The following is a 117344-nucleotide window of genomic DNA, read 5'->3' on the forward strand; positions in this document are numbered from 1 at the left end:
ATTGTTAAATACTGACGGTGGTTCGGCACAGCAAAATATTGTTGACAGTGGACAGAGATATATACAGATTAATGATACAGATTACAGAATACCTTTTGAAAGGTATTCTGCACATTTTAAAAGGTACTGTACTGTTACCCTGCACTTGCCGAAATTTTGTACAGTATGAGCTGTACGATACTGTAACTGTGTGAGAGCTAAAGCCTCTTGCGTTCAGTCAGCAGACAGCCGCCTGCACGCAGTTGCAGGTCTACATGTGAACCGTGAATGGCGACTGAACGCGCTCGTACAACGTACGTCTAGTTGAACCACTGAAACTTTCGGCAAGTGCAGGGTAACAGTACAGTATTCTATTCTTATGATACATCAAATTTGATGTATCATTATTTTTAATCTTTCCGGACATTCAAGTTATTGAGTCTCCTGGCAAGGCAATACAGAAGTTCAAAAATATAAATTTTAGGTCGCAGATAATATATGTTTACGAATGTTTACGCTCTGTATAAACATCCGAGATGCAACATGCACATGCGCCTGCTTGTCGACGGCAATAACTAAATTATGCAGTTGAACATTGCTGTCAAAGCAACTCTTATTAAATGATTTTTACTGCAGTTTAATAATAATTTATATTTAACTCGTTTCGTTTGCTACTTGGGAAGTGTTAATACGCATTCAAATTTTGCTGTTTTTGTCAGCCAGCATGGCGATCGATCGTAAAGATTCGCATCTGCCGATCCTACTCCCACCGTCCATCGTAATCCGTTTTTTCATGTCCCGCCGGTGCTGGCAAATTTTGGTTAAGTGTAAGTGTAAACTAATCCCTGACAGTGTCCCGCATATCCGGCTAACTAATCCCAATTTGCCGGGTCTGGCAATCGGATTATTGGTGGGAGATCCTGCTGCGTCTTGGCAGCGGAAATGAACCCCGCGTTATATACAGAGAGTCTGTATGTGTACCCTGCGCCGTTGCACTGCAGCGCGATGCCGGCCTCGGCGTGCGCGCGCGTAATTCTCCGATCGTCACACTGCACAGTATAATTGTCTCCAAGTGCAAGATAAATTGGCAAATTTTAATGGATTGACTTGATCAGTGCATCATTAATGGACTGCAAGTGTGACTGGAATTGTATTATTGGTTATGTGTGTGTGTATGTTAGGTTGGCGTGCCGTGCCGGCAACGCGGCAACCAACGCCGGCGATCATTAATCTCTTCCATTGAATAAAAGTTTTTGAGCGGCAAGTGTAAATGTTTTGAGAGAGGTTTTGTGTGGATGCCGTATAGGAAGAAAATGCCCAACGCCTGACCCCATCATTATCCCACACTTAGGACAATCCATAAATTCTCCTCTTTTTCAAAAGATCAAATGAACCCACCAAACGTCACTAATCGGCAAATCGACGCTTGACCTTTATCAATACGCCTGCTTAAATTTTTCATAGAAGTAAAAAGTGTCATGCAATGAAATTGTACTGAACACTAAAGAGGTTTATTTACGTGCAAACACTTATTATTACTTTGCAAAATATTTGACTGATCTGTAGTTCACTAGTGCGAACCTCTTACAGTACTTTACCTAATGTGAATAATGTTTACTTAATATATCACATCTTGTCCATAGGCTGCAAACTATTGAGTGTTATCACGTAATAGGGATGCATTACACTGCCACTGCCTTCAGGTTTTCGAAGTTTTGCGTTTTGTTTCGTATTCTCATGTACATTTTTAGTAAAAGTATTTTAAGATATTTTACTGCATTTTTACATGCAAAAATTATTATTATGTAGTACAAATTAAAATTAACGATATTTTAGAAAGGTCACCAACAAAAGCCCTTTTACAAACCATTTGTTGTAAAAATTTGCAGCTGCAGAATCGATGTGGTGTTAGTGAAGTGTATAGAAATTGCCGCGTCTGTCATAATGTTATTAGTGCTGCTGATATTAGAGATACAGATCACTAATTATCTTTGATTAACACCTGACTAAACCGGTACCAGCACACGAAATGAATGGACTCGCTAACGACTCGTAAACAAGTGCACTCAGCGTAAAACGAGATCACAATCTAATTGACTCTTTATGTAGTGCAAATTGGCTTCGTTGATCAGCGGGATGAATGTATCTCTAACAATTACGATTGCATATGTGTGTATACTTTGAAATTGTGATAACAACGCATCTGCTCAATATGAATCCACATTTGTCGTCTTGTGCAATCATGCGCAACGCTATTGTAATGATTAATTCAATACGTACGCGGAACGCCACAGTTCATTACCATCTGATTATTTGTAAGCAATCTGTTAATTTTGAACCGCACAGAGATTAAAATTCATTAAACTACTATGGGATGATTTTAACATAATACTTCATAAAACATATGCGGTATGTATCTGTATGCTGCACTAATGGGTTAGTATGGATATAGGTTTAAACAAATTCATTTACAGTCGGTCACTTTTATCAATGAGGATAAAACTAATACATTTTTTTACATCTGCATGTTAAATTTACCGCATAAACAATAAGTACTTTACCGAGTATGCGTTATTCTGCTAACTTAGCATTTTTCGGATTTATTAAAACAATAAGCAAACGCCCTTGAAATCGCGTGTAGTGTCGTGGTTATTTTTTTTACTTAGTTCGTACGTTATATCATCAAAGCTTCGATCTGTTATTCGAAGTTCTATGAATGAACACATACTAACTAATTCATTCATAAGAATGCATGTGTGGCGTTGATTATATAAACAAAGCAGCTATTTCGTAATTTATGCTAATTAAGTTTTTGCTTAGAGTACACACTACGCACTAGAAAATGTGAATAAAAGCGGAGTTTTACTGGAAGTTGAGGCATGGTGACGTGGTGGCTTTTCCGTAACATTATTTTTGTGGTGCTGTACTTAATTCTAATTTCTAAGCAATCTAATCTTTTGCATTTCGGCGTATTACTACGCTATGGGGATCAGTGACAGGATAGTTCTGTTCCTGCAGCGAGAAATGTTGTTAGTTGATTGTTGCAGTGGGCATGCGCTCGGTGACGTGCTGGGCGCTCATTGATTCCATTCCCCAATTGAACAAGCTGTTGCCGGTAATACGATAACAAATTCACAATATCGAATTAGCACACATCATTGTGTGAATGTGCAATGTGACAGGATTTGGCGCTGTTCATGGCTCCCTGAGGGATTTGTTGTTAATATTATTTTACAAGTAAAATTGTTTGCCGTTAGCATGTTTAATTTGCTATGGGTATTTATTTCCCCTGCTCTTCCCGGAGCTTGACACCTATTCCGGCTCTCGGATGGCCCCGGCATTTTAGGTCAAAACTCTACTAATCAGCATCGCTAATATGAACTGGAGCTTATACTGTTGTATTACTGTACACATGTATACACCGAAGGTCACTTACTATTTTATTTGTTTCTTACGGTGACTGTATTGTATTTCATGTGTACACGGTACACAGAAAATTGTTCCGAATATGTAGCTACGCTTTACAGTCAACACAGTATAAGTATACTGTGCTAACTTCATTCTAATTACACTCTGTAGTAGAAAGAAATTCGAAAGTGGATTATTGTTAGCCCCATACCGTACAGTGGAAGAACGGCGCAAATTTTGAATGAATTCCAGCTTATACAGTGCTGTGTGGTGTGGAGCACAAGGAAAATTGTAGTGCAGTGGCCGTCTGATCTAGACTAAATTATGCATGTAATTAAAACATCATGAGATCTTCAAAGCAATAGCAGCAGCCAATGTATTGGTTAAGTTACTACGAGTTGGAGTTTTTTTTCTAACCACATCTGAAATAAATTTATCGAGTGTGAAAAATATTACATAATATTTACATTTATAATTACCCATCGCTGATACAAAAATGTTTGACCGATTTTCCGATTTTATTAAAAGCGCATTTCAAGACAGATTTATGTATATTGTTGACAGTTCAGTACTGCAATTTAAATGTGCATCCAAGGGATTAAACTACAAAGTACAGTATGTACTTGTATTACGGGGGTTTGCGCACAATCACATAGCTGTGAAAAAATTTCAAAAATTAAAAGCATAATAAATGATTACGCTCAGCAGTTATTGTTTCCATTGGTTGCAATAATTATGTAATTCAGTTTCCTTCGAAACCATTTTTTTTGCGAAACCTGAACAACCATTAAAGTTCAAATCGAGTTATAAGGACGAAAAACAAGTTGTATTGACGATTGTCAATTTGTCATAGTGTGCTTGGAGCAACGATCAAACAAGATTCGGGGCTGATTAGCGCAAAGAAAATCGGTTTAGCCCAGTCAAGTTGTCTCATCCCATCGACATCCGCTGCAACCAGCCGTCCCTCGCTCCGTCTATCCCCGCGTCAAAGTCACAAAATATTGAGTGAATTTCCCTGGTGAATTGAGGAGCAATCAAATTATGATTTTTGATACAATTTTCACATGTCTAATTTGTTCTCGGCTAATGGACTTAATGACGCATAATGTCATTCTGAGCCAGCCGCTCGGGCCCAGCGGGCCGTCCACTGTGTGTACACAGCCTCGTTCTCTCTCATCCTCTCTCTCGGTCGCGCTGTCACTTGCGCCATCACTGCCGGCCAATCGTCATTCATTGCCGCATCCATAACATGTGGTATTTAATACTTTACAGACAACGGTATAGCCCTTCTCTCCCGGCGTCTCTCTCACCAAATGATCCGTGACGCGAATAAACCCGATCAAACTCAACTATGCTCATCCTAATTTCCATGCGATGATACTTTAATTCGAGTACAATAAAGCCGCCGGAAATACTCCTTTCCCTCGTTTTTCTGCCTTAACTCTGTCCGCACTGGCAACTTATATTCGCCGCAATGAAACGGACCGTAATTCAAAAAGTCCCATACCGCAACCGAACCGTTTAAAAAGCCGTTAAGAATATAAAGTTGTAAATTTTATTTTTTCAAAAAATATTTCCTGAAACAAAATAATAAAGGCTTTATTATAAAGCAGTCCTGCAACAAAGCAATTCAATCAAATACTTACCCAAAAACAAGTTGAGTGTTTTTGAACGAGTATCTGTGGTTTTAATTTTAGATTAAGCTGTCGCAAGCGTAGAATCTGTATATTGTACCTACGTACTAAGTACTAAACAACTTAATAACCTACTTAGGGTTTTTATTAGGATCATGCGCAGCGATAAACGCAAACTGCACTACAGTCCCACCTTTTTTCTAATAAATGAGCAAGTTGCAGATGCCGTTGCCCGTTGGTAATTAATAATATATTTTTTACCAAGTATACCGATGTTGTAGTATCTACTAAAGGTCTGATTTTTTTGCAGTCCGTCGGTTGGCTACGGCGCGCTGCTTTGCTGACTGCCCAGCCAATCAACAGCCGGCTTAATCAACACCAAGCGCTGCTCCGTGCCGCATGGGCCGCATCCAGCGCAGCGTCCAATCCACACCGGATTTTCGGCTGACAAAACAAAGAGCGGAATGCCGTATTACAAAGCCATTGCCGTTTGTCCGGAAAAGGAAGTCGTGTCCCATTTGAGATTAGATCAAATACGGTAATAGCCTCAACTGGCGCGGAGCCATAAATGTCCCCATTCGGCTGCGCCGCACTGGCACTCATTAGACGCATTTAACAAGACCATCAATTTTTTCCTCGACCGGCATTTCACTTTTTCTCCCATAAACGCTCACAGATCTATCGCTTACGCCATCAACGATCTTCTATGTGAAGCACTGTTGTGTGTGTTTATCCCATTTGTCCAGCTAAATCGATAGCGGCACGCATTGGCGACAAATCTCTCACGAGCAGTGTGAATTTTCCTTTATGATTAATCAGTGTGTAATGAAGTTTCCATGTCAAGTGGCGACGTGAATGGGACTGGCACCGGTTGGATACTGCTTATATAAACAAACGTCGATCTCGGATGCAAAACGGGAATCGAGTTGATCTTTAGGAAAGCTTCAGGCAGTACCGGCGCGTCACCTGTATGCGTATTGATAGGTCACTACGATGAATATGTTTTGTTTCCATTGTCCGCCGCTGTTGTCGCAACAGCTGCGGCTGCCAACGCTGGAATATCCTTGCCTGCCGCATCATCCATGTAAGTTGTCATAATGCAGGAGCCACGTGTTTATTTTATTAATTTATATTATCGTGAGCGATTTCTTTGATTGCCAGTTCCAGCTTTTGTTCTGCATACGTAACTGAAGTGAAAAGAATTGCAATAGTAATTACAAAGCACCTATATGGCCAGTATGCAAGCTTTAACACAGTTTTGTCATTAGAACAGTAACAATACAAATTAAAAGGTTAATACATTTCTATTCGTATGAAAAGAGGCTTGATTACAATATGCTAAAGGCGATTTTCTTCTTTTATATTATTATTGTAATAAAATTTCATTAAAAAGTTATGGTACTTTTGCTTAAATCCTTTTTTACGACAAAAAAGAATTTACTTCTGCTTAACTTTGTTGTTTTGTCGCAATCATTCACTTTCACAAATTCGACATATACATACGACCCTTGCACTACGAAATCTCCATGCTGTTATCATTACTAACCTGTGGTCATGTCCTATTGCAACAAAGAACAATAAAAATATGCGAACATGTCCCTTAAATGTCCCCAAAAGTATACCTTATCTATCTAATTTAATGACGCCTACGTTTCTGTGGTTTAGTAGAAGATTTGAATTTCGATGAATACGAGTACAGAAATGATTCTGTATGTAGATCCATCCATAAGTTATCCACACTCTGATCTACACGACGATGCCTATCCGCGTCGTAAACAGCGGCGCAACCGGACAACCTTCACCGTGCAGCAGTTGGAAGAACTGGAAACGGCGTTTGGTGTTACACATTATCCGGATGTTTTCACCCGGGAAGATTTAGCCATGAAAATTAACCTGACAGAAGCCCGCGTTCAGGTAGTCAACTGAGTCATAGTCATCCATATTTCATCCATATTTATAGTCATCCATATTTTTCTTAGGTTTGGTTTCAAAATCGGCGAGCAAAATGGCGGAAACACGAAAAAATTACCAGTGACAAGAAGAAACCACACGATGACAAAGATAATGAAGGGCGAAGGAGCTCCTCCGCAGCATCACACCGTAGTGACGACGAACATGTTGACCTTTCCGGTGATGACATGTCAGAAACGTCTTCGGTGGCATCGTCTGTAGGAAAAAAGAAATATGACGACAGAAAACATTCGCACATGGAAATTAAGAAGAATGTCGTGGAACCGGCATTAAATTTCGAAGAAAAGCCAAAACTGTAAGAACTACTATATATAGTATGTACTTTCTCCGTAATAAGTCTCATGAGCAAAATAGTCAGAATAAATTACTTCATCCAAAATTTTCATTCGGCGAGCAATTTTCATTTCGAAGATTTTCTGAACGCGCTTTACATGCATGTTATACGTATATAATTTGGTTGAAATATTATAAGGCGACATTAATTTGTAAAACGTCAGCGACAAAAGAATAATATTGAAAATTTTGGCTTTTTTAAGCAATTCGTGCGAAAGCAGCGGGTATTTTAATTCATTACAGCATAAGAGTTATATTGACGCTGATCCTGTTAGACCCAAGAGGATTTTCAGGGGATTCTGCGCGGCAAAAGTAAACAGATTAGCCGTGTGTAGGGTGCTTCTAAGCTGCGGCGCGAGCAGGGAGGCGCGTCTGATTCAATGGATATTAATGTTTAATTACTCCATTAAGGCAATTTTTTAATTTACTTTCTAATGCCGCTGTGATCAGCGCGGAACCAGCTTGAATCATCGGCCGTGAGCCGGAGAAGATTGGCTTAACTTGTAGTTAATGTCGACGCCAGCGTCATTAATCGGATCGGCTCTGTGATGTGCACAGCGCCTACGCAGTCAGCGTCGTTGATTAGATGGCACAATTGTGCGCCGACCAATGACTGTGAATAGCGGGTTCATTAAGCGCAGCCCGGCTAAGTCGATTAACGGTTACGAGAATGCCATGCTTCATGGCATCATCACTGCCAGTCTTCGCTATAATAGCAGAAAACAAAACTGTATCTTATAATCGCTAACATGGCAATAACAGAAAATTTCCAAAAGGAAATTTGACGAAAAAATACAGTCCGTTTTGCGAAAAGGAAATCTGAAAATACAGCACGCTTCTATGAATAACACAAAACTAATATAAGTTCTGCAAAATACTTCAGGATAGAACTTTGAAGTTGTATTATTGTCCTGAATTATACTTGTATCTGTGTTATTGTCTGAGTTCTGCAAAAGCAATTTCGCCTTGTAGTGTTTGTAAAAACAGGCAGGTATATACGTATGTGCTTGCAGACGCAAAACATTGTTATACTGTGCCGGTGCGTAACAAATTTCGTTAGCAAGGAAGCGATTTTGTAGAGTAAGGGCGCTCATGATCATAGGGTGTATGCGGATCATTAAGTCTATAAGATTCACTTTATCAGTACAGTATTCGTAATTCGTAACTGAATTTTAAAAATTAATTTGTTTTTTCGAAACACTAATTCCAAATTACAGGGAAAAGATGTTGAGCGCGACAGGACCGATGAAAAGCGGGTCCGGTGCAGCAAAACAAGTGCACACACCGCCAGCAAATCCCAAGCGACAGCCGTGCAGCAGTGCCCGTTCCAGCTGCAGTCCAGTGCCGCTGCTGGCCAGCAGCAAGCCTGCACTGTCACTGCCGGCAGCGGCCAGCACGGCTCTAACCATCACGACCACTCCGCCCACATCAAGCGGCCTCATCAATCAATTCGCACGGCCATTCTTCCTGTCGAGTCCCAGTGGTGCGGCAGCAGCCGCTGCGGCGGCGGCGGCGGCCGGATCTATGTTGGTGCGAGGCAAGTATCTAATAAATGCTATCTTTCCACGATCATATTTGTGGCAGTTGACCAAGAATATCATGAAGTATCATATTAATTTTTATGATTTAAACTTAAAAATTGCGTTACCGAAGCTGAAGGCTGCGCGCTGCAGATTACTGCATGATGCTAGCAAAGTCCAAAACAATGCAGGATTATGACTTGTACATGTACTGCCTACTTGAACTGGAACTTTCGGAGTGTTATGGCATGTTCTTAGTCTTACCCTGAACCATCCACATTAGCTTCAGTTATTACAATCAATCTTTATAACGCAATATGTACAAAAATAAACTGAATTTTTTGGTTGGTTAAGTTTTATTGAAGTTAATTGTTCATTTATACCGGCTTAACGAAATATCTGTTAGCGTATGTAACTAACGTTGACATTTTTAGGTCTGTTTTAGATCATTTTCAAAACTTTAGACATTTTTAGGTCTTAAGAGCTTTCAAAACCGCTGTTTAATTGTTAATTCAAATTAATAATACAAACACATCTGATGCGTCTGCAGAAAATTTAGTTAACGGTTAATCAATGGCTTTCTTAATGAACTTGCTCCGTTGCATACAGCACCGGATTTCCTTAATCAATACTTGGCCCGCGCCCATGCTCCGCCCCATCTGAGCGCCGCTTCATCACTGTATCCGGCGCTGATGCGCTCGCCCTTTGAGGCCCTGGCCCCACTGTTCCCCGGTCGGTCATTCCCGGCGCCCGGTGCCCACTTTGACCAGAAGACCAACAGTGTCGAGGAACTGCGCCGCAAAGCCAAAGAGCATGCTGAAATGTTGGCCAAGAAATAAATGGCATACTAAAGAAACTGCCTACTGCATTTATACAGGATATTAAATTTAATTTTACCATTGGAAGTGACATAATAAAAGTAAATTATTGTCAGATGATGCCGACTTGTACGGTTATGTACTACGTACGGTACTAGGATCCTAGTTATCCGTTATCCTAGTTATCCAGTCCGGACTGGATAACTGCTGTATAGGAATGTGCCGTAAAATGTCGTAACAATCATGTAGAAGCTCGGGAATAAAAGGTTGTATATAATTATTACCTAAGAATAATCAAGTAAGTAATCAAAATTAAGTAATAAAAATTACAATAATCAAAAGTTCAAAATTCCATACAAATTACCTTAAGTACTCAAAATTGCATGTAGCGTAACTCAAAATTAATAAGTTACACGTCTAATTGTACACAAATTAAATTAACGTATACGCCCTTACTATAATGTGCAAAATATAACGCTATTTTGCGAAATTATAATCATATGTTATCGTTAGACGTTAACTGGCCACAATATATTTGTAACAAATATTTGTATATCTATAATGTAACATATATTTGTATATTGTGGAAAATTAAATATACCGGTAAACTGAAAAGTGCACGGAAGTAAATAACATAAGTACTTATTTGAAGCGCTTGTACTAAAACTGTACTTAGGATTAATCGTAAATGTTATGTATGTACTTCCGTGCGAACGTTTCGATAATCATGCAAGTAGTTTTATTAGTCTTTACATGTGCGTACTACCACAATTGGGTATAATGCCAGTAGACTGAACTGGCAGCGGAAGTTGAAATACCCACCGCAGACTGCACAGTCGTCATAATCATGTATTCATATTCATAATTACGCTTAAATATTCATCACTTTCCTAAATACATGCGAGATAAATAAATGTTTTAGCCTTCTTCTTTGCAAGGACATGCGGAATACATTAAATTTCTTAGTTATTTTTATAAGTACATACGAGATTCATATCTACATTTCTTAGGCCTTCTTGCAAGTGCTTCCGAGATAGTACAAATACAACAATTATTACTCGTATAACAGTTGTACAAGTAATACAGGTATTGAACTTGATCTTCAATGGTAAACATTCGAATTCTGGTTTAACAAGACTGCCTATCTGATTATTGGATTTCCCGTTCATTACGATTATGAAAACAGTTTGATTATTCTAATTTATTTTGTCACCATTAACAAAACACCACAACTCATTAGGTTTTGCTTAACAAATTATTCAAGTTAGTAATCAAAAACAAGGAACAACATCACCGAGATTCGCCGTTCTTTCCTTGCGTACGCGCAGCGTGAAACCCTGGCTGGACATTAACGTAGCAGCTTCAACAGAAATTTCCCGCCGATCAGGAGCCACCCAGCCGGCATAACACCGAGCGCATGCATCTGCCGCGGGAGCTTCGGCGGAACGGCCAGCAGCTTCTGGCGCCCTTCCGGTGACAGTGGCGGACTATTCCAGGCACGTTTGATCCCCGCCACATGGTTCATTCCCACGACACCCACCGCCACCCGGCCCCGCGGACTCTCCATCGTCAGCAGCGGCTCAGACACGCATCGCTTCAGCTCTTCCGCCAACAGTGCATCCCGCTCCTGCAGGATCGCGCGGTATACCGTAGGACACGCCGCCGCCAGGATCGCCGCGTAAACCTGCAGGTACGCGCTGCTCTTCCGCTTCTCCACCTCGTCCAGGCTGTTATGCCGCATTTCGACCAACCGGTACCGGATGCTCTCCCACAGGGATAAGGCACCATAGGCCCGTTGCTTCGTGATGCTCTGCAGACGATCCCCCAATACCACGCGGCAGCCGGGGATCTTGCCGGCTTCCCGATAGGCCACGCGCATATCTCCGCCCGAAATGCCGAAACGCTGGGCCCGCTGCCAGGATAATTTCAGCTCCCGGAACATCTGCGCAGCCTCTAGTGCGGCGCCTAACCGCTCGTCTAATGCGTGGAACTCTTCCAGGGACAGTTCACTGATTGAATTCAGTTTACGCATGGCTTCATCTTCGTCTACAGTTAACATTTCTTCCCGCTCTGTAACAATATCAATATTCCAGAGCGAATAATCCCATCGTGGGATTAGGAAATTGTGCATGTGCCATGTACCGTACATGGATAATTAATAAAGCATTATACAAATGAAAACTCTACAGTATACGATTATACAGTAGTCATTATACCGTATATGATTACGTCATTATACGTACATGATGTACGGTATAATCGTATAGAGTTTTCATTTATTAATGCTTTATATAAATATTAATTACATTTAATTTTTTAAATAATTCTATCTGGCAGATAGGCAAAAACAAAAAATAAAGGTTAAATACATATAAGCACAAGCTTAAGACATTTAATATACTTAATACATTTAGTATACGATATGTTATTTATTTACTGATTTATTGAAAATTAACATTATAAATCGGAATCTGTTCAGGTCGTACCGGAACACAGCTCCAGCATCACGCAATCCGGTTTCAGCGTCCGAATTGTCACAGCGACGTCTTCCTGGCTTTTCCCTCCAACATGCGCCGTCGATCCCCACCTAAGATTCACAGAATTAGAAATTAAAAAATAGACAAATGATGAGAAATAAGTAAATACAAAATTATCAATAACCGCATGGAGTTTTTGAATCTTATATCAAGGATTCAGTAAAAATAAGTTAGTAACAGTACGATAACTGTAGCGGACAGCTGCCCACAATCACGCGCACTTACAACGTAAGCTCGGCCACCGGATGGATGCTGCAGCATGGTCACGGTTTTGGGCAGGACGGGATTGACGGGACGGAGCTTGGGTCGCAGCTGCTGGAGGAGAACCGAGAACGGCACGCTGCCCGTCTCGAGTGGCTTCGGATGGTCACAGCCGTCTTCCATTGTGCTAGACAAGACACAAATCACAATCCAGACACGGAGCAAAAGTGGCGATAGACAGATACAGGTAGCAGCTGCTCTGTTCCAGCTTTCAGATGATTGTTATTCAGGATCAAGTAAAGAAATGGCAAGACAGGAACTGCGTGAAAGAGAAAACGCGGAAGCAGCCGAAAGAAGAGCACAATTGTCAATCTTCTTGGGAGTTCGGTGCCTGCTCGATGCTGCATGCGCAGAGTCACGCCAGAGTGCAGATCTATCGGCAAACAATGCTGCACCGCCAGGCGTCGGCGGTTTTAATTAAAATACTGCACTCTGTGCACTGTGTGCAGTACGTACAGTACGTAGTACAATGCGTATAAAGGACCATCCATAAACTAGGGAAGTGCACCGCTGCAGGCTAGCACTAAAAGACCGAAGCGAAGCCAGAAATTTCCGTAAGATGGTCCATTCTGAACAAAATCTTTTCCTGTATTACGAATTTTCGTCCAATTTTGAATTCACATATTTCTAGTCAACATTAAAATCTGCTGCCTATATTATGCAGTTTGAATGATTTGCCAACAACCTCAGAACGAAAGTTTACAGTAGAGCATTTTAGGGAAGAAGACTGACAAAAATTCCACAGATAAAGCACGTCCACGTGTAGAGCTAGCACAAGCAGAGAAAAATTATCAAGTTGTGTTAGTTTAAAAACAATAATTACTGTATTTCTTCATAAGGAGTACACAGAAATGCTTACGAATTACTTAACTAAGGAGTACAACCGAGTACTTTTTACAACCATAAATCTTATTCCGCCCTTAAAAATACATGTTGACCCATTTGAGGGAAGTATGTCGGTCCCTGTTACCAAATTTTGTACACAAAACACTTTGTTTAACTTACAGTATTCCCAAACACTTTTTTGGTACCAAAATTCTCTCCTTCCCACTTTCCACCCGACATTCATTCAATATTGCTGACCCACGTTTTCATCAGATTTCGTCGCTCAACAAACTTATTCAAAACCTGGATGCTAACTTCGGCAACATGTGATTACACGGAAAGAATTTGCAAAACTATAGCTATGTGTAGGTCAACAGCAACTGGCCAAGCCAAACAAAAATTATGCTCGTTGGGGTACATTAGTACCCCACTGCGGGCCCTAATAAAAACGTTGCTGCTCCAAAAAAATTATTAAATAAAGAATTTACTCATTGATTCATTTCGCATAAAAAGGCACTAAATAAAATCACTAAAGGAAAACAACCAATAAGCAAAATCAATAACTTACTACGATTTTCATAAAGGAAAAACACGAAGCACTGGAATCGGACCGTCTGCAATGTTAAAGAAACCGGTTTTGCACGTTGACAAAATTCAACAAATTTGAAATTTTTACAATGCCGATTTGTTTTATTAAATACACAGCAGTGAAAAACACACAGGCATTCCCATAATATCGGGGGCAAAACCAGTCTACCCGAACCGTCTCCCTGCACTGCTGCCGTCACCCGGCTGGAGATACTTACGTTGTGGCTAAACATGGTGTTATGTACCGCGCCCGATTTAGCCGTAATTATTATGTGTTGCCGTAACGTCACATTCCAGCCTGGTGACGGCAGCAGCGCCGTAAACCGGCTCCACTAAGACGGTTTTCCCCCCTATATAACCTCACACTTTACTCTGGAATAATAATATATATAGGGTTTCTGCTATTACGTAATGCGTGAGCAGCGTGACCGACGGACAGATTATTGCGTGACCGACATGACCGACAAAAATTCCTGTTATCCTGAACATAGAGGACCTTCGCTTCGCTTCGGTCGATTACGTAACGCAAGTAGGGGGAGGGGGGAGCCTTTGAAACGTTACGATTTATGACAAAGGGGAGGGGCTTTTACAATTTGTTACGTTTTGTTAAATTTATGACATCACAATGGTATAGCTTATGGACGGGTTTTGATTTAATTACGTAATGCTTAGGGGAGGGGATCTCAGTTTTGTCAGCGTTGGTGACACAGGGGAGGGGAGTATTCAAAACCGTGAATTTTAGCGTTACGTAATTTATGGATGGCCCCTAACTGTATTCGATCTGCCATGTACGTACGTACAATGTAGGACTAAATGGTAGCATAGCCCACACCCAGCATTTTGTACGCAAGCGGTGCAGTGCACTTGTACGAAACGGATATTTTGAACTCAGTCGTACAGTGCACTGCGCTGCATTCGAACTGAATGTGGAGATGTTGGGTATGCGACCATTTTGTCCTAAGCTGTAAGCACGACAGCCAATCCCTGCCGCGCAGAGTATTAATTTTATAGTAATTAATTTTTTAAGATTGAAACCGGCCTTTTAATTTGCCAACAAAAATCAAAAATTAATTAATGGCGTTTTTTAATGCCTGTCAGTTGGCACGCTGCTCGACCTAGCTGTGTAAGTTCAAGTACATGTACATGTATTCAAGTACATGTACTTACTTCTGTTGTAAGAAACACCACATCCGTACGTGCGAGCTGGAGCAGCGGCGGCAAAGACTGAACAGGATAAAGAAACCAAGTACCGGAACATCACCCAGGACTACCTGTTCAGCGCTTCGGGCTTCGAAACGCTGGGACCTTAGGTACGGCAAGAAACCGGCGAGGCACGATCCTCACGAGCACCGGGATAGGTATTTGCGCCAGCGTATCAGAATAGGAATCCAACGCGTGAATGCGGCCTCATTTCAGGAACAGCTCCACCGGGAGCAAATTTAGATCGGTTGTTCCTACGCGGACGGAGGATGTAGATGTAATGTGTACAATTAAATCTAAATCGGTTAGATCTCCTGAGCCTATTTTCTGCTGATTGAGTGTACTGCTTTGTGATGTTCATTGTTTTTCTCTAAAGTGTAACGTACTGATGAAATTCTTTTGTTTTCGAACGATTATTGTACGAATTAATCAAAAGAAACAAAGTAAGTATTAACCTTGAGTACAATACTACGTATGTGTACCACTTTTTACAGTTTGGCAGAACAAAATTAATTAATCGTAACAAAACACTTTACATTTAACAGATGGATTCAAGACGACAACTGCATATATATATATGTATCACGCAGAATCAACAATCAGAGACAACCTAATCACCGAAAGCCGCAAATGCACCTAAAATTATACAAGTCTTCACAGCCGCCAAAAAAATGGCACTGCATCGTGATATAAAGTCGCCACTGGCAAGCATGCTAGAAAATGTTACAGTATAGCACTCGTATTCTTGTATTGTACATGGGGTTAAAATCTTTCAAATTATATAAATAGGTATAACAATTAGGAGGCCAATATAAATAGGTAATGAGGATATAAACAGGCCAAATGCACCAATATAATGAACTAAATTAGTGTTTTTCCTACAAATCCAGGTGTGTTAATTTACGTACCTACAATGAACTGCAAAGTGCATTTGGAAAAACGTACTGTAAAACTTAGGCGCATTTATTTTATTGATATTTCACGCATAAAAGCCTCATGAACGGAAAGAAGCTCTGTCAGCTTACTGGTTAGCATACTTTAACAAATATACAAACAAAATTATTCAGGGCATAAAATGTGAGTATCGGCCATCTGTTAACGAGAAACATAATATTGTTAGAAAGACGAAATTAAATCCAACTCTGAGAATTCGAAACAGCAACGGATAAGACGCAAAACGTTATACCATTTGTAAAGATTCACGCAAGCCATTCGCTATGTACAGTGGTACACTATTCAAAAACATTCATGATTCATCCAACGGACGAACTGCAAAACGTTCACCGGTGTCGGAATGCGGCAAAAATCAGCACCACCACCAGCATCACAACCACCAGAATGGCCGATGTCTGCTCCCGATCGGTACCGCGCTGGCGCTGATCATCATGGGGACCGGGATTGAAACGTCCACTCGACGTATCACGGTAAGCTCCGCCATTGGCCGGCTCTGCAATCGGAGAAACCGACGATAAAATTAATACCGCACCAAACTTGGGAAAGCGAGATTATCCACGTGACCACGTACACAGTTTTATTGTTAACCGACGCACAGTACAGAATTTTATTAGTTAATTATTTAATGAACGGGATCAAATTTAAGATTATATCGTATTTTCTACCAATACAGGACGGACGTTTTACAAAAACAAATCAAGCCAAATGAAATTGAAAATAATTTCTCATCGTTAGCAATATTATTTTCACAATACATGATACATCCCAACGATTTCACTGCTCTACATTCGTCCAAAACGCATTGAAAAGAGATTAGCGGCAAACAATCAGAACGAGGTAACGCGGCGGTCACCGGAAGCGCCACAAACCCTGAGTTAATAACAGATTAAAAACACCACTAACTGAAATAAGATAAAAGAGCGAACATTCCCTTATAAAGATAAAATTAATCAAATCGCCCCTTCCGAGAAAATAGTACTTCTATATCCGTACACCGTCAATACCCTTTTTTAAGCGTGATAATTACTGACAACCACCAATTTCATCCTGTACATAAACCACAAAACAGCACCATTTCCGGTCGTAAAATTACAGCTTCTGTTTACTGCAACCACGCGACTTATACGACTTTACGGCTATGGAAGTTATTTTAAACGAAAAGTATAACGAAAGGAAATCGCTGCATGAAATTAACAAATTCGGTTAGAAATTATTCTGAAAAACAGTGACGAGACTTGATAATCATCCAAGAGAAGTCGTCAAAAACCTCAGCAAATAACATTAGGGTAGAAATACTCGAAAGTCGTGCAGACTCGTCCTGCACTTTACTACCATACTGTCGCTCTCCATGCTTAGGTAACTTTGCTTCTACACTTTAGTACTATTCTATATTTACTTCAAAAATATATTCTATCTGATCAGACGCCCGGTCAAGTGCGTATTATCAAGCGAATCAAAATGAACCCTGCGTAAAGTCCAAGGAATGATGTTGCAATCTCGTCCTCGCTGCAAACTAGACGCATCCGCTTACGACTCAGTAGTTAATCATCCGTTCAAACGACATCTCAACGGAAATTTAAAATTTCCGTCCGTATTTTAAAAAACGGTCAGACTTTACCCTCTTTGGCGAACTTTGAATTCTTCTTGTGCTTGCAGTAGCGCTGGTGTTTATCAATTTGGCTCAGTGGAGAAACAAAGCTGCATCCTCCGTCCGCGTAGGAACACCGGATCCGTAGTTTCTCCAACAGAGCGGCGATCGTTCGGTTGGGAGGACGGAGATAGCAACGATTGTTGGCCTGCTTCACGGGATTTCTGTCCAGTGGACATTCCGATTTCCCCTGGAGCCAACGGGCAATGCAGCTTTGACAGAAAATGTGCTGGCAATCCGGCAACTAATGCAGATAAATGTAAATAAGCCCAAAAGTAAAACCAAACCAATGTAAACATGGTAAAGAAGCTATCGAAAAATTCAGAATGCTCCAAGCGGTCGTAAATCCGCTGCGAGCAACGAATTCTCTGTAACGAAGTGAGAGTAGTCTAATCTGGTCTACGGAATCGTAGCCGGTTGGCGCATGGATAAAATCTTACTTCAACTGGATGATCGAAAACATCCATGCAAATCGGGCAAACGAGCAAATCCTTGTCAACAGATCCTTCCTCGAAACGATTTATATCGTATCCCATCGTACTACCAAAGTATGTTAAAACTACTTAAATACAAACTAAAAAAAAACTTTAGATAGGTATTTGGCATGAACTGTAAAGTTGTAAACCTCGGTCCCCGAGCAGCAAAACTAGAATTCAACTTGCAATTTTACAAAGCGTTTGGAACAACTCACAGCTGGGAAACGAAAATCACAACATTGGGTGGCGTGGCGTCACGGGGCTGACATACGAAGGGGCGCTCGCCCGCCTGCACTACGCTCTGGCCACCGCAGCCCTCGGGCAGCAAGCTCGTTTCGAAATGCCTCCATAAACATGTTTTCTGTTTTCCCGTATTTTGCTATTTTCGGGTTCTTTTCGATTGTCACTTTGATCCGGGAATACATGATTTTTCCCAAGTCAAGTCCGACTGTTCAAAAGTGTTCATCTTCATAGCACTAACTGTGGTATTCTTTATCATAAGAATGGCGTAGTAACGTTAACATTGAGCGAGTGAAGTCACTGAAGAGTGAAGTGATACGTTTTGCATTGAGGAGGCTGGAAAAGCCATCGTTGATTTCGTAGTTTCTTGCTTCAGATTGTTTTCGATCGCTCTGATCTGCTTGTAAATATTCTGCGATCATTTTTATTGTGCCACTAGCTGCAGCATGGCACACTCCGTTGCTCGCAGCCTCGCCATACAGTCGCGTGCGCTGTGGTCTGTGTCGACCAGATTCGCACCGAGTGTGTGCTGCTTCTCCACGACGAGCTGTCAGGTACTCGACTGATCCTCGCACTTGAAGTCCTGACACCCGCGAAGAGGTCGTTATTAATTGTTTTTAGGACACTTGGGTAGTTAAAGTACAGCGTCCGTATGACTTCCGAGACCCCGATTATCCGAAACGGCGTAAAGCCGATCATCTGCACATGGTGTACGATGTCATTGAGAATACCCACGATCCTGCGCATCCGCCGCGGAAGATCGACGTCATGCTCACCGGCGACGTGCCAGGTTAGTTAGAATCCATGAGTATGGAACTATTATTTTATGGAGCTATTATCACGTTAAGCGCAGATATTTGCGGAGAATTGTCATTAATAATGTCACTGCAGTTGTTTGATTTTACTCGTATTCCGTTTCAAGAGAACATGTGCCAGTTATGATTTATCACCGCTTCCTGAGACTGCGACTAAATAACTAACTTCAGTTCATAATTTATTCTGGCGCGTACCTTTAAATTTGTTACTTACTGCAGTAAATTTTGGAAATTTTTAAAACTAAATTGTTACGATTCTTGTTTCGATTTTCGTAGTATTTCTTTCGCTGGATCCACTAAAATACTTAGTTGAACAATGTTGGAAGTAGCTTGTTCCGAATTTTTATTTTTCATGAATATAGTTTTTGCTGAAGCCTGAGATGCCTTGAATAGTTTATGAATGTGCAAGACTGCAACTCAAGATTGACAAATTGATATTTAAGGGTGTTCGACTTCTGCTGCATCAGTAGGGAGCAGGTCTTATTTGACTGCTATTTAATTTTTGTGTAAAAGAACAATTTCCGTTGATAAAGGGAATTTGCAAGGCTGCGACGCTGCTCCTGTGTGTAAATTAAATTTTGTTTTCTTGCAGAGCTTGGCAGAGTGGGTGATATTGTATCCGTGACCAGTGAGCAGTTTCGACGATTTTTATTCCCGGAGAAAAACGCGGTCTATGCTACGCCGGAAGCGCGAGCCAAGTTTGAAGAAAGAAAGAAAGTCAGTAGCGTATTACTCAGAAATTAAGAAAAGAAACTCAGTAGTAAGCGCACGTCGTCGATCGTGCGTAAGCGTCTCAGCTGAGGTGTAACAGTAATCCACTGCTCGCATAATGTTGCAGGCGGCGAAAGCGGATCCGAGTTTGGAGTCGAGTTCCCCACCGCCCGACTAGCCCAGTCCATGCTGAATGATACGGTGTGCAATGTATTCCTCAATCTCCACACCCCCTGGACACTGGAAAAATGGCATATTCGAGCTGCACTGCGCCAAAATGTAAACATTCTTCGCATCATAATATTTTCTTTTTTTTATTCACTTATAGTTTTCTGCGTTCTTGAATTTTTAAATTTCGCTGTCTCGTTCTGTTGCCAGCAGCAGAGTGTAATTATACCGTGCATTACAGTGTATAGTGTATACATACAACTCATAGTACATGATTCATTGAAAACCTGTTATTTTGTGAAATTGTATTTTAATCTGGATGCAGAAAATATGAATTTAAAAATGTAAAGTTTAGCTCGTAAATTCTGATGTAAAATTTGGCTCGAGGCAGTGCCTTTTATTTTTCATTCATTGATCTTTTTCACAAATATTGAGCTGCTTTTTTAATGCTTAATTTTTCTGCTTTGCAGAAATTTTTTCAGTTCTTCAGTAAATTTTAGTATTTGAATTTTAGGGAATCTGGGTGCCCGACGAAGCCATTGAACTGCCCAGCCAGGAAATCACTGGTCCACATCGCGATCAGCATGGAAAATATTTCAGTATTTTCCTTACGGTAATCAGATTGCACGGATAATTGTGCTTCAGTTAGCCCGGTTCTGGTGTATTGTGTTTATCGTGCCTTTTTTTAATATAATTTTTCGAAGCAGTGCTCTGCAATGCAGACATTTGTCTTGCAGATCAATAAAAAGGAGCGTGCCTGTGTGCTGTGTCGGATTGTCTTATTCTGCCGCGATCCATCCGAGATCCTGCCGGAATTAGATCTGACGGCGGAGAAGCCTCTTAATCCTGAACCGCTGTTTCCCGGTGCAGTTGTGCCGGAGAACACCCGATCCGGCGTGCGTTGGGATCGTTCGTTACTCAGCGACGAACCGCCTCCCTCCAATTTCACTTATGTGCCATTACCTGTTGACATCACCAGGGTTGTACGCGAATAGCTGTGAATGATCATATTGTGCATTGTCGTGTATTAAATGAGGTTTCCCACGATGGAAATGTTCGACAGAAAACATTGGCTAGTTCCCTGATTGGTAGCGGGTGTAAAAAGCTGAAAAAAATAGAAAAGAATACAACAAATTCTTGGTTGCACATACAGTACAAAAGTCTGTCTTCAGTACGAAGTATCCTGGATACAGATTTCCTCGTATATAGGTTTGGAAACCCGTTTAAAAGGATTTGATTGATTTCCCGGTCACATGGTGAGCTTGGGACGAACTGGAGTGTCTGTACGAGTCGGCGGCGAAAGTTACAGTAACAAATCGGTACCGACTACCGATAGTTGAGTCAGAGTGTCATATACATAGAGGTTTAAATTGCAGTTTTGAATAGCAGAATTGACTCGTTGCGAACGACTGATCCGAAATTTGCAATTAACCATTCCATTTCCGGCTCCTGATTCCCGTGTCCCAGCTCAGAGAAGAGTATTATATTGGTGAAAATTGCTCCTGCCAACTGCATGAATATTAGAAAACAAACAAATCGACAATTGTACAAACTGAACACTACTCGTACACTATCGCATCTGCAGGGTACAATAACATAAATCTGTTGTACAGATATGTAATTGTACGCCTACACAATACAGTATTAAGCACTAATCCGTCAAAGGTCATCGGTCAACTCACGCTTAGGCAAAACGTTCGGTCAAGGCGCAAACCTCCAACAGTGAATCCTGGACATCCGACCTCCAGTTTTCGTTCCAGTTTGGCGTAGACATCCGTATCGTGATTCGAAATTATTTTCGTAACAGAATATAGAGCCGGTAAAATTCCCGCTACCTAAAGAAAATGTTGCAAAACACACAGATATGCAGTCATGTAAGCAGTTCTGCGTTTTCTTTTTGCTACTTACATTTTCGTTCACTTTAGTAAATGCCACACCAACGACACCGAGCTTAACCGCGCCACGCACAGCTGTTAGAAAAGAAGGAAAATCAATTTTCTCCTCCTTGGCATAACGATCGCCAAGACGATAAGCTGCTGCTAAAATCCATGTGAGATTTTGCGAGGTATATGCTAGGTTGAACAACGAAAACTGCCGATTGAACAGCGCCATACTCCGGCAAGTATTCCAGTATGATGCTAAATAGCCATTTAATCTGCTGTCACCCGCTCCAGTTTGCGCCAATTTCGTATTTAAAATTCGAAACACTTCGGAGTACAAAGCGGCGGTAAAGATTATGAGTGTTTGTAGGATACGTTCCCAAACGGTGTCAATCCGCCATATAGCACAATACAAAGCCGTCCAGAAAAAGCAGGCATTCGAGCGACAACTTTCTACACCGCGAATATAATTATGCGGAATGTCATATGTCACAACGTTAACGCCAGCGAATGCAATGGTCAGTGCAATCCAGAATCCGAACGGTATGAGGAGGATGCACCATTCCCTTTTTGCAAGGTGCGCGCAGATTTCTTTTTCCATTCCCTTAATTAGCAGCAAAGTCTGTCGGCTAGTTCTCCAGCCGATCCAGACTGCGTAGACTGTGACCACCGAGTCGAACAGATCGCATAAATAAACCAGGATGGCGTTGAAACTGATCACCTTGAGCTGTTGTGTGTAATCGTGAATTTTGTAGCCCTGTGTTATGATAGTGGCGAGGGCTTGAAGGATTCCCAAGTAATTAGCCAATCGCAGGAGGCGTCGGCTCAGTAGCAACGGAAACTGGCTAAATCCCATTGACCACAATACGGTTAACCACACGATGTAAAGTTTGCTAACAAATCCCATTCTCCAAGAACAGGAATAAGCCAACAATATATAACATTAGGAACCGTGCGAAATCAGATACGAATTTGCTTTGGAAACTAGGTATACTTCGCGTATACAGTGATTCGCGTTATGCCGGGTAGAATACGATATCGTGAATGGTGATTCTTAGCGATGTGTCAATTTGTACGAAAGGACTGATACGACGCAATTTTGCTTAAAATTCTATGGCGGTGTATTTCACATTATTATGGCAGATCAATACGGGAACCAAAGGGGCAAAGCCAAGCATGTTGTCAAATATTTGGAGTCCTGTGCTGTGCAGTTAGAGTTGCTGACTATGTTATGTTCCCAGTTCCCCACTTGGGACGTGGTTCTTGTGTAAATAGTCGGTTTCTTCGATGACATTAATGGCAAGGTCACAAGCGTGTCACTGCACCGTAAACGGTTCAACGCTTAAATGCGTAACAGTGCGGTTCCGTAGCATCCGCTTGCTCAGAGTGTGTTTACGACAAAAACGCATCTGCGGCGTACTCTGTATGTGCTACCGTCTCTTTTTTGTTTACGGGCAATATATAAGTCGTGCTTTATTCTCGTAAACAAACTCTGGTAGACTAATTTTTTTGGGCGACTGCAGTACGCACGAGTTACGAGTATTAACCTTGAGCGTCTTTCGAATGCAATGACGTAACATGCAGTGCTCGATTGCCTTACGACTATAAGCTTACCGTGCAAGGTCAAAAGCAGAAATTTTACGGTGCCCACTTACTTACCAAGGCACTATCTCTATATCTGGTTACAGACTTACAGTAAGTACTCTGTAGCTGTCTCGCAATATACTGGAGCCCAGATTCTGGGCTGGTATGTATGTCTCAGATTACGAAACAGAACAAGCTCAGGGTCACCAGTAATTAGTACGAGTGGAGTCCCTCGTGAGCAACAGCTTTAATTCGGAAAAAGGATCTCCCGTGTTACGTAATACGTACAAGAATTCCAGCAGCATGCACATACACAGACCGGCGGCATTCCATTAATACCTAAGCACTTTTCTAATGACCACACTTTAGCAAAGCCAAAATTTCTGATCGTATTCCAGGCAATATTGCTATGAAAAAAATGGGATCCAGTGCTGGCTGCAGATTAAACAAAATCTCACAGAACTGCAAAGTTTTGACATACGAAGAGATGTCGACAAAACACAGAACAGTATAGTAGAAATTCACCGGTGTCCAACAAATAATCATACTTATCGTCAAAACGGTGTAAATAATAAAAGTTCGCGTAAACCTTTGTGTTAATCTTGAATCTTTATCAGCTGACACGGCTGTAATTCCAGATCTTGCGTTATCGTCCGGGTGCGTTCTGGCGCTAGAACGCCCTCTTCCGTTGCTAACGGCGACCTTTCTGCGCTGAAGACGTTTGTACAGGAGGAACGGATACGCCACAATAATGAATCCGTTAGGAATGGCATAAATAAGAAACTGTATCGTCAGAGTCGGTCAGACTCCACACCGGCATCGCAGTCATGTTCGGTGCGCAGCCGTTGGTTTCTACAGGAAGTCTATACCATACTGCATCCACAAAGACACCGGGTAAAGTCACAGCGTGGACATACACCCACATCAGCACAACCAAGATGACAGCATTCTGCAAAGTGTGATGTTGTCGGTAGGAATGCGGAAAGGTCACCGCCCAGATGCGGTTAATAGTGATCAGAATTTGGGAATACATTACAACGCCACTGGATACGTAAAGGGCGTATAGGTACACAGTACACCACGCATCACCCAGCCACCAGTACGGAGAAATGAAATTCAGCACATCGAGTGGACTGTTGAGAAGTGCTAGAATGATGTTGGATGCTAGGACGCTAGCAAGATAGACGTTAAACGGAATTCTGAGCTGTTTGCTTCTCAGAAACGAAACGAGGATTAAACTGTTTAAAATGATGGCGCAAGGAAAGATCAAGGTTTCCGTAACCGGCACAAAAGTCCAGTGGTATTCAAATGTAGTGTCGTTATTTTGGTTAAACGTAAGGTTCGTAATAATAGTGCTCGTATTGGTATCCATCTGTACAATCTGGCATCAGTTGCTTTCCGGGAATTTTACCGTAATAATACGAAATTTGCGACACCATCGGCGCTTTTAAGTACCTACTGAATTTGCAGGTGTGACTTTGTGCAAACGACACGGTCGATAGTGCATCAACGGTTACGAAGCTCCCTTTTGAGCGAGCCGACACCGTAGCAGTGTGCCTTAGAGCAGAAAAGCACATTTAATATTTTTTTCCCGATTACAGCGATTAGAAGTATGGGATTCGGTTACTCGCACAAGTCCGCAATGCCTCTGGCGTAGATATTCTTGGATGACTTGCATTTCGTGGTTAGCGTTGTCTTGACTTTGCTCCTACAGGATGTTGGGCACGATCATGACACTTTTTTGTTAACATTGTGCATCGACTAAAGAGAAGCGTGCCGGTACAGAGTGCCCGGTTCGTGTAGATGTGTGAGAACTTTCCTTTTCGCAAGCTTTCAGTACCTTTCTGCATTTTTATGAGATTCTGGAAGCGAAAGATCTGGGTACATCGGTGCAAAAAAATATGTGCGCGCAATATTCGGCTGTGGAGTTACGCGTGACGTAAAACTCCAAAATGTTTAGAGCCAAACAGATGTACCGTACAGTACCACAAGTCTCAATATGGAACAATTGCTTTAAATTGCACACAGAAAAGCGTAGATTGTTTTTACACCAAACCAACTTTTGAGTGTTTTTTCCCCAAATTTTAAATTAAGCTAAAAAATGGTGGAACTGTGGTACGGTGTAAAATACCATACCTCCATGATGGCTCCATCTGTGCATTTAGGTGAAAAATTAGAGCTGTCGATAATGACCTCCCAGCCCGATGTCGAGCACAGAAAAGGTTTTCATATCAACGTACAAGTATGTGTACAGAATGTTGTTAAACAATAGGAAAAAACGTTGTTTCGGAGGTGCGAGAGCAAAAATTCCCGCGCATGTACATGAATTTCAGCATTGTGTACCGGCCTGTTCGTTGCTCGAAGGTTGGGGGATTTTTAATAAAAAGGTGCAAGTGTGCCCACATGCATTGTTGATAGCCCTTTTCCTGTCAGTATTCTCTTTTACAGATAAACTCCAGTGAATGAAATATTCCATTCAATGAAATAATCCATAATCTTTAATAACGAATGTCTCTTAACATTAGCGAGCGCGACTCGGTTCAAAGCCATATGCATAGGATTCTGTTGTGTTCAAATTTCCGGTTAGCATCGTAATAAAACGTTGAAGCGTTGGCGTGTATCAGATTACGGAGCACAGGAATCACGGGACCTGACGGCCTTTAATCAGAACAAGTGATGTCTGTCGTAAGCAATGGGTTTAATTAAAAAAGGAGAATCTCCTAGTCAATACAAGAGCTCCGTCAGGATACACAAAACAAGAAAAAAATCTGTAAAGGAAATTTTTTTCTATTTAACGCATTTCAATAAAGCCATAATATCTGAGCGTATTATCGGCATTATTGCGATGAAGAAGACAGGATCTAATGCAGGCTGTATAATAAACAAAAATTCACAGAACTGAAAAATTGAACTGTAAGAGGAAATGTCGACAAAACACAAAACGGTATAATAGCTGTTAACTGGTGTCCAGCAGATAATTATGCTGACCGTCAAAACGGTGTATAGAATAAAAGTTCGGTTAAACTGTCGTGTTGATCTTGCATCTTTAACAATCTGCGCTGCTGGTGTCACTGATTTGTTAGAATCGTCCGGATGCACTCGACCGGTGCTGGAACACCGTCTTTTTCCTCTGTTGCTACTTTTAATCCTTCTGCGCTGAAGTCGTTTATATAGCAGGAATGGATATGCCACAATAATAAATCCGCTTGGAATGGTAAAAATTAGGAACTGTGTCGTCAGACTCCATACGGGCATCGCGGTCATATTCAGGGCGCAGCCATTTTTTTCCACGGGAAGTCTATATAAGACAGCGTCCATTACGACGCCGGGTAACGTCACAGCGTGGACACACACCCATATCAGCACAACCAAGATAAGGGCATTTTTCTGAGTGTGATGTTGTCGGTAGGAATGTGGAAAGGTCACCGCCCAGATGCGGTTAATGGTGATTAAAATATGGGAATACATTACGATGCCACTAGACACATTGATGGCGTATTGATACACGGTACACCATGCATCACCCAGCCACCAGTATGGCGAAATAAAATTCAGCACATCCAAGGGACTGTTGAGAATTGCTAAAATGATGTTGGATGCTAATACGCTGGCCAGGTAGATGTTAAACGGAATTCTGAGCTGTTTGCTTCTGAGAAATGAAACAAGGATCACGCCGTTCAAAATTATGGCGCACGGAAAGATCAAGGTTTCCGTAACCGGCACAAAAGTCCAGTGGTATTCAAATGTGGTGTTGTTGTTTTGGTTAGACGTGACATTCGTAATATTAGTGCTTGTATTGGAATCCATCTTTGCACAAGAAGGTTTAACATTTCGGAAAAGTTGACACTGCAACGTTGCAATCTTCAAAGTGTCGAAACCATCACAAAGGAATTGTCATCAGGCTACCGATATCATGTGGTACAAAGGCATGCGATAATAATAAATGATCAATGATTTTAGATCCAGGGTTTAAATACCTGCAGATCGGGATGACGCGGCATGACACCGGCATCATTGTACCTTCTAGCAAAAAGTATATTTAAACTTTTTCCAGTTAAATAGAAATCACGAATTGATTAACCATCAAACAAAGAAACCCATCCTCTAGAGTAGATGTTCCTACACGATTTTGCCTTTAGCGGTGTCTGGTTCTTGCTACAACCAGCCGTCCCGTTAGAGCGGAAAACAGTCTCACTTCACGGACAGACAGCACGCACTGTGAAGCATGTACCCGGTATCTGTAGTAATAATGATTGAATGCATCTTTGTATTGAACCTGATCCAAATATGTCATATAACTTTGCATGTCATATTAATAATCACCAAAATTGGCCATAACCATTGATATAAATGTGTTTCGAAGCAGACAAAGTCGAAGCAATACATCCCCGTTATCCCAATGGTTTAAAGTTAATTTGATGTCTAAAAGACGCGGAATATGATCTGTTAATACATGTACGCTGGCATGAAACGTAAAATTATTAATCCGAGCACTTTGGTGCTGATTACTGAACATATTTTAAGATTTTTTACCGCATTGCTCCTAGCTGTGGTTGCCTTTCTTTTTCGGTATTCTGCTTCATATACGTCAAAACGTAACCTCACGAGACTCAACAATACGTTGCGTGATCCGTTATGACTTTGTTGCCGAAGTACCAACGCTTCTACAACGCTTTCTCGATAAAATTAAATGGAAAATGTCCAGGGTATTTCCCAGTATATCAGAGAATCAACACATCTGCAGCTTTTTAAAGGCTGAAGTTATTTTCGAGAAAAAATAACCTGTTTGAAGCCCGTAACACAGCGGCATTTAAGTTCTGAAACTTCAACAATCAAAATGAGATAAATTGATTACCGACTATCCTCTATCCGCAATCGTGATAAAATCAACTGATTTGTAAAAAATTTATTTTACAAGTAGGACCACGCACAGCTTTATTTCAAATGTCAACACAATACCGCACACAAATATTTTGAGGTTTGCGAGGAGTCCAAATTTCTTTTACCCTGTGAGAGCTAATAATTAACTATCCAGTTCATATTATACACCGCGAACAATCACCGGAAGCCGGTTATTTGCCACAGGTGTTTCCTATGTGCCGGCATAACCAAAACATTGTTGGTTGATTAAGCCAAGCAAAAATCTGTTGAGCAGAATGAACTGTTTTCCTACTACGTATCAAGTGCGGTTCCAGCAATCAGTGCGGCATTTGCGACGAAAATGATGGATGGCTACATACACTGGTCCACGGTATCATTTTACCGGCTTTGAGAAGGCCACTGAACATTGCTTGCACCTATTAAGAAATCCGACCATCAGCAGCCATACTTAAGCAGGTATCGCATCCATGTGCGGCGACGAACTATCCAAAACAATCGAGGTTTATGACCAATATTTAAACAAATGGTCAGTCAAATGTTCTTTTTGTAAACTTTGACAAACGCGCAGTTCCCAAAACGCAAACATGTGCCGGTACCGTACTGGTCCGTATGCTTTCGTCTTTTTGATTAACTAGGGCATGCGCACTGCATAAGCAAGTTTATTTACGTATATATCGAAGGAAATCAAACAGGCAAAAATTGAATAACATGATAGATGGCTAGTTAATATGGAATCCGTTACCGAAATACGGGAGCGTGGTGACCACTGTTCTGGCACGCCGCTCGCGATTAGTGGATTTTCGTCACCGCGCGTATTTGCAGTACTTCTACATATGGAAAAAAGGAATCGGATTGTGCCAGTAGAGGATTCGACTTGCGATATCATCCAGCATCCCTGCCTTAAATCTTATATCCAGTTTGCAGAGTTGTTGCTGATAATCAGGCCGTAGCATAAAATAAATTAATAACCTAAGAAATGTCAACGAAGTGTAATATTATTTATGTTCGCCGGTGCTAAGCCTGCTAAAATGTAAAGTTAGACACATACCGGAATCGAAGCAAAACCAGCGAGTCCAACGACGCGAAGCATTAGCTGCAAAAACGGCTCGGATGATAACCGAGTAAAGAAGAACGTGATGACAGGTTCTGGTAGAACACAACTGCTGCAGGAGATGAAAGCGGCAAAAAAGATATACAGGCTGCGATACCGACGTCGTTGTCGACGTATTCTCGGGACATCACCCCCTAGCGGCGCACTGGCTCCATATCGACGCCAAAGAATGACCAGGAAAACACACAGATAGCAGAAATACGACATTCCAATGGGTATTACAAAAGTAATAAGCGTATACAAAATGGACCAAACCGAATTATGGTAAATGATATCGCAGGATCTCCCCACAGTCAGACGCTTCACAATCCCCCCCAACTGCGCCATCTGCATCCCGGCCAGGGTCAACCCAACCAATGCCGGCAGAATACTCATGGTGTACAGCGCTGATTTTTTTTGTACATATTGGATATAAATGGGGAAAGCAGGTGGCGATGAAACGGTTAACGGCGATCACGCAGTTGGCCCAGTCGATCCAGCTTGTCAAGCCCAGGAAGATGCAAAACACCCATTGACAAAACTGATCGCTGGTTGGTCGACTGAACGGCGTTCCTTCGCTAGATGTCGCCATCAGTGGGACGCCTAGTCCACACTGAAAGGTCACGGCCACCAAAAGGCTAAGTAGTAACGCTTTGGATTTGGAGTGTATTCGGGAGGTGAGGATGCAAGTAATGAGGATTACGCTGGATATTGTCCCAATTAGTACAAAGGAAATCATGAAAACGTACCATAATTGAACCTGCAAGTGGTATTGTGTCCAAAATGGAGTTAAGACGGCAGATGTGTTGTTGCTTGCCTCGAGCATCATAATTACCGATGACTACTTCGTAGATTAGTTCATATCGATAGAAATAGGCGCAGGAGGTAGTTTTACCGAAACGTTTTACTGAAGTTAAAAGGTAAAAGAAATTGATTAGTTCCCAGCTTCCCACTATATGGTAAAGTGTAGACAACATGCAACTTCTGGAATGGTTATGCACCGATTCGACGGTAAAAGCACACTCCACTGTGAATTTATCTGAATAACTCTTAAATCGCGTTAAAATCATTAGGTTTACGTATCTTCTATAGTAACAGATTTGTTCAGTGTTTCCTGAGCTCAGTAAATGCCACAGCGTCCTGGGAGCATTCAGACACCGGATGGATTACATAAAGCAGAAGCCTACTAACCTGTTTTTCAACATTAAGCGGCAACTCAGCCGGGAATAATAACTCATGTTATTATAGGGATGAATAATATTTATTGCGGCCTGATAGCCGGTTACTGTCGAAAACGATTTCTTGGAAGCAATTTAGTAATTTTAACAAATGAACTCCCCCACATCCACAAATACCCTCATGCCAACAAATGTAACCAGACACTTTCCTGTAATTACAGTAGTATTTTTCCCACCGTAGAATTCCTCATTTTTAACGGTTTGATTCCCTGATCTTTCCTGGAAACCCCGGAAAATTTGTATGCACTTCAATAATTACCTAACCGCTGAGCTGACGCCACGTATCATTCCGGTACAGTAAACACCAACAGGCTTTTGTATGTCCTCGATTTATTTTCGCCGTACTAGTGGCTAAACGGTGCCTGACGCCCTGCATATCGCACATAACATGTCCAGCAACATCTTTATGTAATTGCACGTTTTCATCATTAACGGCATCCGGTGATGCCATTCCTGCTACCGATCTTGCCCTACGCGAAATAATATCGTATCGATAATAACGATTTAGGTCTTGATCATCCTGCGCAGCTTTCCGCTAGCGTAGTGGGCGCTGTATTGTACAGTCTGTCGGTAGAAAAGAATATATGGTTGCGTCCTGTTTATACCAATTCTCGTCAGTCGAGGGGCCCGTGTTAAATATTAAGTATACCTTATGGCCCTTTCGTGCCAAATACTTCATGTTTTTTGGAGTATCTATATGAATTTTGACTGTATGCAGTAAACTGCAACAGCGGCGAAAAGGAAAGTTATCGAAGGAAAAAAATTCTTATGTCAAAAGACCACGGTCAAAGATGACTTTCAGGCTTCGTTGTGATTTATGCCAGCAATTTTAATTAGAGCAGATAAACGGGATGCAAAACAGCAAGGAAGGGAAAGCGGAATGTTGCGTATTTCTTTTGATAATGTCTATCGTATGATTATGATCTAAATCGATTAATTATTAAAATTAATAGTAGAACAGCCAAAAAGAAATTAGAAATAATTAAGTATATTAGATAATTAAGTAATAATTAGATAATTAAGTATAATAATAATTAGAAAATTAAGTATATTATCATAATTAAGTTATCATTATTATTATTATCGTTAGATAATTAAGTATATTATCGTTAGATAATATTATCGTCAGATAATTAAGTATATTATAAGAAAAACCCTTTCTGTGCTTTGAATATTTATTTGCCGGTGCGCACCATTCTGTTACATAAGAGATGTACTGCTATTCTTAATTTCTTTTAAACTCTGGTGAAGGTTTAATATTGTATGTTACATACGTATGTACATACAGAAATGAGCTGGACTGAATGCGATTATCTTGATAGATTTTGGTGGCTAACATAAAAAGCATTATGCAGGCATGCAGTAAAACTACAGAGTAATATCATTTCGCATTAAATGTAAAGCATGGATCGTAATCTTTAAGAGACCGGCCACAATCTTCTAGAGACGTTAGATAATTAAGCGCCAGTATGTGATCGTCACCTAACAGCAAAAGATAAAGCTTCCCGCTGATTTTGGGAGGCAGACGGGATTCGGTTGGAAGGTGTTCCGTTTCACCCTAGCACATTGTATCAGTTCACCGTGATGCGAACCGTATTGCTGTTCGAATTATGCTTGGCCGCAGATGTGCCATCCTCTACAAACGAGTATATATTAGACGCATGAGAACAAAACCTTTTAATTAAAGACGCATGAGAACAAAAATTTTTAACGTAGAATTCCTCATTTTTAACTGCAGTTAAGCATTATATTTTACAGAGTGCTTAAAATCCGTGAGCGATGAATCGCAATGGGAACTTACTTGTCTGTCCGTAGTCTTTCCTCGGATATGACCCGTGAGGGCCAGTGGCACTGTTGCCAACTGCGAAGGAACTAACAACTGGATCCACGTGATTGGAAAAGCCGCATCTGCGTCGTAAACCAAGTAGGGATTTCTTTGCTAGCTTCACTGTTTCGTGCCGGAAATCAGCGCGCAGAAGGAAATTTATAAGCTGAAAAAGGAATTTAATCAAATGAACATGTTGATTCATTTGCTGCGATTGTATCGATTGCACTGAGACAATGGGCAAATTACCGGGATCGATGCGAACCCGGTAAGGCTAACCGCTCGCAGAGTCAGTTGCAGAAAGGGGTAAGCGAGTAATCGGGTAATCAGGAACGCAATAACCGGCCCGGGCATCAAACCACAGCTTTACGCCACGAACGCCACAAAAAACACGAACACACTCCGATACCGCTGCTGTTGGCGAAGTAAACGGTTTTTTTCCGCCGTTGTCGCCGCTTTCTCCGGTTGACACTGTCGTCGAATAATTACCGAAAATATGCATAAGTAGCATAACACGGACAATCCAATGGGAATAACGAACGCAACTAACGTATACATTTGCGACCATACCGGACTCGTGTACACAATGTTACACGACCGCCACGCCGTCAAGCGTTTAGCGAAACCCGACAGCTGACCAAACAGCAGCGCCGCCAATGTCAACCCGATTGTCGGCGGCAACAGTACCATGGTATATAAAACCGGTTTCTGGGTGAAGCGTCCATACATGTGCGCCAACATATGGCGACGAATCGGTTGATGCTGATCATGGGATCCATCCAGTCCACCCAGCTACTGAGACCGATGAAGCATCCGGCCGCCCAGGGACAGAACCGGTCGGTAATGGGTAAACTCAGCGGTGTACCGTCGTTGGCGACCGACATTAGTGGAATCCCAATACCGCATTGTAGTGCCACAGCTATTAATAAACTGACCAACAGCGAATTCGATTTCTGGATTGCGTTCGTGCTCTGGCAATGCACGTGATGAGTAGCAGGCTCCATAAGGTGCCCACGATAAATAAGGTCACCAGGAAGACCGTGTAGATGCGAATTTCCGCATCGTACCGCAACCAGATGGCAGTAGTGGCGTTCGCAGTGTTTGTGGTGTTAATTAGCGACTCCATTAGAAAAACAATCTCATAACCTGCGTTTCAGTAAGGACGATGACCCAAGGCATAGACGAGTTTTGAACTGATATCGATAACACATGAATTTTTATATATCACACTGCAGTTATTATTGGAATTGTTGCAGGCAAACACTCTTGTTCAACTTACAAACGTCATGCACTACCTATTTTCGCTTTTCTGCACATGAGACGTGACAATATAATGTGCGTATAAATTCTCGGAATGCCGAGGGATTATACAGTTTACAGCAAACGCCCAGTTGTACCGTATACATATGGCTCTAAGGTTCACGCCCATGGTTTTGTAATCGTTTCGTATCTGTCTTAAATAAACAGTATGTTCAGATTGTTCACAGTACTCATTGCGTTGCATCAACACAACAAATTTCAGATTTCTCAGTAGTACTACAAAGCAGAGCGCAGTACATCGCCTTTCGTGGTATCCATTTGAAATGCATTGATCCTTGTTTATGACGGAAAACCTGTTTATCCGGGAAAATCGTAAAGCTGGGGAATTAGGAGGCACGTGCAGTGTGATTGTATCAACAGCGCGGCTGCGTCAACGGCTTCACTGACGCAGCACTGCTAGATTTTTAAGAAGGCATCAAAATTTCCTGAATTCCATGTTTTCTTGACCTTCTGTCGACAGGAAGGCTTACCAAAGGTCAACTTTCTGTAATGTAAAGTTACCAACTTTCAACTACCTAGCGCTTCATCTACTTGTATCTGCCGGCAACAACTATTCATGACCCCGTCAGAAATGAGTGAGATGTAACGAGAAAGCTTTCAGTAGCTTCAGTTGAATTCAGATTGTTAGTATGGGCAGGTGTGACGAGCAGCGCCTACTCTTTAATAGCAGAAAGTGAGAATAATTTGCGTACAAGATTTTTCCTATTTAGCCTAATTATATTGTATATACACAATATACAGTGCATAACCACCTCGTGTTAACCTCGAATAAATTAAGACGCAAAAGCTTTGCAAATGCTGATCACTCTTTTCTTTGTTTTTACTATTTCCTTGTGGTTTTGCTTTTACAGTTATTCTTGTGGATATTGTTGGTTTCACTCTTATCCAGTAGACTACAGCACAGCGTTTTGTTAGGTAGGTATAAATTATTTGTTAGCATCAGGAGTATCGAGGTACAGCTTCTCCAGTTCGCCCTTGAAACCTTTACGTACTTCCTCCCGTTTGACCTTCTGTGTCGGTGTCATGTAGCCATTTTCCAAGGAAAACTGCTCTTTGAGGATCAAACAGTTTTTGGGGATTTCAAAGGAATTGAGCTTGTTGGCTTTGCCGGTTTTCACCAGATCCGCCAGGATCAACTCTTTGCATAATGTCGGATTTTTCTTGATTTCTTCCACGGAGCGGTGTAAATCTTGGGCGACGGTCCGATAATTGGGATAGATCAAGCCAACAGTAAATGGATGCACACTGCTTCCGTCAACAAAGATCTGCTCTAGATACGGCGAAGCACCAAGGAGACCGTTCTCGATTTTCTCGGGGGCAATGTACTCGCCTTGGCTCAGCTTAAAAATATGCTTCTTCCGGTCAATAATTCGTAACCGACCGCTCTGAAATATTCGCATACATTTAACGTACAGAGCTCTAAATACAAGGACGAGCTTGCAAATGATTAAACAATTAAGGTCGCTTCTATACGCCCGGAAAATTGTAAAGGCCGCCAAAATTTAGGGCATACCGCTTTGAAAATATGATCAAATAATGTTATTTTTGTTCCATTGTTGACCGATGTGCAGAATACATATCAATCGATTTGTAAAGTAGCCTATAGAAAAATGTACCATAATTATAGTTATATGATTACTCACCGGTAGCCATTGTCCAACATCTCCGGTATGCAGCCATCCCTCTTCATCGATGGTTTCTTTGGTTTTCCCTTCCTGCTTGTAATAAGCGCGGAAAGTGCGTTTTGTTTTGGCACAGATTTCGCCCTTGCCATCCTTAGCGTAATACTGCAGTTCTGGCACGTCAACCAGTTTTATCTCCACATCTTTACTGGGAATTCCCACGTGTCCGGTCTCCAAATCACCTGGTAGCGTCAGCGTTAGCAAACCACCCGATTCTGTCTGTCCGTATCCTTCAAAAATCTGCAAAATGACACTTAAGTTATTTCCATAGACTTATTTAACTAGTACAACTGGTATCAAATTTATAAATATGGAACTTTCCCAACAAGAAACAGATGATCGAAAAATGAAAATTCACTGTCAAATTCAAGCCGCGTGAAATATAAGCGAGCTTACGTAACATCCCAGAGCCGCTCGCATATTATGCAGCGTCTTGCCATCTATTGGAGCACTTCCGACTGCACACAGCTGAAAAATAAGCGGGTAATAATGAATAAACATACAAATATAAATACGTGCAGTGCAAATCAGCGCTCATGATAAAACTCAAAATGGAACTGATTATGACCACGGCCTGATTGAACCAACCAGACGAGCAAAACAAAATAGTTTATTTTTTGGAAAAGCAACCATTTACCAGTACTCTGTACATAATACGTACGTGTATAAATTATGCGCCTTATCCTTTACCTTTACGCTACCACCCAATAAATCACTGATGTGATGGAACACCAATTTATCCCAAATCGAATTATTGCGAAATATGCCCAGTTTCATCTCTTGTGTTTTGAACCACAGCGCTACCGGCAGCATAATTTTCAGCGCCAGTGAATTTCTTGATGCGCTCCACATTTTGGTGTGCAGCTTCGACAGGACGCGGGGGACAGCGGCGAATGCCGTCGGACGGAGTTCTTGTAGATCATCATACATCCCCATGATACCGCTGCTGTTAAAGCCCAGCTGACCACCGTGGACAAACGTCGATACCTCCATCATGCGCTCAAAAATATGCGCCAGCGGAAGATATCCGAAAGCGCGCAATGTATGGTCCATACGGAGGGGCTACAGAATAACATTTCTAATCGTAAATAAGAAATATATGTCATACTTTACTAGTACTACAGTACTAATAATAAACTTCGTATACGTACATTATTTTTATGAATAGATAATGTAAAGAATTATTTCATGCTTTTTCTAAATAACAAGGTACTTATATAATAATAATAACTTTTATTGATAGGGCATTGCATAATTATGTTACATCTCATACACTGTATGTATATACGATCCCATTATGCATTCTCATACAAATACGTACATCATCTTTTTAAATACGTAAATTAATATTATATTTTTGAAATCCGTGGGAAAACGATTGTAGGTTAAATACATTTGTTTTACCAGAACGTGGTGAAGAAAATCCTCCACAGAGCTGGAAATAGACTCATGCGTGAGTTCTGCCGCTTTAGGTGCGCCGGTTGTGCCACTGGTGAACATGAGCATAGCTAAATCCTCCGGTTGAGGAGGTTGTTTGCGCTGGGGATTCTTCTGTCCCAGGTCTTCCACTTCCTGGAACGTGTAGGCCGCCCCACCGGTATTCTTGATGTCTTGCCGCAGTTGATCGCTTATATTGTCCATAAAGATAAAGGTGACCAGATTGGTACTTTTGATGCTGGATGACATCAGCGTACGGTAGTTCTTTTCGCTCCCACATAACATGACCTCTACACTCACTACAAAAGTCAAAGTTCACGACGATGCCAGTTTGTACCGTGATACAGCTTAATAAACATGCTCATGTAACTTTACAAAAGTTTTCGCTTTCCAGTAGCGATCTTCCAGCATCGCTATATTTATGAGAACGTATAAATTAATACTGTAAAATTAATAATAATAATATTAATTATTACACTGCAAATTAATAATTTTTAAATGAAGAGAAAATCTTCATCCAATTAAATTTTGATCACGGTTATGTAAGTTTAATTTGTGCAGTTGTCTGATTAGCATCTTACGTGTGTTCATTGCCATCTGGCACGCATCGGCGCCGAGCGAGTCATACAGCGGCGCGATAACGATGCTGTACGTATAGCAGCCATATTCGGCAATAACCCATTCCGGCCGGGTGGGCGCTAAAATTCCCAGGAAGTTCTTCCCGCGTGGCTGCAAGCCCAAGTACAATAATCCCGCTCCGAAATTTTGGCTACGAACGGACGCTTGGTTGTACGTGATCCACGAGTACGGCGACGACACACTCGGCCGGTAACCAAGACATGGTCCATTACCTTAAACATACACGGCAAAAATAATAATCACCAGCTCTTGCATGCCGGTTGCTTTTTGCAGCAAGCATCTAAGCGTCCGTTGAAAATTTTGAATACGGGCTTTACAGATATATATATCAAATAGCGGGTTCCCAGATTATTTCCGAAGTTTAAAAAAGACATCGTTAAGCAACAGTGACATTCACGGTTTATTTCAAGTTAACTTTAAGGGTTCATTTTTTTATGTACGTAGTGATATACTGCAAGCAGTTTGCTCTTAATTTGCAGGGAACACTACCAGTTCCACACTTCTGCACTTCTTTATTTATCTTATTGTACAATACAGTTCATAGTAAGCCCGTTTATTGCGTCAGGCCTATCGTGTTGGGAAGTAACCTGTTTCGTTGGATATTATCCAAATCATTAAAATTAAACAAACGGTAGCTTGCATTACAGCACTAAAGAAGAAAAAGCCAGTGTAATATGCACTGTTACCGGAAATTGATTTACCACGCTCCATCATCCCGTACAATGTATTCGGGCAAGACCATCCTAAGTTTCCAGGTTTTCCATCGGCTTTCCGTACGTATTGGTGAATCTGTTTGCAAGTCCAATGATGCATTACGCACGTTTGGTGAACTTCCATTGTATTTGTGTGGTATTTTACAAAAATCCCGATATGTACGAGTATATTTTTGACTTCGTGGCGCTGCGCATTCGGTGCTAAAGTCGCTAATTTATCTACATATTTTGATGTGAGTCGTTCAGGTAAATATCTCAAATAATTAATCACATACCTCTTTTGTCTGGTGGTTGTAGTTAATGCCGGACGCCCGCAGACGATTGCGTCGGAACCAATAAGATAGTAATATCGGTATCGCAGCACACACGACGAGCAGGACGTTGGTAAGCGTCATCACAGGTTCTTCGTTTGCGACCATTGTGACGAAATCGGACAAATTTAACGTTCCTGAAAGCGGGTGCCAGTATACCTGTAATGTGTGAGCAATAAATATTTTTTTCGAAATTATCAAACAGTGTCGTCTGCCCGTAATGCAGCTGGAATTATTTCGGTAAAACGCACATCTTTTAGCAGCCGTGTAACAGTACGCATTGACTGCATGGTATTCGCTACGAAGACATACTGAAACAGATTGGCAGCGCAAGGAATGGTCAACCGCGAGAATCATGCGTTTGTAAGATAAAGGTTACTGCGATTATAATCACTCAGACCAACGCCGCAACTTCTGCTTACACACCCCCAAGCGTACTCGATGACCTTTGTCCCGGTAATTTGAGCTTTGGTTTTGCTTTCAGAGAGTACGTACATCTGAACTGTTATTAAACTGCCTGACTGGGTACCCTTCTACTTAATCTGGTCATGCATATACAGTAATAGTATACAGGTTTTGGTGCGGGATACTTTTTTAATTCATAGAAACTACATGGGTACAAGGAATCAAATGGGAGTTAACGTTGTATTCGAGAACTTGTATTCGAGAAACGCCGACATGGTTTGGGGCATATGGCCGTTAAAACATTAAGTTAGCGAGAAAACGCTAACTTCAGTTATAAAAGTTTACGTACGGTAAACACATTTTCCATAAAAGTACAAGTAAAAGTTCTGAATGTACAAGAATTTCCATAAATGTGTCAACGGCATCTTTAAAGATGCCGTGACACAAGTGATACCCACATCTATATTAAGAAAGTTACATAGACTATCAATAGCAAACGTAATAATTATGGTTGTTTAAAATCTTTTTAATCAGGCCGAAGGTTTATTTGGAACGGAGAATGGAAACTACTTAGATCGGATAATAAGACTGACGGCAAAACGTTTTTCTACACACCAACTTGTGGACTAATTACATCATTATTTACATGTATTAGTTTTACGTTACCTTTCTTGCCCGATCGCTTAAATAAATTTATACCGAATGAAAAATAATATAACATGTGCGTCACAAGACCTTTTTATTAAACCGTATGCAGAGCAGAGCCAGAAACCTGTTGACTTATTCCGAAGCTATACGGACACAGTTGACAAAACATTTACCAACAATGTACTTTCAAAATCAAAGATAAAATTCGTTATTTGAAATCATTATCCGCACACGGAGACAATGCTAAATCAACCAAGGTTCACAAATAAAATACAAGTTACTCGTACAATTATATAAAGCACCAAACAAAGAATTCAGCGGCAATTATACGCAATGACAATCCGGTGTCGACCTAACGATTCCCATAGTCAACAGTGATCCCCAGCATCTCCATCATCACAAGACAGTTAACCAAGTCATTTTCAGTAAACTAATCCTGATCACTATCCTCACCGCCGTCATGTCCGCTATCCTCGGTATCTTCTTCCTCAATATCCTCGTCGTTATCACTGTCATCTTCACCGGTGTAGCCGTCATAGAACAAACTGCATTCCCACATATCCTGCGTGACCTCCACTACGAAGCACGTCGTAATCTGCAGCCCGAAGAACGATAACTCCAAGCCCTCCATTTCCGGCATATCGATCGTCGCCCAGCAGTTCTTCTGCGGATCGTACGCCTCCACGTTCTCGAGAAACAGATCCAGATTGCTGCCGCCCATTGCCACGATTAACCCGCCCCATTCAAACATACCGTGACCGTGCCGGGAATACTGCATGCGCGGTAGGGGTTCCCAGATTTCCGTTTGTAAGTGGAGACGTTCGGCGTAGTAGTTGCCCAGATAGCAGCCGACGTACCGATCGGAGTAGTCCATCTCGGTGGTGTAGCCTCCGCAGACGTACAGATAATCACCGTTGACGAGCACACCGGGTTTCTCACGGTCATAAGCCATGGGAGGCAGAATGCGCCATTGATCCGTCAGTGTATCGTAAGCCTCTACCGTGGTCAGCGCCTTCACACTGCCCATCACCGACGCCGTGCGGCCGCCGCAGTACAGCAGTGTTGTACCGCTTACGGCAACACTGGACTCTATTTTGCTGCAAAAAGAAAACACCTACGCCCTTATGTTTATCACTGAAGTGGTCATTTATGGATCAAACTTACTTATTAAAAAAAAAATAACAATAAATAACAATAAATAAATAACCAAAAATAAAAATAAATAACATCAATAAATAACATTAATAAATTAATAAATAACATCAATAAATAACATTAATTTTTCGAATCCGGATTATACCATGCACAGTAGTCGTATATTTACCAAACCACTGGACTCCATTTTAGAACAAAGAAGGACTTCTACAAGATTTTTATTTATCGCTAGAAGCGCCAATATATTTATCCGCCAGTTTTTATTTATTTTAAATTACAAAATTTGAAATAATTGAGCTAAATCAGCGGCTCTGTTTTACTGCAAACGAAAACATCCAGAACTGTCTTCTTTACCGCTTGTTATAGTTTACCTAATTAATTTTACCTTTTCAAACTTGGAAAAACGTAGAAATCTTTAATTAAATCAATAAATAAAAAAAATTAATTTCAGAAAAATAATAGAAATGAAGAAGCTAGATTGATTTAATTAAATCGCATCGAAACAGGTAGATAGCAATTAGTAATTCAAGATTAAACACAAATGGTTGTAGCGAGAGGTATTTCCCTGAAAAATTCAAAACGCATGTTACTTAAATTTATAGTGACGTACGTATGACCTTCGTTACTACGTACGCAAATCTCGGTGACGCCAATACGGTTACAGCATTCATCTCCACATCGCACTTGACGAACTGTCGCTCGGGATTCCATCCATACACACAGCTGCCCACCGCCGCCGGAGGATTCTTATCGAACTCAACAAGCTGGAAATCCAAGATGGCCACGCGCCGGTAACTCATATCCCGTAGGCTCAGCGCCACTCCGATCTGCGGCAAGCGGTACTTCCGCCCCGCCTCCTCACCCCACAAACCGCCCAGTGCCGCACGAATTTCCTCTGCCTCTTCGGGATCCATAGTAACGCGCGTGCCGGGCGGGTGTCCCCGCTGCCCGTACGCACTCCCGCGCCGCAATGTCCAGCGCACCTGGAAAATCAGTTCATAATCGATGCGTACCGCATACGTGCTATAGCGGAACCGGCCGATATCCAGGTCCTCCCAGGGAAATTTAATATCTGCGGTTTTCTTCCACCGAGGATGTAAAATGGACAAGGTGCCCTCCGGCACCTCGGACGATAGCTGTTGGGCATAACGGCAGGTAGGGCGGCCGGTGTACAGGAGGATGGCCTGTTTGGCGGGACGGTGTTGGGCTGGTCGCTGTTTTAATTCATTTCCACACGGAGAAATCAGTAAGCCCTGCTGCTGAGCGGCGGCTCTCAGGGATGAAGATAACGGCTCAGAGTTGTTAGCGATCAGTTCGGAAATTTCGTTGGGGATGCGGTCTAGATGGAGCTTTGGCAGGAGCATGTCCAGTGTTTCGGCGTTCCAACGGGAATCCTTGGCGAAATTGCACCAAGCTAATACCAGCTGATACAAATAGAAAAATAGTGAAGTACAGCGGTAATACAACTAAAAATTTTATTTGCGCACCTAAATAAGAAAAAAAGTAATAATTCAATATTCAGTTCAAATATTCATTGATTTGTGTGTTTTGAAACGAAAAGCAGTTGCCGTTTCTTTAAATGGGAAATTATTTTCCCAAGGTAGAGCTCGCCCTGTGGCAATCGTATTTATGCTGTTGCGATAATAATAAATAAATATCTGAACTCACGCAAAAATTAATTATACCGAAACAAAAAGAATTATTTAATTTTCAGTTATGATTTTCAAGTACAGTATCTGCAATTGCAGTCAGGAGCGCTTTATTTATTTTATTCCACAAATGGATTGCTGATCGAACATGAGCATTCCCAAGACCAAACGCCTGCATTAACACCGACAGTGAAGTCTCATTTCTCCTCGAAATACTCGTACTACCTTTTCCATTAAATTTACGAAAACCAACCAGAATTACACAGCACAGCTATAGTTCTTTTATTTTAACGTGTTAAACATACCGATTATGACCGCTTCATTAAATCGGGATTTATTTTCCCAAGATAGAGTGCCCTGTTCTAATCTGCATGTTGCGATAATGATAATAATTTTATCATTTTAAAAGTAGTTTTAGCTGACGTATGTAACTTACATTCAAGACTTCTTCCTCACTTTTCATCACCAAGTTCTTATACGAGAGAAACTCCAGGAGCGCCGTCAGTCCACACTCCAAGAACTCAGGCAATTCGATCAAATCCGTAATACCTTTTCGCAGCACGTCTCGTAAGGCGCCCTCCATCAGTGTCTTCACGCGGCACACATCCCCCAATTTCCACAGAAAGCACGCATTATCGGGTGTAATAAATTCCAGCAACCGTTGTCCGCACACGTCGGCCACATCGTCAAAACCGAAATAATCAGCCAGAATCAGAAAGTCAGCCAGATCTGCGTCGGTTGTCGGGAGCCACTCGGCTGGATTGCGCTGGCTGAGAATTCCTTCCAGTAACTGTTTCCCCGCTTCCGCATTAAATTCCGCAGGGAGCATCAGTCGAATTTCGTCGTGGTGGGACTCGCTGAACTGGCCATGCTGGAGCATAGGGCGGAAATAATTTGGCGATAATTTAGTTAACAACTGCCTTTCAGCGCGAAGGCACACGGTTCCGTTAAGGAGCAAGGTGATCGTCCGATTCTGTGGATTCCCCAGATCTTCCATCTCTGCGTGAAATGTGCTGGGAGTTTTAAGAGCAGAACTATCGAAACTCAAAGAGAAAATCGATTACTTGCTTATTATGATTTATTTCACAAGATAATTGGGCTGGTGGGCGTATTGCAACGCCAGTTAATGGAGCAATTCCTATTCAATGCTAGTTGACAATTATTGGAAATACAAGGGACCTTGCTTAGAAAGCACCAGAAAAAAAATTTCGTACGGCACACGAACTGCAGTGTCAATACTTATAAAGAAGTAAATTCTGGTTCTTGCTAACGGTTCTTGAAACTGACGAGCCTAGAAAAGTACTTAACAAAGTCAACCAGTTTTTGATCACCCAGGTTTGCTGTGTAATAATGTGTACGTGCAATTATGCATGCAAATTAATAACTAAACAGCTGTCTTATTGTGCGGTTGCCCTATGCGCGCACTTGCCCGCCAAAAGTTTGCTGCCGAATCCTAACGTGTCTTGATCGACTTCTGACGGTTATGAATGATGTCATTAATTATGACTCATGAATAGTGATTATCATCAGAGTCTCTACTGCTGTCAATAATTGCAACCTGTACCGTACACAATCCACATTTTCAAACAAGCTGTTTTTTGCTCGGGCTTAACCTTTGCACTCAGGCGGTTACCGAAAGGAGATGCGTTAACCGCAATTAAATTAGACACGATTCAGGTTTAATATCGATATTGACAAAAGCACACAAGTAATGTCCCTATCTTCGTTATGGATAAACAAAGAAAATGTACGAGCGTATACCTCGTATACCTCGTATACCGTATAACTCGTATACGTCGTATACTTGTACCTCGTATACCTTCATAACAAAACGAAACGAAAGAAATTGAAATAATAAATTAATTTCTTTCTAGTCACACAAAAATTTCACAATCAAATCACCCATCACAGACGCTTTTAACTGTCAAAAAAGGTGGTTTTCGAATAAAAATTATTCCAATATATTCTAAGCTTGATGTCACGAAAACGTGTAATAATGTCGATGGACTGAATAAAATAATAATGCAAACACCTACGTAGCAAACCAAATAAATATTCCCAACGCTTATGCTGCAAGCATCTTTTAACAGGCGATGTTTTGGTTGCAACACCATAGTACAAAAATCGGCACTGCGGAAAATAGGGAAACCGATATCAATTTAGCTTTTTATAAGAAAAAAATAACAAATTTTTTGTAACCGTTAGTGCAGGTCTCACAATCAGCACCAAGTTACAACATTTTTCACATTTTCACATTTTTATATATTTTGCCATAAGAAATTCGAATCAACAATCAAGAACTCCTCTTAATGTAGAAAACACTGAACGTCCTACGGAATTTCTTTGGTACGTTAATGGTAGGTTAATTGTCCGTTAGGGAAACACCGCGGTACATATCCGCCAACTGCTGCTTAAATGCCACTCGCACCGCCTCCCGCCGCACTTTCTGCGTGGGCGTTAGGAAGCCGTTCTCCAGTGTGAACACTTCCGGGAGCAAGTAGATTTTCTTTGGTACCTCATAGGAGCGCAAATGCCGGCGTTTGCCGGTATTGACTAATTCCTCCAGCAGGAATTGTTTGGTCTGTTCCGGATCGCTGCGCACTTCCGGTGGCAAAAGGTCGTAATTCGGGTAGACCAGGGCCACGGTGAAGGGATGCAGACTGCTGCCATCCACGAAGATCTGCTGGAAATGACTGCTTGTTAACAGCTCCGTCTCCACGCGTTCTGGCGCGACGTACTCGCCGTGGCTCAGCTTGAAGATGTGCTTCTTCCGGTCGATTATTTTTAACCGACCTCCCTGTAAGTAAATTTGAGCTGTCAAAAAAACAGAGTACGTACAGACAGTCATAGCAATACAGAATGCAGAATGAATTTAAAAAAACATATACACAAAATGATTATTATTGTTGTTGCTTGTAGACTTCGCATTTTTTTTACATTTTGCAACGTTCAGCACTATCACTATTCAATTCCCCATTATCACACTAATAAATTATTAACAAAATATTGTAGTGTGATGGCGCTGTTAAAGCCACTTGCTGTGCATCTTTTGACATCTGACACTTGAAAACTCGTACGTACAGTACTCTGTACTTGTGTAAATTATACAACTGAAAAGTTGGAAAAATAAGAAGTTATAGTTTTTTTTAATTATTCGATTCGTTCTACGAGCGAGGTCTTTATTTTGCGAGAAAATAGATTTTGACCATTAAATGACCATTAAAAAACCCTGTATTAAATCATATGGAAACAACTTAACAAATGTTTTTACACCTGTGGTCTGCATGAACATGCTTCTCCCTTAAATCAATTATAGTTCAAAACATCTAGTAACGCCTTAGATAAAACTGAAGAAATTAAACGGAAAAAGAATCTGTAAGTAATAATTTTCTTTGTACCGCCGAAAGCGCCATTTAACCTATACAAGCCCATACCTCAACAAAGTGTCCCACATCGCCGGTATGGATGAATCCGTCCGGGTCCATAATCTCCGCGGTCTTATCCGGCATCCCATAATATCCGGACATGATCAGCGGTCCACGCGCGCAAATCTCCCCCTTGAGATCCTTGGCATAGTAACCCAGTTCCGGCACATCCACCAGTTTGATCTCCATGCCTTCCACCGGACAGCCCACATGACCGGTGAATGGATCACCGGGCAGTGTCGCGGTGATGATACCGGCAGTTTCCGTTTGCCCGTAAATTTCGAAAAACTGCATGCAAAAAGCAAAAACAACACATTTTGACCAGTTTTTAATACGGATTAGGAAATCAGCCGTTATACCATTACAAAATGCGGAACACTAAATTACCAGATTTAATTACGAGTATGACAAAAAATGAACGGAACTGTAGTGTCGTTAACTCATTACTGATCGCATCATTCTCATCCTAGAACACTGGCATGCAGCTGTAGAAACAGGCGAGTATTCAGTACAATACAGTGCGCAAAACGGGAAATTTTAACATATTTTGTGAGCCGTTTCGAGAATGTTTTAGCCAACTCTGCCTTTTTTTTAAACATGATATTTTGTTCGATATCTATCTTGCTACAAAATATTTGCAGTCGAATAATCTCATTATTTTTTAGTGATAATTATATTCAGTATTATCTTGATAATTCCTAATTAATTTTAGTAAATTTACGTTACAGTGTTTTCACGGTTAGTTTTACTATGGGTTTGGTAATAGATAATGTAATCTACTTGTAGCAGAACAATATTTCGCCCACGTACATAGCATCCCAGCGCCGCCTTCATCGTATTGGTCATTTTGGCATCCTGCGGCGCCGAACCGGTCGCCACGCACCGTATACGGCCACCCAGTGTTTTCTGCACTTTACCAAATATCAAATAATCCCAGATGGAGTTCTTCCGGTACAGCCCAAAGCGCATTTCCACGGTTTTACAGAATACTGCCAAATTGAATATGAACGTCTTGATAAGTGATCCGCGGATATTATCCATCATTTTGCCATAAATGCGGTTAAGTACACGCGGCACCAACACCCCGACATCCGGCTTCAACTCCTGGATGTCCTCGATCAGATGCGCCACACCGTTTGAATTGAAGCCGACTTTGCCGCCGTAGAGAAAAATAGCCAGTTCTTCGATCCGTTCCATGACGTGCGCCAACGGAAGATATGCCAAACTCGTCGTTTCCGTGTTCAACCGTAAAGGCTATAATTTTAAAAGTTTTACCGGTTATGCAAGATAATGCAACTTATTGAAAAATGCTTATTAAAAAATATCATATTTTTTTACAATTGCAAAATAATAAAACTGGCAGCTTTTGAACGAATATTTTTAAGGCAAGAGAGCGAAATAATGTCACGATTAATTGAATACACGTGTACAGAGCAGATAACTACCGGCTCACCATATCATAGTAAGGGAAACATTATTAGTTATATATAAAAACTGATCACTCAGATTTATTGCATTAAATTAAGTATCAAATTATAGAAGAAATTAAATTACATTAAAGATAAATTAACTACATTAGAACTGCATAATTACGTAGATTAATTTCATACAAATGTATTTAACCACCGTTTCACCGTATCATCGTAAAGTAAATAAATTCAATAAAAACTATTTACCAATACTCTGAATCATACTTCTACTCCGATTAATTAACTACATCAATTAATCGAATTATAAGTTAGTTAATAAAGTACATTAACATTGCATCACTATGTAAATTACATCAAGAACAGGTTACCAGCATAGAAGTGAGGATAGCCTCGACGGAAGCCGTAAGCGTCCGGTGCGTCAGCATGGCCGATTTTGGTTCACCGGTGGTACCGGAAGTGAAATTCAACATAGCCAGATCATCCGGTCGCGGCAGCCGTAGAGGTGTAGGGTGCTTTTTTCCCAGTTCCTGTTAAGCACACAACGTTATCCCATTGACAAGCACGCTTGTATTACAACAGTCTGTGGTAATAGGAAAAACAAATGAAATGTCGAACAAATCGCAATTAAAATGACGAATTACTATCAATTTCAATAACGACACCCCATCCAAAATACAGTGTTTATAATCACTGACCACAACGTCCTCGAACTGGTAAACTTGAATTCCAAGGGCATGGGCTTTGGCGCGTGTTTCTTCGCTGGACTGAATAAACACGATATTTCGCAGTTTCTTCAGTACATGGTTTCCGGTCATCAGTGTTTGAAAGTTTTTATCATCTCCACAGATCAACAACGTGACACCCACTAAAAATTATCCACTAAAATTGTTTTATTGGAACTATACTTAAATGAAAATGTGCATCAAAAATAACCAGTAGAAGTGTAGAAAGTAACTGCAGTGCGTGCGCTTCAAATCGCTCTGGATTATTAAACACATTTAAGGAACGAGATATATGTATGTTATTTATGCATTTTACGCTGTATTCTGTATATACAGTAAAAGTATGGGTTTTATACATGTATTTTGTTTCTGGATTGTATTATTTATTTTTATATTATAGTCACTACACAGTCTACACCCACTCACGGCGATTGAGTGCCGTTTGGCATCCTTCCGGTCCGAGTGAATCGTAGATGGGCGCCGTGACCAGACTGTACGCATAGCTGGCGTATTCGGCAATGACCCACTCCGGAGACGTGCGAGCGAAGATTCCCACGAAGGACTCCGATGCCGGTTTTAGGCCCAGATACACGAGACCGGCGCCGAAATACTTAACGCGTTCCAGCACTTCCGAGTACGATAACCACACGTACGGCGAGGTCAAGCTGGTGCGATAACCCAGACATTTGCCGTCGCCTACGATAAGCACAAACTGCACCTAATCGCGGAAATAATTATGTACATGTATGGTTGTTTAATTTTACTGCACCGGATTGATAACTATAGCCGCAAAACTGCAAAATACCCGGACAATAAATTCAGCCGTTTTAGACGTCCACTTCTTATTAGCTAGAGTAACAGCTTCTAATACAGCAGCTGGCGGATTATGCATTACAAAAACTTCATCAAGAAACGAATAACGCAATCTTTCAAAGCAAGCAGTCGCATAAAATAATTAAATTTCAAAGCGCTCTCCTATGATTTCAGTTTTCTTCAGTTGCAAATTTTACTGAAGAATACAACCAGATTCGGCAAAATACGAAGGCCATGACTTCTTGTAAATAGTATAACGTCATAATTAAGTTTTACCCACAGTTACGTTGTGTTAAAATAAAGTGCACGAGTACGCACATTATTATGTGCCTATGCAAAATATTATGTCGTCAAGCCTTATTAAATTTACACGGCACATTAGGAGTTGCTGTTTGCCTACCTGACGCTTTGAGACCATGCTCCAAAATTTCATACAAGGTTTTCGGCACTTCGATTCCCAGCTTGTCCAGTTTCCCCATCTTACCCCGCGTCCATGCTCCATTTTTTCTCTTTAAGAAATAAAACACAAAAATGATGCAACTCCGCGCAGAAATTTAAGGGAACGAAGATAAACCAGTAACGTTGTTGTGAAATGGTATCCGAAACCTGGTAAACCGACGAAAGTTCTTTATATTACTGCGCACAAACTCATGCTAAAATACTCTGCAATGTTTTAATTTCACAGCATGTGCATACCACACTCTTACCAAGTCTTTAAACCTACTTGTATATGCGAGACCGTAACTGCATTTCAAAATTGAAATACCTAATAATTTTTCAAAAAGAATCGTTTTTAATATTTTTTAACCTGTGCGGCCGTTTATCTTAAAAGTACATAGAAAGAGCTCGTACGAATTTGTTACTCTGCGATATATGCATTATGCCACTTCTCTACGGCTGCATCTACTTATCAAGTTAATAATCAAGATGTTTTAACCGCTGAGAATATTATGTAACCGGAAAGTTACCGATGCAAGGATTAATGTAAGATGCCACAGTCGTCAATCATAAACGATACGTCTCGTTTAAATGTGATTTCTATAAGCTTCGCAATGGGAATTATTCGATTGGTATACTATTTCGTAATGGCATGCCCATCAAACGTTCGTCTGTCTGAAAAGTAGGGAACCTGCATGTTTTTCTGGAACGTTTTGAGACTGCAATAAATCACATTTATCTTATCAGAAATGTTACTGTAAAAAAACTGTAAAAAAATAATACAGGTTTTCTCTCTTTTTCAAACAGACCAGCGTGAATTGTCCAAAACTCGTACTAAATAGTCCCGGTACATATTCAAAAAGCCGTTATAACAATTCACTAAAATCGCACCTGCACAGACTGGTATTCGAAACTCCGTCCAACCGGTCTTATACGCTGAGCGCTGCGCAGTGACCAGAAGTAAACAGCAATAATTATCCCCCATAACGTCGCCAAAATTCCTAAAAAATTATTTCCACCGGAAGTATCCACGCCCGTACTAGCTGCATCCATACCCAGTCAAAACACCAACAACGTGCGATTAAAATAATAACTGTATGGTGAACAATAGAAATTACACGAGCCGCAAGCTGGAAAACACCAACAAACAACCGCCGGTAAAACCCAGAAGTAGCAGATATCGCTGGAAAAAGTTGCGTACGTTATGCTGAGACAGCGAAATACCGCCGTAAGCAGCCAGGTACGAAAAGTGGGTTACTTAATATTTCTTCGACGGTTTATCGTTCATGACCATATATCGAGCCGCGTAGAATATGATTTGGAATGCATTGTGTACACAAAACAATCGGACAAAGTGCAGGAAAAGACAACACACCTCCACCGGCATTTATGAGCTGCATAATCGTCTCTTCTACGCGAATCACAGACAAAGTTATTCTGCATTACACGGACGATGCTATGCCGGTGATAAGGTCACCTGGAAATGACTACGTTTTAACCTGGTTATTTTTGGATCACGGGATATTAACATTTAATCATACCTTCCGGTGTGCAACCGGTATATTTAGGGAACGAATAAAACATACGATAAGCAAGGATAAATAATTTACTTTTAATGATCCTTTTCAGACACGTGGAGTAGCTTTATCGTTACTATGTCATTATAATAAATAAAAAACAATTTAACTAATAGTGACATTACCAACGGATAGCTGTAACTTTTACTTAACGAAAACACATTATTCTCATGTGGTGCAAATAAATAGCGCCATTGTACTACACTTTCATGCAAGATTTAAGTACTGCAATCTCTTGCCTACGACTCTACGAGTACTCGTACAGTCGTACTGGCTGCCGGCAGTGGCTGCGAAATGGTTAACGAAGAGTTTCTTAAGTGATGAATCAAAATAATAATATCTATATTGTAAAATAATCTTAACTGAGTGATCATAATGCTAAAGTACGCAGAAGCCCTTGCGTACGTCACGCATTTATATTTTCAACGAAAGTTAAAATCCGCAGTGTTTACTGCTGATTTTAACTTTCGTTGAAAATATAAATGAATTCAAAAATCACGAATATGAAACACGAATCACGAATATAAATGAATTCAAAATCACGAATATGAAATAATGCGTGTCATTGTGAATTACAGAATGGCTGTATCGTATAATGTCGGATAAATGTAGGTAAATAATAATAACAATAATAATATCGTTATTTGGATAATTCTCAAATATCGAAAGTCACGCAGAAAAAGCGATTCTGCAAGCTATTGTAGATGCGATAATATTTATTAATTAGAAGTCTATCCGATTTATATCAGTTTTATGTTCTTGTGACAGTGAATGATATTTGCCACAAAGAAGCCTGCGAAATTATCGACGTACAGGTAATTATACTGTACAGCTGTGCACGAAAATCGCCAACAAGACTCGCAAACAGAGGAATTAAAAAATATAGCAGTTTGACTATCACAGTATCACTACATGCAGCTAGTATAGAATGCCATAAGACTAAATAACTGTTAATTTGGAATAAAAATTCCCGCGCGATTCCTGATCGACCACTCGTTATTTATGCACTTATATTGCACACGTTACATGATAATCACAATCAGTTAACAAGTGTCGATACCATCTGCCATTAGATTAGCCCATTCATCCACTACAGCCGTCCCATTAATAATTGTACTGGATATAAATGCCTTTTGCCCAAGCAAGAAAAAAACACATTTCCCCCGGCTAACACCCATTCACCGCCTTTGAGCCATGGAATGATGAGTTACACGGTCACGCCAACTCGATACACACACATCGAACGTCTTAACCAGCAAATACTTTTCACAGCATTTATCAACACAGCGACTCAGCATTTTTTCACGCAGCCGCTACAGCGTTTAATCCAGTTCTTCCGCTGGCCAATTGACAGTAAACCGGTATATCCGGCTAAATTGAAAGCCCATTGTACAGCACACACCGTTCGTCCAAAATACAGCTGGTCGCACAGACACAGCTGACGCTGGCAGTGCAGCACAGTCTGCAGGCAAATCAACGTGAATCAACACACGCTACAGCACATATTTCCAACTTTCTCCAATTCATTTTCCGTCTTCCTCCATACCCGCCAGTAAAATCGTCTACCGAATTTTTTCTCGTAGACTGTGATTATATAATATTTTTCTGACGGTTCCATCATGACGGCCCCGAAATCCAGCATCCAGCAGCTGACATGGGAAGATGTCTTGTCGCACAACGAAGAGCGATCTGTGTGGGTAGTGGTGCACGGGAAGGTGTACGATGTGACGGCGTTCCTGGCCAGTCATCCCGGTGGACCGGATATTCTGCTGCAGTTTGCGGGGAAGGACGGGACGGAGGCATGGGAGGATGCGGGGCATAGTAAGGATGCCCGCCAGATGATGCAGCAGTATTGCATTGGTAATGTGGCCGGGGAGCGACCGGTTAGTTTGGCGGCCGCGGAGAAGGAGAAACACGGCCACGGGCACGGCGAAAAGAAGAAGGACTGCGTTATTATGTGAATGATTTTGTACTGGCAGAAAAATATTGTAAGATGTTGAATGTGCGTCGACCAAAAGAGATATGGTGATTTTATGGAGACTATAGCTTCAGATTTACGTGGGTGGCTATTTTACATAAATCGTATTTTGTCATGTGGCATACTTCTATGGTATTTTGGCTACTTGTATCTGTATGTATGCATATGGACGTTATGTAATTTGGGGTACATCAGTTAATGAACTGCGCTGCTTCGACCGTGGCGCACATTTTCAACGTTTCGCTCCCTGTTTCCGCTTTCAGAAGTTCTTTTGTAGATAATCCGTTAATATGTGTGTGGAGAATTCAACAGCAGATCGATCCGTTCTATGCATATTTATATGACGTATGCTTGTAAATGTAAATTAAATTTCTCCCGTTTTAAGACCGCTGACTGGTAAGCTGCACAGTTGTCGCCCTGGACAGTAATTGTGGTAACGTGAAATCTTCAGTTGACAACTAATATCAAATGCATGTGTTCGCAATGCCGGCTGTTGTTGTTGGCAGGGAATATGGCGTAGTCCTAATGAGTAGTGCCGGTTGTGCACGTACAGTTAAGTTAATGTTCTGTTCTCGATAATTTCGTTTCCTTGACAATGCCTTAAATTTTCATTAATTTTGTTGGAGCAATGGTCCTTTGCTATGACTACGATGTCATTATCCGTACACGTTCGTGAAACAACCAAAACATGCAATTACATGAACAATATTATTACTGAAATTAATACCACTACAGTACTTTAATTGATAATGTACTGTACAGCAATTACTAAGAAAAAGATACTATATTTTAATTTTAGTACTGCTGTACTGCTTCATAAACAATCAGTTTTACTAGTCATAAGTCAAAACAGTAAAACATGATAACGCTAATGAATATAGAAAACAGTATATATACAGTAGTGTATGCTCGCTCTTGCCAGCTGATGTTTATAACAATGGAAAAACGCTAAAAAATGTAATTAATATTGTACGATAAGTACAGCCTGTACAGGTACAGAGTATCCAATACCTTTACCGTTTACGCGCCTGACGAAAACTGAACTAACAGCAAAAGATAAAAACTCGAAATCCGAAAATTATTAAAGATCCAGTTGGGTGCAACGAGCACATACATTTTCCGCATCACTTCACGAAATTGATGCGAGAAAATAAAAACAAATAAATACAGATAAGCGCAGAACCAAAAATTATAATAACACAAATATTCTCTTTTCTCCACTGTTACCACAAAACTGTCTTACTCAGAGCGAGCCACCGACAATTCCAGCCAACTGCCGCATCAACAAGGTCATCTCTTGCATCCTAAAACCAAAAAAAGATTACTGAAAATTGCACAAAAAGTAATGTAGATAGTACCACATATCATCACAATAAGAACTGTGGCTATCATTTTTAGTTTTACTACACACTACATATTAAAATAAAAGATTAACTCCACAAAATCTTTTTTATAACAATTCTACACATTTTAATCAAGCCGCATGTACGGAGTATAAAGTAAATCATAACAGACAATTATTTTTATAAAGTGCGGTTTAATGCACTTTTTAAGCAATACAGCCGAGAATTTAGGTTATAACTTGTGCTGTAATTAATACTTTTCGTTGCGGAGATTATCGGCAGCCATGACGCTCTTGCGGATGTCTCCCAGCATTTTCAGTGCATCAGCAATTCGTTTCTCGTCCACATTGACAACGGCATCCATGACATTCTGCAGTTTCTTCATTAAGATATCAGCACTGCGGGGCAGAGAAGGCGCTGCAACAAGGGCCGGCTGGCGAGCAGCGGTAACCGTTCGGGGCGCCGCAGCTGCCGGCGGAGTCGAAGCCGGTGAAGCCATACGGCTGGAAAAATTAATATGCATTATCATTGATATACGGAATTATTTCAAATATATGCAGATTACAGAGGTTCAAATACACTTTAAGGGAATTAAGCGAAATTATTATGAAAAGATCATAAATTTTCGGGTGAGTGGGTCCGTTTGATACACATGTACGCGGGCGTGTAGGTTAATGAAATCACTTCCGGCACCGACGGATAACGTCTGGACAGTCACATTTCTCCTTAAGGATCGAAGAAAATTAGAGTTGATAAAGGATTATTTTAAACATACATGGGCTTAAATATGAAACAAATGAAGAAGACACCGACGTTACAAAAAAAATACAGCATCAGTGTGTTTTAAAGCATAAAATATCTGCTCAATACCGACATCATTTTAACAGCCGCCAGCTCGAACAATTATATTTACTGCGCACTAACTCACCTGAACTGGCTTTCCGTGCGGATGAACTCTTCCAACTCCGTCATACACTGTGCAGTCTGCTCGTAATGCTCCTTCATATGGCCATGAGCCGACACACCGTGTCCACAGCGTTCCTGTAAAAATAAAACCACATGCTTATTATTATTTAAATTAAAATTTATCTATTTTAACCGGGAAAAACAACACTGCGAAAACTTAAACACATTTATTACACATAAAGTATTACTTACTGCATTCCACAATAATAATTATGACATTATTATTATACAAATGAGATCTACAATACAATTATATCATTATTAAAATTTTTAATATCAAAGAAGCATACACTTTTGCCGCAAAATAAGTCATGTTGGTTGGTTAATTAATTTTCCGTCACGTACCTTCTCCAGATTGGCCATCGTTCGCACCTTCCCGATCAACTGCAGCAGGCCGTCGTTGACAATTTTCCGCACAGTTGGCTGCGATGGTGGTAACGGCGGCGGCATCGGCGTGGACGCTGCTAGTGGTGTCATCATGTAGGGCGTGGAGAAGGGTCGTGTCTCGCTCACTCTCGACTCCACTTCTCGCAACGGCGCTGGCGGCGGCAGCACAGCTTTCTCAACGGCCACGACGCGGGCACTCGGCTTCGCAGCCACGGTGGATGCCGCCGGTTTTGCGTTTGTCGAAACCACGCTCTGCGTTGGACGGGAACGCTGCTTATCGGATGCCGGCGATTTAGTAGCCTTGCGCTTATGGCGGGGCGACGGTGACGGCGATCGCGATCGCGAGGCTTCCTTGTACACCGACGTCGCAGCCTTAGCGCGGCATCCACGAATCGGATTGCGCTTGGTCGGCGGTTGTTTGGCCGGTGGCGAGGACGCTTGGGTGCGTTTCTTCACTGGTGATTGGGCTTTCTTTTTCGCGGGAGGGGATGGGGCTTTCGTTTTCGCTGGTGGGGGTGGTTTTTTCGCCGGCGGCAGAGCAGGGGCTTTGAAAACAGCCGCGGGAGCATCGGAGCGTGCATGGACACTGCTGGTGTGGCCTTTCTCAACGGCAGCCGTTTTCACTGTCTCTTTCTCTCGGACCGGGATCTCCGCCGGCTCCGGTGGGGGTGGATGGAAGGCGGGGACGTTGCGGCAGCGGAAGATGGCGTTTTGGACGGCCACGGTGATGTTGCTCAGCTGGGTGACGCCCGACGCGTTGGACATGGTGGACGTTGCACGTTCACGTTGTCCTGGAAAGCGACTGCTGATGGACGACATGTTTCAACGGTGGAAAAGGTAAGCAACTGTCAGTGGTTATGCTGCAACACCAGCAGAATGGAAAAGTGAAAAAAATAGTGCGCAGACGCAAATAAAACAGGTGAAAGTTGGCAAAGCAAAAGATCCCGAGTCGAGTGATGGTTGCTCAAGTTTAAACGGCACGACTGGCTGACTTGTTCTGTCACGATGTGAGTGTGCGAGTCAGCGACTCAGCGGTCAGGGAAATCTTGGCCATGCTTCAACACTTGTAGCCGGTGGCGTAACGATCCCTTACCTTTTAGGGTCAGACTCGCTCCAGTATTGACAACTGCCACGCTCATGGTTTTGTCCACAAAGAACGCAGCATTCTCCTGATTATTTTTGGCAGTGTTATTATACTTTCCTAATTTTTTGTAGAATAACTAAACAGACAGGAAGCTGAGTTTGACCGCTCACCGCTGTGTGCTGTGTAGCTTAAAAGCTTTTGCCGAGCCCAACATTTACTTGAGGCGAGAGAAGGGCCGGAAGGTGCTTTGAAATGGCTCGCTGCGCCACTCTGTGTATTTTATTAATTTTGACGAGCACCTGCACGAGTCACGACTGCTGCACGAGGTTAGAAAATTTGAATTTAAATTTCTCTGGTTTAATTTAATTTCATTAGTTTCACAATTCCTTCTTGCCAGTTTTTTTATTTTGCGTTGTACACTTGTGCTAAAAATCAGAACAATTAATCCAACGGTTATCGATTGATTTCATTAACTTGAGCCAGCTACTAATTTTGCTGATTGAAAACTGAGAATGACTGCCAAAGCCAAATCGAGCGTGGAGCTGGGCTTCGCCGAAGAAGTTCCCACCTGGAAGCTACATCATCGTTATTTCCCCAGCAAAATCGGCGGTTTTCCGGCTTGGCTGGATCTCCACTCTCTCCCCGCACCCCGCGACCTGCAGTGCCCCGTGTGTAGCGAACCCACATCGTTTCTCCTGCAGATGTACGCCACGGAAAACGACGCCAATGCGCAGAATTTCCATCGCACCATCTTCGTCTTTGCCTGCCGTAAGACCGCCTGCACCACCCCCGGGTTATCCAAATCCTTTATTGTCCTCCGCTGTGGATTGCCACGCGTCAACAGCATGTACAGCGATGAGCCTCCAGCCGAGGACCCTGCAGCGGCGGATCCGTTGATCAAACATCCGCTTTGCGCCGTCTGCGGCTGTCTGGCGCCCAACACCTGCGCCTCCTGCAAGAAATCCTTCTACTGCAGTCGGAGCCACCAGATCCTAGCGTGGAAGAACGGGCACAAAGAGGAATGCGAGAAAATCCGCGGGGATGCGACGATCCAGCGCGGCGAACCCGTGAGGAACTCTGCAGTCACGTTCGCCGAGTACGAGATCGTCGCTGAGTCGGAGGAAGCGCAGGACCCTCCAAATACCACCAAATCCGATCAGGAGAAGGCGTCGGAGTATAAAAATGCCGTGGAGAAATTAAAACCCGAGTTGAACGACGTCGGTGTGGATGAATTGGAGACGTTCTGTGCGCGGACCAAAGACAAAGTCTTCCAGCAGTTCCGCAAGCGGGTGGCCGCCTACCCCACGCAGGTGCTGCGGTACCAGCGGGATGGGGTGCCCCTGCTTATTTCCAGTAAGAACGCCGCCCCCCGAGGAGAGCCGGCTGCCGCCCTGTGCGGTGTGTCGGAATTCGCGGCGCTTTGAGTTCCAGATTATGCCGCAGTTGTTGAATTATTTGCAGCAGGAAGAGAGTCTGACGGAGGGACTGGATTTCGGGACGGTGATGGTGTATACATGTCCGCTGAATTGTCGGGGCGAGCGGGAGAGTTATGTGCGGGAAGTGGCCTGGGTGCAGTGTGTGGACGGGGAAGGGGAGGTCCGACCGGAAGTGAACGGGGATGAGGACTCCGGATTGATTTTACTGGTGAATTTGATATTGATAGGAGAAATTATATTTTCGTGCCTGTTTTTTACGTCGAGCGCTGATTTATTCAAACAATATGGTGGCAAGGGAGAAGCCAGTCTGGTTATCAAAATAAAAAGCGCGAAAGGTTTTCAGCACTGCTGTTATTATCCGTACTTATGAACAATTCCACATGCCACACAAGTTTGTAACTTGAGTTTGGTTTAAAAATAAATAGCCGTAATTGTCAGCATTTTACCAATTTCAAGTTGTGGACATAGAGGAAAGGTTCACATTGATGCACAAAATAAAAAGTATCTCGGTAAATGTCAAATTTTCCAGTTTAAATGCTTTCTAAAATTATGCTTTGAGCCTGGGATTATGGCATATTTTAGAATCCCAAAATACAATAATTATGTGAGAATTGCAAAGAAAACCGGAAAACGATAATTACTTAATTAATTTAAAATGGATCTAATTACGCAACTATGGAAAGACTAAAAATACTTGTTGCCGCAACAGGAAACGATTGATGAAGTGAAAATATCCACTCACGAACATTAATATTATGTTGCTTCAGTATTCCCAAAAAGGTAGGACAAGAGGACTATTTAATTAAATCACAGATTATAATGGCAACGCTTTCGTTGGGATTTTGGACCCATTATAATGCCAACGTTCTACGACAGTCACCGTACAAGTGTTGGCTTTATCGTGGTGGGCCCAGTGTAAAATCATACTAAAATGCCTAAAGTCATGAGCCTACTAGTTTTGTTGTGACACATAGTATTTACACAAGTTTATAAACAATTTTCGAAGCTGCAGACAGCAAAATCAACTCATTCATTTCTATCGAACACCGACATGATAGATAACCATTAAATACCAATTCACATAACGAAAACATGCAAAACCTATGTACAGTTTCAACGTAAAACAAGATTCCTGAGAATGTATGCTACAGCGCAGATAAAATTTGCAAAATAAAATTTTACACCGGACATTAAATTAAACCAGAACCTACGCATCAATACAATAATCCAGGATGCAAAGGCATCCCTGGATTATTTTACAAATAACGATTTAAACAACTTTACGGCGACACAATTAATTTGTAGAGCATTCCCACTGTCGTTACTTTCAGTTTGTCCAGATCCACCCGTGACAGATCCACGCAGTACATTTGCTGGAAACGAGGCTCTCGCCTGCAAAATTTACAATTCTTCTACCATTTTTCTTTTAAACAACAGGAAGTGACTTAGTGACTGTATACGAGTATACCCAGATAATTTGATTGATTTCTTAACATTCAAATATGCAGTTCCCTAAAACAGGAGGCTAAAAACCAAAAGATAATATTTCTAAGCAAAACGAAAAATACATATAAATGTTCGTTTGTTGTAAATATTCATTTATTTAAGTATACAAAAATATTTATTAACGCAATCAAACTTCCCCAGCTCAGAGCATTCATTTAAAATTTTATTTTTTTGCAGTTTATGTATCTCGTAGGCTCAATGCATAGCACAATTTGAATTTCGTACGACGTTACCATTGCCGACGCACTACAACATCCCGGTAATCCGCTTTATTTATTTCGATACAAAGAAAACGCAAGAATAGTGCAAACGCATTTTAATTTTGTTTTCGCTGTTTTCATTAATTTTTCCGTTTGGTCATATGTAATAGAATCGTGCGGCTGACTGTAAATATACGGGTACCTACATCAGAAAGAAAACTACATATGATAAATGCTTCTATAATTATTATCATTGCGCAATCCGTACCTTTGTAGAAGTCCGACTGTGCTAATCTGCAACTCGCCCGTCAATCCCGGTAGTTCTTGCTGCAAGCGATGCATCTCTTCGGCTAATAACGGCGCTGCATGACGCTCCAGTGTGGCCGCCACGTTCTCCTCCCGTCTCCGTACATCCCACAGATCGATCGTCTCGTTATCCACTTTAACACTGCAAAATCACAATCTGACCTTGAAATAATCGATACGTAACCACTGAACGGTGGCTTCTTCACTGAACAGTAACAATTTTTATCCGACTCGTAGTCTCGTACAATATTCGCTGTGTTTCTGCAGCAAAATACCCTTGCATAAAACGCAATTACTAAATGTACAGATAAATACTTTGTATGTAGAAATCACTGTTAAATTAAGCAGGCAGACTTTATAATGTGTTTGCAAATATCTGGAAAAAACAATCCTGTTCTGTGGTTTAAATGAACTGCTCACAAAAACAGTATTTACTGCATAGAAACAAAACTGTCTGTATGTAAACTGCGGACTGCCGTTATGGCGACAAAACGAGAAACATTTTTTTCCTTTTTTCCCTAAAAGTTTTGAAAACTAAACCGTTTCACAAACAGTATCGACCAACGTCTAATCAGTTTACAGTTGCACTTTGTACCGCAAATCGAATATTACGCTCGCATTTAACTCATTTGGGCAAAAACAATATTCAACACATCAACAACGTTATTGTGAAATCTTCATCCAATTTTCATCTACAAATATTTCTTATGGCTCATCACCACGATTCCGACCCAGCTAGAACCACTATACTACAATCGCACTACCAGACTACATTGGGTGGCCGCGCCAGAGCAGGGCTGGTGATCAGTTTCATTTTTTCTTATCGTTTAGTCTGATAATTTTATCATGTTAATTTTTCTTTTATATGGTATTTTATGACTTAATTTTATGTCGGTTAATTGGCAACAGCTGTTTCCTTTTTAATAGTCCATACATGAAGTGCATCTTAGTCTTACATTTTACAATTTCTTGAATTACTGTAATTTAGTTCTAAATTTGAATAAGTCTCCTGAAAAAGTTAAATCCACCTACCTGTAATAATTGTACACTCCCGGCTCAATCTGCTCCCCGACCAGCACATCCAGCAGCCGTGCCGATTGCACCGTCCGCGGCAGCTCCAGGAAACAGCGCACATCGATCTTTCCGCCGACAATGGTCAGACGGCGCAGCTGCGGACAGTGCAACACCGCCCAGCGGCATCCCTCCGAGAAGAAATGCCGCAGTATAGCGTCGCTGATGTTGTCCAGATCATTTCCGCACAGAATGCTTAGGTACTCCGTGTCGGGTCCCATGAAAGCGGCACACCAGTCATCCGTGTAGTACAGCCAGTCAATGTCCGTCAGACACACCGACAAATCCAGGATCACGTACTTGCGGATGCTCTTCGTCTTCAGCAGGCCGTTCCATTTTTTGCACACCCTGCAAAACAACAAACCCACACTCAACGGAGTCCTTAAAACAATTATTATTAAAAAATTCCAGAACGGCTCCGATTTCTCTTCAACGAGAGGAAATTTCCAGACATTCACAAGGAGCAGAAAGAAATTTTGTTTAACTGACTCCGTTGGTATGGTCAGTCAGAAGAACATGACGAAAATTATGATAATGAAACTATCTAAAGTGGGAGTCATCGAAGGAATAATTTGTTAGCACTTTTTAACCACCATTAAGAGTCACAGTTTTGCAAATCGTCAATGGATGTGAGACTGCGTGACCACTGCACTACGATTCACTGCTGCGCATCAAATCTGGTAAGTACCATAATTATGATATTCGCCAGTAAACAAAATCCCCCGGAATCGGAATCATAGAAATCAGATCAATTTTGAAGATAAAAATTTCATATGAAAATTCTGATACAGTATTTTTATATTATTAGCTGGGCTGATGATACGTACGCTTACTCCAAAATCAGTAATGATGACTGAAAATAAAAAAAACTTAAACTGCCAGACCTCTGTTTGACTAAAGTACAGATACGTCCTCTCTGCCAGTTGACGTAGATTGTCAGACTACACCGTACAAAGCACTGCAACACTTACTGCCGCAATTTTTTCTGCGTGAAGACATCGATTCTCCGGAATATCTTAATGAGGAGCTCCTCGGGAATCTCGTTGACATAGGCAATACCGTCGTTGCACAGGATGTGGCTGGGCTCCACAGTCGACTCCGATGCTATCGGAGGCTTTTCTGGATTCATTCTGCAGTTCTCCAGCAGTCCGCTAGCATCGCGCGTACCCTGTCCTCCGCGGGGAAGCTGCCGTTTGCGTCAACGCATCGAACAAATCCAACCTTGACACAAACTCGACGATACAACAAGTTACAAGTACAACAGTCACAACCTCCACGAATTCAGCAAGGCAGAGAAATAACTACACAAGTTAAAACGATCAGTCTTTCATTGCTTCTTCATAATCGATGAGTCCAATTCAAAACTCCACATTGTCCAGAAGTAACCAATGTTACACGAACAACTAATAAGAGTGCGAGATCGACAGGGACAGAAATAAAAACTCAAAACTCAAAAGTACTTAGTACAAATCCAAGTTGCAAGCAGCAAGTATAAACTGAAACACAGAGGATGGTATAAGTTAATAATAAATTCAGGATAAGCAACATAAACTGCTGCTTGCCCCTATAGCACAGGCTGCACAGCAGTCACCCAATAAATATTTTCGACATTCGATTCGAAGATAACAAAATTTGCAGTCAAAATTAGCAAAGTTTAAAGCAGCAACATTTTCAGTAATTCCTCAAACTACCTTCAAAACTCTGGATCTATGTCAAGACTTTTCGTTCTACTCTTATTATTTACCACGGACTGCACTAAGCGGTAGCGCAGCGAGCCGATGCTATCCGAAGACACTTCCGGTCTGCAAGCAGGAAAATCGAGAAAATTAATGTGTTTTATGATTTTTATCAATTGTAATTTTGTAAGTATTTTAATATTCGACTGCTTACAAAATAAAGATCCTAAAATTTATAACAGAAAAGGTTTCAAAATATAAAAATTAGATGCTAAATACGCGTGGTCCTCTAAAGTACGAGTTCCGGCACTTGGTTGTTTAGAATGGAATGCCACAGGCCCAAACAGTTCTTCACATTTTGCATTTGGAAAGCATTTTAATTTGTAGTCTGTCACGTTTATATTTTGCGGTTTTATAGTCATGCTCGAATTCGATTTAACTATAAAGAAACGAAATTTGTAATACAGTGAATTGGATGAAAATAATTACGATTACAGATACAATGTTCAACTGAGAAAAAGTGCAGAATTAACCAATATAATTGCACACCTTTCTTTATACAGTATGCAAACAAATACAAAAGTGTATTCGTGAAAATGACGATCTCATTGATCTGCACCTTTAACAAAATTTAAATTTAGTTATTATACCAGCACTCGCGTACACAATAGCCTGCGCGTTATAATTATAAGGCATCATATATCGTACTGCACATGTGTGCACGCACAATATTATACAGTAACATGCTTTTCACTTTTCTCACTTTTTTACGCAGCTGATAATATACAGTAACTGGCAATTTTTATTTTGTTACGTATTAATCAAAAGCTTATGCACAAATCCTACTTCTTTTGCTAATAATTATGATCCTGTATTATAAAATAGGCACTCGCCGCACTCGTATTATTCTTGTTATGTGTGGTACGAGTCTACGTGATACTTCAAATGGCCGTAATTAACGTGTAACAGCAGTGCTACATACGTGGCGCCGGATATCGTTATATAACAATAATAAGCGTTATGGTATGTAGCTAATTAGAAAGATTATTCCACTTAAAAGTCACATTTCACGTATTTTCCGGGAAAGGAAAAATATGCAGAAATGGTTGTTGTTTGATAAATTGGATGTTTGACCAGTTGGTACAAGATCGATGTTTAAAGTGGCAATTGTAGCACTAATAACCGGGGTCAGCCCATGTCAACGAGCCAACTGTCGGCCGCACTTTGTCCGGTACGATTGCAGTTATGCACTGTCTTTTCCAGTCTGCACGCGCCAACCGTTCCTGTATGGCAGCCACATGACGCTGTCATGCGATATCGTGGATTTCCAACTGTTCTATAACCGCAATACAATTCGTGCTGACAACACGTATAAACGATATACAATATTATTTACTGCTGTTTTGGATAATTTTACGACAGAAACGACTCCGGGTATTATTTTGCTGGCAGCGTGGTAACCGGAAACAGGGACGGGGATGACCTTTTTCCCAACGGATTAACGTCGATTTCCGCCATAATTTTTTAATGTGATGGATATATTAGTAAGTTCATTTTTTAATTATATATAATTTGTGCAGTAAAATTGCAAATTGTCAGTAAATATATTCCCAGTTTTGCGGGATTTTTGGACCTAACATTGATAATTAAAAATGTGGCACGAAATTACGTACAGCGCCCATCACTGACACGCAACTTGGCAGGAACGGCCGACCGCCGCGGTTAATTAGCGCATTCCAGCCCGTGCCACATAAATTCCTCCCGGTTCATTAAATCGTCAAGGAAAAAAATGTCGCTCTCGGATACATCGACGCCGAATGCGGAGTCGACGACGGTGAGTGCCAATAGCGATGCCAGTGTGCCGCATACGGCGTCCAACGCCACGGCTGCACCGGAAAGGCATTTGCAGAAAACTAGCACTACGGCTGCTGCTCCGCATCTCTCCCAATCGACGACATTGCAAAATGATACGGATACGCACTCCCAGAAACTGCAACTTGGATATTACGTCCCAAAGAATGTTCTAGTCGGCTACGTCATGCTGGTCACTGTGATAATTGTTATGATCGCGCTGGTTACCGGCTTTGCAGGTAAAATGTTGTTACGCCAGTTTAGTAACTGAGATTGGAGAAAAGCTGATATATCTATATAAAACATCCGATTTCATATTATGATTGCAATAATTGAGTTTGATAGTGCGCCGAACGGTAGTTTTAGCAGTGCATATGCTTGAACGGAGAAAGATATACTGTACTGTACGTATACATTGGAGAAGAGCCAGTGATCCCTTACTCTACGATTAATCACAAAATTTGTATACTGTACTTCAAGCGCGCAGAATGTTCATAAAAATTTGCAATTCCCTTCTTACTCATTACTGATGTATTTGTCTCAACAACGCCCGGAGAAAACTGGATATTTCGATTTTCTAAGAAAACCCATCTAGTTTTAGTTCCATAGTTTTGATTTTAATAGGACAGTTGTACAGCAGGAACTCTCAAAACGGTTGTAATAATAATAGTATAGGTACGTTTATTACAGTTTTTATTACAGCGCGCGGATGTTTTTACGCGATCCAGCATGTACTTGCTTACACCGAATTATAAAGATAAAAGCAATAAGAAGGAATATAAAACGTTTCCTCGGCAAATCACTCAAATGTTTTTGATTCGATAGTAGTAAAGAATGAATGAGGAAAATAAATAATCCGTTCGTTACGGCTAAAAAAACGGAACCTGCGCAGGTTTAATTTAAGGTTAGGATCTATCGGCAAGATTACGTACGAATACACGATATTCACTGTTTGCAGTGTAGAACAAACCATAAAGTATACAGGCAAGCAGAAAGTTATGTCAAAGTATAAGTTAGCCGAACTTCCGTGTTATAAATTTAAGAGTTCATATATATTAACAGTCCGGTCCTCCTGCTCGCCGCCCACACCGCATCCCGCCGAAGGTATCATCGCCTCTAATACCTCCACGTCCACCCGTCCCGACAGCGCCGCCCTGCGTCCACGCGACATCCGGTTGCCGTTGGACATTTTCCCGGTGCACACAAAACTGGAGATCCGGCCCATCCTGAGTCCGGAATTTAAATTCGTCGGAGAAGTGGATATTACCTTTATCTGCAAAAATGCCACGCGAGTGTTAGTGCTGCATGCCAAGGATTTGGCGGTGAACGAGAGCGCGATGGGCTTTAACGCGGAAGAAGGCAATCCCGTGCCGGTATTGCATAACTGGGCGGATGATCCGGTGCGGCAGTTCTGGAAGTTCACGTTTAAGGAGAATCTGCGCGTGGGCGTCAAGTACAACGTTAGTTTGAAATTTCAAGGCAAGCTGAATGATGATCTGAGAGGATTTTATCGCAGTAAATACGAGCGGGATGGAACAACCAGGTAAATATATTAGCAAATTTTTAAACGTAATATCTAAAATAAATTTCTAATATTTTTAATTAGCTGTACTTGCAGTCCGCATTTTTTAAGATTGTATTTTATATGAAAATTTAAACTGCAAGCTTATAATAACAGCTCGCACATCTGAGACCGGTTAGCTAAATACACAAAAAGTATTGTAGTACGATGGCTGTTTTGTCTGCACCCCAATTTTGTGGGGAATTACGAAGTGTCGAAACGGACTGAAACAATTATGTAAAATTAGCTGAATTTAAATATAAATCTTTTTAATTATCTTAAAATTCATTTTTTAATTTCATTTGATATTTTTAACTGGTGTTTGGGGACAGTTGGATCGCGACAACCCAGTTCCAGCCGACGGACGCCCGGCGGGCGTTTCCCTGTTTCGATGAGCCGGGCATGAAGTCCACTTTCGACATCACCATCGTCCGCCCGGCCAACATGATCTCCATCTCCAATATGGAGATTATCCGGCAAGACACTCGGTTAGTCGTACACTTTGTGTGTGTGTCGCTATGTGCACTCCCGGCATTGCATCGGCAGCCGGAAGTCGTTGGAACACTTGTCTGTCGTTCATGATCATATATGCGTGTCGAGTGCCGTGTTTATCTAATAACGCATCGCTGTTTCTTCTGCATCCCCTGCAGTGCCGACAATCTCGTGGCCGATGTGTACAATCGCACACTGCCCATGTCCACTTATTTGCTCGCCTTCGTCGTCTGCGAGTTCTCCAGCAAGGAGAAATTAGCGGATAATGGTGTCAAGGTAAGTTGCACTGCTGTCAACTATAACAAACATTTCTGCCGGTAGTTAGTAATTTATCCAATCTTTTAATTTTATAAACTCGAACCACACGCAGAGCAGATTCGCTCTGCTGGGTTTGAACAGACATAAAACAATAATTTTACAGATAAAATACCTATACCGGAGCTTGTATGGAAAATCTACTCTAGCAAATGGATGCAGTTATGATATAAACACACTGTAATCGTAGTGTAATGGTGTATAACGATTTTCAAATTCACGCAAGTAGTAGTTGTTACCTTACCGTTATCACACATAATACATGCTGCCAGCGATATTGTACAGACTGTACGTCATACGAGAACAATTTAATTTTTTTAATATTTTTAGTATGGCATATTTTACGAAAATATTTGTTGCAAAAATGTTAATGTAACAATTGCTACTATGATATTATGATAACCAGATTGACAAATATCCTTATCGCTGTCGTAAACTGAAGTGCGCAAATTAAAAGCCTACCCGGCCCGAGTAAAGGATATCACTTTCGTTAAATTCTTCTAAAATCAAAGCATCGTCTGTTGATTATTTAGGTGCGGGTATGGTCCCGACCGGATGCTCTCAACCAAGCCGAGTTCGCCCTGGATGTCGCGTGTCAAATGCTCGTGTATTTCGAAACGTATTTCGGTATCCCCTTTCCACTGACAAAATTAGGTACCGGTTAACCAGTTGATTGTTATAATATTCACTGTCAGATGCACCAGACAGTGTATTGTAAACTGACTTCCGGTAAGGCTTGCATTTGTTGCAGATCTCATCGCTGTGCCGGATTTCATTGCCGGTGCCATGGAAAACTGGGGCGCCGTGGTGTTCCGGGAGGTGCTGATGCTATACGACAACGAGACGTCGCCGGCTAGTTCTAAACAGCTTATCGCCATTGTCGTCGCGCACGAAGTCGCACATCAGGTGTTGGCGATCTTTTTGCCAATCTAGCTGGCTTCTTAGTAAGATTGATTCGCAGCATTAATCTTGGCAATTTTCCAGTGGTTCGGAAATCTGGTTACTCCAAAATGGTAAGAATGGGAGGGAGTCTGTCCTTAAGCCATACTCGCATATATCCCCGCTAAAGAAAGATTTTGATAAGTGTCAAGAACCCGTAAATTCAAAAGTGTGGAACCAGTTTGATTCATCGAAGGGAGTACTTTTGCGTGTTCTAGCTATTTCGCGACCATTATATAGTTTATAGTTTATATTACCGGTTGTGCCACTTGTGGACATCATAATATTATGTAATTTTATGGAGGTCAACGTAGTACAGGCGCTGCAGCAATGAAAGGACAACCGCCAAACGATGCCGAAATTGTTAACTTCGTATTTTTTAAATCTTCCTGACTTACAGTATTCGTCTGACGTTAACGTAAACAGTGTTCCTCATCAAGCGCTCGAACAGTTATATTTTGAAAACTGACCAAAAAGCCAAATTTCAAATAACAAAAATAAAATAGTTAGCCAAATACTCGTATATTTAGAATTTAGCAACAGCATCGTTTGTCGGTTGTCCTTTCATTGCTGCAGCCCCTGTACTACGCTGACCTCCATAAAATTACATAATATTATGATGTCCACAAGTGACACAGCCGGTAATGTAAATACAAAGACAAATACAAAGACATTCTCACAGTATTCGTCTGACATTCGTAGATTATCGCTCATCACTACTGCTTTTGTTAATTCTATACAGTATTTTATCGCATCACCATTATTGATTGTACGAGTATGACTATGTAAGGCACAGTATGAATTAATTTTGCTGGCAGCTAACTTTAGTTAATTGTGAAACTCATAAAATTTTGTAATAGGTGGGATACGTTATGGCTGAACGAAGGTTTTGCCAGTTTCTTGGAATATCAAGGCGTAGAATTCGCTTTTCCCAGTTGGCACATGGTAGGTGCTTTTTTAAAAGTACTTAATAGCTTCCACAGAATAATTTCCGAAATGAAAACCAATGACATTTTCTCAAAGGCGCAACAATTTGTAGTGGACAACCTCCATGTGACCTTTGAGCCAGACGCTCTGACAACGTCCCATGCCATATCGTTGCCGGTGTATCATCCTGATGAAATTGGCGAAATATTTGATCGAATTTCTTACGGAAAGGTACTGCACATATCTGTATGCGACAGGCTTTTTCTTAACACTAAGAATTTTTGTATTAATGTATCGCTGGGTAAATCTGTAATCGTTTGTCTTTCAGGGATGTTCATTGATTCGGATGATGCGTTACTTTCTTGGCGAAGAAACCTTGAAGAAAGGGCTGAAAAATTATTTGACAGCCTTTTCGTACAGTAATGCGGAGCAAGATGATTTATGGCGGTATAAAATCTAGTTGTGAAATTTACCAAATCACAACGTTCACCGAACTTTTATTGCACGATGCAGGCACCTAACCGAAGCCGGTCGTCAAGACGGGAAGTACGTCGACATCAAGATGGTTATGGATTCGTGGACACTGCAGATGGGCTATCCAGTGGTGACGATTACGCAAGACCATGTCAATAAATTGGTGAAATTCTATCAGCAGCACTTCTTTCTGGATAACAACGCCACCGTGGAAGCTGACAGTAACGATCAAGGACATTCTTGGCACGTGCCGGTTTCCATAATTACTGCTGCCGACCGGTCGTACGACAAGCCGAAACAAGTCTGGCTCAGCAAGGAAAACAGTGGGTTGGCGAACCGTAAATTTGATATGCAGGATACCGTTTATCATGGCTGCATTCCGTAGAAACCGTAAACGAACTGCTGTCATCGCAAAATGAATGGATTTTGGCGAATGTGCGAGAAACTGGCTATTACCGTGTCAATTACGATGAACGGAACTGGAAGCTGCTCATCACGCAGCTCAATACGGACAGAACGGTAATCAGTTACAGTAATGTGCGTTAATTTACAATTGTACATAAATGCACAATACTTTTAAAGTACACTGAAAAATTTTTCCGTACTTGTACGAAATAATATTCCAATTCGCAAACAGGCATAACTGGCCGGCTGGTAGATTCCAATGTTGTGTGTCATAACATCTTCGATACAGTATGCAGTAAATGTGTGAAGTTGTTCACAAAACCTTACGCTATAAACTACAAACTGATGTAAATATGTATACTGTTCACATAAACGTATGTCTATGAGCAATTAACACAATAAAACAACTTGTTATAATGGCAAAAAATTAGCTTCTGCTAGCATAATATATGTGTACTTAACTTTTAACTGGAAAAGTATTTTCACAGAAAATCGATGTGATTAACCGAGCACAAATTGTGGACGATGCTCTGAGCTTAGCGAGGTGAGGAGGGTAGACAGACCGGCTGGCTAACAAGACGGGAATGGCGACCTTTGTGAATACAGTCGCTTTTTTTGCTGTCGTGCAGAGCAGGCTATTTGGAATACGGAATCGCCCTGTCCACAACAGAGTATCTGGTGGGCGAACAGGATTTTCTTCCGTGGGTGTCATGTCTAAAAGCGTTGGAGTTCGTTGACGCTATGATGCAAAATTCGGAACATTACGGTTTACTCAAAGTAATTGAACTACTGAAGCAGAGCGACGATGCTTTGGACACTGATAAATAACTTCGTGTTGTAGAACTATATTCTTCGCCAGCTGAGACCGATATACATTATTCTCGGATGGGGCGACAGCCTGACCGAAGCGCATATCCAGCAGTAAGAATGCAATAAGATATATACGTTTTCCTTACTGGTTAGCAATTCGAAACGCATGTTTACTTTTGTAGGCTTCAGCGTGTTGAAATTCTTCACGCTGCATGCTATTTCGGACACGACAATTGCGTCGAAAATGCCAAACAGATCTATACCAGATGGATGTCCAATCCCGAACAGCACAAGTAAAAATACTCACTGTGACGCGTACCGATGAGAAACCAAATCGAAACTGCGTACGAACCCTTAAATCGTAATAACTCTGCACTAGTGCTTCTTATGCAGGATATCAGCAAATCTGAAATCTGTGGTCTACTGCAATGCCATCCGCTATGGAACGTCAGACGAATGGGATTTTGCATGGGAGCAGTACAAGAAATCCTCGATTGCCGGGGAAAAGCGCCAGTTCCTGACCGCATTAACCTGCAGTCGGGAGCCTTGGATTCTCAATCGGTCAGTAAACTTACTGGTTTGTATAAAGCAATTATAAAACGCATCGTTTTTTAGAAATTATAAACATAGGCTAAAATTATGCAGTTTGTCGCAGTTTCGATCGTTATTTATGGGACTATCAGTGGCCGTGTCAAGGTGTATAAGGGATACACCTTGGCCGTGTCAATGGCAACCGACGTTAGTGCAGTGCAGGCAAAGGCAGCCAGTTTCTACGGGCGATCACTCTTTTCACACTCACCCTAGCATTGCCTTTCCTGGCTTTGCAGTTTGCACACTTTAGCTTACCAGACCACGAAGACCTGCTCCAGAATTATTATCAGAGTTCTTTATGGAAAATCTTATTACCAACAAAAACCGACCAAATCGGTTACCAGAGAGAAAACGGTCCGAGACTTAAGGCAGCACCGCAACGCATGCATCAGTTATGATCAGCTTGTAACTTGTAAATTAAGTTGCCGCCGCATCGGTTCCATATTATTTATGACAGTTAATTACGCACATGATTCATAAAATAAATCAGCTACGAATTAAATATTGGCTGCACAAGGCATCACCGTTCAGTTAAAGCTAGTTTTCCAAGGATATGTTGTATTGAACGTGGGAAGGTATTGGTCAATAATCATCTGCAACACTTTGGAACCAACTGGGCTGCTCCAGTCATTGGCTATCTCCGACTGCAGCGCCCCTGTCGTGTATGTGCGGGCACCGCCCTTCTCCCAACGGCGCCGGGCATTCTCGTCCGCCTGCGCATTGGGGCTGCCACTGGCATCCTGCACGACTATCACGTTAAATCCCTCCTGCACCATGGAGATGGCCGGGTTAACCACACAGACATCATTGGTGAGGCCCGCCAGAATAGCCGTCTTTCGCTCACCGGCTGCTTTAAGTACCGCCGCTCTAAAAGCCGGTTCGTCCCAGGCGTTAATGGTACCATGACGTGGTATACGACTGGCAAAAGTGTCAGGTAGAATCTGTTGCAGTTCATCCACGATCGGTCCGTCAAATTCGTCTTCCAAGCTGGTGGTCATGACCGTCGGTATGTTCAGTGCTTTGGCGAGGTGGGCCAGATACTTCATGTTGCCTAATACCTGCGTCATACAGCAGCATTGCATTACTAAAAATGTCAGATAATGTCACCTGACCTCATGCTTAAACGGGGCCAGCTACAGTGTTTGGCCAGGGTTGTGCAAGCACCTAGGCAGGTAGTATACCAACAAAAGCGGACACTGGCCATTCAGATTACAGTTATACCGTGTTTTCGAAACTTTATTTATCTGTAAAACCAACCTGTGAGCGAGGAACATTGCGAACGAATAGCATGACCCCCGTCTGATAATCAATCAGCAGCATAAAGCAGTCCGAAGCGTTAAGGCGCGCAAATCGAGCTGGACATGTAGTCGAGCAGCTTTGCCCGTAAGTTTGTCCACCGGTGATTCCAATGAAAACGCCGACAGTGATTAGTACGGGCAAAAAATAAGTTAGCCGCGGCATCGTCAATAAGAAAGTGGCCGTACTACAAAAAGAAAAGTGTTATGTCAACAGATAAAAGTCATGCGCAAAAGGCGGCATTTTATATTATTTACTGGTAGACTTGGAGTATAGCGCGAGTTCTGTGGCGTTGTTCAAAACTTCAAATTGATAATTGGATGACCATGGTAATAAAAAGTCAATGTTGGCAAAATAGGTTTCCGTGCTTCTGACGAAACTCGATTGTTCGAAAATTCTCAGCCTATTTTGGAAAAAGTATGTCAGTGGGCTCACAAGTCAGTATCGCAACGCTCGGAATGAGACCGCCAAATTTTGTGGTTCGTTGATTGTCTTTAATCGGACCATGTATCTGTATCTGTAACCTGACTATGCTACTTTTTCTCGATTTGACACAATAATTGTGTGTGATGCGCTTATTCTTGAGAAACATGGTGCACGGTAATGCGCTTTGGACCCGCATGGGCAGAATGGGCAGTTACGGATTTATGGTACTCGTACAGAGTACTACATCAGGTGTAACTATGGCGTCCGCTAAACCGTTTAAGTAGTGTTATTCAAAAGAATTATTAGACCTAATAACTGGCTCGAAAATATCAGTTGCATCGATTTCAGTATGTACTGGCAAAGAAATTACGAGTACTTTGGGAAGTGAATAGCCGCGGGCAACACATGCGTCTTTCAAATTGTGGTTTCTAAGCCTTTCCTTTGAACTTTCAAATTTCTTCCGCCGTGTAAATTTTTGCACTAGGGTTATTAGAAGCCTTCGTGGAAAATTCTGAATCCGAGATACTGACGATTAATTCTAGGACCACGCTTTTCAATGTGAACTGTAGCGAGAGAACAGTCGACGACCTGACTTGTGCCAGGGGTCACAGGCGTTAGTGCAATCCAAAGTTATCATCTAAGTACAAAAACCGCATGTTTTTGCGGTTTTTGTGCTCAGATGTTCCACAGTTTATACAAAACGTAAACAGTTCCCTTGATCATACAGTTATAACGATGCTCATGGACACGGTCGGCTTTGCTTTGATTTTTTATTTATGTTGCTGTTTGCAGATTACTGGAGTGGTCGTTGACGAGTCAACATATAAGAAAACAAGACGGAGACCTAGTAAGTTTGTCGCATCTGGTATTAGGTTTGTTTTCCATGTTTTTAGAAATCGCAAAGATTTGTGCATGATAAATTTTCGTTATGTTTTAATAAATATAACGTTCACATATACTCGTATTTTCGTCGCCTGACTGTACAAAAGGTCACCGCTTATGCAGAAACTGCACGTGTAACAGCGCAACGAACCTTTTTCAAGTATCACATTTTCAGGTGATGTCGTTAATTGCTCAAAACGCAGTCGGTCGCTATCTTACATGGAACTTTGTCAGAGATCGCTGGAGTGAAATTCGACTTCGGTAAACTTTTGCTGTTGCAATATTAGTGATTTTGATGTTCCAAATTATTAATAAAAGAAAACTTTTCTGTTACTGTTTGCGGTACAACGAACCAGCAACTCACATTACCGTATATTCCTTATCGTTGATGCAGATATGCTGGGGTTATTGGAGGACTGTCGCACTTGATCAGTGGCTTGACCCGCTCCTTTAACACTGCTTTTGAACTACGCGAACTGGAGGCCTTTATCGATGACAACCGCGACAGTATCAGTATTGCTCAACGTGCCCTTTCTCAAGCGGTGGAGAAGAGCAAGGCCAACATCAGCTGGAGGAAGCGCAGTATGTCGCAGATAACGCGATGGTTGGAAAACGTACGGAAATGAAACGTGGCAGCTTGCAAAATCTGTAATCGGAAAGACAATGCATGGCGATACTAGTATCTGGAGTGCCTTAATCCGCTCACTGGAAGACTTGTCTAATTTTTACAATTTATATGCATTGCGGTTAAGTTTCGCGAATGGTGGTTGTAAGACGGTTTGATTTGACTCAAATGAAATTAAATAATTTTGAACTTTCGATAATGTTATACATAAAAATTGTAAGTTAGGCAGTTAAAATATGTCGTGCTACTGACACTTACGTTAACGACAATACCACGGCAATTATGATAATTCCCTAATCCATTAGTAAGTGGAATTACGAATTGTGTGACGTACCTGACAATGCCATAGGTGCTCAAGACTTACGGACTATGTAGTCAACTGTCATTACCTTGGTGTTTTTGAAACCAGGCAGCGCCCTGCTGTCAAGATTATTAGTGGAAAGTATAATATTTTGTTCCTTTAAAATACATATTATCCGTTAACGCAAAGGAAGTGAAACGCGTAGTGGTTCCGGTATTTAACAATCTGATCTACTCGAAAATATTACCACACGGAAAAGGGTACGGACGCTGCTTTTAAAGCACTTTCTTATGAACATACTGTACGCGTTGAATGCAGCTAAGTAAGCATGCGAAATGCCAGCAAAAGAGTGTTTGCATCAGCGGATCAGCACTGAAATCCACAACGAAACACAGCATTTACAGTGCAGTACAATGGGAACAGCTCCACCGGTGGCGAATTTAGACGAAATTTTAACTGTTCGACCGCCTTTGTTTGTCAGACGTTGCTGTGTAACTCGCTGGCCGCTGCCATTCCATTTCTGATGATTTAAATGGAACCTCAAAAAGTTAGTTACTGGAAATTCGAGTGAAATTTAAACAAGTGAACAGGCATCTTTTGGACAGGAAATGTGGTGTAAGGAAGGAGGCATAAACATTCAGCTTGATAAAGTACAATGGATGCGAAGAAATCAGTTTGGATTCAGGTTACTATTCTGTAGTTATACGAACATTCAAAATAATGCATCCGTCGAGCACCTGGATGGGTGCATTCTCAAAGTAAATAAACAAAAACTAACGATTGTGTTTCCCGCCAACCTAGCACTTCCTGATGTGGGCATATTGTCCTCGCAGTACAAGTGAATCTTGACAATAAAATTGATAAACATCCGGTTCCTGCTACCTGCTACACTGGATGCCATTTGCATGCAATCGTCAAAGCATTTTTCGAAACGGTATAAAAGATTAAAAGATTTCGGTTTATTGGTATTACTTGGATTGAAACCAGCCCAAATTGTATTACGCCTGACTTCTGAATCTATTCAGTGGTTATATAGTAAAATCGGCAAGAAATATGCAGAGTAGCGTCGTCTTCGTACTAGTTGTGGTTCTGATACTGCATATTGCCATCGAAGATGCAGGTACGGAAAAGCGATACATCAGACTGTGGCTTTTATACTTTGTTGACCTTTAGTGTTTGTCCCGACTTGGTTGTGTTCACTCGTTGCACGGTGTCTACCGTATATGTAGATGCAGCTGTTCTGGAGGAACTGGAAGCGAAGTTATTCCGTGCGGAGCGTCGTGCCATACAAGCCCAACAACTAGCAGCAGGTGGCGGGTGTATGCCACAATCCTGTATAAATCAAGGTTGCTGCTCCGGAAACTGCAATGGATGGTGCCGAGACTGTGGTTTTGGAGAATGCAACCACGGATAACAGCAACCGTGATACTCGCGTCATTCATGTGTAAAATAGTACCTGTACAGTGTACAATAAAAGTGTACATCAACGACATCAAACCACAGCGAAGTGTTTAATAAATTAAAATATTATGTGTTTAACAAACTAATATCTGCACTAATAATTTGCATCTTCGACGTTCCAAACAAAATCCGTAAGCGCAAAATTAGTGCAGGGCGACTTTACCGAAATTATTCATTAGAAAGAACAATGAGCGTTGCAGTTATTATTATTTTAGTTTGGTCTACTCCGGCACAGTAGAAAAACTGCTTAATAAAATTGTGGTACTCTTGGAGTCATGGGTCAGTTGTTACTGACAACTTACTGTTACTAACAATCGTACTGCCAGAGCGGTCGGCTCTGCGCTCACGTCAGTCGTACGGTTGGACCGCCTGATTGAGCTGCCGAGCCGTTCGTATGCTGCCGATTCATGCGTCATTACGATGCTTGCGGGGTCCAGCGGGGATTACGACGGATGGATCTTCGGCGATCTACTTCTAGATTCACTTCCGATGTGTTTTTCTGCTCCTTTTCGCTGGTGTTGTTGTTAAGACGATTGATGTTTTGGTCTAATATTTAATAAAACTACGTTATATTCCATCTCTCGTGTTTCCGATCTCGCTCACATTCGTATAGCTCAGACCAGCCTATGCATCTGACGTTCTTTATGGCGAATGTTAAATATACGAAGTGATGATATTACACTCGATGTTCGAGAAAATACGAAACACGCGGTCCGCTGCGTTGACATTCCACCCGGTGAATATGGTTGAGTACTTAATAAAAAGATAAGAAAAGCGAAGGACTTAATCAAAGCAATAACATGCAAGATGACAATCGCAGTTCGCACAACATAAGAAAATAAAATCAGCGAACAAGATGCTGGAATCTGCATCGTTCTAAATCTGAATATCAAGAGCTTCTTCGCACATCATTTTTAAGAAGCCAAAGGTTACACATGCAGGCGATTTTTGGTAATCGGAATTGATTATCATAGGCTTTTCCGGAAGATGCTCAATTTCAAATGCAGCAGCAAAAACTGGCAAAACCTACAAACGCATATCAACCGTTTATTATTGAACTTTCACGACCCATTTCAGACTAAACACTCACCATTACAATAAGTTTGCCAATAAGTACCCTAGGGTTCCGGCTTCGAATTACGGCTTTCCGTCCCCGTACTCCTTCGTTCCGACCGACATGATACCCAGCATTTTAATCGTGGTCGAGCGCAGTTCATTCACTAATCGCGACATCTCAGCGAACTTCCTCTCAAACACCTGCACCGTCGTGCGTAGACGGAGAATCTCCCGGTCGGATTCTTCTTTGGAGCGGAATTCCTCCGCTGCTTCGGTGCCGGCAGCATAGGTCTCCTTACGCACCGACGGGTATGGACTGTTTCGGGTGGAACCCGCGCGAGCGACTTTGGAAGAACGCGGTTGAGGCATACTCATCTTCCGTTTGTTGGGGGTCTTCCCTTCACCGCCCGCATGGCCGTTGGGCTCTTTGCTGTCCTCATAACCACCGTTCGTGTCGTCGCCGTTCATCGTGTCCGAGTTTGGTTCAGGCTTCGCGAAGACCTCAGCGTCGTTCTCGTGGTTCCAGCTGAATCGTGTCGGAATGGCGTCTTTAGTGAGACGCAGACGGAACCCCGTGGAGATGGCCAGACGTTCAATGCAGTTTTCCTCGAAGTGCAGGGAACAGACGCAGGTGGTGCCCGCGATGCTGAAGTACGGACCTGGGTCGCGTCGGATGTTATGGATCCACACGGGACGACGGGAGTCGCTCTCCGGTGGAAACTGAAAGTATCCAATGGCCTGGCCTCTGGTATCGAATTTGTCGCGACTGGCACGGTTGTTGCAAGCAGGGACACAGCAGAATTTGCCCATATTTATCAGAACGATGTGCTGGCAGTGCTGCTCGAGTACCGTAGCGTCAATCTGTAGACCCAAAGAAGCACTTATTTACGGCTTCAGCATTCTGGATTCGATAGTTCTATTTATGTTCCTACATGTAATGCAGACTGCTTTTAATCTACCCAAGAAGTTGAGTAGAACTTCAGTACAGTCTAGTGCACGTTGTTTACCTTTCAAATTTCAAAAATTTTCCAAGGTTCTTGGGATAGAATGGATACTTGTGCAGTATCCAAACCAAGCAGTAAGCTCTGCTAGACGAGTCCTAGCAGCTAGTGCTATCGTATTGTCTACGATTCAATCAAGCCAAGATGAAGCATATCGCAGCACCAGCACTTTAGTTAAGTAGTTAATGCAACAAGAAGTCTTGTAGCATGCCGTTTCTGACGAGAAACTCAGAAGAGTGATTACTGATATCAGTGGCACTGTGGAACCGATTCTTCAGACTCGTTGTACTCAAGTTATGAGCTATGGCTAGGAGACGAATGGCATTCGTAGTACTCGTAGTCACTACCCGGGCGGTCGCCGTTCAAAGCAAAGGGGAATCGAATTTTGCTTCTCAAACGATTCTAAAGTGAACCAGTCTCGCTAATTTCGAATCCGTCGTTAGAAAAAATATTTGCATGTGCCGTCGCAAGTTTTGTACTGCAGTGGTTTTAAAATAGTTTTCGAATTGATAAAAACTTGCACCGTGCGATGGCTACCAATGCTAACAGTCATACAAATAATACAAAGGACGCTCCAAAAGTAAGTTTCCCTATTTTGTATCTCGCAGACCAAAGGTCTTTAGCTCCTTTTATCCATACAGATATAAATGCCCTTCACTAAGGAACCGAAGAAAAAAATAACTCGGTTTAAGTACAATCAAAGAGAAAAAAATTAGGGAAAAAAAAAGCCAAAAATCATTGACCACTTTTCGCTCGTGTGCCACGGATTTTGCCGGGACCGTTTTAGCAATTTTTCTCAAACATCCTCTTAAGTTTTTGTAACGTACTAAGCGTCCACAGGTTAAGTATTCTTCTCTCTTCTAATCTCCATTAATAAACAAAAAAACTTAATCATACTGTTTTTCTGGGAAAACAGAAACTATCGATGACTAGGAGCAAAACCCACAAAGCTGTCCTAATTCCAGGCGGTGAAAAAGTTAAATTTCATGAAAAAAAATTATTGTCCTCGCGGTAACTTAAAGTCCATTGGTATCTTAGATGCGCATAACTGCGCATAAACTGTTCTTTTCATTGATGCAAAGAATCTTGAATTCATAGGAAGGAGAAGGCTGAATAAGACAAAATTTGGTGTCACGAGTAAAAAAATTTTTACTCAAACTCTTGAGCTTTCCAAGATGATCTACGACTAGAGAAATATTAAGCATAATTTTTGCTATTAACACTTTTAATTCACCGCCGAAAGCTTGATTAGGGCGCAAGTGATGCAAGAACGAATCAGGTTTTAAAAAGTCCGTGGACAAACTGAAAAAACGGTACGAGCCATTTTATTTCTCCTATCTCCTGTTTTTCATCAAACCGTTTGCTTCTTATTTTCCTAGTTAGTTAACATAATTGCTTATTTAACAAAAAATATATCAGTTGTATATTACTTCAGATGGCAGGGAGGCAAAACAGCGAAACTTACTTTTGGAGCGTCCTTTGTATGAAGTTATGGGGTATGTGAGCGGTACACCGGAGCAAAGGTGGTTTGCTTTCGGTAAATGCCGGTAATGTGGAGCTTACTTATACTTAACAGAATGATGCTATCGCCTATCGGCACAATACTAGAAATAGAAACTTTCTAAGAGTGGTAGATCTAGAAAGCAATACCGTAATTAGCTCGGTGAATACGTTTACTAGCACAACAAGCTGATTCGATCACGAACCAAATTTTGGTTTACTTGAAGCATCCTGTATTATGACGAAACATTTGACTATGCTTGAGAGCGTTTCAGGAAGAGTTTGTATCTGGTACCAGAGTATCCGTAATAAACTTCCACTTGTGGCTTGTAGCCCATACACAGTATTCGGTAGAGCAGGCATAAAAGGGAAAGGAACCATGATGTCTGCATTATCTTGCTTTCAGCATTCGAAATAAAAGTATTTTGTATCTACAACGGCAACCGCCTAAACTGTTAAACCGGCTCCTCAAAAAGAACTGTAGATCAGCCGCAATGGAACGACAAGTTTTAATCATCGTGGCATTGTTGTCCATTTTCTTCCTGGCAGCGGTATTTACTTCTGCAGATGCTCGTGGGATTGGTAAGAATACACAGCAACGGTGCAACATAAAGATTCTTTGCGTTTATCTATACCTCAACAAAATTATTTACGTTTTCTCTAGAAATTACAATTTAATTATTTTTACGAGCGAATATAAAGCCGACCTACTCTAATTAATTGAGCGAGGGCTATTTACAGCTACCTGTCTGTTTCTACTGTAGATCTTGGGTGTACCGTGCGTTGCACGAGCTGGTGGACTTGCACGGTCAAGAACATCGGCAAACCGGAAAAGTGTGGCAGTCAGCCAACTGGATGTAACTGCAACGAATTTGCGTTTGGATAAGAATGGAGAACGAAGGTCATCGAAAAATGGGGATTTCGCGACAACGCGAGCAGCAAAACATCGCTCGTACTCTGCATATGGTAATATGTATGTTAATATGCACGCCTTTGAAATCATCCGAAAACAAAATTTGTGTATAGAAAGTCAATAATTTTGCAACAGCAGTTGCTAGTCGGTAGTGGTCAAAATGTTGAGAATCCAAGAAGGATGCAAAAGCTTGTACTTATGTGCTTATACGATAAAAACCTCAAATTACGACTAAATCTCAGTCGAAAAACAGTGCGCTGCGCCAGCCATCTCATTGTCGTATACAGTTTATAAATAGTTCGATGTTTCCGCATACAAGAATCTACTTACGAGTACGACTTACGAGTACTCTGTACATTCTGTGAACCAAAAGTTAGTTAAGTTTGAACTTATTTTTTTACTGGACCCCAATGAAATGTTTATTACTACTGGCTATTCACTATTCAGGTTACTCATTTTTTTATTAACATTTATTATTTTTTATTCTTGGATAACTACTGTCATCAATTAATGGCATGTCTTCCCGCCATCAAATTTTGGTCTGCCGTTCTAACAGCAAGTTAAACCGTGATACCGTAATTATCGAATTTGCACCTCCCCCCATAATAATGTCCCTCTCCGTAACAAGCCCCCCTCCTGTAACCCGTGTGAAAAATAGCGCCTCCCCCCCAATTTACCGCCCACGGGGCGTTATTAAATGTTAAGCGCCACAAAATGATAGATACGTAATTATTATTGCCATAACTGCATTATTTACAATATAATTTGAACAACTATGCTCAAAAGCGCTGCTCTTGCGCCCGAATGTACACGTGACGAAAAATATGGCAGTAATTTTAATAAGCTGGACATCATACGCATCGAAGCATGACTACTGGTGCAAGCACCATGGATGTGGTCAGTTTCAATGCTAAGCCGCTGTTGACACGAATCGGGCCCCGAGTAGAGGTTTGATCGGAAGAATCAATCTCCCTTAATGCCCACGCTAGACCTTCGGCCATCTTGAATGCCGTCCGATTGTCTGAAATAACGGAGGATATCGCGTCCTTGCTTGTCACATTAGCAGTGGTTTCCCCAGTCGTCTGCCTGAAGCTCATCGACGTTGTGGAAGTTTCTGAAAATTGAAGATCGTTCTGCCGGTGCACTTTCGAAGCTCCGTGGCACAATGATGATAATTATTGCGTAATTTATTATGATTGGGCAGTGGCCTACAATGCTTCACGGTGCTTTTGCATGAATTGAAGGGGTTGTTTTTTTTCTTTTTCTAAACTTTTTATACCGATTCACCGCCAAACATGTTCCTAATTCTAAAAACGGTGTAAAGACAATTAGTATAATACGAATATTTTATAAATAATTATACACAGTGAACTATGAACGTAAATTCGTAATAATATAGTATTCTTTATTGTTTTTGTGCCGTATAAGGTACTCACGATTTTACGCACCATCTTTTATCGCTGGCTCAAAGGTATCCAGGATTTCGCTCGTGCGCGCTGTAGACGTAGAACGCCACAATGCAGGCTCGGAGAGGCTAGTAATTAATATTTCGGCTGACAGTAGACTGCCTGTTATAATATTTTTCTTTTACCAATAGCTCATCATGCTCACAATTATGACAGGAGTGCGTATTTACTTGTTAGAAGCATGATCTGCACGGTGTATCGTTAAAATTTCGCGGGACTACAAAAATAAACATTCTGATGCCGATTATTCGGCAGAATGGACCGCTGATGGTCCGCCAATATTTTATTAACTACCTCGGTAATAAATAATGATAATAACATTCTTTATTGTGCTGTGTACCGTACGCACCATTTTTTATCGCTTGCTCGGGAGTATCCAGCTTGTTGCTCATAGGCGCTGTGGACAGAGAATGCAACGATCCAGTTGGTAACTTTGAATTTCCCGCATGTGATAAGAGATTACCTGTAACAATAGTTCTTATTTTATTAATAGCTCACCATAATTACTGTAGAATTCTAATGACAAGACTGCTCAGATATTTATTCACTAGTGAAAACGAATTAGGTAGTAAAGTAAGTAAGCAAGTAAAGCGTACGTTACGGTACGTACCATTTTGTCTGTGCAAAGAATCTAGACGTAATTCTGTTTGCATTGTTTGTGCCTGGACTAATAAATAGCTTTTTTTTCCGAGTAACTGAATAGTTGCTTAAAAAAGGTATCACTGCGGTTAAAAGAATACTGCAGATATATTATACAAAAGTTAACCTTAAACGATTACGGCAGATATGATTATTATTACCTTCGCCTACAATTACGTTATGCGGTGGCCATATCCACAGTTTACACTTGCTTTTTCCTGTCCCTTTTGTCTCATCCACATAACATTCTTCGAATTCCACACAAATATACAGACCAGAATCAATGGGGCGCGCGGGATTCAAAACAAGGGTTCCATTTTGCAAGACGTCTGCCGTAAGTGGGCCGATGCTAAGAAGAGTGCTGTTAGCTATCCAGTAATATACAGGTTTCTCTTGCAAAGGAATCTCGGCGCCGCTTTGCAAAATTTTTGTGTCCGCAAAAAACCTTCCAAATGTGTACGTAGAAGCCTTGCTGCCTTTATAGGACAGAGATCTGGTATTCCCAGGTGTTCTATCTGTTGACGACCCACATGGAAGCAGCAGCATTTCGTTTTGCTGGGCATGAGTTGTGGATGCACCATCGGCCTTTATTTCTATAATGTCAAATCACGTCATAATTCACCTATGATTCTGTTATACATAGATCACTTATTGAATTTGTCAGATTAGCTAACCGGTAAGAGCATTAATTAATAATATAAGGACGTTAATAAAATAAAATTTTTATAGCTTTATTAACTTTAAAAACCGTGCACGTAGGGATTTGATATTGAAGCCGATGCGCGCTATGATTTTTGCGCTATGAGAAAATGCGTATACGTACACATAAATGATTATACAGCAGCGTTTCCGGTCGAAAAGCAAATTCAAAACATTTAAAACCAAAAAAGACCTCGTGTACGTGGCATATCTGCATGCACGTACGATTACTGTACGTGCTCCTCACTTTTCACCGCTTGTTTCGCAACGCAGGTCAGGCCATTTCCAGGATCGCGGGAATTTGTCGTAATCGGTTGTAAGCACTTGAATTCTCCTTCCTCCCATGGAATGTGGGGTACATATATTGCAGTTGCCAGCAGCCAAAGTATTACGAACCCAAAACACAGTGCAGGCATAAATTTAAGAGACACCGATGTAACAAAAAGCATTGTAAGAGGTGCTTCGGTTTCCTGGTGCAATCTTAAAATGGAACCGTAAGTGTACACTATATATAAGGCATATGTCGATCCTGAATTCCCAGGCACGGGAATGCTGCGAATGCGTTCACTATAGTTACCACTTCGTTCCACCCTCAGGCAACGATAGAACGGCATTTTACCAGTTGGCATTTTGCCACAGTTGCATGCGCATGCCAGTTGGCAAGAAACCTTAGTAATCAACTGAGATGCTGCTTGTAGTACTCTCTCGTAGGTTTGTTTTAGTGAAAACGTAAAAATAAGTTAGTGCGTATTGCTTAAACAGAGGAACTAATGAAGAGGCTACCAACTATTTTGTTTTGTTTGGTGTTATATACTTTCTCAGTCTTTAGCGCTCTGATTAATGCGTCAAAGTACAGATACTGGAGGCGAAACACTGCATTTCTAATATGCTGGTGCGTTCGCGCATAAAACCATAATTTCCCCTCTTATTTTCTTTGCATATTAAATGTAATAAGTAAGAACTAGTCTGTAGAAACTATCCGTATACGACAGTGCTCTGCGCTCGGATGACTTAAAAAGGATGACTATTTATCGACGTAATCGTTAAGGGAAGTGACCCGGTACATGGTACAAAATTCGTTTACATACACATAAACTTTCGCTTTCGCGAACTCCCGAACATTTTTTGCATTGTTTTATGTGCAGCGCCAAATGATTTGTATAAAGAATATACACTGGCTTGAAAACCGTTTATGCGCGCAAAATCAGTTTGACTGTCAGTCAGTTACGGTTGTCAGAAAATTCCGAAAGTTTAAATTTTAAACACATTCCGGTGTAACTTTATCGTCCTTTGCACATAAACGCATATACGTATGAGGATCGTTCTTACACCGAACCACGGTCTCAACTCGATCCACCTTAAAATAATCCGCACAAAAACATAAGCTTTTCTGCATCGTAATGAAGTAACTGAGTAGAATGCTACAGAAAATAAGCAAGTAGTTAGATGGATGTTTACTTAATTGAGCGCAGGTCATTTAAAGATACAGTCATTACAATTCCTGTTAAATTTATTACTCTAGGTCTGTAACTTGTAGTTGGCTACGCCCTAAGTACTCCGTTTCACGTGAATAATCTTATGATTGGGTAATATCGTGTATACCTCTGGCTCTGGGCACGAAATACAGCGAAATAATCTTTATCTGCAAATAATCTATATACTGCAAATAATCTTTATCTCCAAATAATCTATATACTGCGATATATAGTAATACATGATAGTGTTTTTAATTACATTTAAGTATTTTTATTAAGCATCTCTATATACGTATGTAACCGAGGCGAAACCCACGCGCTTACGCTTAATCTGGCAATACCGGCTAAAATCTCTGCATCGTTTTTCCAACAAAAGGGTCCCAAGGTGAGTTATGTGCTTCTGGAGCGATGGTGCTGCGCCATGTTCATGTGCCAAGGCAAGTGAATGCGAATATATAATAACTGCTCATTTAATTTATTTGTGAATGGGTAAATAAGTCTTAATTCCATAAAACAATAAAGGCGGAATGATTTTCGCTTTCAGAGAGAAGTATTGTTTTTGTTGCACCACTTTCGGCTCCATGTGAAGCAGCAGCAACTCGTGCAAAACGTCGTTTAGTTGCTTTCCATAAATGCGGATACGCTTCAACACTGCTGAAAACCGGTACAGTCAACGTAAGCACATCGAGACCTGGCGCATAACTTTAAATCACCTCAACAGCAACAATTACTAGTTGGATCCTTACCCGTATCTTAAATGCGCTGTTTTGTGCTTTCGTAATCAGCAAGTGTCATGCAGCGGTTTCTGCAATCATGGACCTTGCTGCAACACTGTGCAGGTGCCAGCAGATAAATTTCATTTAAGTTTTTTTCCCATTTAACACTATAGGTAATGCAGTTAATGCTATAGGTAATGGCTGAAGAGAACTTTAAGGCCCACAATGAGCCAAAATTAGAAGTCAGTTGCACTATGTCTGTGAGTACGGTACGTATCTGTAAAGGGCAACGTCTTCGGCCTTGATCGAACTCTGCTTATTGTGAGCCTTAAGTGACGATCCTTCTTGTTCTTGTATTTTTTAACACATATGTCTAACGTTTCCATTTAGAAATATTATTTTCTAACAAATGACTTTCTCTGAACAGTAATGCACGTGATCTGAAATGTCGACATACAGTATGATCTGAATTGTTGCAACACTAGGATGCCGCTGACAATGCATCTAATGCTGCCAGTCAGCGGCAACAGAGCTACACAGTGGTGCTTGGTCAACATTAGTCACCAGCGTCCACTTCCCCACTTGCAGATAATTGTCCAAATTGATGGTAAATACGTATGTCACAATTCATACGATTCGGTTTATTTGGCAGGCCAGTTCAACAAATAATAGTCAGCTCTCGTCTGCACTGCTCAGAATGATTTAAAACGCATGTATCCTCAGATTTCGTACAATGCTCTGTTAAAAGCAAATTAGTGCAACCAGTTACGGCATATGAGGCAGCTTACAGGGCAGTGCTATTCGTAACATTTCTCCCAGGGACATCCGCCGCCCGACCATGGAAACAGATCCAGTGATTTCCCCCATCCCGACAATACACATTCTGCAGTTTACGATCCCAAGCACAGTGACAATGCCCATTCAGTTCTCCTCCGCATTGACAGTTGCATCCATTCCACGGATAATGCTTCGCACACATCGCATCCACTCCGGATGATGTCCATACCGATAAAAAGAGCAGCACGGCAAATGTGACCACCGCTTGCGCCATTTTGCAGTTTTCTGTAGAAACAACGAGTACAATAGAAGAGAGTGTAGGACTACTCAATAACCTTACCCAGACAATATTTTAATCGATAATTAAGGCAAACAAATCAGAGGTAAAATTAAGGAAGAAGGAATTTTAATTGCTGTAGAAGTATACTAAATTTCAAACTGGGCCATCTTTATTTATATCCATCCGCTCTGATACTGCAGACTGCAGATTCATGGTCAACGACGCTGAGCGCCTCGGCACATCTACGTAAATTCTTTATTCTGTCGTAGACGGGATATGCTGACGCACAATAATTGTTTGGTTTAGTAAGGACGCTTTAAAAGCTAAAACTGTGAAATCCACAACAATATGTCGTAGACGCTGTCGTTTTTCGTTTTGTGCGGTGAACGGACAACGGTTTACTTGATAGAGTAACATGGCACACCCATTTACGGGCTACTACAGAACAATATTGCTCCCTAAAATGCTGGTTTTGCAGGCTATTACTCTTGTTTATGTTACGTACGTATAATGCACGTCTGCCGGAAGTAGAGGTTCGAAATTTCGTATGTCAGTAATTCAAATGACCAGCACTACGAGTAGGTAGAATGTGTCGTCATGCTGCAAGTACTGTGCTTACTACATCGTTCTACTTTGTAGCACCTCTCGCGTACGTTTGTACAAAGCGATACAGGAAATTATGCACTATAATAACGCGCTACGCCAAGCTGTTTTACGCGCATGCATTGGGCAAAGACTGTTGCAGGCCAAATTCTATAAATATAATTCTATTTTTGCGGAAAATATTTTTGCTGATTCTTCATAGATTTCTTCAAAAATGGAGGCAGTAAATTGTAGTAACATAAATGTAGTGTAGACTGTGTAGTGGCTATTCACCTAACCGTTAAGCGCAAATTAGGCGCTATCTGTACCTTTACGTGTTAAATTTCCGGATGCCTTGTACGCCACGGCTTAGCAGGTGAATTGCGAATGCAGTTTATCGTGTGAGTGGAGAAATGAATTTTGGTTGGATTAATGTATCGATAAGCAGAAGCAACCTTGCCAGAAGTATTGAAAAAGAGCTTTGTGGTTTGTTGGTACCATGTTGCATAGCAGGGATGCTGGTTATGTCAGAGAAGGAGCGACATAACTCTATGCGACCGCGCTCTATACAGTCCATATACATATTTTTAGTCGGCAATATTTACACCCTATGTAACGATGTACATGTATGCATACATTGTACAGCATGCAGTCATTCGGTGTAGTTATATCACTATTCAGGCAGAAGAAGGTTATTTTTAGTTTCTGCACAACCGCAGAATGGCTTGTCTGCATCGCAATTCAAAAAAGCGAACCAACATACGGTACTAAGCGTTCCTGTTTACTGCACTGAAGTACTAGCAGATCCAGAATCACTACAGAACTTGTTAATGTACGCAAAGACTTCTGTGTTTTATAGTGCTAAAAACCTCTGGTTTATGATAAATTATATGTATATTCCATAAATTCTAACATGTCTGAGTCTAAGCCCAGTAAATCCAGCAATCCTGCGGACCGGAAGTCCGATAAGGCAGACAACCCGAAGCAGGTTGATGAATCTCGAAAGTCTGAATCTGTATGTTCAGACAAGAGCAAAGGAAAGGAGGAAACAAAGTCTACAAAGACCAACGAATCTCGGAAATCACTGGATACAACAATATCGGACAAGGACAAGGACAAAAGCCCGGCATTGTCCAAAAAGAGCAGCTTCCTCAAACAGCTCGGTAAGTGCGCAGGATTGCCGTTATATGAACACTACGCTTTTGTGGCGCGCTTCCTTGGCCCAGCTTGGGTGTCACTTGGGTGTCCATATCGTAGTGATGTAAGGATACCCTGTGTCAAATAATTTATTATAACGTAATCCGAAGAAATACTTTTATAAGTTTTATAAGCGCTTAGATTTAATTTCTGCAGACAGTGCATTGGGAAGCGGACCACCATCCAAAAGAACGCGACCGGTATCTACCGGACTTACCACCAATGAGGAAGAAACGAAAGGTGATATCACGAAATCAAAATCCAATGAGGCTATCAACACGGCCGTGCCGGATAAAGATAAAGAAATCGAAACAACTCCTATGGTCAAAAAGACCAGCTTCCTTAAGGAACTGGGTAACCCTTTGTATGATTGCAGTTACAGTATGGATTTTGCTTATATGCTGTAATCACGTCCATTCAAAGCGGTTACGGCTAGTTTGCGCAATACTTATTTGGATTTTTTGAAGCAGCCTCTACGGCACCGGAACCGGAATCGGAATATACGTGCTTTACAAGACTTATTTGTTTAATCTGTGAATCCATAGACCACTTTTCTGCAATGATGACACCTCAGGGGCTAAAAAACCGCATAAATGTAAACTTTTGTTGCAGATAGCGCATTGGGAAGTGGACCTCGGTTGCCCTCTGTCAAGGCGCCTCCAGCTGTTTCTACTTCCAGCTGCCAAAATTCCGAGGAAGAACTTCGGCATTTACTTGATGAAGTGAATGGACTGAAAGAAAATTTTTCTAGCAAATTAAAGAACCTTCAAGAGGTACTGAGTGCGCAGGTGGCCAAAATCGATGCTTTGGAGAAAGAGTGCAAAGAGCTAAAAAAGGTCAATACAAAATAAATGCTCTTTGTATTCTGTGATTCGCCTGGGTTGCCGAACTACCTAATCAACTGCGATTTCTGCATGCGCAAAATAGGTTTGGTCAGTTATGTAATGGTCCACAATAGTAGATTATGGAGTCCAGTACCTATTACATTATTAAACAGTATAAAGTTATAATAGAAACCGAACCACATGATGGTCTGAGTTTGTGCTCACTGTTGGAAACTATCATCGTATAAAGTACATTGCTAAACCGTGAAGGTTGATGACTAAGACGGGCAAACATGACAAACCATAGGATGCATAATAATTTGGACTGCAGCAGGAACACGTTACAGTTGTATAAACTGCAACTGCTGGCGCATTCTTCGTGAATATACAGTATCTGTGTACTCCGTATCTCACTGGTCATCTTGACGGGTAGCTGCTACAACAAATAGGAAACCGAAGGATGTCTTGATTCTTCAACTTTATTAGACAGAATACTAAAGAGGGCACGGGCTCTAAAATACTTCCATAAATTTTTGATCACACATGTAATGCAATCAGTATGAACTGAAAATGCTTCCACCACTTTTTTCCTCTTTTGTCTTGTATAACCTCCTCTAAAAAGTTTTCCCGTTACCTGTGGGGAATAATGACAACCGCCCAAGTTACATGCCCAAAATATTACAGCTTCGTGACAGTGTATTTATATTTGCCCCGAAAAAAATATCGTCTTTGCAAAAGTCTTCTAGCCACAAAGTACTTCGTCAATTTCACTTATTTTTCGGCTATATATTAAACAAAACCATGTGACACTAACATTGTAAAGCAGATTCAACATCTCAAACAAGCCACTAGATTTGCACTGATATAGAAGGCAGTGTGCTGCGTTGTTTTGGCTATTAACAAACTGCAAACAGTAACATTTACCAAAAATGTGCTGATTCTGGTAAACACTTTGAAAGCAGCGACGAAGTTCCATGAAATTCCAGTAAAATTTGTGTCGAAGATAGAGATAGATGAGCTGGTCGAACTTACTGGTGAATAATAGTTGATAAATAAGGACATTTTCATCTCAACAATCAACGAACTTAACTGGAAACCGATTTCAGATTAAGGATAGCGTGTCGCCGTGTACATATGCAATTTGTAGTTGAAATTGCGCTTAATGCAGCGGGTGCAGTGGATGAAACGCCCGTACCTTGAGCTACTGTGGTTTCGCAATGAGCACATATCAATCCATTGTCTATTAATTAATATTATGGCGATCCGTGTGTGGAGCTGCAACAGTGCTGTTGCCAATCGACAAGTTCAATTCAGTTTTTTGCAGTTTTGATGATAATAATGGAAGAAAATTACAGCGCCTGTAGTCAGATAAAGCAAGAGTCCTTCCTGTTGCACCTGTACATGTGGGCGCGGAATCTGAAATGTTAACTCTTCGTTCTTAATCGAGCTTTATTAACGGCGACGATGCTTCATGCTTTTCTCTTTTATTTAATCCATCCTTCTAACATTTATCATTTAGGATTCCTCTTTTCGGAAGAATTGTCTTCTCGGAACACGAGCGCATGAGATTTATGTTACTCAGATAAACTGCTTCGCTTATTAAAAACTACGTGGCCCAATCTCGTTTCACTCGATTGTGTAGCGGCAGGTTCATAAAAAAAAACAATAATATAAATAATTTATGAGTATCGTATGTTGTAACTGTGTGCACTACTGAGCCCAACTAAATCTAACTGCAGCCTCGAGAAGGTTTATAATTTTGATTTCTAACAGCACGATTTCTAACAGAATTCTGTAGTACTGACTGAAAGTAGTCAAGTTTTTGCTATACATACAGAATTCCAGATGAGAATGAAAATTATATGTTCATTGTTGAATTAATTTCAAATAAAGCTCCTTATCCAGGATGAAACGGTCGGTCTGTTTAGTGGCAGTGACAACACCAATGCCGGCAATGGCTTTATGAAAATAGGACGTTTAATTTGATGGCTTTGAAATGAAACTTTTGTTATCGAAAATAATATAGTACATGAATATGAGCATAGTACATGAACAGTATAGTACATAAACAGGAAAACAGTATAGTACAAAATTTTTGGGTAAAAATATTTAGCCACACTTTTGTTACCTAATCTTTTCCTATACAAAAATTGTCCTTTTTGAGAACATTATTGATTTTCCGTTTTAACAAATCCCGTTGATAAAGGTTTAGAGCTCGAAAAACGTAGGGGCAATCTTTTTGAAGCCAACTGTCTACACTTTAAAGACGTAATTTAAAATATTTTTCAGGTGAAATATTATAAAGCCGATCCCCTGGTAAACCACCATAACAAAGATAAGCTCTGTTTTCTAGTCCAGGGTCTCAGTTCCAGACCCAGAATAAATTATCATTATAATTTGATTTGGGTCTGGAAAAACACGTTCATAACCCTGGGTGCACTTAAGCGGTATGACATTATTCGTATCTAATAAAGCAGCCCTATCCATAAAACCGATTTTCATGATGATTTCAGCCTCACTGGTATCTAAATTTTCCAAATCACGAATTTTACAGTTCGCATAAAACACATTATTACAAATCAAAATAATTAGCGCTTCATAAACCTATTTACTTCATCATTACTTACTTCAATTATCTTCTACTCCAACTACCCTCAATTTGCATTTTACGTTTTCTATATTCACGCATGTATTCACGCATATTTCTTCCGATTAGAATCACCTTCCATTATTTTATTAAGGATAATAATACTTAAAAAAATTTAACGCAGATCTCTGTGCAAGAAAACTTACTAACCCATACAGAAGCTAAAAAAACGTACCAAAGTCAAACAAAACACGGCAGCCTGAATCAGCACTGCACTTAAATCCAAACCGACCACCACAAAATAATCAACAGGAGAAAAATCTTCTTCACTGCAAACTTCTTCAAATCCATAACAGCTCACAGGCAACTTCTGCATATTCCGGAATTCCTTCTATACCTACCGAATTAAAAAAATCCAGTCAACAAACCGAATCACCCTAACACTTTCTCGAACAACTTTTTAATGTACATCGCAACCTACTTCCCATATAAAAACCACCTGTTACTAAGCGTCCATAACCATCAGATCAGAACATCATGTTCTGCTCTATTAAGCAATCAACTTTCTCGAACTTTCATGAATTTTACACAGTAATCCATCACTATCCACCACCACAACTCATAACACACAACACACTCTGCTTCCTGTTACACTACATTAAACTATGAAGTATGAACAACTAATAAGTCGATTACACTTATGTCAGACTACAGTAAAACCCCCTACAACCTTCCCTCTGTTACAACATTCACCCCTTCATTATCAGTTTCTTTCAAACATATCATCTTTTAATATAATCTACTATCCTTTCAAATTGGCTACAGAGCAATTTCTGTTGATATTGTCTTTACTACCCGATACCTGTATCTAATATTATGCTCCTACAATAAGCTATTGCAATATGCTCCTACATTATGCTCCAACCATTTTTCACACCACAATAATTACCACCTACCCCTTATTATCTCCACATATAATATGCTCCTGCAATGTACTCCTACTTATGTGAAAGCATATTGCAATGTGCTCCTACATATGTAGGAGCACATTGCAGGAGCATATTGGATTACGTTTGTTTGGATACTACAGTTCCGTTCCGTTTTTCTCCTCCAAGAACCGATGAAACCGATGCAATGTGCTCCTACATAATGTACGAGCACATTCCAATGTGCTCCTACATAATGTAGGAGCACATAATGTAAACTAAAAAAGATGCCGAGCTAGCAACGCCATCTACAAGTTTCACGCATCGTTACTCGACTCATGTCACATGACTCATGTCACATGACTGTTGGGCCCCACCGCTTCCTTCAACCGGCCGGACCCTTCCGTACTCTATGGGCGCCAAAAACTACTTTTGTTTACACACGGATATCGAAGACCAAAAACCGAAACTACAGTTTCATATATGCTACGACTGATTCTAGTCGTATACCGCATATAAGAACCTGTCACGGTTCAATGAACCTGCCGCAAAAGTATGTAACATTCCTGGGCCAGTATGCCTGACGCGAGTTAGTTGATTTTCAGCAGCCGGGAAATGCTTGCCAGTCGGGGATGCTTGTCAGTTGCCAACTACAGTACAATAAACTTGTCCATCCTGTATGCTTGTATCCATACTTAGAGACTAAGACATAGTTTCCCTGTACCGGCCGTTATAGTCGAAACACAAAAAGTCGTTGCGCCCTCAAGAGACACCAATGGAACCAATGGAACTCTACTGGAACCCGTTGGAACTGTTGGAACATCGTCTCGTCGTCGTCATCGTCTGTACATCGTCTCATTGCGCTGTTACAGATATGTGATACCAAAGAAACCTATGGAACTCCTTTGGAACTGTTGGAACTGCTGTAAATCGTCTCATTGCGCCTTTATTTGATTCCAATGGAACTTATGGAACTCCACTGGATCTCGTTGGAACCAAAGGAAACATTGTTAATACGTTCCAACGGGTTCCAATAGAGTTCCATAGGTTCCATTGGTATCATAAGGAGACGTAACATGAACTTCTGTTGCGGTTTCATCGGATCCTAGCGTAGGTATTTAGTTGGACTGGATGGAACTGGTGGAACTTATGGAACCAGTGGAACGTATGGAACCGATGTAGATTTTGGAACCAGTGGAACTTGTGGAACGATTGGAACTCTAGAGGAACCGCCTTCTTACCCTAAACGGGTTAATCTATGCCCACGAAGGCTTTCCGGCACTTTTAACTCCTTCACAGTGTTCAAATCTACGGAAACAGTACAATAGCCAATCGCTTCCAAATAAGAGAAAAACACATCAGTTAACAACGAGTCCTTTATAATTAATTAATAAATTGTACTTATGTGCAACTTTCGTTGGGTAATTTCCGGACCGGTGATATGTCAGAATAATGTCACCGGTACCATGGGATTGTCCGCGATGCCGCATGTGTTCAATCACATTTTTGATATTTTCCCATATTTTTGGCGTTTGACAAGTTGTTTACTTTCAGCTAAACAGGAAAATTCCTCGTTCTCGCATAATGGAAAAATTTGAAAGTCACTTCGAGTGTGACCTTTTCGTGTACAGTTAACAAATTACTACGTAAGCACGTATTATTTGCTTTGCTGTGTACATAGTACGCCGCTGTCAAGTGTGCCGTACACTTATTCATGTTACTTTGCCTAATTTTAAAAAAAACGAAGATAATTTTTAAAACTTGGGCGGATATCGAATTAACACAGTAACCAGAAGCATGGCTCCCCTTGGAAAATTGTTCTGCGCAATGCCTCCATTAATAATATGAAGTACTCAAATCAAGCCCAAAGAAGTTAATTAATAAATTTCACACGTATATTCACCGACAGGAGGCAGCATAAGAAAAGGTACAGATAACAATAATTTCATTTTGGACCACATGTCGGCATTCCGCATCAGCTAATGATTATCAAGGTGTCAATGGTCATCAATTGGGCGAGAACATGATACAACAGGTGACTGAGCGTTAGAACCAAAATGTATATAGGGGGGAAAATGAGTCTAGCCGAACCAGTCCCTTGTACTTCTGATGTCAACCGGCTGGTGTTTCACGTTGTGGCTGTACATGGTGCTTATGTACCGCGCTATGTACTGTCGTAATGTCACACTCCAGGCGGGTGACGGCAGCACTGCAGCAGTACAGGGAAGCGGGCCGAGTAGACTTGTTTGTCCCCCTATATGAGTAGGGTAAATGTGCGCGGGGTTTTTTCGCAGCGAAATCCTTTGGGTGAATTAAGGAGAGGCGTTGCGTGTTGTGTGGTCGCCTGCCAGCGAAAAATTACTGTAGCAGATTCAGTGAAGATCATTACAGAGCGTGTGCGATGATTAAATATACATGGCGCTATGGCAGGCATTGTTTTCAGGTTTTCCGTACCACACTTTATTTTTTTCCGCATTTATATATATATATATAGGCAGGATTGTTCCATGCCAATGAAATACATTATGAAACATTCCCATAAAAGTCAAGCCAATGATATCTCCGCAAACTATCCCAGTGTACAGAGTACATGCATACTTTGTATATGCAGCACAGTATGCGTGACCACCAACTCTACATCATCTGTTGATTCAAACAACAGCAGTTTTATTATTTGCATAATACCTACTTCTCACCTTATACATATACAGTGTACACATAATTATCGTAATGCCAAATGCTGCGCTGATAGCACACACCTCTGCGGCTGTTCTCATCGATAATGCAATATATTGCACTTATAGTTATTATTACTTGTATATTTTTTCCGAAATGGAGCTCGGATATCACAAGAAAATAATACACTGTTAGCTTCGGAACATTAAGAAGTAGGTTCTGTTTTTCTATAACAATGAATAAAAGCAGCAAGACTAAAATTTAGTCTTGCTGCTTTTATTCATTGTTATAGAAAAACAACCAGCTGCAGCGACAGTAAGACTGCCAGAAACGTTTCCCTTCATTGCTCAGATTCAGACATTCGGGTATCTTCCAACGCCTATGGAGGTTTTTTGTGCATTATGCGCAGTAGAAACGACTGGTAACGTGTGTCATCACGATCCGGAGCTTATCTATGCTCAGAATGGTCAAAACAACGATACCGCACGTATTCGAGATACCGCGCTGCAGAGCTCCGTTTTTTAACATACCCGTTCTTATCTCTATGAATCATAACTTATGCACCATGGTGCGCTGCACTGGCCGTATACGACCCAACAGAGAAAGTTTTCTGACTCTTCGTATTATTGCAAAACTAATGCGCTGTTTCAGAAAGGCGTGGGATCGGATGATTCCCTTTATCCGGTCTTTTTCCAAATGAGATGTCCGGTGAAACAGCATAATCCTTCGCAGTCCTTTTGAGCACTTCTAGCGTTTTCACTGCGATCAGGTAATAGAGGGAAGCGTCTTCCCAGGGAGCGTATCCAGCTTCCGGTTTTCCTCTCGCTAATTGATTTTAAGCCCAATCAGCTGACGGGTTTCCAGAAAACAGGATGCCGGTTATTCAATTCAGGCAGAACTATTCTTAAGAAGCAGACACCTGTTCCCAACAGCGTCTCAAGTGTACTTCTATTGCTGGTTACTATATATAGGAAAATCCCCGAGGCGCATGACGCAACCAGAGAAAAACCGGCGGCCGAAAAGTTAAATATTCATACTGCCATCTTAACGTATAGTAACACAAAATAACCGAAACCGTCCGAAAGCCAGACCAGGCTCATTGCAAAGCTGCTGGGGTACTTGCTTCCGCAGGGTGGATAACGATTTTCGTCGGCGGCTTTCCACAACACAGATGACGAGCCACATACTCCCGTAATGTCTCCAAGCTTAAGCAGAAAAATATCGGATCGAGGACTGGTTGCAGCCCGTAAATAAATAGTACCGTTGGAAGGAGTGTTGGAAATCGCGACCCTGCGTTTGGCATGAAATCCAGTAAAGTGTAGTAGACTGAACCGGGTAGCCAGCACACGGTCGCCGTAAGCGTGCATAGAGTCATAATGATAAACGGACGCGAAAACTGATCGCGTCGCCGTTCGATTCCGGGACCTGATGGGTTACTGGTGCTGCTCCTTCTTGGCCTTTGGCGGACTTCCCGCGCTCGTTGGACAAACTTCCATAACAATATTGGATAGCACAGCGGTACGAAAAATTTGGGTATGTAAAACGCGACGATCTCCGAGAAGATGGACCAACTGTGCAGAGCGGCGTTGATTCCACACGCGGCGCCGTCCTGACGGTAATACACAGCATCCAAGATAATTCCCGGCAGCTGAATGATATGCACATAAATGACCATTGCGAAACACAGTAACCATGCCAGCGTGTACGTGTGATGGCGGTGGTATGAATGCGGCCAGAAGAGCGCCCACAGTCGATTCAGCGTAATGATCCCGTGACTATGCAGCGTAATGACCACGACGACGTACCGGCTGTATATGTACAGCGTGCACACGGGATGATGCGACAGCCAGTTCGAGTAACGAAAGGGGAGAAGCGTCAGCAGCAGGTTGAGCACCAGGTACACAAGATGACTGATGGTCATTGCCAAAATATACACGTTGAATGGCGTCCGCGGAGATTTCTCCTTTAAGAGAATCCACAGGACGATATTGTTCAGAATGATAGCAGTGGCCGTCGTGCCGATCAGTTCATCTGGCCAATGCCCTAGTGTTGTGTTGTTGGGCCGCTCCGTTATAGAAGAATTAGAAGAGAGATTGTAAGAAGTGTTCAACGTAGACATTTTGTCTAACCGTGCTGCTGTTCGATACGTCCGCGTTATGTGGCGCTGCCTAGTTTATATATTACAAAATTAAATTAATGCCAGCGTTCGCAGTTCGCACTATGCGTGCGGCAGGATGCCACCGATCCCCGCCGTTCTGACGGCTGATGTGCCGGTACTGCCGGATGAATAAGCTAGTCTTAGCTTGATTAACAATCGATGTCTACCACTGCAGATATGCTTATACGCCGAACGCGCGGGATTAAACATAGGTATTCTTTCCGGATTAACCGTACCAAATTAATGAAGTTATGCTACTTAGTAGCTGTCAAGCTGGCACGCTACACTCTGTACATTATGACATTATGACCAGCTTTCGTGCATCGGTAACAGAAAGAAAACCTGGAATGAAGCGGACATTCAAAGTAATTTCTGCTGGCGTTACGGATCGGAAAAATTGGAATCCGGTGATACATAAGTAAATTATTCGCAGACTTTCTCGTGTTACTGCTGCGTTTGCTTCACCGTGTGCATAATCACTAAGACTACTTCCCCTTAGTTCGAAGGAATACGTCTTTTAGCGTCATCTTTGACGTTGGAGGTAGCAACCGGGTGACATATTGATTGATATTGCAGTGATAGTCCTTGATGATTGCACAGAGAATTCTAAGACATCTAGTATTTAACCCAAGTTAAGTGCGCCAATACAGGAATATTTTCGGTTTAAAGCTTGTTTTAAAGCATTAGCTGCCAGCCTATGACTGTATTTAACGTGTTACGTACATCGTTGCAGGAACTGCAACTCAAGCAAGCTAGCGGTCGCGGTTGAAATATCGTACAAATTGTGTGCAAACAGGATTCGTTTCGGTTTACTAATTAACAAAAGGAAATAAGGTAGCTGATACGCGAGTAATAAACCGTACGCTATGGTATAGTTCGACCGCAATTATTGTAAACAGTTTTATCATTCCTTGACCTTCATCTTCGTTCTTCTAGTATACTTGCTGTAACACATCCGTTGCAGCATTAAAGTTTTTATTAATTCTTGCTATTAGTACTTTATTTTTGTTCTCCAAAAGATTATAATAAATGTCATATGCATGCTGTACTGCGTGAAAAACAATAATCGAAACACCTGAGACGTTCAGATTATGTGCCGGCATAATCATTATTGCTTTTGTACTACACAATCACTTTAATATGCAATGAGCAACTCGAACAGTAATCTGTAGCTGCAAGCTGCTGTACTAGACAGTTCTTAAGACGTAAGTTAAGTACTTGTGAGTTGTGACTTTAATATGCAATAGCCATCAAAATAACAAGTGCAAGCAAGGGTAATATATACTTCACAATTAAAATTTGAACATTAAAAAACAACCAAAATTCCTATTCTCTGTTTTCCCTATGTCAAAAGGTGAAGTTCTCAACACAGCTCTATGTAGCGCGTTCCCTTTAACGACAGTCAAACTAAAACGCCGTTTAAGAAAAGCAGTAGAAGATATCGGTTTTCCAACGCAGTGTTTACATCGCTTTGCATTTTCTGCTAGATGGATCGCACTTTCTGCCTTCTTCGAATTCCCATGTATAGGAGAACCGGCTTAAACAGTGAACCGACTTGTAGCGTCCCACACAACCGACATTCCTTGCATGGCAGGTATTACGACATGCCATCAGGCTTTTTCCCGTCGCTTTGTGATTAACCCGCCGATTGTAGATGACATGGAAAACCCGCGCTTTCACAGAAGTTTCTTGCAATAATGTTTATTTCCTTGTGTCTAGCCAGTTGTCCCTTTGTGGATTTGTTACAGGAAAGCCCATGAGGGCCGTATGCCTCCACAATTTTTCCACATGCGAAGCAGTTATGCTCCGTCACGGCTGCCAAGCAGAAACGTAAGGCCACCTTGTAATTAAATTACTGTTTTTACTTCAACAATATGACAATTAAAATTTAAAATAAAAAAAACAACCCAGTCCCTATCTCTTCTTGGGTTAACAGATAGACGGTTGCAAAGCGGGATTTTACGTATGAGTACGAAATGCAATAAGTAAAGTGAATAATCCCGGGCCGTATCCAGCATACTGATTTATGGTGGCCGTTCATTTTTGACTTTTGGCTGACATCCTGAGCTCGCTTTATAAAAGGGCAAGAAGATCGTCCGGGCACAACCGATCCACATGACGGCAGTCTGCCAAGAGTTCGTTCTCAGCAAAATTCATCCATTTAATGCAAGCCACTACAACCACAGAGGTCACCAGAAAAATCACAGAAAAATAGAGAGCTTAAATTGGTAAAATAACAGCTTTCAGCTTGCGATTCCTGTGCTAAAAATGTCACCACAACCAGACTACTGCAATTACCAAAATGTGTCTCAGTAAATGTTTAAGTATTAATGGCCAAGGTAACCACTTAAGTACTACAGCCGCTGTGCAAACTCGTTGCGGTATAGTTCTCCATAAAAATTTACAGAAACCTTACAGAAAAAATTTACAGATTTATTTATAAAGACTATAATAAAATACGAGTCCACAACGAATAAAAAGAACAGGGCGTACAGTATTCTCCCAGGGAATATGCCATGTCACGCTCATGACACAAAAAGATCCAGTCACACTGGTTTCGGTGGTTAATTAGATACGGCCAATCAGGCTAAACTGTAACCAGGCTAAACTGACGAAATAATGAAAGTTTTATGTAAGGGTTACAGTCAGCCGGGTGCGCCGAGCTTTCATGCCGACCGTGCCGTGTATAACGAGAGAAAATAATGAGAGAGGAGAGAAATTTTAAAACAGCGTTGCTCACCATGCGGCACCTTTGCGCTTCCGGCTTTCCTCTTGGTAATTGACTTTAGTTACAGGCTTACAGCCAACTGTCTGGCGTATAAACAGGATACGGATTATGAAATTCATATATAATTAAACAGCAGGCCAACTGGAACTTTTATTGAATATCAATATCACAATGCAAGTACAGAGTGTGAGCTAAGCACCATGTGACGGATCAAGAAAAGAAGAACAGTATCTTAATTAGAGCACCTCAAGCGTTTTCGTATTGCTAATGACTGTGTCTGAACATATTGGCAAGTCATCGGCATGCTGTATGACTCATTCATAGAAAAACAAGTGGCCAAGCACTCGAACCCCAAATTGCCAATTTACCGCAAAATGAAACGAAGCAACCTAAATAGTCCGAATGCCAGACTTTACTTATTGCGACGCTGCTGGGATATTGATGCACAATGGACGGATAGCGCTTCTCGTCGCCCGCTTTTCATTACACAAACGACGAGTCACATAAGTACGCAGTGTTTCCAACTCAAGCAAAAAAAACACCGGATCGAGAACTGGCTGCAGCCCGTAAACAACGAGTACCGCTGGAAACAGAGATGGATATCAGGAGCCCACTGTCGGCATGAAATCCAGTAAAGTGAAGTATATCAACCCCGGTATCCAGCACATCGTCGCCGTAAACGTGTACATCGTCAAAATGATGAACGGACGCGAAAACTGGTCGTGACGACGGTCGGCTCGAGGAGCTGGCGCTGATGGACTATTGCTCATTGTTAACCTTTGGCGCAATTTCCGCGTTTGCTGTACAAATTTACATAACAGTATTGGGTAGCACAGCGGTACGAATAATTTCGGTATATCAAACGCAACAATATTCGTGAGGAAAGTCCAAATGGCCTGAGCGGCGCCGTTTATCTTGCACGCGGTACCAGGCTGCCGGTAATACACAGCGTCTATGATAATCCCCGTCATTTGGATAATATGCACATAAACTACCATACTCGTAGCGAAGCAGATTAACCATGCCATGATGTACGTGTGACATCGGCGGTACGAATGCGGCCAGAAGAGCGCCCACAAACGATTCAGACTGATGATCCCGTGGCTGTGCACTGTGATGACCACGATGACGTAACGGCAGTACAAGAACAAGGTGCACACGGGATGGCATAACAGCCAATTCGGGTAACGAATGGTGAGAAGCGTCAGCAGCTGGGTGAGGACAAGGCACAGGAGATGGCAGCATGTCAGTGCCAAAATGTACACGTTGAACGGTATCCGCGGAGATTTCTCCTTGAGTAAAATCCACAAGACGATAGCGTTCAAAATGTCGTCGCGATCAGCTCATCCGGTCAAGGCGGCGGCGCCTTTATTGTCGTATTATGTGGTCACTCCGCCAATGAAAAATTAGATGACCGATTGTAAGAAGCGTTCAATGTGTGCATTTTTTTAACCGTTATGGATTTCGAGTACAGGTAAACGGTTCGCAGTTCAATATGCTTCACCAAAGCAAAATGATGCCACTGTGCATGCCGGATGCCGATCCCAGTTTGATGGCATGCATTCCGGAAGAATGACCCAACTAAATCACAGTAGCGAGCCACTACCAATTATGTTGTTTACCGCGAAAGCGGTAAGATTGATATTCTTTCTAGGTTAATCGTACGGCGTACCACACTAACTAAATCAGGTGGCATTTCAGGCGCAGTACATTGTGACTACGTTCATGCAACCGTGGCAGAAACAAAAACCATTTCTAAATTCTTTGCGGATGGAAAAAGTGGAAGTCGTTGATATGTTAGAACTGGTAAACCATCCTCGATGTTACGCTGATTTGCTATACCGTGTGCACATGTGCACATACAGCTACCGTATTCTGTACTAATGTTATTGTTAATACAAGGTATGAATGCACGATATTGTTTCGCGAATAAACTTTAGGTTTGTAAAATAGGATCCCAAATAATGGTGGACTGTACTATATTCGCTTTCCTCAGTAATAATTGGCTATTTTTTAGGTTTCCTTGTAAAACCTCGCTTTGATGTTAGTTATATTTAGATGGCTTTAAAAATCTGGTAAACGGGTTATTATACAGTAACGGTTGATTAGAATGTTATATAGAAGTTTTTAATAATGTTTAAAATAATACGGTACTTCGAAAATTCGAGTGCGATCCGGCATCTCGTGAACCACGGCAAAATTCAAAAATCTCTTACAATTCGTAAACGTGAACGCTGTACATGCGCCGGCTTTTGCGGGACAGTTAAAGTAACATGTTATGTTATTATAGCAGTTATAATTATTTTACTTCTGTAATCTGTAATGTAAATAGTCTACTTCTGCCGTTTTACGCATAAAGTCCGGTGCTTAACGGAAAACTAACAGAAATAGCGTTTCTGGAATTGACTTAACTTTTCTTGTAACAGGTTGACGCGAATCTTTAAGCAGCATCACTGTAAGAATCGTACGATAACCATAACGATAATGATTATAACTTTAAGAATTGTACGAGCACATACTGTAATTGGAACATTTCCACCATCTCAGGTATGTTTGGGTTATCGCTCGCAATTTTATAAGAATGGTACAGCATGTAACTGGAATTTATTTGTAATCCCTTGAAAAACAAAACAAATGCGAGATATGAAGTACTAACAACAAGGATTGAAAGGACCTTTAAATTCTACAACAGCTGCGCTATCTGTACACCAAAATTAATATAATGCGGTATTACCGCATCCAGAACCAATGCAATGCTGTACTTGTATAAAATTAGTCGACGTATACCATATAGCATACAGAGAATTTATTTATTGCTCGTAAAAATCTTCTCCCTAATTTACTAATTCACTTATTTTTAAGCCGGAGCAAACCCTGCTTCCACTCAATCCAATTTCTTGACCCGCAATCGCGACCGACAGCATTTCTATGTCATAATGCCCGCAGCAACGTACAACAAGTAGAATGGCTGAACCAGAAAAATTCTTGCATTCTGCACGTTCTCAAAGTTAATTCGTGTGGCAACAAATACATAAATACTAGAAACGGTCTGTCAGTCCAAGGACTACCAATGCTAGTCGGATCCTCCAACGTCGAATATGGCTCTAGCAAATATCATTCAGTATTAAACGGCGTATTTGCAATTTAAGTTTAAGTTTAAGTGCCACGATTACAACTACGTACTCTGTCTAACCAAAAGACCAGCTGCAGATTGATGAAATTACTCAAAATATTATAGCAAAGGTAACATAGCGCAGAAGCGAGCCAGAAAATTACCTATCGATCTAACGGGAACTGTAGTACTAGTGCTACAACAGAAATCTAATGGAGTTCCTGCTTAGTGTTTAGTGACTAGTACAGTAATGTATTACGCATAAATGCCTCACTATTCACAAAACAAAATCGTAAGCTGCAAATTTAAATGTCACGCGAATGTAAATGCAAGTACAAGCGCATCCTGTCAGCACTTTTGAGTGAGTTAAACACTGTTTTGATTTTGCCGCATCGCAGCGCATCACGGATCAGCAAGCTGAAATGCCACTTCGATAATATTATTATGATGCTAGTTACCGTTCTGGATTGCTTTTACTTATACAAACTGAAGAAAGCCATTATGCGACATTAAACATAAGAACGAGGTACAGGTAACAGGAAGTGTTTTGGTACTGCAATGATGTAAGTATGCAAAACGGCAAAATGTACGAGCACACGTTAAAGAGTGTCCGCGGGGATATCTCCTTTAATAAAATCCATAGCACGATTATGTTGAGCATCAGAGCTGTAACCGGCATCCCGATCAATTTCTTGGCCAAGACACTGGCGCATATGTACATGTCGCAATGTGTGGTGGCTCCGCCAAGGCAGAATTCGTGGACAAATTAAGAGGAGCGGTCAACGTACACATTTTGCCGAACTGTGAATCGTCATGCGTCGCTGCGATGTCTGATGGTTTTGCAAAATGGTGCCAGTGTTTGCGTCGTGCAGACTAACCATAAGCTCGCTTGCTGAAGCCGGTCCCTGGTCTGACACTGACAAGATCGCTTATGTGGCAGTCGTGCCCCAATGAATATCTGTATTAATGAACTGGCGAAATCAGCGATCCAGTCTTTTCAGGTTTAACGTACCACATAAATTAAATTAATCGGAATTGTTACGCGCAACATAATATATACGTTGTAAACTTGTGGCCAGTGTTTGTGAAGTATCGTTCGTGTTCGTAAAGTATCGTTTGTGAAGTATCGTTTGTGAAAAACCAGCAAACCGTGTCTTCTATAAGGATTAAGGAGCGTACCGTATGTTACCGACCAAAGCGGAACTGTGTCACCTTGGTCATAGTAAAATGTCCCCATTTCTTTGCCTTCAGCATGTGTACTGAAGTGTTCTGCTAGACTGCTGCATTGACTGATTGATGCGAGGTCGGGAAAACGAATACAGCAACAGACGAGTGCTATCATCGAATCATCATCCCTTTTTTTAAACTTAATTCACAGGGAAGAAGGCAATCTACGCTAAGGACGTTTGTAGCACGTGCGTATTATTTTCGTCAGGAATATAACTACGAGTCTACGAGTAATGTTTTTAAAATCAGGCTTTGGCGCTACAAATAAATTTTACACCGACAAAGCTTGGAAACATTCCCATTGATGCATATTTTCTTACTAATTTAAATGAACAGGATCGAACAGCAGTTCTTGCATAATATTCTGGGCACCCTGCTCTTGTGTATTTTGCATTATCTGTATTACTCGTGCATTAAGATTGGACGAAGTGTACTATGTGCTAAAATAATGTGACGCGTAATTTTGTTTCTATCCTATCTTCACTCCAATAACCCAATAAAGTAACACGCTCGTACATTTATCTGCACCGAGCGCGAAGCGCGAGGTGCTACTCTATGCCTTCGTCAAGCGATAAACGCATTCATAGCATTCCATAGCAGAGTATACGCTTCCCGTAGCAGAGTTTGTCTGTCGCCCACGAAAAGTGTCAGTCACGTTTTCCAATTCCACAAATTTTCATTTCCATTGGCAGTGGTATTTCATAGCGTACGCGCTGTTTCAAGGATGTCATTAACATCGTTTTCTAATGGTACTGGAAGCGCGCAATAATACTTGGTGTCGTTAATACTTTAGCACGAAATTTTCTGGTCAGAATTTGGATAAAAACCATTTGTTTTTATCTACAGCGAAATCTTTTTTGAATTTTTTCCTAATGTAGTGTTCTCTAGTGTTTTACTGAATGTAGTTTCCCAGATTGACAGTAGATCACGGGATCGTAACAATAGACTGGAACACGCCAGCGCAAAACTTGCACCAGCGAGCTTATATCACATGTACGCTGGCTACACCATCCCCGAAGAGCGCCATCAGAACTGGGTTCGCGGTGCGCCATGTCGATTCATAGTTTAACATTCCCAGCGGACCGGCGCTCGCGCTCGGTGCAATGATGTGATTTAAACAACCAACACTAGTAATAATTATTCTTTGCGATGTGCGCCGCTCTCTTGCGGGTGCCAGTTGCAGTCGTTGCGGTGCAACACCACAACCGGCACAACGTCAGTGGCGAAGTGTGATTCAGACTGCAGAATAATATCATGCAGTTCAGTTCGGGATATTCCAGATAGATTGAGGATACCGACAGCACGGCAGCACCAAACGAAATGTTTTGAGCAGCAGCAAGAGTACGACGATTTCATTGGATCGATAAGCAGTTTTCTTCCTCACTAGTTCTAGCCTCTCCTACCGTTTAATTGGCATTTGGCAACTGTTTATCAGCTTTCTGCCTTGTGTTTCGACTTTTTAGTACTAGTACTTATTCTCATTAACCTGGTGTAAAGAATCAGACAGAGCTCAGTTTTGAAGTACGTAAATAATCCAACCTTGGCAAATCCGTCGTTGACGATCGAGCGGCTTGTTTGGCCTTAGAGGATACCGACCCAGGTGATTGAATTGTTGAGCAGTATTGTTCTTAAGGACACCTCAGACTGAGAGCTCAATTAATGTTATTGGCCCAGGTGAATCGCGAACACTAGGTGAAACACAAGACCTTACTTAACCTCCCTGCGAGCAGTGCAGAGTGTTGTTTGTCGCGAATATTACGATCGGGTGTGTTCAGACTTCGCAGCTCAGACCAAGTTGTGACGAACACAATGAAAGTCAGTAAATTATCGGTTTATTAAGTAAAGATTCAATGAATTGTATACTTTACCGTAATCCTTGGCTCTCTGAAACGCTTACCAGGTAACCTATGTTATTTGGTCTGCAGATGTCGGCAAATGTTGTGCCTCTCGAGTGGGATTCTCTGCCCAATGCTGAAATCAAAGCCTCTCTGTTTTGTTTGGTTTTCCGGAATCGCTTTTGCGATACTTCCAGCAATTGGTGAGACGGACATGTGCCTGGTGGGAACTTTGGGTTCCCCTAGTTTCACTGCAAAACTTGTGACTTGCAGTTGCTAACTATTTTTTGTAATAACTGTGTGTGTGTTTGCTTGCTTTTGGAAGAATTAGTGTGCATTATGATCGTTCTTGATGTGTTGGTGTCAGCTTGTTGTTTTAATGAGCATTTATATTGACAACATCTTAATATGATATAGGTAATCAAAATTTGTCTTTATGTACCTTTTGTGATTTGACAGGCGAGTGTGGTGGGACGATGGAACCACGCAACATAGTCGGATCATTTTTTTTCAATCGTACCGCCGTCGCACTGGGCGGCACCGTCATTTTCGTCTGCAATGCGACAAAAAGCGGCGGCGTGCAGTGGCTGCATCAGGAAAAGCGCATTGATTCCCAAAAAAATGATTCCGTTGTCGGTGCTAAACGGCACTGGCGTGTCAGTTCTCCGGTTAACCACACCGGACCGCACACGTTGACGATTACCAATGTGCAACTGGAGGATGCCGGCAGAATCCAGTGTGTGGCCGATCCTGTGAAGCCCGGCGCGAGAAAAACTACCGTTTGGGCATTGCTAGTTATCGGTAAGCAAGTGGATATAAACATGAAAATTACTGCACAGTACGTACTATTGTGGAAAATAAACAGAAAATCGTCAAACACTATAGAGTCTATTCTGTATGTCTTTCGACGCTTCAAAGAGGAGAAGACGCGTTTGGCACGAAGCTGCCGTATTTAATTAAAAAAACTGAAGAAAAATTTTGTTTATCCCCAGTCACAATGCCATAGGTACCAAGATCAACGGGAAAGCAGTTTCACCGGCAAACGCGCGAATTACTGCGGGAAATAAAGTCGATTTGACGTGCTTCTTCAAAGGCGAACAACCTTTGCCATCCCTAACATGGTACCGCAACTCTGTCGCAATGGATGAAACTTACTGTAACCTTCAGCCATCATGTATGTGCCGATCACATCCTTCTCGTTACTCTCGTGATTATGAATCGTTACTCTCGTGTTTGCAGACTCAAATAACAGCTGTGAGGTGACGAAGGTAAACAATGCAATTACTCTGCGGTTTGTAGCTACGAGAGGTCTTGGTGGGGCTAATTTCACCTGCAAACCTCGGGGAGACGACAGGAAAGGGCCGGGAAGCGTCGTCGGCGCCGTTGCACTACCATCCTTTCAGTTGATTGTTGAAGGTACCACTGCACAGGACTGTAATCTACGAGGACATTTGCAGTTTTGGCGAAGCGCATGTTGCACAAGTGTGCGTTACACCAGTCACGCTTTTGCTAAGCATCCCTTGACTTTGAAACCTGGTTTTGCAGGTAATCGTTCCGCAAGTGAACCATGGCCCGGAGTCGAAACGAGTGTCAAACGGGCAATCACATCGGCGCGTCCATTTACTCGGAAACCATCGCCAACAGCTGTCAAAGCGACGGATGCATCTGCAGGGTACAGGTTCATGACGGCAACAACCGATGATGTGAAAACGTCCCCCACACCACGGCGATCCCCACTCATTCCGGATTGGGTTTTAGCGGCCATCGCCACCATATTCGTGGGGATCGCGCTGTTCTCTGTGTCCCTTCTGATCGTGATTGTGCTAAAGAAAAAGTGCCCTAACTGGGAAAGGCGACATCGCAGAAATCAAGGTGAAGCCATCGGATTTGAAATTTTGAATACAATTTATCTGCTAAATGAAGTACCAATTACTTGACATGTGCAGTTTGAATGGTTGCATGAATTGCAGTTTATGGTTTCATAAATTGAGCGATATGCCGTACACAGAGCTACGGATCGAACTTCGATTACTGTGCAGTTTAAGCATTCCGCGCTTGTACTTAATTCTGAATGATTTGCGGTTTTCTCGTTTGTAATGACTGCGTATGTTGCTGTCTTAAACAGGCTCACTGTCATCGCCGTCTTCGATTAATCCTACCGGGGTCCAAGTGATGAACAACGTGCACACCCCGCTGCCGTGCCGGTCGTCGGTGTCATCCGCTGCCTTCCTCTTGACTGACACGCCGGCCTCGAAACAGTCAATGGCTCCTTTCATATCCGAAGGGACAGGAACTACTCGCGCCTACAAGAAGCACGGTGCGGAAAGCGTCAGCTATTTTGTCTAGTTGGCTTATTTGCACTGTAAGCAAAAAATAGCGCCAGTGTCGAAAGTAGCCGATTTTAATTTGTCTCGCATCGGCGTGTGGTTTTCGCTTTGTCTGATTGTCATAACCAGTCTTCTGTTTTCCGTTTCCTCCAAGAAAAAGCATGGGCTTTTTTGAAGTTTTAATCCAGTACTAGTGGTTTGTATCAGTTTAAACATTTTACAGTCTTTCCATGTACTGACACAATAAACCGGCCTGTAAAAATTATTTTTGTCTGATTTTACTGGTTAACCGCAAAATAATAAGCATGCGTGACTGAAATAACCCCTTTACTTAATATACATGAACGAGTGCATACTATATTTTATTATTCTTAAAGAAGTTCCCTTTTGGGCACCCTGTAGACCCACGGGTTAACTTCGTTACTTAAGCATTAAACCTAAACCTAAACCTAAATGAAACATCTAGTGTGATTCTTCACACCTCTCGTTTTTGTTTATTTGGCAGTAAGCGCAGCGAGAAGTTACAATTAGGACTGTGTTATTAGAAAAATTTTTGTCTGTCGCCTCGAACACGAAAACGTCACGTACGCAGTGGCTCCATTTCAGTAAGTATTTCCATTTCAGTGGATTGATCTTCTGATTAAAAACCATCCGCAAGTATACACACACGTGCCATAGATCACATTCCGTTTTGACTATAAAATATGACATTCATCTGTTTGTTGTTCAGAACGAATTTCCCATTCTTGGCAAAACCATAGTTTCCGTAAAAAATAGTGATCTGAATTGTTTATACTTCCTTCGAATATACTTCGTTTATACTGCGAATATTGGAAATGTTTATGCTTCTGAATTGTTTAATTACACATACTTATAAGTTACAACAAAGCCTGGGGACTCAATAATCGCAGTATGAAAACGTTCAGTATGCGTAGCGTCCGCCTGGTAAAAATTATCCGAGTCTTTAAGCAAATCAATTTGAGCAAGGTTTTTTCAAAGCCAAACTCCTTAAAACACGAAGTAGTTCGATTAAGATCTTTCAGCGCCGTGCATGTGTTCTGTTGGACGACAAGGCTATACGGTACCCGATACCGGCCGCAACCCCCTTCTGTGACCTTTCTTCCGGCATCTTACAAGGTTCAGACACAAATCCCGCAATTCCTTCACACTTAGAAAGAGGATGATCGCATCGACTGCCGCCTGGGATTCCACGATCCAGTTCGCATAAAGGTAAAATTCGTCAGGAAAATGGAAACCCCCAAAATCAGCTGCCAGAAAGACAATTGAAGAAGGCACCCAGCTGATAAAAACAGTAATGGTCAGCAGCGTTGACACCATAAATGCTGTCTTGTTCTCTTTGCTCCGTGCATTCCTCCGTGCATTCCTTGTTGTTGCTGCTGCTGCTCCCGCTGCTGTTGTTGATGTTGCTGTTGTTGTATCTCTTCCGGTAATTTCCAAACTGGGTGGTTTGGTACGTCTTAATTTGAGTGTTCTCCATAGCAGGTACGGATAGCCTCCAGTAATGATCACAACCGGCAAATCGAATATAGAAATCTCGATACTCTGTACGTATGACGCTTGCGGCGCCGGATCCCAGCTGCATCCGTACATTTCGCCAGGGAGACGATAGTACAGAGTACCAATGATCAGCAGAGGGAGATTTATCACGTGGAGCAGTACCCACATCCCAGCGCATATCCCACCGGCCAAATACGTTGTGTGATACATACGGTAATAGTGCGGTACGGTCACCGCTGCAATTCGGTTACAGGTGATGAGAACTTGCGTCCAGATCATGCACGCATTTATAGAGCCTAAAGCGTAAATGTAAAGGCCACAGACAGCATTTCCTGGCCACCAGTTTGGTTTAAGCCAATAATGAATTATGTCATAAAATTCGGTTAAAACCAAGTAGACAATGTTAGATGCAAGAAGGCTGATGAGATAAATGTTGAATGAACGGTGCTGGTTTGTGTTGACAATTAGGACGCCACAAGCAACTATATTCAGCAAAAAAGTGGCTATACTTGTAAATACCCGGAAGCCGGCCGGGAAATTCCATGGAATACCCGTTAGATTGCTGTCGAAGTTCGGGATGGTCAGGTTGGCTACAGAAATGTTGGCAATATCTACGAAACTATTCATCCTGGCGTAAACTATGGGAACGTGCTTTAGCCAAGTTCACAGCTTTTTACAGGCTTTCTATCGACGGCTAAATTGTCAATGTCAAGGATTTTCTGCACCCTTCTTATTGTCATCCGTTTGATGCGGACGTCTATTAAGCATGCAATTTGGGTGCGTCTGTACTGCAGTTGAATTCGGCTTTTCTTGTCATTTTATTTCCGCTTTTCCTGGCATAACAATAATGACAGGAGATCGTTGTCAGAAAATGCCAGCGAGCTCTTATTATGTAAAGATCTTTCATTATTGCTCCCTTTCCGGCATCGAAAACTCTTACTTTACATGTATCTGTACAGATAGATGCCCACGAAGACCATCTCCAACTTGAAATAAAACGGAAACTCATGCCGGTGTAAAACTAGGCGGATATTGATTTTTTCTAAATAGACGTAAATTTTTAACTGGTGTAAAGTGTAAACGGACTTAGTGCAAGAGTAACGGTACGTCGAGGTAATTAAATGGGCAGCATCACTTCCGCTTTAGTAAGCAAACTGAATGTACCGAACAAGTAAACGAGCAGTTGATAAAGAGCAGATTCGGTCTCGAACAACATCCGTTCCGTAGCGCATATACGCACTTCGGTAAATTATTTTAATTTGCCCGCAGGTCAAGTACGGACGCAAGAGCGTTTAATTTATATTTAGTCTATTTTTAGATGTGCTCTCATTTTGATTACTTCTTTTTACAAAAAAAAACTTTCCTTTTTTTTAATATTTCTGGCGAAGCGTTATGATTGGGCGTAAATTACTTGCACTGATAAAATGGTTAGCTAGTTTTTGTGATACACTTTTTAATTGGCGATGCCAGTACGAGTTCTCTAGCCCCCCCCCGTCGAAACCCGCCTAGATTCGCCACTGGCGATGTGACCAATCTGTATCTGGCTCAAGCTGCGAACGTACAGTAGCACCGCCTCTGCAAACGTGTATGCTTCTTCTGCAAGTACCACTTTCTCTTATGCAATTACCTGCCCTCATCCGATGTGTCCTCCTGGACCTGTCGGATGGTATTGCTACCTAATGAGCACCAATCCAGCATAACGTGCAGCAAAAAGCTCCTGCGGTTTCAGCGAACAGGATTGCAATCACAACATTGGTAACCAGTGCAACTGCGATAAGAATTTTTGCGGTGAGGGCCAGGGTCGGCACTGCTGCGTTATCCTACGCTCCTTTAATTTTTAAGTGTTTGCTACCAAGGGTTGCTTGTTTGATGTGATCTGTCGTCCAAGGCCGATGGCTATTCCCATCCGATAGCGCCAGTATCGTATCCGTATCAATCATAATGCCCAATTTGGCTTATAAAGCGTCTGCCGATAGATTTTAAAAATGCGCAAATTTTGAAATAAAAATGTACGAGTAATAGTACTTAAGCAGGAAACGTAGTGTTTACAGGCACAAAACAACGTATCAAGCGATACCGCTTACAGCGGTTATTCTGCTGATTACTATCCGCCTTAACCCCCGACTTATAAGTGAGTTTGTGATTTACTGTACTCTTGCCGGTTATATACGGATATTCCATTACTGCTCCCTTTCCGGCATCGATCACTCTAACTTTACATGTATCTGTGCATGTTGATTTGTCATGTAATTCTGTTGGTAAGGAGCGAACCGGTTGGTAAGGAGCGAACCGGTTATATACGGATATTCCATTACTGCTCCCTTTCCGGCATCGATCGCTCTAACTTTACATGTATCTGTGCATGTTGATTTGTCATGTAATTCTGTTGGTAAGGAGTAACAGCTCAGTAATTGTTCCAAAAAACAGTCTCGTCTTTGCACAAGTCTTCTAGCCACACAGTACTTCGTAAACTGGTATTATTATTAGTATCTATAATTGTCGCGGATTGTCGACTTGATTATGAACCTAGACATGGTTTTTGTGTCCGCATTATAGGTTTGGTCAGTTATTGCACTGTTCCACAATAAGGTTGTTTGAAGCTTCTCACTGTTCACAAGGCTTATTGATTATTTATAACCTTTTTTAATTTGGATATTGCCTCTGACCTAACGAAAACACTCTGTATTTCAATTCACGATTGTGATATCACGGCTTCAATGATTGCTTTAAAATCGGATTAAGGATACCATGACCCTTGTACCATAGCACAGATAAATTGTTTTTCTGTTAAGTGCATGCCACCCATAGGATCGTAAACAAAAACTTGTGTACGTACGGTAGTATAAAAAAATTAATACTGTGACATATTCATGGCAGTTGCAGTTTTGTAGCCATACCAGATTGTAATTAATTTTGTAAGTCCGACAGTCTATAAAACTTGCTGTATTTATATTTTCTGTAATATGCATTCCATTTGATGTACCAGATTTTTATATCAGATTTAGTCTCTATGTCGACCACGTTGAGACTTCAGCGCAGCTAGGGTAGCAGTATTCGTACTGCGTATTGTACATATGAATTCACTGGCTGTCCAGGGCGACATCAACGACAGAAGATCCCCGAACTCTCATCCAAAAACCCAAAAAGAGATCTATTAAAAGAATTATAAGGTTTCAGGGTAGTCTAAAAAGTAAAACTAAGTTTTAGCTAGGAAGAAAAAGAAAGTAAATTGAGATTTACAAGAGAATTTTCCAGATCTTACGGCCTCAAAAATAATGTGACCTTTCTGAAGAACACCCGCTGATCAGGCAGTATTGCGTAAAGGTAATATAAATCCACAAATCATACACCAAATCGCAAATCGCAAACCGAAACCGGAAATCATACAGCTGATTAAAATCTGTGGCACTGGTCTCCATTAAATACTTCAAACAGCTGACTCGATTTGTGGTGCCGTGTCACGGCTCCTTGTGATATAATCTTCTGTCAGACGGAGGGCAGTATTGCCGTTCCCGTAGCACCCAAGAAATTGCAGAATGGCATCGCGTATATCCTTTACGCTTACGAAAAGCATGATGGCATCAATGGCCGCTTCCGTTTCCACCATCCAGTGTGCATACTGGTAAAATTCATCTGGGAAAGTAAAACCTCCAAAATCAGCTGCTAAATACATAATTAATGACGGCACCCAGCAGATCAGTACAGTGAGGGTTAAAAGTGATAAAACCGTAAAAGCTGTATTGTTTTCTCTTATAGCGAAACGCATTGTTTTCGCATTTGCTACGCCGCTTTGGGCTCGGTCTGGCGTGCCAGCAACTCGTCCACGACGTCGTTTAGTTGTTTTCCATAACAAGTACGGATACGCTCCGACAATGGTGAGAACCGGGAAGGCAAAACCAATCACATCTAGAGCTTGCGCATAGTTTCTAATCACTTCCGCATTGGTATTCCACATGCAACCATAAATCGTGCCGGGTAAACGGTACAGTAATGCATGTACGATATTCAGTGGCAGACAAACGACATGCACGAGAATCCACGTTCCAATACACAGAGTGACGGCTAAACGCGGAGAATGATATAAACGGTAATGGTGTGGAAAAGTTACCGCTGCAACGCGGTTACAAGTGATCAGAAATTGCGCATAACCCATACAAGTTGGAGAAATACCGTTTGCATAAAGGAAAACATCACAGACCATGTTGCCGGCCCACCAGTTCGGTTTCATCCAAAGTATGACGTCGTAGAATTCGATGACAATGAGATACGTAATGTTACATACCAACAAATTGATCAGGTAGATATTAAAAGCTGTGTGCTGCGTGGTTTTTCCAAGTAGGAAAGCACAAGCAGTGCAGTTTAGCAAAAACGTGCTAATGCTCGAAAAAACTTTGAAAGCAGCAAGAAAATTCCAGGATATGCCGGAAAAGTCGTTGTCAAGTGTAGGGATGGGTGAACTATTAAAATTTACAGTAATATTGTGAAATTCCGACATTGCCTTTTGCGTGTACGGTACAGAATATAACCGATTAAGCAAACACTGAGACTACTGGGTGTTGACCACCAACCACCGCATGCAATTGTGCTGGAAAGTTTCTAGAAAGAAAACACTTCAAAACATTATGGTAATGGTGATCTTTCTATGCAACATCCTGCAGTTGCTAGTCAATAAAATTTGTTCTAGTTTTGTTTTTAGTTTTCATTCAAAGCTATAGCATCCCTGTAATCAACGAAAAGGGGTTATACAACCCACACCCCGTTGTACTTCGAATCCTGTAGGTGGATCATCAAAATCTTTACCTTGATTAAATATCAGTTATGCTTCTTCGTGCCTGTCCCTTCCACTATTATCCATGTACTATGCGCTGTAGCAGCGTTTTGTTATTCAGAGTAAGATTCCCTTGAGGGCAACCTGTGGACACACGGGTCAACATCCTTGATTAAACATTGATTACCCTGATTAAACATCAGTTATTGTGATTTTGCGCACCTCTTTCGTCTGATTTGCATCTAACACAGCGAGAAGCTGTGATTAGGACTATATTGCAACGGCAACTTCTAAGCTGCCACTAGTGGAGTGGGTTAATCCACCCGTACCACGATAAAACGAGGTTTGATGGTTCGTCAGTGACCGTCGGCGATGTTACGAGTTAGCGAATTACCCAAAAGTCAGTTATGCAATTGCGAACATGTTAACCGATACCGGCGCGATTGTCAAAGTGCACAAACATTTTTAATCAGCTGAAAAGTCATTGGGGAAGAGCAAGGGCAAGGGCAAGAGCAAGAATGATTTCAGAACATTCAGACAATCTCAGAAGTCTAGAAAATCCACGTTAGAACTGGTCAGTTCGTACAAGTACACATTCTGATGTTTCCGGTTGAACTAGCACCAATGAGATGTACATCTTCACTACAGATCTCATTTGTACGGCTACAATATCACGAGTTTCAAGTTCTGTCTGTCGCCTCGAAGACAAAACGTCAAGTTCGCCACGTACACGGTGTAGTTAATAACCATCGGCAAATATACACGTGTCACAAATAATTATAACATTTCGATTTGGCTATAAATGACGTTCATGTGTTTGTTGTTCAGAACGAGATTCATGTTCTCTGCAAACTTCACACTCCTGTACTTGGGTCACATGCACGTCGTCTAATCACTCAGTGTGTATAGGAAGGTTGGGTAGGAAGGAAGGTACGCAACAACAAACCCGGTTGATTTCGAAGTCGCAGTTAGAAAATATTTATGGCACGCGTACCCTCCGCTTGACATTATCCGCTTCCCTAAGCAAATCAATTCAGCAAGGTTTTGCTAAAGCAAAACAATACTTCGATTAAATTATCTATACTTCTTTTATTGCAATAACCACATATGTAATTATCAAAAAATGCAAGCGCTCGTGCACCGCAAGACAGTCCATATCTGTTATGTTGCACCAGATCTGTCAGCGCCGTGCATGTGTTCTGATGGACGACTAAGCTGCACGGTATATGATACCGGACGCGACCTTTAGCTGTGTCCTTTCTTCAGCCATCGTATAGGGTTCAGCCATAAATCGCGCAGTTCTTTGACACTAAGTCTTATGAAAAGGATGATCGCATCGACCGCCGCCTGGGACTCCACCATCCAGTTCGCATAAAGGTAAAATTCGTCTGGAAAATGGAAACCTCCAAAATCAGCGGCCAGAAATACAACAGAGGAGGGTACCCAGCTGACAAAGACAGTAATAGTCAACAGCGTTAAAACCGTAATCGCTGTCTTGTTCTCTTTATTCCGTGCGTTCTTTCTTGTTGTTCTTGTGGTTGCTGTCGCTGCTGTTATTGTTGTTGTTGTTGTATCTCTTCCGGTTATTCCCAAACTGGTCGGTTTAATACGTCTTAATTTGAGTGTTCTCCATAGCAGATATGGATAACCTCCAGTAATGATCACAACCGGCAAATCGAATATGGAAATCTCGATAGTTTGTACGTATGTTGCTTGCGCCGCCTGATCCCAGCTGCATCCGTACATTTCGCCAGGCAAACGATAATATAGAGTACCAATGATCATTAGAGGAAGATTTATTACGTGGAGCAATATCCACATCCCAGCGCATATTCCACCAGCCAAATGCGTTGAGTGGTGCATACGGTAATAGTGTGGTAAGGTCACCGCTGCAATTCGATTACAGGTGATGAGAACTTGTGTCCAGATCATGCACGCACTTATATAGCCTAAAACGTAACTGTAAAGGTCACAGACAGCATTTCCTGGCCACCAGTTTGGCTTAAGCCAGTAATGAATTATGTCATAAAATTCGGTTAAAGTTAGATAGACAATATTAGATGCAAGGAGGTTGATGAGATACTGTATCCGCCCGATAGA

At 41.5% G+C, this 117344-nt stretch overlaps 19 protein-coding genes and 1 long non-coding RNA gene across 25 annotated transcripts; 9 read left to right on the top strand and 11 right to left on the bottom strand.

The window, feature by feature from the left end:
• Window positions 1–5525: 5525 nt before the first annotated feature.
• On the top strand, window positions 5526–9749 carry LOC129586666 (paired mesoderm homeobox protein 2B-like). The gene is made up of 5 exons (XM_055479991.1): window positions 5526–6105; window positions 6739–6935; window positions 7001–7287; window positions 8543–8862; window positions 9455–9749. The coding sequence occupies exons 1-5, from the start codon at window positions 6015–6017 to the stop codon at window positions 9682–9684; spliced, it is 1125 nt and encodes a 374-aa protein (XP_055335966.1). The 5' UTR covers window positions 5526–6014; the 3' UTR covers window positions 9685–9749.
• Window positions 9750–10862: 1113 nt separating this feature from the next.
• On the bottom strand, window positions 10863–12756 carry LOC129586641 (traB domain-containing protein-like). The gene is made up of 3 exons (XM_055479966.1): window positions 12426–12756; window positions 12150–12250; window positions 10863–11733 (listed from the first exon to the last, which is right to left on the bottom strand). The coding sequence occupies exons 2-3, from the start codon at window positions 12166–12168 to the stop codon at window positions 11012–11014; spliced, it is 741 nt and encodes a 246-aa protein (XP_055335941.1). The 5' UTR covers window positions 12169–12250; window positions 12426–12756; the 3' UTR covers window positions 10863–11011.
• A 3280-nt stretch (window positions 12757–16036) lies between these two features.
• On the bottom strand, window positions 16037–18339 carry LOC129586561 (E3 ubiquitin-protein ligase NRDP1-like). The gene is made up of 3 exons (XM_055479863.1): window positions 18117–18339; window positions 17647–17920; window positions 16037–16521 (listed from the first exon to the last, which is right to left on the bottom strand). Exons 1-3 carry the CDS (start codon window positions 18210–18212, stop codon window positions 16355–16357), a joined length of 537 nt encoding a protein of 178 aa, XP_055335838.1. The 5' UTR covers window positions 18213–18339; the 3' UTR covers window positions 16037–16354.
• A 175-nt stretch (window positions 18340–18514) lies between these two features.
• On the top strand, window positions 18515–21201 carry LOC129586576 (39S ribosomal protein L9, mitochondrial-like). The gene is made up of 6 exons (XM_055479890.1): window positions 18515–18946; window positions 19014–19182; window positions 19800–19924; window positions 20046–20197; window positions 20601–20699; window positions 20824–21201. The coding sequence occupies exons 4-6, from the start codon at window positions 20105–20107 to the stop codon at window positions 21079–21081; spliced, it is 450 nt and encodes a 149-aa protein (XP_055335865.1). The 5' UTR covers window positions 18515–18946; window positions 19014–19182; window positions 19800–19924; window positions 20046–20104; the 3' UTR covers window positions 21082–21201.
• Window positions 18839–20096, top strand: LOC129586458 (39S ribosomal protein L9, mitochondrial-like). The gene is made up of 4 exons (XM_055479720.1): window positions 18839–18946; window positions 19014–19182; window positions 19800–19924; window positions 20046–20096. The coding sequence occupies exons 1-4, from the start codon at window positions 18839–18841 to the stop codon at window positions 20094–20096; spliced, it is 453 nt and encodes a 150-aa protein (XP_055335695.1).
• Window positions 21202–24146: 2945 nt separating the features above from the next.
• LOC129586459 (alpha-2B adrenergic receptor-like) lies at window positions 24147–27357 on the bottom strand. Its single transcript, XM_055479721.1, has 3 exons — window positions 26800–27357; window positions 24247–24333; window positions 24147–24176 (listed from the first exon to the last, which is right to left on the bottom strand). The coding sequence occupies exons 1-3, from the start codon at window positions 27355–27357 to the stop codon at window positions 24147–24149; spliced, it is 675 nt and encodes a 224-aa protein (XP_055335696.1).
• Window positions 27358–34581: 7224 nt separating this feature from the next.
• On the bottom strand, window positions 34582–39010 carry LOC129586515 (long-chain-fatty-acid--CoA ligase 5-like). Of its 2 annotated transcripts, none has more exons than XM_055479793.1 (8): window positions 38651–39010; window positions 38364–38451; window positions 37605–37874; window positions 36991–37322; window positions 36277–36648; window positions 35983–36054; window positions 35548–35826; window positions 34582–35289 (listed from the first exon to the last, which is right to left on the bottom strand). In XM_055479793.1, exons 1-8 carry the CDS (start codon window positions 38792–38794, stop codon window positions 34831–34833), a joined length of 2016 nt encoding a protein of 671 aa, XP_055335768.1. In that variant the 5' UTR covers window positions 38795–39010; the 3' UTR covers window positions 34582–34830. The 2 variants fall into 2 exon arrangements, with proteins under 2 accessions (XP_055335768.1, XP_055335767.1); XM_055479792.1 differs by having other exon boundaries at window positions 34587–35289; window positions 38349–38451.
• An 852-nt stretch (window positions 39011–39862) lies between these two features.
• On the bottom strand, window positions 39863–43820 carry LOC129586582 (kelch-like ECH-associated protein 1). Its single transcript, XM_055479898.1, has 3 exons — window positions 42980–43820; window positions 41528–42318; window positions 39863–40836 (listed from the first exon to the last, which is right to left on the bottom strand). Exons 1-3 carry the CDS (start codon window positions 43538–43540, stop codon window positions 40170–40172), a joined length of 2019 nt encoding a protein of 672 aa, XP_055335873.1. The 5' UTR covers window positions 43541–43820; the 3' UTR covers window positions 39863–40169.
• Window positions 43821–44618: 798 nt separating this feature from the next.
• LOC129586541 (long-chain-fatty-acid--CoA ligase 5-like) lies at window positions 44619–50777 on the bottom strand. The gene is made up of 8 exons (XM_055479827.1): window positions 50263–50777; window positions 49334–49442; window positions 48547–48816; window positions 48094–48263; window positions 47767–47925; window positions 46779–47222; window positions 45978–46256; window positions 44619–45340 (listed from the first exon to the last, which is right to left on the bottom strand). The coding sequence occupies exons 1-8, from the start codon at window positions 50422–50424 to the stop codon at window positions 44906–44908; spliced, it is 2028 nt and encodes a 675-aa protein (XP_055335802.1). The 5' UTR covers window positions 50425–50777; the 3' UTR covers window positions 44619–44905.
• A 1504-nt stretch (window positions 50778–52281) lies between these two features.
• Window positions 52282–53235, top strand: LOC129586570 (uncharacterized). Its single transcript, XM_055479879.1, has one exon. It carries the CDS (start codon window positions 52568–52570, stop codon window positions 52907–52909), a length of 342 nt encoding a protein of 113 aa, XP_055335854.1. The 5' UTR covers window positions 52282–52567; the 3' UTR covers window positions 52910–53235.
• Window positions 53236–53839: 604 nt separating this feature from the next.
• Window positions 53840–56608, bottom strand: LOC129586601 (serine/arginine repetitive matrix protein 1-like). The gene is made up of 4 exons (XM_055479926.1): window positions 55581–56608; window positions 55198–55310; window positions 54527–54772; window positions 53840–54230 (listed from the first exon to the last, which is right to left on the bottom strand). Exons 1-4 carry the CDS (start codon window positions 56439–56441, stop codon window positions 54170–54172), a joined length of 1281 nt encoding a protein of 426 aa, XP_055335901.1. The 5' UTR covers window positions 56442–56608; the 3' UTR covers window positions 53840–54169.
• Window positions 56609–57047: 439 nt separating this feature from the next.
• LOC129586460 (programmed cell death protein 2-like) lies at window positions 57048–58512 on the top strand. Its single transcript, XM_055479722.1, is given in 2 exon segments — window positions 57048–58067; window positions 58069–58512. Coding segments are annotated over 2 exon segments (1293 nt in total). The 5' UTR covers window positions 57048–57218.
• A 596-nt stretch (window positions 58513–59108) lies between these two features.
• LOC129586558 (uncharacterized) lies at window positions 59109–62944 on the bottom strand. The gene is made up of 4 exons (XM_055479857.1): window positions 62197–62944; window positions 61187–61573; window positions 60117–60296; window positions 59109–59534 (listed from the first exon to the last, which is right to left on the bottom strand). The coding sequence occupies exons 1-4, from the start codon at window positions 62352–62354 to the stop codon at window positions 59423–59425; spliced, it is 837 nt and encodes a 278-aa protein (XP_055335832.1). The 5' UTR covers window positions 62355–62944; the 3' UTR covers window positions 59109–59422.
• Window positions 62945–64290: 1346 nt separating this feature from the next.
• LOC129586552 (aminopeptidase N-like) lies at window positions 64291–74717 on the top strand. Of its 2 annotated transcripts, none has more exons than XM_055479850.1 (21): window positions 64291–64445; window positions 64577–64991; window positions 65815–66295; window positions 66646–66801; window positions 66964–67081; window positions 67654–67774; window positions 67872–68026; window positions 68105–68133; window positions 68920–69004; window positions 69083–69217; window positions 69315–69433; window positions 69500–69783; window positions 69846–69979; window positions 70354–70409; window positions 70495–70642; window positions 70707–70786; window positions 70858–70968; window positions 71069–71236; window positions 73781–73835; window positions 74046–74131; window positions 74265–74717. In XM_055479850.1, the coding sequence occupies exons 2-21, from the start codon at window positions 64691–64693 to the stop codon at window positions 74494–74496; spliced, it is 3054 nt and encodes a 1017-aa protein (XP_055335825.1). In that variant the 5' UTR covers window positions 64291–64445; window positions 64577–64690; the 3' UTR covers window positions 74497–74717. The 2 variants fall into 2 exon arrangements, with proteins under 2 accessions (XP_055335825.1, XP_055335826.1); XM_055479851.1 differs by having other exon boundaries at window positions 64605–64991.
• On the bottom strand, window positions 71546–75391 carry LOC129586553 (probable hydrolase YcaC). 3 transcript variants are annotated; one of them, XM_055479853.1, is made up of 4 exons: window positions 74885–75391; window positions 74240–74516; window positions 72524–72749; window positions 71546–72324 (listed from the first exon to the last, which is right to left on the bottom strand). In XM_055479853.1, the coding sequence occupies exons 3-4, from the start codon at window positions 72725–72727 to the stop codon at window positions 71794–71796; spliced, it is 735 nt and encodes a 244-aa protein (XP_055335828.1). In that variant the 5' UTR covers window positions 72728–72749; window positions 74240–74516; window positions 74885–75391; the 3' UTR covers window positions 71546–71793. The 3 variants fall into 3 exon arrangements, with proteins under 3 accessions (XP_055335828.1, XP_055335827.1, XP_055335829.1); XM_055479852.1 differs by having other exon boundaries at window positions 74830–75391; XM_055479854.1 differs by having other exon boundaries at window positions 74235–74516; window positions 74830–75391.
• A 349-nt stretch (window positions 75392–75740) lies between these two features.
• Window positions 75741–76502, top strand: LOC129586600 (uncharacterized). The gene is made up of 2 exons (XR_008690153.1): window positions 75741–75916; window positions 76026–76502. It is a non-coding gene; the product is annotated as an uncharacterized LOC129586600 (long non-coding RNA).
• Window positions 76503–76953: 451 nt separating this feature from the next.
• Window positions 76954–78575, bottom strand: LOC129586616 (uncharacterized). Its single transcript, XM_055479942.1, has 3 exons — window positions 78321–78575; window positions 77348–78174; window positions 76954–77283 (listed from the first exon to the last, which is right to left on the bottom strand). Exon 2 carries the CDS (start codon window positions 78121–78123, stop codon window positions 77395–77397), a length of 729 nt encoding a protein of 242 aa, XP_055335917.1. The 5' UTR covers window positions 78124–78174; window positions 78321–78575; the 3' UTR covers window positions 76954–77283; window positions 77348–77394.
• A 2904-nt stretch (window positions 78576–81479) lies between these two features.
• Window positions 81480–84023, bottom strand: LOC129586618 (uncharacterized). Of its 2 annotated transcripts, none has more exons than XM_055479943.1 (5): window positions 83779–84023; window positions 82994–83425; window positions 82543–82656; window positions 82176–82295; window positions 81480–81841 (listed from the first exon to the last, which is right to left on the bottom strand). In XM_055479943.1, the coding sequence occupies exons 1-5, from the start codon at window positions 83978–83980 to the stop codon at window positions 81579–81581; spliced, it is 1131 nt and encodes a 376-aa protein (XP_055335918.1). In that variant the 5' UTR covers window positions 83981–84023; the 3' UTR covers window positions 81480–81578. The 2 variants fall into 2 exon arrangements, with proteins under 2 accessions (XP_055335918.1, XP_055335919.1); XM_055479944.1 differs by lacking the exon at window positions 81480–81841 and adding an exon at window positions 81869–82034.
• A 1929-nt stretch (window positions 84024–85952) lies between these two features.
• Window positions 85953–89627, top strand: LOC129586585 (uncharacterized). Its single transcript, XM_055479904.1, has 3 exons — window positions 85953–88524; window positions 88715–88912; window positions 89171–89627. Exons 1-3 carry the CDS (start codon window positions 88275–88277, stop codon window positions 89407–89409), a joined length of 687 nt encoding a protein of 228 aa, XP_055335879.1. The 5' UTR covers window positions 85953–88274; the 3' UTR covers window positions 89410–89627.
• A 16515-nt stretch (window positions 89628–106142) lies between these two features.
• On the top strand, window positions 106143–109098 carry LOC129586626 (uncharacterized). The gene is made up of 7 exons (XM_055479955.1): window positions 106143–106396; window positions 106722–106834; window positions 107091–107432; window positions 107638–107805; window positions 107871–108047; window positions 108177–108503; window positions 108757–109098. The coding sequence occupies exons 2-7, from the start codon at window positions 106732–106734 to the stop codon at window positions 108975–108977; spliced, it is 1338 nt and encodes a 445-aa protein (XP_055335930.1). The 5' UTR covers window positions 106143–106396; window positions 106722–106731; the 3' UTR covers window positions 108978–109098.
• Window positions 109099–117344: the final 8246 nt, after the last annotated feature.

Source organism: Paramacrobiotus metropolitanus, unplaced genomic scaffold (assembly GCF_019649055.1).
Source record: "Paramacrobiotus metropolitanus isolate TYO unplaced genomic scaffold, Prichtersi_v1.0 Parri_scaffold0000021, whole genome shotgun sequence".
NCBI classification, from domain to species: domain Eukaryota; kingdom Metazoa; phylum Tardigrada; class Eutardigrada; order Parachela; family Macrobiotidae; genus Paramacrobiotus; species Paramacrobiotus metropolitanus.

Bases quoted from the DNA above. Each gene is read 5' to 3' on its own strand.
- LOC129586666 (XM_055479991.1), top strand. From the start codon at position 6,015: ATGAATATGTTTTGTTTCCATTGTCCGCCGCTGTTGTCGCAACAGCTG. The intron at 6,106-6,738 runs GTAAGTTGTCAT...TTCTGTATGTAG, and splicing joins TTGCCTGCCGCATCATCCAT to ATCCATCCATAAGTTATCCA. The intron at 8,863-9,454 runs GCAAGTATCTAA...CGTTGCATACAG, and splicing joins CGGATCTATGTTGGTGCGAG to CACCGGATTTCCTTAATCAA.
- LOC129586561 (XM_055479863.1), bottom strand. From the start codon at position 18,212: ATGGGATACGATATAAATCGTTTCGAGGAAGGATCTGTTGACAAGGAT. The intron at 17,921-18,116 runs GTAAGATTTTAT...TATCTGCATTAG, and splicing joins TTTTCGATCATCCAGTTGAA to TTGCCGGATTGCCAGCACAT. The intron at 16,522-17,646 runs GTAAAGTCTGAC...CTCCGATTGCAG, and splicing joins TTCAAAGTTCGCCAAAGAGG to AGCCGGCCAATGGCGGAGCT.
- LOC129586458 (XM_055479720.1), top strand. From the start codon at position 18,839: ATGGCACACTCCGTTGCTCGCAGCCTCGCCATACAGTCGCGTGCGCTG. The intron at 19,183-19,799 runs GTTAGTTAGAAT...GTTTTCTTGCAG, and splicing joins GCTCACCGGCGACGTGCCAG to AGCTTGGCAGAGTGGGTGAT. The intron at 19,925-20,045 runs GTCAGTAGCGTA...ATAATGTTGCAG, and splicing joins AGTTTGAAGAAAGAAAGAAA to GCGGCGAAAGCGGATCCGAG.
- LOC129586576 (XM_055479890.1), top strand. From the start codon at position 20,105: ATGCTGAATGATACGGTGTGCAATGTATTCCTCAATCTCCACACCCCC. The intron at 20,198-20,600 runs GTAAACATTCTT...TTTGAATTTTAG, and splicing joins GAGCTGCACTGCGCCAAAAT to GGAATCTGGGTGCCCGACGA. The intron at 20,700-20,823 runs GTAATCAGATTG...TTTGTCTTGCAG, and splicing joins ATTTCAGTATTTTCCTTACG to ATCAATAAAAAGGAGCGTGC.
- LOC129586459 (XM_055479721.1), bottom strand. From the start codon at position 27,357: ATGGATTCCAATACAAGCACTAATATTACGAATGTCACGTCTAACCAA. The intron at 24,334-26,799 runs GTATGGAGTCTG...CTGACGATACAG, and splicing joins TGAATATGACCGCGATGCCC to TTTCTTATTTATGCCATTCC. The intron at 24,177-24,246 runs GTTAGCAACGGA...CTGGAATTACAG, and splicing joins TTCAGCGCAGAAAGGTCGCC to CCGTGTCAGCTGATAAAGAT.
- LOC129586515 (XM_055479792.1), bottom strand. From the start codon at position 38,794: ATGGTCGCAAACGAAGAACCTGTGATGACGCTTACCAACGTCCTGCTC. The intron at 38,452-38,650 runs GTATGTGATTAA...ACTTGCAAACAG, and splicing joins ACAACCACCAGACAAAAGAG to ATTCACCAATACGTACGGAA. The intron at 36,649-36,990 runs GTAAAACAAATG...GTTATTCTGTAG, and splicing joins ATTTTCTTCACCACGTTCTG to CCCCTCCGTATGGACCATAC.
- LOC129586582 (XM_055479898.1), bottom strand. From the start codon at position 43,540: ATGGAAGATCTGGGGAATCCACAGAATCGGACGATCACCTTGCTCCTT. The intron at 42,319-42,979 runs GTAAGTTACATA...TATTTGTATCAG, and splicing joins GTGAGGAAGAAGTCTTGAAT to CTGGTATTAGCTTGGTGCAA. The intron at 40,837-41,527 runs GTACGTAGTAAC...TTCTTTTTGCAG, and splicing joins TTGGCGTCACCGAGATTTGC to CAAAATAGAGTCCAGTGTTG.
- LOC129586541 (XM_055479827.1), bottom strand. From the start codon at position 50,424: ATGGATGCAGCTAGTACGGGCGTGGATACTTCCGGTGGAAATAATTTT. The intron at 48,264-48,546 runs GTGAGTGGGTGT...GATAATTTTTAG, and splicing joins CCAAACGGCACTCAATCGCC to TGGGTGTCACGTTGTTGATC. The intron at 46,257-46,778 runs GTACGTGGGCGA...TTTTGCATGCAG, and splicing joins AGGCGGCGCTGGGATGCTAT to TTTTTCGAAATTTACGGGCA.
- LOC129586570 (XM_055479879.1), top strand. From the start codon at position 52,568: ATGACGGCCCCGAAATCCAGCATCCAGCAGCTGACATGGGAAGATGTC.
- LOC129586601 (XM_055479926.1), bottom strand. From the start codon at position 56,441: ATGTCGTCCATCAGCAGTCGCTTTCCAGGACAACGTGAACGTGCAACG. The intron at 55,311-55,580 runs GTACGTGACGGA...TTATTTTTACAG, and splicing joins CGATGGCCAATCTGGAGAAG to GAACGCTGTGGACACGGTGT. The intron at 54,773-55,197 runs GTGAGTTAGTGC...TAATTTTTCCAG, and splicing joins CGCACGGAAAGCCAGTTCAG to CCGTATGGCTTCACCGGCTT.
- LOC129586558 (XM_055479857.1), bottom strand. From the start codon at position 62,354: ATGAATCCAGAAAAGCCTCCGATAGCATCGGAGTCGACTGTGGAGCCC. The intron at 60,297-61,186 runs GTAGGTGGATTT...GTGATTTTGCAG, and splicing joins GGAGTGTACAATTATTACAG to TGTTAAAGTGGATAACGAGA. The intron at 59,535-60,116 runs GTACGGATTGCG...TAAATTTTGCAG, and splicing joins ACAGTCGGACTTCTACAAAG to GCGAGAGCCTCGTTTCCAGC.
- LOC129586552 (XM_055479850.1), top strand. From the start codon at position 64,691: ATGTCGCTCTCGGATACATCGACGCCGAATGCGGAGTCGACGACGGTG. The intron at 69,784-69,845 runs GTGGGTTGGCGA...TGCATTCCGTAG, and splicing joins CTGGCTCAGCAAGGAAAACA to AAACCGTAAACGAACTGCTG. The intron at 70,969-71,068 runs GTAAAAATACTC...CTTCTTATGCAG, and splicing joins TCCAATCCCGAACAGCACAA to GATATCAGCAAATCTGAAAT.
- LOC129586553 (XM_055479853.1), bottom strand. From the start codon at position 72,727: ATGCCGCGGCTAACTTATTTTTTGCCCGTACTAATCACTGTCGGCGTT. The intron at 72,325-72,523 runs GTTGGTTTTACA...TGTATGACGCAG, and splicing joins GCAATGTTCCTCGCTCACAG to GTATTAGGCAACATGAAGTA.
- LOC129586616 (XM_055479942.1), bottom strand. From the start codon at position 78,123: ATGGGCAAATTCTGCTGTGTCCCTGCTTGCAACAACCGTGCCAGTCGC.
- LOC129586618 (XM_055479943.1), bottom strand. From the start codon at position 83,980: ATGCTTTTTGTTACATCGGTGTCTCTTAAATTTATGCCTGCACTGTGT. The intron at 82,657-82,993 runs GTAATAATAATC...CTATTGTTACAG, and splicing joins TAACGTAATTGTAGGCGAAG to GTAATCTCTTATCACATGCG. The intron at 82,296-82,542 runs GTGCGTACGGTA...ATATTATAACAG, and splicing joins CGAGCAAGCGATAAAAAATG to GCAGTCTACTGTCAGCCGAA.
- LOC129586585 (XM_055479904.1), top strand. From the start codon at position 88,275: ATGTCTGAGTCTAAGCCCAGTAAATCCAGCAATCCTGCGGACCGGAAG. The intron at 88,525-88,714 runs GTAAGTGCGCAG...TAATTTCTGCAG, and splicing joins CAGCTTCCTCAAACAGCTCG to ACAGTGCATTGGGAAGCGGA. The intron at 88,913-89,170 runs GTAACCCTTTGT...CTTTTGTTGCAG, and splicing joins CAGCTTCCTTAAGGAACTGG to ATAGCGCATTGGGAAGTGGA.
- LOC129586626 (XM_055479955.1), top strand. From the start codon at position 106,732: ATGTTGTGCCTCTCGAGTGGGATTCTCTGCCCAATGCTGAAATCAAAG. The intron at 108,048-108,176 runs GTACCACTGCAC...CTGGTTTTGCAG, and splicing joins CTTTCAGTTGATTGTTGAAG to GTAATCGTTCCGCAAGTGAA. The intron at 108,504-108,756 runs GTGAAGCCATCG...TGTCTTAAACAG, and splicing joins GCGACATCGCAGAAATCAAG to GCTCACTGTCATCGCCGTCT.